The following is a 128,970-nucleotide window of genomic DNA, read 5'->3' as shown; positions in this document are numbered from 1 at the left end:
AATATTTCATTTATTAATTGACCACCTGGAATACCTTGGTAATATTTTTCCCCAACAGTTTTGACTGCATACTCTTTTAACCTCTCCATATGAAAACAGTGTTGTAAAATGGTTGTTATGAATAGAGAATAGGAAGATAATCCTGTCTTTCCTTTTGCATGGTTATTTTTTTTCCTTAATGTCCATGGTTTGGAAAAGTTCCTTTGCATTTCAGAATCTTTTGTTGGCAATGCTCCTCCTGCATGTACTCTCACAGTCTCTTGTTTTAGCAGTGTCTTTGATAGAAGCTGCCACCAGCAGCTGGTCCAACTTGGCCAGGTCCTTGACGTGCCCATGCTCCTCCAAGTCCTGGGGCAGCCATGAAGCCTAGTCACAACAGCTTCTGAGCAGAAAGCAGAGCAGCATCTAGTTCAGACCTTTCTGGAATGCTCCATGAGGCCCACTGGGGCCACATGGGATTTGGGTGCTGGGTGGATGTGAATATGGTTCAAGCAGCCAGCTAACCCTACCTGAGATCCCAGCACCATATTAGGGCAAGGGGGTGACCTTTCGTCTGGGATCAACTCTGTGCTTCTTATACTGGGCTCCTGCAATCTTATAGGGGAACCCTTGGAGACTTAGAAAGGGGCTCAACCAAATGAAGCTTAAACTCCATTCATTTCTCAGTAAATCTGCCTCTCCAAGCCCCAGTTGTCAACAGTAGAGGCAGCTGTGGCCACTGGACAGGAGGATAATTATAGCCTTGTCCACAGCAAAAAGAACCCAGATAAAATTTATCTTAGGGTTAGGATACCAATTTGGCTACTATTACAAAAGTCAAAATAATAGTAGCTTAAACAAATAGAAGTTTGTTTTTCTGTCCTATAACAATCAAAGTATAAATGGTCTAAGGCTGATGTGGTGGCTCCATGGTAATTAAAATTCAAGTTTCTTCCACTATGATTCTCCTTTATCCTCAACAGAGGACTTCTATCTTGTTGTTGAATATGGCTGCTCCAGGTTCTGCCATCATATCTGCAACCCAGCCTACAGAAAGGTAGAAAGAAGATGTGGGAGGTGATGTTATCCTTTCCATTTCAGATCATGGACCAGCATACATCATATCTGCCCAAATCTCTTCTGCCCACATTCCATGAGTTGAAAATTATTCTTTATCTCATTTAGGTGCAAGAGATGTTGGAAAATGTAGTCTTTAGTGAAATAGTCATGTGTCTGACCAAAACTCAGAGGCTATATTCTCAAAGGACGTAGGGAGGATTGGCCGCTGGGGACGGCCAGCAATGTTGCCACAGGGAAAAAACCAGATCAACTGAATGCACCATTTTGTATCCACATCAATGATTTTGTTAGTTTTCTGTACCTTTTAAGACCACAAGGGAACTACTGGTTACTGGTGCCTCTAATGTAAACATTTGCAGAGTTACGTTTTTTAGCAGAGAAGCTAAAAACTCAGTGAATAACCAACTCAATCTATATTCCTGCTCCCACTTAGGTGTAAGCATAAAAAGAGTTAAGTATCCGCGTAATAGAGCCCAAAGAAACAAACTAACGGGACGCTCCCACGGTACACTGCATGAGGCTTTAATGGGTTGAATCCTTCTCTATCAGCAATTCAGTAAATTCACTTGAAAATGGAATGGATTCATTTCTGTACAATGCTAGAAACAGCAGGATCACATCTTCTTTTCCAACCCCCCACCACCTCCCCATTCAAACTCAGATGTTGGCTTCAACATTAATACAGTGATACATTCTGAATACAAAGAGCACACCCTTGGAGCAAATTGTAAGCTTGGAACCATTTCCTCACCTTGTTTACTCTGGTCTGAATGGCTGGTTCAGGTTATGCCAAAGTGTGCATTGGTATCAGTGTTAAAGAAGCCAGCGACTCAGAACTGAGCTCTAAACATCATGATCAATGCAAGGCTGACTTGATGACCCACAAGCATAATATAATTTATGCATTCATGTCCAAGCTCAATGAGTAAAACAAATGTTATGACATTACAAGTTATGTCAAAATTACTCCCAAACCACCAGTGAATTTAACCATATAATCAATCAAAAGCTATCAAATGTGTAGTTTAGGAAACCAGCCTATATAGGCCACATAATGAAAGAACTGAAATTTTCACCCATCAGCGAATTAGCTGGGCCTTGTGAAGACACAGGCAAAAAAGAATGACGGAACCAGGGGGCTCAAGAAGTCATCACACAAAGTCCCCCCGTCTGGGGTCAGGTCAATACTTAACCTATTTTTAGCAAACTTGAGTAATGAGAATTGAACTGTCTTCCTCTGAAGTCTGTTCCAGGGTCCAATTAGGAAATGCTTTCATATTCACAGCCACCATTGTGCTGCAATCTTAACCCATTTCCTATAATTTGCTCCTCCATGGAGATGGAAAACAGCTGGCCATTTTCCCCCCTTGTGATAATCTTTCGTGTTCAAAACCACACATACTCAGGTCTCTCTTTTCCATGTTAACAAACCCAGACTCCTTTGCCTGTTTTCAGACCACTCTTATTTTCCAGGTATTGTTGTGGCTTTCCTATCTTTCCTATGGCTTTCTCCATATCTCTTTTAAAATGCAAAACCCTACACTGAGTGGTTTAAAACAGCCTTGCTCAGTCTGAGGAACGCTGAAGGATGGTCTCAATCTCAGTATCGCACAGTCCTGACCACAGGCCATGTTTAAATGGTAGTCCTCAGTGGCCTTCAGGTCATTTCCATGACCTGTAAGCCTCACTAATTTTTCCCCAGTAAGGATTCCATTCTGCTTTTAGAAAACTACTCCTCTTGTTTGCCACGGTGACTTAGGGCATGATTTCCCTCTTCCAAAATGTTAATATAGCCACCAAACTTGATGTCCTCTGTGACTAATAAACACATTCTAAATGAATTACTCCAGCTTCAGACAAAGATTGTTAACAGCCCTAAACTAGCACATTTGAGTCACCAATAAATACTTCACTCCACTGGCTGCTTCAGGGCATGAACAACTCCACAAATGCAGTTGGGTTCACTTGGCTTATTGACTACTGGATACTGTGGAAAGAACAAGGAAAGACCCGGCTTTGGGCCAGACCAGGGTTTCTCGATGTTGGCACTATTGATATTTGGAGCCAGAGAATTCTTTATTCTGGGAGGCTGTCCTGTGCACTGTAGGATGCTTAGCAGCATCCGTGGGCTCCACCCACTAGATGCCAGTAGCAATCCCCTGCTCAATTATGACAGTTGAAAATGTCTCCAGACATTGCCAGATGTCCCCTAGTGAGGGGGGGGGGTGCAAAATCCACCCCAAGTTGAGAACCACGGTTCCAGATGTTTGACTTCCCTTTCCAGACAGAAAGCAAATTGGTTCAAGGATATTTGCTCCCAACAAAACCTCATTATCTACGACCCAGCATCCCAGGAACTGCTGGACTGAGTACTCATCACAATGTGGAGGAGCTTTTCTGTACTAATTTTATCCTCTGAGGTCGAGATTATCACCCCACTTCATAGATATAGAGTGGTTGAGCCGGGCATGAGTAGCACATAGCCACCAAGGGGCTTATTTGAACCCACATCAGCCAGGTTCCAAATCCTCTGCTCTTTTTATCATCTAACACCACCCCTCCAGATGGGTGGACCATTGACAGTTCCCCAGAGCCCATCCTTTCCCTTTGCATAAGATGAAGATTTCCTCTTGCAAGAACTCTAGAGCCTTCTTTAAATAAAGAAGCCTTGGTAGCTACTCTGACCCACGTGGCCCTGTCTCTCAGAGTGCAGTGGCTCGTTTGACTCTTTATCAGTTTTCACCTCTTTCAGCATATTGGCTGGCTTCCCTTGGCACAAGACCCTGTCATTCCCAAAGCACCTGGTCATGTGCTGTCACGTTTGGTTCAGGGGGACTGAGAGGCCTGATGATTCCCCCAGTGGGTAAATGGCTTGGGCAGGCCTGTAAGTAGGGGTAAGCCTCCTGGCCTCACCTCCAGAACTTACACAAGGGGGTGTCTGCTTTGGTTAGATAGCAGTGGTATTCTTTTTATAGTCTGTGCTTTTGTACTGATACACACTGTTATTTTGTTTCAACATTTCTCCCAGAGGGCTGGTTCCCTGGGTCCTCTCCCCCCCCTTTTTGTTAATGTTTATTTATTTTTGAGAGAGGCAGAGAGAGAGGGAGACAGAGGATCTGTGCGCTGTCAGCACAGAGTCTGATGTGGGTCTCGAACTCATGTTAGATCATGACCTCAGCCGAAGTTGGACGCTTAACCAACTGAGCCACCCGGTGTCCCCTCCCTCTTTAATCTCATAGACTTAGGGCTGGTTTTCCACTTGGTTGTCACACAAACCTTTAATAATGGCATCATTTTCTTCCTTCAGTAGTCTCCCATGGTTTTCCTTAAAGGTGAATTCATTTATTTACACAGTCACTCCCACGTCTCAGGAAACCTGTTCGGGCTGCATCCGTGTGAATGATCTCGCCAGCCCCGCAGATCCAGCACCTCCCTGGGTTCACCCCACTTTCACAGCCACTAGAGATTTCCTTCCCCTTCTTTCTGGTGGCGCATATCCGGCCAGGCCCCAGCTCAGTGCCAGCATCTCCTGGAGGCCCCTAGCCACTCCTCACCACTCGGTCTCCCCCATGCCTATCTCATTGGGCTGAGGTGAGAACTGGACAAAACACTGTATGTGAGCTATGCGGTCCTATACACAAGAAGGGTATTATGACGAATTTAGTATATGATGTGAAAAGGGCATCCTGTTGGCTCAGACCCTTTGTCCCTCACATTTCGTTCCCATTGGCTTTTTCTTGCCAAAACCCTGAGCTCGAAGAACTGCACCTTCCTGCAGCCTGTTTTCTTTATCTCGCTGATTTCTCTCCTTCCTTCCTTAGAACCCTGAATGTTATCATTTTGTAGTCATTTCCACCAAAGTTCCCGGGCATTCTCTTCAAAGATGGGAGAAGTGTGGATATGTTTAGGGTCTGAGCAAGACTCAGGAGTGAGGGAAAAGTTGAAGGTATAGGAGTCAGAGAGCCGTGTTGAAAGAACAAGTCACGGAGGGGATAAGAGAGGATGGAGTCCCAAGAATAGGAGCAAGGGCCGAGTTAGGAGGGACACCAGTAAGATGGGTGGATGTGTGGACAAGTTGAAGGCAGGGTAGGGGGAACATTTCAAGGTCTTCATCTTGTGCAGTAGGAGGCTTAGTGAAGTTGGGTGTTGGGCGAGGCCTTGACTGGCCCAGCAGTGCTCAGTGACCCAATGTAGGGTGGAGGAGGATTGTCGGGGCAGTGAGGTTAGTGGTTTGGAGGGCAGGTGTTGGAAGAAAAAGCTGTGAAGGAGCAGAGCACCCACGTTCAACCTGATAACTGGTAGCCTCCAGACTTGGCAAGAAGGAAGTAGAGCAAAGAGGGTTCGTGGACCCGGTCTGAGTCCTCAGCAAGGGAGATGAAAGGCTAGACATTTGTGGCCTGAAACCTGCAGGTTAGAATTTCAGATTTCTGACAGAGAACACTTCGAGGTGATGCCAAGGCTCAGGCAGGGATACGGGTTGGCTGCCCAAGGACAGTGCAGTGAGGGCCACCCCACACAACCGTGTGAATGCGCTCTGCTCCCGTGGCCTGGCTGATGTCACATAAACGGGGGAAAACTTTCCTAGCCCAGTCCCAGGAATGAGTCCTGCACGACCTGAGCCATGCCTTCCTTCCTGTCTCCACTGACCCTCCCAGGCATCAATTTTGCCAGCTTCACCTTTGGCTCTCTCCTCAGGTATCTTGCGTGTGTTTGCCTCCATTTCCACAAATGGCTGTGACCATTCCCAACAGTGATCCCGCCTTTCCATCCTGACATTCAGATTCCCTCGGGCAACCCTCTCCCCAAGGGCCCTCCTTCTTCGACACCATCCCAGTGCAGGTTGCTTTCACCCCACTGGCCTTGACCTGAAGTGGGATGTGGATAAGCCTCCTGGATATTGAAACCACCCAGACAATGGCAGCCATCTGGGTGGAGAGGAAGATTCTAAGGCAGGTTCTCAGTGAATGTGGGCAGCTGATAGCATATATTTTCCCCCTGCTTGAACTTAAATTCCTACAGGAGACAGGCAAGTAAATAAACAAGTGATGGCACCCAGTGTCATATGATAGAAACTAACGGAGCCCAAGGCCACCTGGCAGACACACGTTCCATCTCTGTGGAGCAAGAGTATGCCCCTGCAAAATTGTTGCTGCACAGGCACGTGGGCTCAGTGTTGCCAGGCTTCTTCATCATTTAAGAGAAGCCAGAGATCTAGGTTCACATGTAAAATCTCCTGGCTTTCAAATGGTAACACCTCATTCAAAAGAAAATTTTCAGCACCTTTTTGGCCAAACCACCTCGGATGGTTGAATTTTGGATCAGGCTTGCCAGTGTGCCTGGGTGATGCTGTGGACATGGCAGAGGGGAACGAGGAGGAAGCTTGCTTTCCAGCCCGGAAACCGGGGGGCAAGAGTGGAGATGGGGTGTGCCAGAGAAGGAATTTCCCATGAAGGGTATATTTCTGCCCCACCCGCCTCGGACCCAAGAAACAGAGTTGACAGGAAACTTTAAGTTTTGTTTTTCCTCTCAATGTTTTATTTCTTGTTTTTAACCCTTCTGAAAAGTCTGCTAATCGCGCACGGCCTTGGTTGGTACCATTGTAGGAATTGAGAAGTGGGCAGCAAAAGGGAGTCGAAACTTCCCTGACCCAGCCCTCCTTTGGGAGAGCTGTGCTACGTGAAAGGGCCAGCGGGCCTGGAGAACCCGCAAGACAGTGAGTGTGCCAGGCGAGGGAGCAGAGGCTGAGCTGGGAGAGCCAGGAGGCGCGGGGAGGGAGAAGCAGAGAACCACGCTACCTCCCCAGAGGCGACCACAATGGTGGTTCCTGAAGTCAGTGGAGGCTGATGCACGGAAAGACCTTCACCATATGTTGCTAGGTGGAAAAGCAGATCACAAGAAACTGTTACAGAACGATGCCTTTTGTGAGAAACAAAAGAACACTTACACGACTGTGTGCGTGGAAAAATGGCAGGAGAAAAACGACACACAAAATATTAAACGTGGCTGCTTTTAGATAATAGGACAGTGGGTGCGTTGGTAATGTTTGCCCACTCCGGGGATGGCTTTTGTGGCGTGGTATAAACAGGCTAAGACTCTGCGCCTGCTTTTTTCCCCAAGAACCTTACGCGTGTTAACTATAAGATCCTCACTATAACCCTGTGCAGTTGGTACTCTTATTGTCCCCTACTTTACTGTCGATGAGGAAAGGAAGGTACAAGGCAGTTTAATAACTGGCCCTGGGTCATGCAGGAAGTGGGGCAGCCCTTTCTGCAGCGGTCTTCAAAATGTTACAATGTTGTTTTTATAAAGAAAGAAATTATCTGCACACCAGAGCCCTTACTTGAAAATCTGTGTCATAGGTTTTTTGTTTTTTGTTTTTTTTTTTCCTCCCAGGTGGTAGTTAGGAGGTTCAAAATTTCTGAGTCTGATATAAACCAAAGGTTTCCTCAGTGGACATATCTAAGACAAGTACATCTGCTTTCTTCGCGGTCACTGACCATCCAGAACCTGTTCTTGGTCTTTGCTTCTTTCCCATTCATTTATTGGGCGCATTTTATTTATTTTATTTTTATTTTTGTTAATGTTTTATTTATTCTTGAAGAGAGAGAAAGACAGAGAGTGAGCAAGGGAGGGGCAGAGAGAGAGGGAGGCACAGCATCTTAAAGCAGGCTCCAGGCTCTGAGCTGTCTGCACAGAGCCTGACGTGGGGCTTGAACCCATGAGCTGGGAGATCATGACCTCAGCTGAAGTCAGACTCTTAACTGACTGAGCCACCCAGGCGACCCGGGTGCATTTTATTATGTATATAAAATCAGTGCTTACCACTCTCCTGCTTTCATTCTTTTGCTGTTTACCTCAATATATACTTTATTTTGAAAAAAAGTAGGTTAAATTGAGTTCTTGCTTTAGGTACTAGCCTAAGCACCTTTCAAAATACATCTTACTGGGGCTCCTGTAAGCTCAGTCAGTTAAATGTCGGACTCTTGATTTCGGCTCAGGTCACGATCTCACGCTTTGCAAGTTCAAGCCCTGCACTGTCAGCCCAGAGCCTGCTTGGGATTCTCTCTCTCCCTCTCTCTCTGCCCCTCCACTGCTCACACACACACACACTCTCTCTCTCTCTCAAAATAAATAAACTTAAAAAAAAAACTTAAAAAAACACATTTTATTTCATTCTCATACCACTTATCAATGAGGTACTCCGATTAGCCTACAGATCAAGATTTTGAGGCACAGAGAGGTTAAGTCACTTTGCCAAATCCACGTAGCAAGTAAATGGAGGAGCCAGGATTCGAACTCCAGTCCGTCTGATTCCAAATTTTATGCTTTTAAAGGCCACACTCTACTGCTAGCTCTACTCATGGTTCAACATAGTAAGGGAATGAACAAGACTCCTTTGTCCTGCACCTCAGAGTGTGTGTGAACATCCTTGAGGCATAAGGCCGCCTGCTTCCCCTGCCTGGCTCTATTACTTTTGGCTAAAAACCATGACAACCTGGAATAACCCAGGTCCCTTCAGCCCACATTCTTGGCATGTTCGCCAGGCCACTATGTCTCACTTAGGCTGATTACATCATGGCCCTGCTCCTGAGCTGAGAACTCAGAATCTCCTTCTCCTCACATTTCTGTATAAAACTTTTCAGTCAGTCAGTCAGTCTGTCAACATGAGTTTTCCTTTTGCTCCCATTCTGGCCCTGTCCTAACTTCCTATGTCTCTTCTGGAGCTCAGTTTCACTTTAGGTTTGGAAAACCCAGGGCTGACTTTGACTTGAAGCCCTGTGCTCACTGGGTCTGTAAACCAGCTCCTGAAGACTATCTTCCCTTTCTCCGGGACACAGAACCCTTCTCTCAGATCACACTTGGATGGAGGAATTAGAAACAGTCTCCTCCAAACCACTTGTCCAGAGACATGCACGGCATACACGCTCTTTCTCCTTTCTGCTCAAAGATCTAAAGTTCCTCCTGGTGTACCTGTTCTAGTTAAGACTGGTCTGTATCATTTAGGCAAACACGGGACAGAAGGCAGTTAATATTCTGGAGGAACACATGGAGATAACATAGAGGTGGGTATTTAATCAGTAGCCTTCCAGATCCATTGAGGGATTGGACGGCCCCCCCTTTTCCCCAAGCCCTCTGGTTTTCTGTTCCTCTTCTCTGGTAGGAAAAGATATGTTCTTCTAAAGGCTCCTTTTAATGGGCCAGGAACATTTCTTTTTAGCCACACTGTTTTAGATTGTAAAGACTGCATCCCTAAATTGAGAACCACTTGATGGAATGGGAAGAATAATGATCAGGACACCAAAGTTGTAGAACTGGTTTTGCTGGCTAGCTGTGTGTTTTGAGAGCCATTTAAACCCTGTGTGCCTGAATCTCTTTTTATGGGAAATGCTAGTAATAACCCAGTGGCAATGCAGACGTAAAGTCATATTATTCCATCAAGTTTCCAATCTATTTTTTAAGACCTAAGAAAAATTTTAAAACGTTTATTTATTTTTTGAGCGAGAGAGAGACAGAGTGCAAGCGGGGGAGGGGCAAAGAGAGAGGGAGACAAAGGATCTGAAACAAGCTCCAGGCTCTGAGCTGCCAGCACAGAGCCCAATATGGGGCTTGAACTCGTGAACCTCGAGATCATGACCTGAGCTGAAGTCAGATGCCCCATCAACTGAGCCACCCAGGTGCCCCCATCAGGTTTCCACTCTTGAAGGTCTATGCTATAAAACCTTCAAAACTGATACCTCGACTTCTAGGAGGGAAGTCAAAATCCTTAAGCAGTTGGCTTTACAGACGGAAGGTATATTCGCAACAAGGTGCAGATGGGGGTGTTGTGAGGCTGCCTTAGCTCCATCCGTTTCATGATATGGATAGTCACAGTGCAAATGCACTTTCCAGACCCCATCTCCCACTTCCCATTTAATTGCCACTTTTAAGTCCCTTCTGTCTAGAAGTTCTGAAATCATAGCAGATCGGAGTCTACTAAATTGTAATGTGAAAGTGACAAAAAAAATTAGATAACATATTTTATATATGAGATATATATATGAATAGTCATAGTATTCTTTCAGGTAGATATTCATAATGATCACTTTATAGGAAGTGGATATAAATCGTGAGGAGCGTTTATATCAAAACACAATGAACTTTTAGGCTCTTTCTCAGACTTACTCTTGTGCTAATGATCAGTAAAACCCCCACTACTATGCAACAGAAGCATCTCTAGTGTGAGAAAGCCAAGGAGTTAGCATTAAGATCAAGAAGTTAGCTGTTTGCCACAGGTCTATCAGGTAGGAATGCTTTCAACGGCAAGGTACAGTGGGCCCAACAGAGAGTGGTTTCACCCATATTATTTACTTAAGTAATCCAGGGTTGATTTCAATGCTTCAACAATGAAATCAAGGACTCGGGCCTTTCCTTTCTTCTACTGAACCATTTTCCGTATGTTGTTCTTACATTCATCACTTCATATTTGCAAGATGGCTGCCACAGCTCCAAATTTCATATCTCTACCTAAAAGCATCCTCATCAAGAAGAAAGTGTTTGTTATTTAAGAAAAAAAAAATGAAGAAGGAAGAATGAGGAAAAGCTATAAGTTACAAGAAACGCTTTTTCTCCATGTGACCCTCTCAGGGAGGAATATCTTTCCAGAAGTCCTCCGTAGAATTTGCATTATTTCTTACGGCCCAGATTTAGGTTTACGTGTCCAATTATGGGCAAAGACGTAGGGGGCTTCCATCATGATTCATCCCCAGGACTGGGTGAATTGCAGCCCTAAGTGGCTGTTGGGTAGACAACCAACAGTATTAGCCACAACAAAGTAATCCAAATGTGGGTTTACATAAAACAAGGACTTTGGGTTAAGTGAAAGCATACATTTTTAAATGTAAACTAGATGCATGTTTTATTCATGAACTAAACAATAAGAAACAAATGTACAAAAAGATGTTCTGGGACATGCTACGCAGAGAGTACCTAGATCACTTTAACAGAGTGAGTGTGTCTGTCTCCTCTGGGCACATGAGTCTTTTGAGTAGGTAAGACCTACCTAAGTGGAGCCCATGGAGACAAGGAAAGTTATCACTTGGCAGATAAGCTGTTATGGAGGTATCTTTAGGGAGCAGAATTGCCATGTCAACTGACAGGTCTCTAAGAAAAAGGATCACTGTGGTCTAATGCAATGGATGTCTGCCTGGTAACCATTTCTTTCAGGATCTGCTCTTCTGTCTTCCATGTGAGGCTCTGCTCTGCAGACAATCCCAGAACTCCAACATCATGGCCTTTAGGGTGGGCATGTGGTCCTAGTTTGGCCAACTGAATTCTCTATTCTAGGCAGGTGAACCTGGAGCAGAAACACAGAGAGACAGATGCAGTTGGAATTAAGTCATTCATGGTAATACCTACAAAAAAAGTTCAGAGTTTCCTGCTACTGGTCATCCCATCTCCAGCCATTCCTAGGGCTTTATTTTTCAGCACTTTCTACTTATTTATTCATCCCACAATCTTTCCACGCATACCATGTATGCTGGGCACTGTCCTAGGTTCTGGAGCTAGACCTACGAACAATAACAATGTCCCTGCCCTCATGGATCAAGCAGTCTAATGAGGAAGGCCAAGGACAAACAAGTAAACAAGATAATTGCACACTGGACAAGTAATGAAAGAAAGAAGTAGGATGATGTGATGGAGACCAGCTGGGGAGGCTACTTCAGACTGCATGGTCAGGGAAGACTCCCCTTAGCTACTCAGGATCATCCCAATTATCCTCTTTCTTGCTCTTTGCAACCAAGGTCAGCTTCTGTTGCTTGCAATCAAATGCTCCTAGCAGACACTTGAAACAAAAGGAATTCATCAGGCCCTATCACAACCTGCAAACACTAGACTCTAGACTACGAGCCTTTCTTATTCTGAATCCGTATGCCCAACCAATCTCCGGGTAACTAATTTTACTTACCAAGGGAAAAACATCTAGGTGATAATTAATATGCATATACCATTAATCTAGGGAGAAGGTGTTCTGAAGGGCATATGGAAGTTTTCTTACAACTGCATATTCATGAAGGAGCTTTATGGTACAAATCTGACTTGTCTGAGGCTGTGGTATGAGTCAGTTCTTCCAGGGTCTGATCTCATCCCTGAATGGGATGATGGTTTCAGACAGAAAGAACTGAGAGACCAGAGTTAGTACCTGAACAATGCAGCAGGGTACCACAGCCCATGAAATCTGGCCTAGAGGGTCTGCACATCTTATCCATCATCTTTAATATCGGAAGTAGTAAATTTGGAAGTCATCTGGGCCTCATGGTATTATTGAAGGAACCTAGGTCTGAAGAAGTGAGAGCTGGCTGAAGGTCACACAGCTAGTTAGAGTTAGGGACCTGACAATGACCCAGATTAACACTAAGGGCAGTCAGGAGCCTATGTATTTTCAGTTTGGAGCCCTGGTTGTGAACCCCAGCTGATACAATCATGGGACAAAACTTCTTAAGATAAAACATTTTTTATTCACCGCATGGTGACCAAGGACCTGGCATGTGCTGGGAGATGGGACTAGAAAAGTAGGTTTGAGTCAGATGCTGAGGAGCCTTGAATGTCTGGCTGTAGAATACGGACTTGCCCTTAGGAACAGGGCACCCCTGAAGATTTTTGAACAAGGGAAGTGGTGTCATAAGATCTGTGTTTTGCAGAGTTGAGTCTGGTGGGGACAGGAAGGAGCTAAAGGTACTGGAGCAGGATTAGGAGGTATGAAAACAGTTTGGGTGAGGGATGATCAGGTCTTGAAGCAGAGCAATGAGAACAGAAAGGAAGAATAACATTTAAAAGGTGTTGCAGTGATATCAATAGGCCTTAGAGGAAGGGGGAGAGAGATCTGGTTTGGGGGCACCCAGGCAGGTGAGGAGAAAGAGGGCCAGACCAGCCATAGAGGTGGGTCGAAAAGAAGTAGGTGGGGAGGCAATGGATTTCATTTTAGCCTAGTTTATCCCAGGCGTCAATGGCATATTTCCCTAGATGTGTGACTGGTGAGCCTACCAAACCACAACTTGTAAAGTAGCCTCTGATGCTACACACAGGGAGGACATGTTGTTTCTCAAAATCCCACTGAGGACAAATGGTAGAAATGAAAGAAGTGGAACAAAAATGGTTTAAATAGGGGCGCCTGGGTGGCCCAGTCAGTTAAGTGTCCGACTTCAGCTCAGGTTCATGATCTCATGGTTTGTGAGTTTGAGCCCCACATCAGGCTCTGTGCTGACAGCTCAGAGCCTGGAACCTGCTTCTGACTCTATGTCTCCCTCTCCCTCTGCCTCTCCCCTGCTCGCGCTCTGTGTCTCTCTCTCAGAAATGAATAAACGTTTTTAAAAAAATGGTTTAAATAGGGGTACCTGGGTGGCTCAGTCGGTTAAGCGTCCGACTTCGGCTCAGGTCATGATCTCACGGTCTGTGAGTTCGAGCCCCGCGTCGGGCTCTGTGCTGACCGCTCGGAGCCTGGAGCCTGTTTCAGATTCTGTGTCTCCCTCTCTCTCTGCCCCTCCCCTGTTCATGCTCTGTCTCTCTCTGTCTCAAAAATAAATAAACGTTAAAAAAATTTAAAAAAAATGGTTTAAATAAAGCTCAGTTGATTTGGAGGAGATGGCTGGGGTAGAGCAGAGGGAGGAGGAAGGACAAGAATTGCAGGAGGGGGCAGGCTCAAGCCAGCAAGGAATAGATACATGGCAAGAGTGGCCACACCAGAAGGGAGAAGTTGCGAATGTGCGGAGGGAGAGGGAAAAGGTGGGAAATGGGAGCCTGAAGTGTGGAATTACTTCTGTGTTGGAAGGGCTACAGGACCCAGCTCTTTTCTGAGTTTTTTTTTCCCCCAGCTCTTAGAACTACTTGCCTTAGTTATATCCGCGCAAAGGGGTTTTAAAACCAAGAGCCTGCCTGGATGGGAGCGGGTGGGGGCGTCTCCTGGCTCACTTGATGCTCATCAATAATCATTTAAAAGACCACCTCTACCTTAAACAATTTTGTGGGGAAAACATAGAAGGTCTATAAGAGGTGCAGCTATCAGACCTCCTCCTGGTGTTTTTCTTTATCGTCTTCCTCCTCACTTTCCTCTTGGTTTCCCAGGTCAAAAGGGCAGAACTTCCTGTCTGAATTTTAAAGCCTCTGTCGCCTTGATTTTGTTCCTGGCTCAGTGGAGATGAATTCCAAGTTGAAGACAAACAATTGTGCCTTGTGAACAGTCACCGTGTGTTGAAAAGACCCCAAGTGCTTTTTTTGCAAACCTGTCTCAGGGAAAATTCCCAGTGGGGGAAGGCAGGAGGGTCAAATCCATCCTGGAAGAAGGAGCTCCAGTTGCTCTGAGAATGTAATTTTCTAAGTAAATTTATAAAAGTCAAAAAGATCTAACAAGAACAGCGGAGCAAAGTTGATCACAAAGAGGGAAATAGCATTCCAGAAAACAAAAACTCCCCGAGCTGCAATATTTCTTGATATTAGAAGAGTTGCTCACATACCATCAGCCTGCTGACTGGCAGCTTGCACCCATGATCACTGGCTGGCCAGAGTTATGATCTCTTCTGAATCATGAAAGGTGCAGCTTGAGGGTTTTCTGGGTAAACTATCATACAGTGCTGTGCAGACACACTGTGTGCCCAGCCTGTGCCGCTCGCCTGGGTGAAAACACACCTCTACTTCCAATCTCCTGGTTCTCAAGTTACTGCAGAAAAACAGTGGTCCTGGATCTGGGAAAGGACAAAGAAAGTCTCTTGAAATTCCGTTCTCAGGATAGAGCTTACCTTTGCTAATATGAGGACTGATGCTCAACAAGAAACGTTCATGCAGTATCAGTTATGTCGAGATCAGCCCTCTGTGTTCCTTTTGCCAAGTCTCTGCAGAAATTATCTTCTAGAAACTGATCCTCTTTCCTCCTTTGTTCCTGCCCCAAACAGACCCCAAATAACGTATTTATCATCAACAACAAATATTTCATAAGTGTCTCTTGGATGTCATCCAGTTGTGCTAACCACCGATGTGAAATTATTTTCTAAAAGCCAAAGTGATTTGAAACTAATTTTCTTCTGGATATTTGAAGTCACCTAGAAATGTTGTCGATTCAAGGATAGATGTCACTGTCACAGGGAGGTATTTTCTTTTTACTTTTTAAAACAAACTGTCTTAAGAATTCCCTCTCCATGCTATTTTGGGAATCCTCGGTTGAAATATGTATTTAATTCATCCAATAAGTGTTTTTTTTTTTTTTAATTTTTTTTCAACGTTTTTTATTTATTTTTGGGACAGAGAGAGACAGAGCATGAACGGGGGAGGGGCAGAGACAGAGGGAGACACAGAATCGGAAACAGGCTCCACGCTCCGAGCCATCTGCCCAGAGCCTGACGCGGGGCTCGAACTCACGGACCGCGAGATCGTGACCTGGCTGAAGTCGGACGCTTAACCGACTGCGCCACCCAGGCGCCCCCATCCAATAAGTGTTTAAAGGGTACACTGTTTATCAGGCACTAACCTGGGTGCCGACTAACTCAGTGGTGAATAATAATAGTTATAGTTAGCATATACTGAGTACTTTCTATGTTCTCATTGCTTTAAGCATTACGTTAAAAGTTTGTATGTATTCATTAATTTACTCCTAAAACACTATAATGTAGATACCATTAATTTATCGTAAATTATTGCATACCATATATTATACATTATTTAAAAATTTTTTTTCAACATTTTTTATTTATTTTTGGGACAGAGAGAGACAGAGCATGAACGGGGGAGGGGCAGAGAGAGAGGGAGACACAGAATCGGAAACAGGCTCCGAGCCATCAGCCCAGAGCCCGACGCGGGGCTCGAACTCACGGACCGCGAGATCGTGACCTGGCTGAAGTCGGACGCTTAACCGACTGCGCCACCCAGGCGCCCCTATTATACATTATTTTAAATGAGGAAATGAGCACAGATAGGTGCTTGCACCAAGTCACGCAGCTAGCTAACAGAAGAGCTGGGATTTGAATGTAGCAGTCAGAGCCCTGGCTTTTAGCCACCTGGAGAAGCCCTGCCCTTCCAGAAATGGAATTTATATTCCTAGTAGTTCAAGCATATGCTGGTATAGATTCCTTTGCAAGCACATGATGGCTTCTGAGCGGTCCATGCTCCACCGAAGTGGGGAAACCAATAGCAACAATGAGCACCAGATTTTGAATCACTCTGAAGATCTGGGCTCAAACCCTCCACAAACTATTTAAAATGTTGAGACTCCATTTATGTGAGTTGACATGTGTGAATTTTCTTTGCAGACTCTGAAGCACTATATACCTGCAAGGGGTTGTTTCATTAATTGCTTCCGTCTGTGAAGTTGACCCATTATGCTGTCTGTCAGTCTGGATGAGCCGCGGGCGTTTGGAGAATCACTAGGGGTTAGAATAGCAATGGCAAGAGCTCCTATAGCCCTTCTTCTTCCAAGTTTTCTCCGTGTGACTAGACGACACTTTCTGTTCATGCGCGAATGCTTTTCAATAGGAAGAGAAGTTAGGCTCAAATACGCTCAAAATTCTAAAATAATTAAAGCCGAACCATCAGGTTCACCCTAGTTGATACCCACATTAGTAACAAATGGTCCACATATCTATCAGTACAAAGTTGAGGATATTTTTAGATAGTCTCCATGTGGAACTAGGAAGTACTTCTGTCAGTATGAAGAGTATGACATTCATCGTAGATGGTAGGACTAACACTTGTCACCTATTAATGTGGGCTTAGAAGACAGAGAGCTTTTCAAAAAAATCCATAAACCTTTACTCACAAACCTTTATAAACGAATCCTTGTTCTCCTCTTTCTAGTCGTGTTCTTTGGGCAAGTTACACATCCCCCTGACCCTCAGCTTCCTCATCTGTGAAATGGGGACATAATATTTACATTGCAAAATTGTTAGGAGGATTTGAGATGATACTTGTACTAGCTCAGGTTGTTGTAACAAAATGCCATAGACTGGGTGCCTTAAATTCCTCACAGTTCTGGAGGTTGGTAAGTCCAAGATCAAGGTGCCAGTGAGGATTCTCTTCCTGGATTGCAGACAACTTCCTTCTTGCCGTATCCGCACACACAGAGAGAGAGGTTAAGAGAGAGGGGGCCAAGGGAGCAAGCTCTCTGGTGTTTTGTCCTGTAAGGGCATTAATTTCATCATGAGGGGCCACACTCCTGACCTCATCCAAACCTAATTACCTCTCAGAGTCCTGATCTCCAAATGCCATCATATTAGGTCTTCAACATATGATTTTGGGGAGACACAATTCAGTCTCTAGCACATGTAAAAAACTCAGTGTAGTGACTAGGAGGTTCTCAATAAATACTAAGTATTTCCAACTCTGGGGTGAACATCAAGATTTTTCCCTTTTCCCGGACATCCCTAATTAGTCTGGGGTGCCTCTGTTAGGTTCCTGCTGAAAGCAATTCATGCCATGGTTTGTAGCCTACAGCACGAGCATTTCCTGTACTTGTCTAATGCCTGGGTATATTTTAAGGGAAAAACAAAACACCTAAGAGCTAATTTAAATTCTATTTTGCCCCAAATAAATAAGTGTAAAATTATATTTAAACTCCTATGCAACTATAAAACAAGCTGAATTTTTAAAAACCAAACTGCTGCATAAGCAGTACAATTCAGAGTAACAACATTAGTGTGAGAGATGATGTTTGCATTAACCTAAATCACTGACCATGAAGATACAGTAGCTCTGGCCCCTGGTGCCAATTCTTTAGTGTGCACCCTGCCCCTCTTTTTCTTGTTTGTACGGTATTCCACAATGTCATTCAGCTTTCACAGCCATTACTTATGAATCACTTAGGAATTAAGTTCACTCATGTTCCTTTCTCATTAGCCCAAGATCATTACAATGGTGCCACTTTGTGCCAATATGACAGTGAATGCGAACACAGACCTGGGCACTGAAATCTCACAACAGTGTCTGTTTATAGGATAGGTGATCATCCAGGTGATCCAGGATATGCTAATATATACTTCTTAAAGCTGTCGTTGAAATGAATATACAAAATCACAAAATTTTAGAATTATCTTGGCAAACTCTTAGACTTACAAGGATCTACAGACCTTGGTTTAGGAACACTGATGTGATCCTTAGGTCTGTGAGCCTTGCCATCAGATAGTGTGGGTTCAAATCCTGCACCACCACATGGTATTTGTGTGCTCTTGAAGAAGTTCACTCATTTGGCCATTCATCAAACATGCAGCCAGCACCTACTATATTCCAGGCACTTTTCTAGGCACTGGGAATATAACTGGATATAAGACAAATATGGACACTGCCTCTATGGAGCTTATGCTCTAGATCTAGTGAGACAAGACCTCTGAACCTCTTCCCTAAGCCTAAACTTTTATATCTATAAGTAGGGATAATAATTGGGTCTAACCAGGGGGTCACTGGAGGGCTAGATTAAATGATGCATGTTTAGAAGCTGTGTTGCCTTATCTTATTTGTTCTCCTAGTTTCTCTCTCCATCCTTCTCACCCTGTTCTGGGCTTCTGGCTGGGCTCTGCTGTGAGGACTCTTATGGTAGAGATCGGAGGGTGGGAAAATAGGGTTGGGGGACTTATTCCCCCGACACATCTCTTTGCTTGCTGGGCTTCTGGTGGACAATGGCTGCTCAGCTCCACCAATGGCCACAGCTCCTGCCATGTGACCCCTTCCATGACCTTCAGCCCTTCCAGAAACTGCTTCCTCTGCACACCCATCAGGTGTTAGGAGTAACCACTCCAGCTTATGGCTAGCTCCAAGTTGCCTCATCGTCTCTTCCTGGTTTCTCCTAACCGTGCCTCATCTTTGCAAATCATCCCATTCATCCCTCTGTAGTTACTCCATTTGAGCATGCCGCCAATTTCTCGCTGGAACCCTGTTTCTGAATCATACATAAAGCATGAACCTTATTTCACAAAGTTAAGTGTTGAAGAATGGCCAGGTAATCTATTTTTGTTGAAGGAAATCAACTTTGCCTCCAAGCTCCCCTCCCGTTGGGTTGGTAGGAAATACTGTGGCAATTCTCTGTTCTAGGGTCTCGTGAGAACGTGGGACTGCAGTCTTTGGCCTCCAGCTTCTCCCTGCTGTTGCTGAGATTTTGTCATGGTCCGATCCCATCTGCAGGTCAGGCGGTGCACCACACCACAGCGTCTCATCTAAGAGTGCCACTCACAGCAGGGACTAAAGGTTAGGGGAGTGGGTGGGTGGACAGGAAGATTCCAGCCTCCCTGCCAAGTCCTGAAGCAGTAAGGCGCACGTGGTGATGAACACGCACGGTAGCTCAGGTGCACACGTGCTTGCTGGCATGTGGGGCCATGCCCTGCCCCACCTCATTCTAGAAGTTGCTCCTTTTCCCCACCCACAGTCCTTGGAGGCCCTCCGAGGGCTGCGTGTCCTAGGCGTCCCTCCCCCTAAACCTGACAGGCTCTCTTCACCGACCAGCAGCCCATGTCCAGATGTACACCGTGGACGTGCACAGAAGAGTCTTGGTGTGTGAGCATGAGTCTGGGCTGCAGCCTAACCAGGGAGAGCTGTTCAGATCGCATCGTACTTGTCTTGGTCTTCTGGGGCTGCCATCACAAGGTACATAACAGGGTGGGTGGCTCAAACATCAGAAATGTATTTTCTCACTGTTCTGGAGGCTGGAAGTCCAAGATCAAGGTCTGGCGGTGTCCGTTTCCTCTGGGGTCTCACTCCTTGCCTTGCACATGGCCTCCGCCTTGCTGCCCTGTCTCAAGGTCTTTCTGTGCACGTGGATTCCTGTTGTCTTTTTGTGAGTCTGAATTTCCTCTTCTTATAAGGACATCAGTCAGACTGGATGAGGTCCCACTTACAGCCTCATTTTAACTTAATCACCTCTTTGAAGGCTCTGTCTCCAGATGCAGACATTCTGAGGTACTAGAGGTTAGGGCTTCAACAGGCAGAGGGTAGGAGGGAACAATTCAGCCCATATCAGTACCATACTAACCTCACGATAACTTATTTTATATGAAGGAGAGAGTGCCTTTTTCTCTTCTTTTTTTAACTTTTCCAATATTTGTTTTTGAGAGAGACAGAAACAGAGCACGAGTAGAGGAGGGGCAGAGAGAGAGGGAGACAGAATTCGAAGGAGGCTCCAGGCTCTGAGCTGTCAGCACAGAGCCTGACATGGGGCTCCAACTCAGTAACTGCGAGATCATGACCTGAGCGGAAGTTGAACACTTAATCTACTGAGCCACCCAGGTGCCCCTAGAGAGTATCTTTTTCTAGTAAGCACAAAGGCACCAAATGGACTAGTTGTGGTCCAGCTGGAGGTCCCTTAAAGCTCAGTGATTCCAGGGTCTGTGTGTCATGCTTGTGACACAGAGGCTTTGGTAAGGGCTGGGAACTTAGAGCCTGGGACCAGCCTCTATAGAGACACAGACGGCCATTCCCCTCTGGGAATCTTAGAGGTAGCTTAGCTCCAGGGAGTGGGGCTTTGTTTTCACCACCAAAAAGACTTTCTGACCTTTATCCTCTTTTCAGTCTGGGGGACTTGCCCCATTCTCCCCTTTTCCTCCCTTCTCTCTTCTCCCCTCCCAGGAGACCTAGCACAATCTCCTCCACACACTTACTTAGCTTTCTTGCAAAAGAAGCAGATACGTTGTCTTTAGCTGATTTTGGCTTTTGGCTCTGCAACACTAATCTCTTCTTATGCAAGAGACCAATGGCCACTTTTCTCGCGAATTTTGGGATAGGGAGGGGGAAAAAGCAATGAGGAAAAAAAATCCTCTTAATGGATTAACCTGGCAGACATGGAAAGACTCTAGCACAGCGCCCCATAGAATGAGAGCTCAACAATGTGAACCGTCATTATTATTATTAATGTAATTATCATTCTTATCACAACTACCATATATGAAGCTGCACTTAGAGTCTGTGGCCTGAGGGAAAAGCACCCTGAAGCTGGTATCTGACAGCATTGTCCGATAGAACTTTCTGCCACAATGGAAGTGTTCTCAATCTGCACAGTTTGGTAGTCATTAGCTACATATGGCTCTTGAGCACTTGAAATGTGGGTAACCCAACTTTAAGTTCAAATAGCAATGGAGCTAGCTGCTATCCTACTGGGCAATCAGAATTATAAGATTTTTGTAGCAGCCGACGATCGAGAATGTTCAAGTATTTTCATTCCAAATAACATAACAATTCCCATTTCATTTCCTAGCCATTCCCTGAGCCCAGTTTTACTTCTCTACCAACTACAAAGACCAGGCTGCACCCCTATGGTTTCTATAAGCAAGCCAAAAAGCCAACAACATTTGGAAGCCTCAGGGGGATTTTTCCGCATCGAAACGTTGACATTCCCAGTTGGTTCCGCACAGTGGGAACGGCAGAGTGATGTCGTCCTCTGAGTCTGCAGTCTGCAGCACCACCTTCCCCAAGTTTTATGTGGCATCTTAAAAAAAGATACCAAAGGAATTCAAGTTAATTTTGATTTCGTGCATTGGTGCAGACTTTTATGCCACCCCTTGAGACCCTCTGAGATGCTGTGCGGCACCACTCAGCCAGGCCTGGAAGCTACACATTCCATACCCGTGCCCAGGTTGCCAAGGCCTATGAAAGTCCTCTGAGCACAATTAGGATTTTTTACTAGATGCCTTAATGGTGTGCCCACTGAAAATGTGTACCTTGGCACAACTGGGCCTCCCGGCTCCTGTCACTTTCTTACTGCAACTGGAATTGGCACTTCAGCCCCTGGAAAATGGGCACCTCTCATCTTTACATTCTGCATGAATCGCCCCGTTCTGTGGAGAAGCAGGGCTCGCCTCAGACGCCTGCAGACATAACAGACGGGCTGCTTTTCCCGCGTCGGACTTTTCCCAGGGGCTGGAAAGGGGCCGAGAATCTCTCCTTGAGCCGCTGGAATTTTTCCTCTCCTCATTCTCTGCCCTTTCCAAATTATATAATTTCCTTGAAGCCACATGTTTTTAAAGTCTCATTCACACACCTTTGCAAATATTCTCAAATGATGTGTCTGTGTGTGTTTTAAAGATACACTCGGCAAATGCATAGAGTTGAATGAAATCTGATGGTCTCTCCCGGTGTGAAATGTTTCTCTGACTCTGCATCACTAACAGAAAATAGTACGGGGCTCATAATAAATGAGGCCCTCGGTGATCTGGGTCCGACTTGTGTTGACAGCCTGTGTCCTTCTGTTGTTATGTTTGCTTCAGCAATACTGAGCGGCCTGCGGTTCCCCCAAATAAACCCTACTGTTTCGCTCCTGCATACATCTGCCTGTGCTGTTCCCAGACCCAGGACACCCTCCTTGTCCACCAGGGGACTGTCCTTCCTTGATACTCAGGCCAGCAGTCACCTGCTCCAGAAAGCTTTCTCCTAGTCCTCCTTCAGATGGTTGCTCTCTCCCCCTGCACAGTTTCAGTGTCCTGTATCTTACATGCTTCTGTGTTTCACTTGTCTCCTGTATTGTATTTTATTTCCTTGCCCATATTTCTCCGTTATTGAACTGTGAGACTATTGAGGACTACATCTGTGTCTTTTTCATCTGAACTTCCAGAACCGATCATAGATACAGCTCATCACCACTGATCACAACCCACTGTTGAATTGAAATGAGTAGAAAGAGCATCGGATGTGAAGAAATTGTATGTTTTTCACACTCAACAAAGTTTTGTTAGATCAACTTGAATTGACTTGTCTTTGGATACAATTATCCTCTGTGCACTAAAAAAAAAAAAAAAAAAAGATGTAAATTACCTAAGAAATACCTTATGCCAAAGCTCAACAAATGAAATGAAATGGGGAGGTTTCAAGGGAGGAAGGGAGGAAAGGAAAAGTAGCCCTGTGTGGAAACATTTATTCAGGGCTGCCCCATCAGCTCCAGCTCCAAAGGACAAGTTGGATCTAATATTGCCACCTAGTTTCACCCATCCTGGTCTAGGCTCCCCACCTCTCACCCAGACCTCTGTAGCAGGTGCCTCTCATTTCCACCTGCCTGTTATGGGCTGAATGTTTGTCTCCCCAAAAGGCACACCTTGAAGCCCTGACCTTGAAGGCGTGATGGTGTTTGGAGATGGGACTTTTGGGAGGTGATTAGGGTTAGATGAGATCATGGGGGTGGAGCCCTTGAGATAGAATTAGTGTCCTTATAAGAAGAGGAAGACAGTCCAGAGCTCACTCTCTGTGTTGTTATGTGAGGGCATGACAAGCCAGGTCTGTTAGCTAGGAAGTGGGCCACCAAGAACTGAATCTGCTGTCACCTTTATCTTGGACTTCCCAGCCTCTGGAAGAGGCTTATTGAAAGAATAAACATCTGTTAAGATACCCAGTCTATGGTATTTTGTGCTAGCAGCCTGAACTAAGACATGTCCCCCTAATACTCCATTTTCCACCCAACAGCTAGAGTTAGCTCATACCAGTATGATAGTTCAAGCCATTCTGCCTTAACCACCCTATTCACACTTGAATATAACCCACTCTCTTTTCCCCAACCTGTAATAACCTTTCATGATCTGGCTGCCACCTCCTTTCTAGAATTCCATCTTAGCCCTCTCCCTCTTAACCACATTCCAGCCACATTACCTTCGTTCAGTCCCTCACAGGCTATGCCCATGTGCGCTGCTGCCCAAATTCCTGTAGCAACTTGGAAGGCTGGCCCTTAAACGAAAGACATCTTGTCATTGAGACCTTCTCTGGCCACTGTATCTGGCCACTGTGCTCAGAAATGATTGGTTACTGAAAGACTCGTGTGGGCCTGGCCCTGTGCTGGACACTTCCACAAACAGTATTTCATGTAATCACATCCAGAAGGGTTTCTTGCAAAAGTTAGCAGGGAATTGTCAATTATTTCCAGTTTTTTGACATACTTGGTGAGTTCATTCATAATTGGTTGCTTTGAAGTAGAAGTGAGTCAGAGAGTGTGACTTCATACCCAAGTCCATCCACATCAAAGTGTTTATGGATGAACGCAAGGGCAGCAAACTTAATGCGACCTTGCAATGAAGGTGCAGGAAGCTGCAGCCTAAAATAATACTGTGGGCAGTGGGAGCTCCGCACCAGGGTCTGCACTCCCGCTCCTGATCGCTCCGGCTCGATGCACCCATACATTGTGCCCCAATACATTGTACCCACCCAGAAAGCACCCCTTTCAATGTGAAAAGATGATGGCAATTTCTGAAACTTTGAGATTCTTGGAAACAGTTTATTTTTTTAATATGAAATTTATTGTCAAATTGGTTTCCATACAACACCCAGTGCTCATCCCAAAAGGTGCCCTCCTCAATACCCATCATCCCCCCTCCCCCCCCGCCATCAACCCTCAGTTTGTTCTCAGTTTTTAAGAGTCTCTTATGCTTTGGCTCTCTCCCTCTATAACCTCTTTTTTTTTCCTTCCCCTCCCCCATGGACTTCTGTTAAGTTTTGGAAACAGTTTTGTTTTGTTTTGTTTTAAACGTTTATTTATTTTTTGAGACAGAGAGAGACAGAGCATGAACGGGGGAGGGTCAGAGAGAGGGAGACACAGAATCTGAAACAGGCTCCAGGCTCTGAGCTGTCAGCACAGAGACCGACGCGGGGCTCGAACTCACGGACCGCGAGATCATGACCTGAGCCGATGTCGGCTGCTTAACCGACTGAGCCACCCAGGCGCCCCTGGAAACAGAGTTTAACGTGAAGGTTAGGTTGCACTTTTAAGAGAGCACTGTCATAGGGAATCATGGGATTTTCTTTAACTGTAAAAAAAACATCACAAAAAAACCCACCAGACTTGAAATTGAATACCTAGATTTGAGCCCAAATGCTGGTGCTTAGGAGCTCTGTGACTTTGGGCACTTAAGCTCACCTAATCTGCTTACTCCTCTCTAAAAAGTAGTACTTGTTCTACCTGCCTCAGAGGTTTGTTCTAAAGGTCAGAACTAAAAAAATAAAAATAAATAAATAAATAAATAAATAAATAAATAAAGGTCAGAACTAGAACGGCTCTCTGTAGGAAAGTGTAAAACCATCAAGTGCCATGCACTGTAGTTCATTACTCTACTATCAAGATCTCCCTATGGAATCAGAAAATGACAGAATATTAGAAACTATTCACTCAAACCCTTGTACATGATACACGTGTGCAGGTCTGTTTATACGTTACACGCATGATAGCAACAATACGCTTCTTGATGTTTCCTACGCGCTTGAGAATATTAACACGCCTGTGTAAAGCTCACAATAGGATGAAGGGCCAAGTGGTACTTTGGGAACAAATGCTGTCAGATTTGGGGAGGGTGGACTGGAGTTTTGCGACAGGCTCCTAATCAACGTTCCTGCCCTTTAAGTTTCTCTCCTCCCCGAGCCACCCTGTGTGGTAGCACCACAGATATTTCTCCAAAAAAGTAGTGTGATAAAATGGTTAGAGATACAGACCTCATACCCAGACTGCTTGGGCTTATTTCCCAGCTGCGCTGCCTAAATAGCCAGTTGGTTCAGCTCCTTGTAAAATTGGGAAAGTATCCATATCTTCCTCTAAGCTTGTTTTGAAGATGAAATGAGGTAGTATACGCAAAAGTACCTAGCATCCTGTCCAGCACTTAATAAATGTTTACTGGTATCATTAGGTTGCTCTGGTGAGCCTATCACTGGCCTAATAAAATTTTTCTCACAGGATCTCATTTCCTACCAAACGGAAGCCACACCCCGCAGCAGGTTGTCTCTCTCCCATCTGGGCAGCCTTGTCTATTACTGCCTTCACTTCAGCCAAACAGATGAGTGGCTTTCCTTCAAGCCCTTCTTGCCTTCAGGCTTGACTCTGGTTCCCTCTTCTCTGAACTCATAGGACCTTGTCGCTGTCTTATAGCACCCCCATTCCAGTTTTAAAGCTCTCTCTATCTTCCTCATAAGCTCTTGGATGGCAAGGATTGTGACCTATTTGACTTGTATTCTTTGCAGGTTCCCAAACAGGCCCCTTGACATATGTTTACTAAATGTGTGTTGAATGAATGAATTGCCTAATGTGATTGGAGGTGGCATCACAGAAATGAGAATTGAACTGTGTCCTGAAAGGAGAAATGGGCCTTAAAAAATTGTTATTATTTATTCTGATTATAGGGCAGTGATGAAGAGTACACATCACGTAGCTAAGCCACCCGCATTCAGATTCCAATTTTCACACTTACCAACTCTGGGCAAATTGCTTGACTTCCCTGTCCTTCAGCTTTCTTGTCTATGGGGTAAGGATAATAAAAGTACTTCTTCATGATGTTTTATCCTGAGGATTATCACATGAACTTAGTGGCAACCTGACATATAGTAAGTGCTCAATGAACAATAGTATTACAATGTTTATCATGAAAGTAATATATGCTTCTTATAAGAATTCCAGGAATACAGTAAAAAGTGGAGTTCCTCACTCCACACCAGCAGCCTTACCTCACAGACACAGCCCCTGCTATTGGTTTAGTGAATATCCTTCCAGAGGTTTTATGAATATAAAATATATTTAACAACATAAACCAAATCATACCACGTGTACTATTCTCCAAGCTGCTTTTTCTACATAACCGTATATCATGCTTATCCGTCTATGTCAATACATAGTCTTTTACTTCACTCCTTTTAACACTTGCCCAGCATATCCCTTTACAGATCTGCGATAATTAGTCTGTGTCATATTGGTGGCCACTGAGGCTTTCCCAGCTTCTCACCAGGATAAATACCGTGCAGCAAATATCTCAGAAGTGCAATGTTGGGGACATCTGGGTGGCTCAGTCGGTTAAGCATCTGACTTGAGCTCAGGCCATTATCTCATGAGTTTGAGCCCCACCCTGGGATCCATGCTGGTGGTGCAGAGCCTACTTGGGATTCTCTCTTTCTCCCCCTCTCTCTGCCTCTTCCCTGTGTACACTCTCTCCCCCTCTCAAAAATAAATAAACTTCTAAAAAATTAAAAATAAATTTAAAAAAAGAAGTGCAACTTTGTACACTTGTGATAGTACAGCTGCAAGATAGAGTCCTGGGTATGATGCTTTGGTGACTAGATAATATCCGTACTGACATGCAAGGACCTCAGTTGCACATCATAATCCTTGGTCCATCTCATTGTCATTGGTCCTCCCATGGCCCTCTTGTATTTTATGTGTTGATCTGTGTTTGCTAATAATAACGCAATAATCATGTTCCAGAGTTTCACAGTAATTTCTCCCTTGCTATCTGGAAAGATAGTGACAATTACAATCGAAGAATAGGATTTAAGAAGGCAGAGACCAGTAGCTGTTCTTGTGAAGTAAATAGTGTGAGTACTCTGGGAGGTAGGAATAAATACGGCTTGTTGAGGGTCCATGGTGAGAAGTGTGGTCTGATTTGAGAAGAAGGTTTCATTAACTAAAGCCGTGGAAAAGAATGTCAGATTAGAGGAGCAGAGCCAAGGAGCTGGGATTTTAAACCAGGCCAAAGGATGAATCTCATAACACAAGATGCGTTTTTCAAAGGTTTACCTGGGGACCATAGTCAGAATAGACTATCACTATTGTAGTTCACTGTTTAGTGTGCAAGTAGATTTTTACACTAAAGATACCCGCATCAGTCACAAGAGATTGGGTTATGCTGCCATAACATATAACCCCATAAATGGCGGCTTTTGACAATAGAATTTGATTTCTCATTCATGCTCCCTGTCCCCTAGGGACTGGTTGGAAGTTGGGTGGCAATGAGTTGGTTCTGTCTGTCATTTATCAGAGCCATTGAGGGATGCAGGCAGATGGACAGTCACCATCTCCAGCATTGCTGACTTCCAAGCCAGAGGGAAGGAGATGATTGGTAAGTCTTACATTGCTGCTGAATGCTTCAGCCTGGAAGTGACCCATTTCACTGCCTTTCTGAACTCACTGGCCAGAAGTAGCCACCTGACCCTATCCAATGCCCCAAAGGGCCCAGAACTATAATCCCATCCCATCACACGCCCTGCAGGAGGAGAGCTAAAAATAATTGACAAATCATCACCACTAACCATCTCCTTTCCATTATCTAAAATATCCTTCTCAGAAAATACCATGACAATGGAGAGAGAGGGACCGAATGATACTGTGGTACCTAACATTGCTTCAAAATATTGGGCTAAAGACGAGCCTTGAATATGCTTGGAACAGTCTGGTTCTATGAGGCCAAATATTATTTTGAGAATGGCTTTGGATGAGGTAGAACAGCCTGTAAAAGCGTTTAGAATGTGTGAAAACCTGTTCAAGAAAATCATCATGGCAGATCCACTCTCCTTCCACTTGGTATCTTGTCTTGTCAATTTTCTCTTCCCTAGGTCCTTAGACCTTCTCTGGGGCTTATATGGGCACATTCGGTTTCCAACTGATTCCCTGTTCAAGATGTTTCCAAGGACAAGAGTGAAGTTATAATGATGAAAATCATCACAAGGGTAGTAAGCCCTTTAGTGTAACTTTCCATGTGCCAGTGCTTTCCATATGTTAACTGATGTTTCTTCAGAGTGACACTATAAGGGTATTTATTCAGTATTTCCTTGTTACAAATGAGGAAACCAAGACACAAAAGGCTTAAATAACTTGCCCCAAGGTCACCAAAGATCAGAAGTGAGGTAGTGAACCTCCTAGGATGGATATGATTGCTAGGGCAATTGGTAGAAGGAATATTCTTAAGCATCCCCCACTCCCAACTGCAAACCCATAGCTACCATAATTTACCACAAAACCTCTGTATTTTAATAAAAAATTTTCACCCCCCCCCCCCACCCAATGCCCCATTAATTCAGCTAGTATTCAATCCAATAAACACTCATGGAGCCAACAGTTCCTTTAATAGACCTGATGTGAAAATCTTAACATAAAAATCAGTCATGCTGTCACCTTGGTTGAGGACCTGCTTTGTTTTTACTAACTAGTCTGCTTTCATGGTCACTCCTAATAATCCCTGATGTTTGCTCCTCTCCATTTTTTTTCCCTCTGAATGCTTTTATAAATTCACCATGAAAAAAATCACCTTTTATGGTACATCCCCCCTCCCCCGATGTGATAGCTTTTGAAACACCCACTAATATTCCTATACCTTTAACCTTTAAATCTAGTTAATACTCCCTGGGCGTCAGGCTAATTAGGGACAGTGATGGTGCTCATTCCTGTATTTCTTTATAACTTGTATCTGAGACCTGTACAACACTTTATTAACATTAGGCCTCACAACACCTCTGTGAAGCAGGGTGGGCAAAGGAAAAAGCAAAGATGAAAATAAACAATGTGCTAAGTATGTGCCATAAATCAGAAGTGACACTTCTACGTTTTCCATTGTCATCTTTCAGTGTAGACATCATCAGAGAACTTTAGCATTGAGGACTCACCTGGTGTCCCTATACCCTTCCTTCTCTAGTTTAAAACTTCAACTGCTGGCACTTGGCTCTCGGGCCCACTTTGTGACCCTCAGGAACTTACCTCTAGACTAAAAGAGAAGCCTTTCCTTAGGGTCTGGAGCAACCCTACTACCCTTCCCTGAGTGAGGAAGAGAATGAGACTGTCCTCAGGATGGTCTAAAGGTACCAGTCACATGGGAGAAAAGAGAGTGAAGAAGGGACCCCATGTTGATGAGAAGTGATCCAGACCAGCCACACGCTCAACCTAGTTCCATTGATCTCATACATTGACTCATCCCAGGCACAACCTCCACCTTCTGGTATTTATGGCGTGGCTCTGAAGACTCCATTTTATCTGTAACTCACTCAATCTTAGAGAAGATGGGACAGAGGTTGATTGTCTTCAGAGTTAGAGAATGCCTAGGTGTGTGATTGATGTGACCGATGAGCCCATGAGAAGGAGGGTGGCTGGTGTGTTGAGACTGACACTCTAGTGAAGTTGGAGACATTAAAGCTGCACAAACCCTCTTGTCCTGGGAGCTGAGGAGAGCAGGGTTCTATGAAGACAAGCATGAGAACCTGGAAAGCCAGGCAATTACCTACAGTCAAAATCAAGGTCAAGTGTTTGTCAGAGGCTAGAATTGCAACACAAGGTAGAATCACTCAAATAGATCACTGGACCACCTCTGTGGGAAACAGTTCAAAGATCTTCAGCGTACAAGAGCAATGTAGTTCCCTTAAGAAGATTAGAGGAATCATATAATTAGGAGAGCTTGGACAGAGGTGAGGCTTAACCATGATTTTTGATCTGGGAAAATCTTGAGCTGATTTCATTCAGCTTTTAATTGTAGACACAGGGACTTTTCCTCCTACTGCAATAACTTGCCAGGTGCCCAAGGGCCCCACCATTCTTGTTGGGGGCCTACTGGTGCCCTAAGATATTGTTTGCTGGGTTGATCACATGGGGTAAGTCCAACTGTGACATCATAGCCAAGCTGGGAGCACAGACGGCTGTTATTCCTGCTAAACAGTCAGTGAGAAATCCTCACCGGATGTCAACTGGTATAGCCCGTGGGCATGAGTGATGCAGAGAGTTCTGAGTAGATTATGGGTATACTGTGGATGCTGTTTCTGTTCATGAGCATGTGGCCCCTTCAGATCTGGCCCTCTTGTCCCAGACTTCACCAATTTTTTTCTCTCCCCTCTGGCTCTCTCCAACTCTTGAAGCTCAGGGAGTGGGGCTAGTGAGGGATTGTTCTCACTCATGACATTGCTGCCAAATGTTTTGTCCTTTCTGTGGGTCTTTTCCATTTCCCTAATGGCCTAAGCTTTTGAAACTCAAAAGTCAGGAAGAGTCTTTTCCCGGCTGTTTTCCATTGTAACATCCTTTCTCTGAGGCAGTCAGCACAGAATTGCCCAACTGCTTCAAAGAGAGTTAGGGGCATGGGGGAAGCACCAAGGAGAGAAAGGAAATGTTGGGATTGAGGGAAAGCATTGGTTAATACAATACAAGGATGTCAAATATTTTTCTCCCACAAATGTAATCCCTTAGAGGCTGGTCTAAAGTTGGTTGTCTCGCTTGGATGGAAAAACTATCTGGGGTGGCTCTTGGCAGATCTATCAGACATCTGTATGTGAAGCAGCAGTTGGGTACCCCAGGATGAACACAGAGGGTAAGTATGGCTCTGATCAAACACAGCCAAGGAGGTGGGGGAGCAGGCAGGTGTGGGAGCAGCAGCCACTCCATGGGCCACCTAGGACCCACATGTGGTAGGAGAGAGTCTGGAGGGTTTCTCCCTGACTGGAAACATCCTCAAACAGCAGAAGAGCCACAAACGACCGCCAGCATGAGCAGTGCACGTGAGGAGCTGAAATTCCATAACGAGACTGGGTGGGGATAGAGATTCTTGGATCAGAGGCAGGGTCCTGGATTGAGGATGATGTAGCCCGGGAAAACCAAGATCCCACTAGAGCAGAATAAAGTTGCTTTTTCCAGTTCTTGTAGTCTTGAGGGTAGTTAAGGATGGATTGTTTTATGATTCCATCTAGTAACTGTCCAGGTTCTGTGTCTTAGCTTTGAGGTGAAGTGTTGACATTGAAAGGAAAGATCCTTCTGTTTATGGAAAACTGTGGTTTATATAATTCCTATATTTAAACTTTATCTAGAGATACTAAAACAACCCAGCCCTTCAAAATGTAATCGTCTGAGGTTGATTTTATATGAGATGAAGCACCTAGGTGGACCTTGATTCTTGTCCCAATTGACTGAATTGGCTGAACTCGGTTAAATGGAAAATACTGGGTCAACCACAGATACACTATGATTCTTGAGAAACTGACTCACCTTCTCCTGAGTTCTGCATTGCCCATCTGTAACATATGCTCCTAGGCAGCTGTTAATGTGAACTGCCCTAATTTATGTGAAACCCTGTGTGAAGGATTTCGATTCTCTGAGTGTCTATGCCAATGATGCTATACAACACACACACACACACACACACACACACACACACACAAACTTGCTGAAGTCAGCCAAAGTCCACAGCCCCAAAAGGCACTTTACAAAGGGGTGAATTAGAAGATAAAACAAAGCTGAGATTCTCTGAGGCAATTTATGGCAATCACCAATCCCAAAGCTCCCCATTTAAATTTGACTCGTTTCCAATTTTGAAAGATGTCATTTGTGTAAATGCAGGGCACATTTGCTTTGGGGAGAGCAGAAATGTCCCCAACTCCTGGTGGTAACGGATACATCTGAAAAATGAAATCAAATCAATTTTACTCCCAGGAGGGACAGGTAGAGGACTCCCATTTCCTGCCAAATCAGTTGGAAACAATGAGGAGAGAGAAAAAAAAATGGAGCCCTCCCTTCTCTTTCTGGCCTTAGACGTGAACTCTTGATAAGATCCTGGAAAACAAGCAGCATTTTTAACAGCCGTTTGCCCTCTTCAGCTGAGAAAACAGCACGAGCCAAAACTAGGAACTGGGGCCACCTCTATTGTGAATGTGGCCAGGCTGACTTATTGTCGCCAAACAGCAAATCACGAAATGACTGAGATAAGGAATATAATAACATTTTCACATGAACCTTACATTCTTACCTCTTCTATAGGAAAGGATATCCCTGCAGGAAGGAGGAAGGTGGGGCCCTGCCCATGTCCTACAGCGGTGCTGGGACTGCATTGTCCAGGCCTTTTGTAGGGACACAGGAAGAGGGTACGGAAGTTTCTACAGGAAAACAGAGAAAAGTTCAAACATAAACAGCATCCAAAAAAATTTACCAACAGTGAACTAGATTTCCTCTTTGGGCCTTCCATGCTTCCATGCACCACTGGGCTGGCAGATTTTAATCTTGGACTCTGTTCACCTTGGTAACCTCCAGCGTGTGTGATCGTGCTGTTTCCCTACTTAATAAGTTAAGAGGATGTGTTTTCTATGGCACTGGAGACAAAAACAACCTCTTTCCAGAGACTGTATCCTGGCCTGGCTGGAGTCCGTTCTGTCTTTTCCATTTGTCATTTCTGGGGAGGGCACAGCTTCCCTGAAGTCCCGGGTGGGACAGGGCGGCTCCCTTTTATAGGAGACTTTGAACAAAAGCTGAAAGGGACCAAATCTCCACTTCCCACAAGGCAAGGGTTTGGGTTCAGCTCCCCCGTTTTGGCCAGAGATGTGCCTGGAGAAGCTCACTCATAAGGGATGTGAGAAGAGTTGTACCCCCACTCCGGGGAGGGCTCACATTTTCCCTCCCCACCCCTCTTCTCTCCTCCACCCTCCAGGGTTCCGAGGAAGTTGCTACAAGGATGTGTGCTGTCCATTCTGAGGCCACATGGCACTCTGGCATTAGGGCTGAGTTACGAAAACTACAGTTCTAACAGGGAGAAGTAATCCCATGGTTAAATCTGAAAGAAAGGGGCTAAAATAAAAGAGAGAGAGAGAAAGAGAGAGAGAGAGTGGCTTTGAGGGACTCCCCTCCCCCTATTGCTGGTCCTTATATAGGAAACCAAAATTGGGCTCCTCTCGTTGCAGAGATGGGTGACGATGAATGATAGACAAAATGTTACCAGATCCCTGATTGGAGGCTTGAGAGAGTCTTCTCAAGGACAACCTCTGAAATGCAAGGAGTTTCTTTCCACTTTTCCCACTGATTGAAACCCCTTCAACTTTGGCTAGGAATTGTGGAAATCACTTCCGAACTGCTTTAACTGCCAGGCACTAAAAGGAGCATCCGTTACTTCTCAGATGGGGCCAATCACACATTGCAGGGGCAAATGGTTACTGTGAATAAACTGACTTCCTAGACGATGCCATTATGGGAAATTAAAACACTCCTTACCCCTCGAAAAATAGCGCTTAAGCCCAAGTATCTTTCACAGCCCATCAGAGGAGAGAGTTTTGAGTAGACTACTCTAGCTTTTTAGGTGATATCTTTTTCTGAATTGCTTTTTCCAGAACAAATGACTTCCATTATGTTCAGCCAGGGACCAATTCTTCACTTAAGTATGTAAAGCAAAATACGACTTGTGCTCTGGATGTGTTACTTACCATAGAAAGCTCTTCTGACAGTCGCCCCAGTTGGGTGATTGAAGTGTGTTATATAAAAGCCCAGTTACAAGTAAGAGGGTGACCTTGACTTCTGAGACTAGTTTCAAATGCCGATTAAGATGTATTCAGGACATTCTGCTGCATGTGAGAGATACATGCCTTTTCAAAAAACAGTTGACAGAGAAAACTCGTTCATGCAACACAAATTTATGGAACAACTGTTGCCTTCATTCGTTCGTTCATTCATTCATTCATTTATATAATAATATGCCAAGGATTGGGTTTCATTTTAAGAACAGTCAGCAGTGATTTTCAATACATTTCATAACAAGGCATTAGCCCTTGGAGAACTTGCTGGACATTCCATTGGAGGGCCTTCTCTCTGTGCCCAGTATTAACCCTCCAGTTGCTGAGTTTATTTCAATGGTTTAGTAACCACCACAGCCGTGCCCCTGCATGCCAGCTGTTATATCACCGAACAAGGTGACATACTAAACACAGTTCCCCATCTCTAGAAGTCAACAACGCAGGGCCGGTTTCTGTAAGTTAGGATCAGCTCACAGAGAGACATATTACAAGGATCTTTTAGTCTCAAGCTGACCTGAGCCTAAAGTCCTCCATAGTCTCCACTGAAGGAGCCTCAATTCCCACTGAAGGGTAGCAGCAGGAGTGAGGAAAGGCTGGGTATGAGACGGAGCTAAAACAAACAGGGGAATTATGTTAAGGATGATGAACCTGGGGAGGGACTACCCAGCTATCTATGGGTGCTTTTTTTCCCACCTGGCCCAGTAGGGGTGCAGCTGCCTATGGAATCAGACCTACCACACTCCAAGACCAGCAGATGCCTGAGCAGGGGTGGGGCTAGGGGCCTCTAAAACAACCAGCTGAGCAGGACCACGCAGCTCCAAACTTCCACCTCATTGCTGGGGCTTCTCATTGAACATTGAGATCCTGTTTTGTTCTTTCCCCGTGTATACTCCTAGATCTGGACTCCCCACTTTCTTCCCCACTCTACCTTCCCAGAAACTGAATTCTGATCCATGATACCTGCCAGTCAACTCCTGGTTAACAAATACCCAGCCTGAGGCTCCCCTGTGCTCTAATGTTCTGTGCCTGCTTTCTCCCCCGTTTTCATTCATTCATTCATTCATTCAACATTTGTGCATTAATTTGATAAATAATTATTTTTTTATGTTTATTTATTTATTTTGACAGAGAGAAAGAGGGAGAGAGAGAATCCCAAGCAGGCTCTGCACTGTCAGCACACTGCCCGAGGCAGGGCTGGATCCTACAAACCGTAAGACCATGACCTGAGCAGAAATCAAGAGTCAGATGCTCAATCGACTGAGCCACCCATTCATTCAATAAATAATTAAGTGCCAATCATGGCCATGCACTCTGCGGGTGCCAGGGATGTAGCAGTAACCAAGATGGACATGACCCTTCCCTCAGGGGGCTATTAGTCTGGCCAAATGACAGAGAGGTGTCATATTGTATTTGATTCACTTGAAAATTTCTTCTTACATAATCCTATTTAAATATGCTATTTAGAAGCTAATGTTCTAGACTGGTGAGTTGTTAGATTTCCCCCCATTTTCTTATTGTCCAAATTATTTTAATGTATTTATATGCTTCTGTAATAATCTACAATAATAAATAAAATATAATTTTGTATATAGTTATATATAATTATAAATCTATAGGCCTTGAATAGCAAGCCCATCTGAACTAGATTAAGCCTTCCTGAGGCTCTAAGAGATTCAAGACATGACCTTCACCTGGTGATACGGTATGCAAATTAATACCAATGATAGCTAGTATTTATGGAGAGGGTTGACATATTTCAGGCACTGTGCAAAACGCTTTACATGGATTCTCTCATTTATCATAATAAGAGATAGTTACTAGTGTTATCCCCATTTTACAGATAAGGAAGCTAAGGCTCAAAGAGAGTTAAATAACAGGTTGTAGGAAGACAAACCTTTTAATGGTTGAATCTGCAATTTATTTGGCATTGCTGCACCTAAGTGCAGAGGTGACAAACAAAATATTTAACGACCGGTATGGAGAGAAGACTAACCAACCAGAACAGATGCCGTGGAACAGAAGCAGGGCCGAAAGGAGTCACTGGGGCAGAAGCTGGGGTAGTTGGATTGGCCAAGTCATGGATGGGGTCAGCTAGGAGAGCATCTGTTTATGGATTTTTATTTCATTTGTTCATTTATTTCAATATGTTAACCACTCAGCCTGCCATACCTATAGAGCCCTGCACAGGTGAAATGGAACCCCCCCCCCCTGTAGATCAGCTGAGTGACCACTGTGTTTATCAGAAAATTGGAGAGTTACCAAGGGTCAGATTGACTTTTCTAGCCTATTTTAAACTCTTAGTGTACTTTGGAGTATGCTGAGATAGTGACTATAATTTTATACAAACTGCCTTAGATTACCAAAAGCTTTCTTTCCTGTTTCTAGACCACAGTGCCCAAATTGGAAATCTATGGGCTGAATTCAGCCTGCAGATGTGTTTTATTTAGCCCACACAATGGCTTCTCATTTTAAATAATAAAAAGCTAACATTTCTGTAGCACTAACTATAGGCCAGGCATATATACATTTTACATATATAAACTCACTTTATCTGCACCTCAAACCTACAAGATCGGTACTATATGACTGTCCTCATTTTACAGATGAGGAAACTAAGGCACAGAGAGGTTAAGTAACTTGCCTAAAGTGGCACAGTTAATTAAAAAATTGCAGAGGTGGAAGTTGAACCCAAGCAGTCTGGCTGCATAACGCAAGTTGTTGACCATTATGCTCCTCTGCCCCTCTGGCGTGTTTGAACTATTTGTCGACATTTAAAAATCAAGAGAAATAAGATTAAAACCTAGACTTCCACCTTGTCAAAACGAAAGATCAGGAGGTCTAATAACCTTGAGTTCACTCCCCTGTGGTAAAAGTTGGTCTCCTTTGCATGCGGAAGTGTTCTTTGACTTTCCCAGTCCCCCACCATTTCCTATTGCCTTCCAACACCGAGGCCGCCAGTTATTCACCTTTGTCATCAGGTTGGCACTGTTATCCTACAGACACTCTGTTCATACTTGTATATGACCTGCCTGGCTCCTGTAGACACTTGTGCCCCCTGAAGTGAAAATGGGGTACATTTTTGCTCTAATAACATGTTATAACTTAGGAAGTGCAGAAGTATATGAGAGTCTCACTTCTCTTGTGCATTGTTACGAAGTATCATAAAATTAGAGGTGGACATTGAGAAGAAAAGCAAAGCAGTAAGGAACAAATTCAAAGCAGCTACAAGAGAAAGCTTGTTGCAATTGGTAAGAAACTCCTTGATCACCTTCAGCCAAGATCATGGAAGACCTAAAAATGTCTGCTTAAAAACAAAACAGGGACCCCTGGGTGGCTCAGTCAGTTGAGCACCAGACTCTTGACTTCAGCTCAGGTCATGATCCCAGGGTTGTGAGATTGAGCCCTGTGTCAGGCTCAGAGTTGCGTGTGGAGCCTACTTGAGATTTTCTCTCTCTCTCTCTCTCTCCCTCCCTCCCTCCCTCCCTCTCTCTCTCTCTCTCTCTGCCGCTTTGCCCCTCTCCTCCGCTCATGCATTCTCTCTCTCTCTCTCTCTCTAAAATAAAAAAAATAAATAAAATTAAAAAAATAAATCAGGGCGGCTGTGTGGCTCAGTTGGTTAAACATCCAACTTTAGCTCAGGTCATGATCTCACAGTTCGTGGGTTTGAGTCCCACATTGGGTCTCTGAGCTGTCAGCACAGAGCCTGCAGCCTGCTTGGGATTCTGTGTCTCCCTCTCTCTCTGCCCCTCTCCCACTCACGCTTTGTCTCTGTCTCTCAAAAATAAATAAACATTAAAAAAAAATCTCATTAAGCTAAATTTAAAATTTGCTACAATTACACTTTTCAGTTTTCTGAGTTTGAAATTGTACAAAATATTACCATAAACCAATATAATTGTCTTTAAAACCCATTCACTGGAATATTTACATTCAGATGCAAACCATTACCTTCTAAGTTGTTTCCTTGGGAGATATGCATCTTTTCCTATGATGCCCCTGCAAGAAACATTTTGGAACTCCTTATGGGGGCCAATCTCCAAAGCAATTTCTAAGCATGGATCCAGCAAATGTCAATCTCATTCTTTGATATTCATGTCTTGCTTTTTATCCAAAACAGTAACACCCACCTTTTCCACCATTATTCAAGTGCCATTCCTGTTCCAAATAAAATCCATCGAAGGATTAATATTTGTTCATACTGAGAATAAAATAATTAGCAACAACCTTGGAAGATAACTCCATAAGTGTATTAGCACAATAACATTATTGAAATAAGAATATCACCTCCCCAGGTGACCTCCTTGAATGGGCTACAAGTTATTTGAGTATGTTTCAATGTGTTCTTTTGAAGGAACCTGGTAAAAGAAAAATAAATATCTAATTCTGTTTTTATTATACGTGTACAAATAGCGAGCACATACACTGAATAATTATTTCTGGGTAGCACAACTATGCATGACTTTTTATTTCATTAATATTCATTCAACATCAATTCAGCACTTACCAACACTATGTTAAATGCTAGAAACACAAAGTAAAGATTTCTTTACAGTTTTTTTTTATTACAGTGAGAAGGTATGATTTTGGTAATCATGAAAAAGTAAACTATTTCCATTCTGAAAATGACATATCTATATAGGCTAGATGAAAAAAATGAGAAGGAGACAATTTCTGTCTCCATAAACAAATCTATGAAGGCAACTGGTTCTCGATGAAACTACATAGTTTGGGTTTAGGCAAAATAGGCAAATGAAATCCCATGCAAAGGCGGTTGTCTGAAATGGGAAACAGTAATAAATTGGGGGGCAGAAGAATTAGAGGTTCAAATCCACACCTGCCATTATTGATGTGACTTTGAATAGTATGTTTAATCACTCTGGCCTAGGTTTCTTCTCCTGAAATAAAAGGATTGGACTAAATGATCTCTATGGTCCCTGACAATTTTGACATTTTATCATTATTACAAAGTTTAATCCTTGGCTTAAGTCATGCGACAAAGTGTATGTTAATCACATGTATGTGTGTTCGTCACAAAGAAAACAGCGCTGAGCAAAAGAGATTATAGAGATACACCTTCAGCAAAGACTCACACAAATTAGTATAATAAGAAGTTAAAACAAAACAAAACAAAACATTAAGCCAGGGTGCTTTTGGTTTCCTGAAAACCGTGTGGCCCCCGCCCAGGAATGGATGGATTCTGTGAGGTTGGAAGCAAGGTAGGAGAAAGAGGTCACTCCTCAGCTTTAGGGAGTCAAACTTGATTTTTTAAATCTGCAAGAAAGTAATCCTAAAAGGCAAACTCTGTGGGAGAAAGAAAAAGTGTAAGGGGCGTGGCGGGCAGGGGGAAGGTAGTGGTTAATTCCCAAAACTTGCCTTTACATATGAAGAGGCAAACCTGCATCGTGGGCTTCATTCGGCGTCCGCCATACATAATCTGTTCAGAGACCACATCACAGATCACAGGGTCCCACAAGACTGGAAGAAAAGGGAAGACCCAACTCCACTAGCAGGAGAACGGAGGAAGAGAAAGACTTGTGTCTCTCCATCCTGAGCACACGGCAGGGATACAGAATAGTCCAGGTAGCAGAAGGGGAGTCAGACCACAGGAGACTGGGCTCTGCCTTCCGCTTGGATATGAGAGGAAATTCTCTCTCTGGGCACCCCATAAACCATGGGGAAGCCACAGTGGAGTCGACACAGTGGCGGATGTGTTTCCGTGGAAAGGGGGCCTGAGATTGCGCCCCACTTCCTCCTGTCCTGTGTGTGGCACGTAGGGGATGTAGAAGTTCCTCTAGACATACTCCCAAGACGTCTGAGAATGCTAGCTTGTGAGCCGGCCACAGCAAACTAAGAGGTGGCCTTGTGGTCAAAGGCTGGAGGGTGGAGCTGACCCCCAGATTGCAGACATGGAGGCAATGGTAGCCCAAGGCGTCTTGATAGTGCCCAAGGCCAGCAACTTGCAACCTTGAATTAATTGACTGGGGAAAACAGATTATTTTAAACTGGGAGAGGCTGTTACTTTTCACTGGCAAGTTCAAGATTTCCCCCTACCCCCACTACCACCATCAGCATGAGTGGGAGCAAATGAGACCATTTATAGAAATAAAATACTTATGGGGCGTCTGGGTGGCTCAGTCGGTTAGGCGCCTGACTCTTGATTTCAGCTCAGGTCTCACTCTCAGGGTCATAAGATCCAGGCCCACATCAGGCTCCATGCTGAGTATGGAGTCTGCTAAAGGTTCTCTCTTTCTCCCTTCCTCTCTCAGCTCCTCCTCTGCTCTCTCTCTCTCTCTCTTGCTCTCTCTCTTTCAAATAAATATATTAAATAAATAAATAAAAATTTAAGCTAAGCATTGAAAAAAAACGCCTGAGCCATGGTGCATATGTTTCCACTCTGCTGGGTAAGTATGCATTATAATTACTGTGAATCCTATGAAGAAAAAGTGCCTAGTGCTTTGAATGCATTTAATCAGGGCATCTAACGCAGACTGGCAGGCAGCCCTCAGGGACAGCCTCTAGAAAGAAGGAAGTGATATTAGAGCCGAGACCTGAAGGAGAAGTTAGGTAAGCAGGGGAGAGCACCAGGTCCCAGGAGGGGAGAAGGAGGCTGGTACACTGCAGGAGTGTGCACGCTCAGGGGTGAGAGGTAGCAGGTGAAGAGGTGGGCTGGGGCCAGTGCCCCTGGGCACAGTGGAGCTCCTCCTAACAGTCGGCTAGTTCGCTTCAACTCAGTTTAATGAATTTAAAACACTTTTCTGTTTTGCAGGGGAAAACATGAACTGTGTTTTAGCAGTCAGGGCAACAATGAAGCGTTTGGATAGTCTGAGGGTAAATCAAGATAGGGACAGCAGCCCCAGGTAAATGGAATGGGGATCTATAGTAAGGCAGCTGGTAGGACCTGAGACCACTGTGACTGCTGCCCACACCTGCTGGATCCTGCAGTTGCCTCAGCTTTCAGGCATTCCTGTGCCCTGCCAGTCTCTCCAGACCTCTGAAGGGCTGGCACAGAGGCAGAGTTTTCCTTCTTGCGGGGCTGAGCCAGAAGGAAAGGGGCCGAGGAGACAGCGAGAGATGAGAGGATGTGGGCGGCCAGCCAGCTCTGGGTATTTCTTGCCCACCACACATGGGTTTCTCCTGGGCCCTGGGCGTGCAGTGGCGACACTCCCCTGGCTGGGCTGATGGTTCAGAATGGTAGTGAGAGCAGACAGAATTTGGCAGGTGCTCATGGGAGCCGTCATCTCCCTTTCCAAAGCCAGCACCTGCTCGAAGCCCCCAGTGAACTTGCCTGGACCATTAAAACAATCCTGGAACTGGTCTTTCTGTTCTCACTCCACCCTCTGTACTTTCTTTTCAGAGAGCTATTTTTACAAAATAAATCAGATTGTGTCTCTCCTGTGTATAAAATCCTTTAATAACTCCTTATTTCGCTTTTAATAAAATCAGAAGTCCCTCCATGCCTGCAGGACTCCACCTGACCTGGCTTCTGCTTGCCTCTCCAATGTCATCTTGTTCCTCATGTTCATTCCACCCAATGCACATCTACATTCCTTTCAACTTCTCAGAGATGCCCTTTTTTTTTTTTCTTTCCTGCGTTGGGATTGTTACCCTTCCTGTTCGCCTCCTGGAACTTTGTGCCTGATTCCTTCTATCATGCCTGCTAAAATGGCCCCCACCCTCTTACACTGTATCTTATCACCCCATTTATTCCTTTTGCAGCACTTACCAATCTGATATTATCTTGTTCATTTATTTGCTTGTTTATTGTCTATGTGCCTGCACTAGAATTTAAATTTCTTTGTGCCTTGAATACCTGGCACAAAGAAAACACTCAATTAGTACTTGTTAAGTAATGAATGAACCTTTGACCAAGGATGGACAAAGGTAGTGAAATGACTCTGGGCCACAAACATTTTCATTACATGTTTGGTACTGGAGGGTGTTCATGGATAAAAGACAAAATGGGGGGGGGGGTTGCCTGCAAATAGATAGTTTGCCCACAGTCTTGTGACTGACACAGGCACACTGAGCTAACCCTAACAGAAATGCTAAGACACCTTGTGGTCTCGTTAAAAGGCATGGCTTTCGACTGGGGAATTGTAAAAGTTTTCTAGATCCAAACTGAGTTCAATAGCTCAACAAATGGTACTTGGACGTTTACTGGGTGGTGAAACATAGGGACATGTATTGATGAACAAGACGTGGTCCATGTCTTCAGGGGGCACTCGGTGTGGCAGAGGCCGACCCAGACAAAGCTAATCGTTCGGTAAGGTGGTGATAGGTAAGGGAGGAGGGCAGGGTAGGGAAAGAAAAGAGGTCAGAGGAAGAAATGACTGGTTCCATCTGAAGAGGGTGGGGCAGACTTCCTGGAGGAGCTGGCTGTTCCCTGTGCCCTGAAGGTGAACGGTGTTTATAGCTGGCTGAAAAGGCAAGGGTAGCTGAAGGCAGAACTAAAAATATCAGCAAGGGGGTATAAATGGCCAAGGCATGATTCTGGATGTATGGATTACAACATCCTGTAGTGAGATGGAAATATGAGGGGACTGGAGATCAAGTTTGGGAATCCTCAGCAGGTGTTGAAGCCACAGAGTACAGATGAGCTCCAGGGGAAAGCATATGGACCAGAAGGGAAGAAGGTGAGATCCAAACCCTGGGTGGAGCAGGGGTGATGGCTGAAGCAGGACTGGTGAGTTCACCAATGGTTAGAGAAGAAAGAGTTATGAGGACAAATCTCTGGAGAATGCCAAGGTTTAAAGGACAAATGGAGAAAAAGGAACCAGCAAAGGAGTGGTCAGAGAAATAAGGAAGTAGAATCTGGAGTCTCAACTCCTAGAAACCAAGGGAAGTAAGATTCACCTTTGAGAGGGCTTCCCCAGCTCCCTCTTTACAACACGCATCCTGCAGGCTGCTGCTTACTCAATGTCTATCCACCTCACTAGATGGGAAGGTCCCTGAGTACAAGAAGTGTTTTTGACTTGTTTACTGCAATTACCACCTACACTTAGACCAGGTCTTGTCACCCAGTAGAATGACTGTGTGGATGAATGAATGAATAAGTATTTTCAAATTATGTAGAGTTGAAAAGGCTAAAAGCTGTAAATAAGACCTTGGATTTGGCAACTGGACACAAAGGTGACATTTAAGAGCAGTTTTATGAACAGGGATAGCAATAATACCTATGTCATGTAGTAGTTATGAGAATTAATGAGCTGGTACATGTAAATACTGAGCCAGTGCCTGGATGTAGTTAAAACTCAATAAATATTAGATGATGATGATTATTCCCTCAGCCTTCACTTTCAGAAGCTGTTCTGGTGAACTAATTCTTGGTAGTCATGTTGTGTCTAAAAGATTGCTTTACTACCTTTCCAATATATTCTAGGGGCATATTGCTTTAAAAACTATAACTACAAAGTGCTATTTTATTAAATGACTATAACAGAGCCCAGTGAAATGGGATTTTGCTGCCAAATCTACCTGTGGCTTGGGAGCCTGATAGGCTCCCAAAGGACCAGAAGATGGACTGGGATCTCCTTTTCTATTAAGGAGGCCCACGAAACCAATACAGCTGTAGCCTTAGAAACAGGACTCTGTTCCTAAATCTGTCACTGGATTGGTCAGCAAATCCAAAGCAGGAAGACTGAGAAGTGCGGTGCTTCCAAAGACTGGCTCTGTCAGAAGGTTTGGGTAAAGAAGATAAGGCTGTGGATGGAAGAGGTCTTTCAACGTGTGGAACTTGGGACTGAAGTGCGGGTTCCCATTCCGCATGTGCCGCTAACTCTCCCGACTTGACCAAGTCACTTAACCTATGTGTGTATGATGAGAGCCCTGCATGAGCCTTGAGGCCTCTGTAGTAGGTTGTTGACAGAGATGGCCACGGTTTCTTGCATCCCTATATGTTTTTCTCCTTTGCAACATAATCATTCCCCTAACAGGAGATAGCATCTTTTTCCCCTTCCCTTGAATCCGGGCTAGCCCTGTGACTTTCTCTTGTTCATAAAATGGAGAACAAGTGACATTACGTTTGAGTCTAAGCAGTAAGAGGCCTTATGGCTTCTGCTACCAACCTCTTGATAAGATGCTGCAGCCACGTGAACAAGCCCAGGCTAGCCTCCTTGAGGATGAGACCACGTGGAGAGAAAGGCTCAGCCAGAAGCCAACACCAACCAGAAGACACTGAGTGAAGATATGTTGGACCATCCGTCCCCAGTTAAGTCACCAGATGAACACGGTCAGGTGAGCAAACCCCTGCAAGAGCCCGGCGGAACCACTCCGCTGAGCCCAGCCAAAATCACTGACCCACAGAACCGTGAGCAAATAAAACGGCTATTGCTTTCATCAACTAAGTGGTGCTTTGTTACACAAGACTAGATAGCTGATACAGCCCCTTTTATAGCTGACATTCTAGAAACTGACTTTATTGCTCTGAAAAAGGAATCAGGCTGTATGACTTTAGTTGTATGTTAGGGTCTGCTGCCCAGAACTCAAACAAAGTTTAGGTGACTATTTTATTTCCTCCCCTGTGCCCCACACCCTTAACCCTGAGGGCTTTCTCCACGTGGCACTGTTGCACGTGGACCCACTAGAGCTGAAACCCTTTGCCGCTTTCCCACCCTGTTAGGGCTTGGCGTGGAGGCACTGAGCAAGACAGGAAGTGGCTCGGTGACTCAGTGGTCCTTCCTTCTGAGTCACTGAACTGTCAGTTCCCCCTCTCTGTGGTTCCACTCGTTCACTCAGTCAATACCTTGTGAGCAGCTGCCCTGTGCCAGGCCCTGTCCGGGAAGCAAGCCCTGGGAAGGGCTGAGTATGTCTGAGTGGGCGTGCAGCAGGGGCCTCCCACACATCACCGCCTTCTTGGCCGCTTTCCTGTAGCATCTCATGCAAATGCTTTTCTGGGCTTCCACAGAAGTGGCCCTCTCCTCAAGGCACAGAGCTGGGGAAATTTTAAGGCCAGTTAGTTCAACCTTTCCTTTATTATACATATGAGGAAACTAAGGCGTGCAGAGTTGAGGGTTGAGGTTACTTGTGATTAAATTAGGCCTAGTATTTAGACCTTTCAGCTTAAAATCCAGAGCTCTTTCTATCACATTGAAAGGCCCCCTTTAGGCCCACACTCTCCTTCCTTCCAGTTCCTGACTTTCCCACTAGTCCTCCTCAGCTTTGTGTTTCAGGCATAAAATTAGTTTCTTCTTCTGACTCAAGGTTCAGACATTATCTGAGAAATCTTTACTCAAATAAATTGCAGCCATCAATGGTAATGATAATCATTAAAACAGCAACATAAATTCAAAAAATACTTATTGAGCACCTGTTATGTGCCAGGCATTGCCTCTGTTTTGGGGATATAGTGAATAAAACAAGGAATCTACCTCTGGGGAATTTATATTCTTGAGGGAGGTAGGGCAGACAATACACAAGGAAGCAAATAAGAGAATTTGGGGCCGATGTTACAAAAACTAAACAGGAATATGTGATAGAAGTGACTGGGCTGAGGGGTGTGTGGCCACAAAAGGCCTCTTTGACCTTTGAGCTGAAATCTGATTGGTGGAGAACCAGTAATTCTTCAGGAAATGAAAAGAGCAAAGGCCCTGAGGCACACTCATCTTTTTGAGAAAGCAGAGGGGAGGCTTGTGGTCTCCTGGTGGGAGTAATGAGGGGAAAGTGGTGATCTTGTTTTCCCAGATCATGCAGGATGTTTGTAGGCTGCCATATGTGGAGCCAGGAGCCTACACATCCGGGTGGGCACATGGGAGTGTTCTCAGTGATATGACACAATTTATATTTTTAAGATCAATCAAAATATCATTCTGACTGCTTGGATGGAGAATGGACATTGAAGTTCAAGAGTGAAATTGGGAGAGGGGGTGTGTGGAATGCTTACCATGTGTGGGTCACCTTCTATATCTTAGCTCTAATCCTCCCAATGCTCCAAAGTAGATCTTATTATGCCCATTCTGTAGAAGAGAAAATGGAGACTGCAAGGGATAAAGGCACTTTCTCAAATTTGACCAAATTTGATCCCATGGGAGCCCTTCCCATGTAGCACATGGCCTTACTAAGCTGGTCAACCTGCCCCTGTGCAAATAAATTTCTCTGATTATCATTGTATTTTGAAGTGTGAAATTTTAGAGCTAGAGGCTATAGATTGGAAGTCCCTTGAAGGCAGGAATCATATCTTACTCATCTTGCCATTTAGTTGTGGCACACCCTGGTACATGGGAAGCACTAATATATATCTGATGAATGAATGAATGGGTTCCAGTCATGAGAGGTTTCCTGAACCACCCCCACTTCAGGCCCACCATTTTCAAGATGGGAGGCTGTCTTCCCCAAAATCACAAGACAGGGCTGGGAAGAAAGCCTAGGCTGTTGAATCCATGGGTCCCTCCACCAAACCACGCTGCTTCCAGTTTATCTGTTTAGGACAGATTTCTTGGTTTAACCTACCATTTTAGCATGGCAAATCCTCAAGGTCAGGTATGGTGTCTATTTTTTTTTGTACCGTGTCATATTGGGAGTGTGTGGTACCTACAGGGAGGTTGAACCTGAGGCTTGGCAGTAAGTTTTCTCTTGGAAAATTAAACAAATTAAATCTACATGTGATGGGAAGAAAACAGATATCTTCATGGTCTCCTGGAACAGCTATTTGACTGAAGTTTAATGTCTGAAGAAAGCACATGGAGCACAAAGATGGGGCACTGGGGTGGCTCAGTTGGTTGAGCATCCAACTGTTGGTTTCAGCTCAGGTCATGATCTCATGGTTTGCACTGTGAGTGCAGAGCTTGCTTGGGGTTCTCTCTCTATCCCTCTCTCTCTGCCCCTTTCCCACTTATGTGTCTATGCATGCCCTGACATGTGCTGTCTCTCTCTCTCTCTCTCTCTCTCTCTCAAATAAATAAATAAATAAATAAATACATAAACTTAGAAATAAGAATGGAGCACAAAGAGAAAGGCCATCTTTGGCTTTACTGTCTAACAGAATGTAGAGTTGGGGACAATGTATTTGGGGAATGAGCATTTTATGGTTTCCAGAGAGTACCCTCTATGATAAGATATTCGTTTCATGGTACTTTAATTATCGATCACCAAGCAACAAATTCTCAAATGTTAACTTGGCTTTCTCGTTACCTAGGAGGATCCTCTGGGCAGGAGAGGTAAGCATATCAGCCACTCTGAGAAAGGAATGTTCTCTCTTATAAGTGAATTCACTTGCAAATGTTCCAAGAAAATTGTGTCACCAAATTTTGGGGGTGGGCCTCTCACAGTTGAGAAAGGCATAGACCATGACCATTTTTTGAGGTTCTCAGTATATTGCAAACTGAACAAATGCTAAAAGACAGTTATAAAACTTGTGGTGTATTTTCATTGTTTGCCTTGAACCAACTGTGGCTTTTTACATAGAAAACACAATATACTATACTATTACTGTGCTAGCAGCATATAAATTAGGGACCCACAAAAATATTAGTGCACTTTAAGCAGGGTATTTGGAGAACAGGATGGAAATTTAAAGATGTGCAATGAATGCCTTGTATGGAGTCTGTCAGGCTATCTCTGTAACTGCATAAATAAGATCATTTGGTGATAATATCAGAGCTAACTATGAGGCCTTGTGTGGTGAAGACCAAGACTAAAGGACCACGTGCAGAAGTTTAGGCTCACTTTCTAAACCAAGAAATCCGTCCTAAACAGATAAACAGGAAGCAGCGTGGTTTGGTGGAGGCTCACACCATCCAAGGTGATGCCATCCATAGACCACTACCTAAATCAGCCTTTACCTGGCAACCCCCTGACCATGTCATGCGCCACCCCCTTAAAATATCACATTCCCCCCATGGTAAGTATAGCAGCCTGCTGTGTACACAGGTGAAGTGCTCCTCAAGAAACTTGTTGACTGACCAGCTGAGAAGTCAAGCCAGGGATAAACCAAGCGAGGACGCTCAAAAGTACCCTTTAAATATTGCATTTGGGGAAGATACCTTCTCGGCAGAGGTGGGAAAGCGCTTGGTGTGATAGTTGACACTGAAGGGATGTTTAGCAGGACACCGGCTCATACGCACACAGCCACGTACTCTCCCTTGGCATGATAGCCAATTCTCTTAGTTGCTCTCTCTGGCTTCTGTGATCCTGTCTTCCCATGCTCTGTCCCACCTCTCAGTTTTCAGCTTCCCAATCTGTGTGTCTCATACCATTCATGGGTCATAAAATCAGATCGGTGGGCTTTAACCAACATCTTCTAAACAAATAAATAGGATAGAAAATGTCATAAGGTATCATAGGGTAAATGTTAAAAAAAGAAGTTAAGAAGAAAAACTGTTTTCTGAAACCTGTTTCAAGTCCATGTACATGTGCATTGGGTTTAGACGTAAACTTAATTTCCTGCTGTAGGTTGGTTAAAGTTTTCAATCTGCTGCTCTAGGTAACAGACTGAATGCCCCACCTTCCACTGAGCAGATTCTGGGCACTGGCTTCCTAAGTCAGAATTGCTTTGAATTACTGAGATAGGTGAGCTAACTCGGAGAACCATCCAGGACCTTCACAGCATGTCAGAGTCTTAGACACTTTCTGGTCCAATGCCCTTGGCTCACCGTTTTCCAGGGGCAGAGACTGAAACTAAGAAATGCAGGAAGACTTGTTAGTGGTAGGACCTGACCTGCCAGTGGTTTCCCCACCTCTCCTTCTTGGCCTTTTTTTCTTTAGGTCCCGTGGTCCTCTGTTGTCACACAGCAAAGATTAGTGGAAAGGATTTATATTTTGGTCAGAAAACCTGGATTTTAATTGCAGTCTGTTGTTCACTATGTGACCTTGAACTCATTAATCACTTAATATCTCTACTCCTCAGGTTGTATCAAATATAAAACAGGATTCATGCTATTAGGGCTGACTGAGTTCATCTCAATGGCACTTTTTGGACTGAGGCATTATATACATTTTCTAATAATAATTTTTCCTCCTTGAGTATCCATGGTATTTATTCAACAAATATACATTGCTATGGAGATGAAGGAGGCTGAATGTAACATTATCAAGTCTCACCCCTTTGTAAGAGTTTTTACTGACATTTTCCAGGGAGAAGATGCTACTCCCCTTCATTTCACCCTAGCGTCTGTCCTTAGAGCGCTCACAGAGCCCTACAGAAGTTAGTTTAAAGCTAATTCAATAGCACAACATCACCCAGTTTCCCTTACCTACAAACCACGGTGCCTGGTTCCTGACAGCAGCCTGCAGAATAGTGTTTTTCTTCTCTTCCATCTCTGGGTTACTTCATAGCCTCATCAACTTGTGGGTACACATGAGGCCCTGTGACCAGGGATGCCTCATTTGTGACATTGTCTCACCTCTGCCTGTTCCTGTGGGAACTCAATACTGTGCCCCTCTCCCCTGCAAACACAGTATTCTCGAGTTATTGCTTGGAATTCCAAGAGCGGTGTCTAGCATGAGCTGGCTGGGTAGACCCCCAGCCCAATAAATAACACCTCTCTTTCCTGTCCCATCTCAGAACCAACTGATAGAGGCACAGGAGCCAGATGGATGGAGATCCAAATGATAGTCTTACTACAAAAGCTAAAGTGAAGGATGAACCTTCCATCGATGAGCACAGTTGGCTAGATGTAGTTTCATTCCCAGATTAAACTTACCTACCTGGGCCAAGCTGGAAAACTGTAAGCATCCCCCGGCGTGGAGAACAGAGACTGTATCTTCTCCAGACAAGCTGGATCCAAAGAGGAAGAAGGAAGGAGCTGGGCCAAACATTGAAGTTTCTTCTCCTACACTTGCCAGTCAGAGACCTTCTCTCTCTCTTTCCTACTAGAGATTCTCCCAGACAGAAACATGAGGGAATAAAGGTGTCCCCCTATGTCTTAGGGGCATGAGTTATCTGACTTCCTTGTTTGGGGGCTTCCTCTCGATTGCAAGGAGTACGAGGTTCAGGGCCAATGTGGGGGAAACACCCTCTCCCCATCTGTGTGCTGGGCCACAAGGGGAAGAAGTACTTGGTTTCAGAATATCCTGAAATTTCAGGTGAAACAACTTCATTTATTCTGATTTTGTGTCCGATCTCTCACTTGGCTCCAGCCTCCTCAGACAAAGCCTATCAACCCATGCAAATAGACCCTTGAGAAGGGATTGAATCATTGTGGTTGGCCCTGGAGTTTTACTTGCTCTGAAGACTCCTACTCTACTATTATCTCTGGCAAGCCTAGTTGTGGCCCCTGGCCTTCCTTTCCTGCTCTCAAATTACTATTCTCTTTTGAATTTCAGGGATTTTTAAAAGGTGATAATCAACCTCCAGTCCCTTAGCTTTTTCTACCATTAAGGAGTTAGTTTTGAAACCCCCTAAATAGCCGCTTACCCATCTTTGCCATTAATGCACAGCATGACGTCCTACCCACCCACCAGGTATCTCCTGGGCTTCCTCTGTCTGATGCTGCCTGAAAAAGAAGGATTGCAGTTTCCTACAAAGTCGTATGCAACCCGTGGGATCAAAACATGAGATTGAAATACCCTTTTTCTCGATCTACACATTTAAAATCCAAAGCAGTTGTTTATACCGGAACTCCGGGCATCACTGAAAGAGAAAAGGCCCAAGACCATTTGCATCTTTCTGGACACCACATCTCTACAATGAAGGAAGTGATTTTGACCAGCAGCTCAGCACAGTGTCTCTGCTTCCCTCATCCTGGAAATTACAGCAGTGACTCACAGTTTGTGGAGTTGTGACACCCTAACACTGTATTTTATTCTCCCTTCCCCTCTACTTATGCAACGTAAACTTGGGGTGGATATGGAGGTTGCAGTGTTAATGAATTTCAGTGAGTTTTGAAATTAAAAGATCTGAGGCTGGGAATCAGTTTTAATGCCCTGTGAGAGTCGTCAGTTGTCTTCCTCCCGGTGACTGTTCACATCTCAGTCAGTACTGTCCAACATCACTCACAATCTTTTGTGGTATATCATTCCTTGTATTAACAATACGCTGAACAATCCAACCAAAAAAGTATTATTGATAAATTGATTGATTCCACAGCAACAAATTAGCATTTTGGGGCAGGCATTGGTGATATAGAAATGGAATTGGGGGGGGGGAGCACAGAGTAACAAGTCCTATAAATAATGCTAAGTCATAAAGTTCAAACACTATGCTCTGGGGCTTCAGGAGAAATGGCCTTGTACTTCATCTGGTGGATCTTGGAAGACTTCTCAGAGGAAATGGGGTCTGAGCTGACTCCAAAGGATGAAGAAGACATTTATAAAGGTTTCATGAGGAAAGAGGTTGTCTGGGCGGAGAAACACAGATTCCTAGGCTCAACCTCAGACTCTCAGGGCTGAGGCCCTGGTACGTTGGTTCTGATGTATAACCAGGGCTGGGAATCATCAGGAACAAAGGCGTAGATCTGGTCAGAGACGAGAGAAGGGCCTGAAAGGCTGTCTCAGATGCTGGGACCATATTTTCCACCTTGTCAGAAGACCAAATAAGAGGAATTAAATGAAGCACAGCAACTTGGTTTCCTCTGAAGATGAACTTCCTGGATGTGAAGTGTGTTAAAGGCACTAAGATTTTTACCCAGTGTGCCAAGGAAGGGCTTTCTCTGGAACATGGAAGAAAATGCGGTTAAAACCAAACCAAAAACCAAAACAGCAGAATCTCATTTGTCTCAGATGCCCTATGCCAGGGGTTGACAAACTCTTCTGGTAAGGAGTCAGAAAGTAAATATTTTCAGCTTGATAGACCACACAGTCTCTGTCACAACTATTCAACTATGCCATTGCAGTGCAAAAGCAGCATTAAACAACATGTAAGTGAATGAGCATGGCTATGTTCCAATAAAACTCTGTTTATAGACACTGAAGTGTGAATTTCATATAATTTTACACGCTATAACATATTATTCCTCCTTTGATTTGTTTTCAACAGTTTAAAAAGGTGAATTCTTATTATTCATGATAGCCAAGTGGTGGAAGCAACCAAATATCAATCAACAGATGCATGGTTTTTTACAAAAAAAGTGGTATCGACATGCAATGGAATCTTATTCAGCCTTGAAAAGGAAAGAAGTCCTGTCACGTGATACAAATGGCTGAATATTGAGGACATTGTGCCATGTGAAATCAGCCAGTCATGAAGAAATAAACACTGTATGACTCCATTTACATGAGATATCTAAAGTAGTCAAATTCATAGAAATAGAAAAGTAGAATGATGGTTGCCAGGGGGTGGGGTAAGGGAGAGTGGGAAGCTGTGTTCAATCGATCCACGGCTTCAGTTTTGCAAGATGAAAAAGTTTTAGAAATTGGTTGCATAACAACGGGAACACACTGAATTGCACTGTGTACTTGAAAGAAGTGATCGATTTTTTACAATATATGTTGAGGGTAGAGCTAGCAGAATTTGTGGGTGGGTCAGACAGGTATTCCAAAGGAAAGAAAGAGGAGAATCATGAATAGGTGCCAGGTTTTTGGCTGGGACACACGGATGAATAGAAGTGCCACTTACTAAGATGAGAAAGTCTATAAGAGGAGCAGTTTGGGGGAGGTTTGAGATGATTTTAGGACATATTACATTAAAATGCTTATCAGAAATCCACTTGGTGATGTAAAATAGGCATGGGATTTACAAGTATGGAATTAATGGGAGGGGTCCAAGCATAAGTTATAAATTTGAGAGAGAACAATGAGTAGAATGTGCTTAAGATCATAAGACTGGATGAACTTACCAAGGGAGAGAGTATGAGACAGAGAAAAGAAAATCCATTATTGCTTCCTGAAGTTCTCCGCCATGGAGGAATCAGGGAAATGGCAAGGAGAACACAAAAAACACTGAGCAGCAGTGGTCAGAGAGAATGAAAACCAGGTATGTGTACATTTATAAATGGCACGCGGAGAAATTTCCAGGTTGCTGATGGGTCAAGGAAGATGAGGACTGAAAACTGACTATTGGCTTAACGACACTGAGGTCACTGAGGCATTGATAGAGTAGTGGGTTCAGGAGAGAATTAGAAGGGGGAACATAGTGACCGCATGCATAAACCACCCTTTCAAAGATGAGAACTAAAAAAATAGAGGCGTACCATGAGAGGGAATGTGGTCAAGGTGTTGTGTATTTTTTTTTAAGATTGGAAAAATTACAACATGCTGGCATGCTGTTGGGAATAGTCCAGTACAGAGTAGAAACTGACAATGTGGAAGTGATTAAAGAGTAGCTGGGGCAATGAGTTTGAGTAGATGGAAGCAAGCTGATGGAGTAGACAAATGAAGGGTCAACCCTAAGTAGGAACATGGAAAGTGAATCCAAGGGAAGGTAGCATATATGGCTACAAAAGCAGGTAGACAGGTAGGGAGATCACGTGGGATTTCTCTTCTGATTGTTTTTTTTTTTTTTCCAGTGAAATGGGATTGCAAGGTCATCAACAGGGAGTAGGGTGGGATAGGAAGTTTTGGAGTTTTGAAGGAGTGTAGGAAGAATTAAATAAGTGTGAGAATGCAAAAGTGACTGAATAAAAACTTGTAGCATTGACTAATTCTTGGATAGATTATATTAATGTGAAAACATTCATCATTGTTTCCTACTAGCTCCTCCTTACCAGGCTTTCCCTGTAGGAGCATTACAGTTCCCACATCATTGATGTTAAGCTTGGCCAGATGACTTTCTTTGACCAATGAAATATTAGTGGAAATGGCATGTACCATTTCAGAAGAGAAAAAAAAATGGCACATTTTATGTTGTTTTTTTTTGCCACAATTAAAAACTCTTAAAAGAAGTCAATTCTTCTTCACTTGAAAGTCATACAGAAACAGGCAGCAGGCCCTGTGGGCTGTAATTTGCCAAACTCTTGCCAATGGGTGGCCAGTCCGAGGGCAAAAAAGATGGTCTGAATCAATGCTTCTCAAATGTCCCCATTGAAAGACCTCTAACAACACAAAAGGAGGAAAGCAGACTCCCACAGGGGTCTGCCTACAAGTCTATAAAATTCTTTTAAGTACTCTTTCAAATGAAGTTCATGAATGTCTTTGAATCCTAGTCTATAACACATGTTGTTTTAATGTAAAATTGGCATTCACTGTAAAAATCAGTAAAAACTGACGCTCATGCAGGCTCAAAGATGGTGAGTGACTTAGTCAAGTCCCATAGCTAGGACAAGTCAGGTATGGGACTGGATCCCAAAACTCCTGATTCCAAATGTATACTTTCCACCCAAATAGGCTGCCTTTCCATCAGGCTTTGGTTCTCCATTCCCAGCCCCTAAATATCCCTCCATTATAGACGCAGTCTTCAAAGTAGTGATGGCAACCCACTTTTGAGTCTCTTCCAAAATTTATTAATTCATGTTTAATACCATCAATTCATAAGTTTTATATATGATTTGTTCTGCTACATTCTACAATATTTTAGTTGATATATTCTAAAACTCATTTTCATCTCTTGCCCTATCTAATTATGCTTCCTCATCCATCTGTATTTTTTTTTTACTTTTCATAGCATCCCATTCTGTTATACATTGTGAAATGTTAAATTATGAAGGACCTGACAGATTTGCTATTTTTGTATATCCAGCATCCATTTTTTTCTTGTGGTAGATTGTATTACTTGTTTAGAATTCTCCCTTCCCTCCTTGTCCTTCCCCTAGTCCCACTGACTTTAGACTTGGCCATATGACTTGCTTTCCCCAATGGATTGTGAGTGAAAGTGAGGGTGTGAGAATCCTAAGCAGAGGTTTTAAGAGACCTCATGTGTCTCTACTCATCTCTCTTGACCTCCTGGCTTCCTAGGGAACCATATGTCTCAAGTCGAACATATTCCTTCAGCCTAGGTCCCAAAAGGAAAAGATAGGTGAAGCAGACCAGAACCCAGCTAACCAGACCCAGCTCACTGAGGGTTGGAGTTTTTTTGTTACACTGTAACAAACACTGTCCAGCAAAAGCTGACTAATACATCCCTTCTTTTGGAATGAGGGTTTTTATTTTCTTCTGGAAACCCAGCCCTCCTCCACTTTTTATCCATAGGGTTTCGTTGGGCTGACCCTCCTCCATCCAGCCTCAGCACCCTCCATCACATTATGCTGACTAACTCCCATCTCTGTTGAGATCTCAGCTCTTCTCATCAAAGCTGAGAGAGACTAACACTTTCTTGGCCAGCAGAAATTAATGATTCTGGGCCTCGTTACCTGCTCAAAAGGGGTCCCAAAGAAATTACAGAAATCTTACTCATAACCCATCTAGTCTTAACTCCTGTTTGTTTTGCAAGAAAAGCATAGAAAGAAGAGTGTGGATCATACAACACTAAATGCCACATTTCTTGGCTACTTTTTGATAGTGGGCAGGAAGCATGGAAAACAAATAGCAGTTGTTTTGGACTTAAAGTTTGTATCTCCCAAAAATTAACATCGAAGCCCTAACCCCCAATGTGGTGGTATTAGGAGGTGGGGGCTTTGGGAAGTAATTCGCTTGAGATGAAGTCATGAGGGTGGAGCTCCCTCATTAGTGTCCTCATGAAAAGAGACACCAGAGAGTTTCCCTCCTCTCTCTCTCCCCACATGTGTCTACTGAGAAAAGGCTATATGGGGTCCATGCTCGGCAGAGCGTTCTCACCAAGGACCACATCTGCTGGCACCTTGATCTTGGACTTCCCACCCACCAGAACGATGAGAAATAAATGTCCATCACTTAAGTCACCCAGTCTATGGTATTTGTGATAGCAGTCCAAGTAACAGCAGTTTTCCCTTAGAACGCCAAGGACAGAACCTGGAAACACATAAAAGTAAAAGTTATTCCCTGTGCTTTGAGGAAGAGCAGAGTCAGCTCTGAATTACTCATTCATATGGAGAGCTGGGAGTAGTGGTGTGGACAATCTAAAACACCAGAAAAACTTCAGAGGTCTTCATTTGGCCTGAGAAACCCTAGGGCCGTCCATGTTTCATGTGTACTTGAAACAGGGAAGCATTTCTTCGGAACAATCAAACTGCCTGATGAAAGCATGTACACCTTTTCTCTGATACATACTAGGATTCTCCAAAGATTTACTGTGAAAAAAAAAATACAATAAAAATCATGAAAGCTACCGGTTTTGAATATACTTATGTTTGGCTTTGGCTTATACTTTTTAAAATAAAGCGATGGTGGTGTTCTCAATTGTGTGTGAGTGATTTTTTTCCTCCCTGAGAAGTATAATAAAATAAGTTTACATTCTCCCAGTCCACAGATTGCTGGATCACACAGGGACATGGAGTGAACTCTCCTGAGTGACAAGAGAAGCCAACTAGGGATTATAATAATCCCTAAGGTGGAAAATTAGCTGTAGAAAATCAGGGGCTGATAAACAGCTCTCCTCCCCATTCCTTCTCCTGCTTTTGTGCCCTCTTAGCTTGCCCTCACCTCATGTTTTCCCACCCTTCTCAGAGACCTGGTGGGCCATGTCTCACCTCTCTGAACTATCCATACCAGCCAGGAAGCAAATGCTTTGGAATGGACTCAGGTGATCTGACAGGCACTTAGGGGTTGAGAGCTGGTACCCACTTGAGTAAAATACAATGCCTGCCCTTTAGAAGCCCACAGTTAGTAGACAGAAGTGAGAGATTCACAAGCAAATAGTCGTTAGAAAAGACTGCAAAAATAAGAAACCAAGTGGAGGAACTCTTAGCATGTGTTCCTTTTGAAAGGACTCACGCCCTGTCCCTAGGGAATCTGACTTGATTGGTTTTGGTTGTGTATAGAGACCAGTAGTTTTTCAAAATACTCCCCAGGTGATTCTCACAGGAAGCTTGGGCTGAGTCAGGAATTCTGGCAGGTGAGACCCAGGTGACCCGTAGTCTATCAGCCCCAGCCCCCCATGGGATGCTGGTACACACTCAAGTTTGAGAACCATCCAGCTGTCCTGCTAAGGGGTGGAGGCACAGAAATGGAGGGCTTCTGGAAGGTGAGCAGTTGGTGCTGGGGGCGAGGGACCCTTTCACAGACCCCCTCCCCCTAAGAGCAGTCTCAGGGCAATGGACAAATTCTCCAGTGACAGCCTGGCCTGAGTCCTCTGGGTGGGCCGTCCTTGAGAGATCCTGTGGCGTATAGTCCTGTCTGGCGACCACAGAGCCTCCTTCTGAAGCCTCAGTCACTTGGGCCCCCTTGGTGGCTGCTCCTTTCCCTCCGGAGCTCCTTTGCAGGGCAGGGAAGGTTGGGCCTGTGGTAGGCCATAGTAAACGGCCAGAAAGGTCTCTTCCTGACAAATCCTGGCTTCCAATTTATGGCTCCTTATTCTTTTCCCCAAAGTGGGCCCCCTACTCTGAGCTCTGGCTTTTTTTTTTTTTTTAAACTCTAGACAGAAACTGTGTCCATCCCTAGACAGAAACCGTGCCTCCTTTTCTGGACATCAAAACATCTCCTCCTAAGCAATCACGTCCCCACCGACGATAAAAGCAGCCCTTTGCCCAAAGCCACCCAACTCTGCACCCCACTCCCTGTGCCCCACTGCCCCACAACTCAGCCATCCCAGCTAACAGAAAACAGCCAAGTCTAGCGGCCTCCTCGCTTTGGGCCTTCCAGCCCAGGCCAACTGGGCAAGACACGACCCCACTGAAGTGCTCAGCGCAGAGACCCACCCCCCCTCCTCCCCGCTCAGGGGAAAGGAGGGATCCCCGGGTCCACCGCAGCCGGGGGTCCCCACCCGCGCGCCGGGGGGCCGCTTCTCTGGGTTTCTGGCCAAGCAGTCCCCGGCCTTGGGGAGGGGCTGCGGCCGCCCGGAGTCACAGAGGGTCCGGAGGCTCCTCCCCTGGGGTGGCCGAGCAGGAAGCGGGGCGAGCGGCGGGCGGGGGCGCGGCACGGTGCGGGGCGAGCGCGCGGGGCGCAGGCGGCGGAGTATGCGCGGGCCTCGGCGGCCGGCCCCGGCGCACAGCCGCGGCCGGGGCGCGCGGCGCGGGGCGGAAAAGCCTGTTTACACAGACTGCACACCGCCTGGGGAATAATGCAGTAAAGGAAGTGAGCCGGCTCGGCCTGACTGCTCCAACTTCCTGCTCTCACACACACACCAGAGGAAAAAAAAAAAAAAAAAAAGAGGAGCGAGAGAAAGAAAAAAAAAGGGGGAAAAATCAGGATCTCATTACAAGAGCAACAGACCGTCTGCAGACGCCTGTCAGCATGGAAAGTCGGGGGCTTTCGCCCGGTTCCTCCTAGAAATTCCCCCGAAGAAGGATCTTGAAAGCTCCCCCACATCTGGGTAGGTAGCAGGGGTTTCTGCCTGTTGCTCGGACAGTTGCAAAGTTTCGTCGGGGGTGCTTTTTCTTTCTTTTCTTTGGCTTGGTGGGGGTGGGGCTGGTGGGCGCCGCGGGGTGGGCTGCGGGCCTGGGAAGGGGGCGCCGAGGGGGATGCTCCTGCGCCCGCGCCGCCCGCCCGGCGGGAGCTCCGCGCCGCGTCCGACCCCGCGCCGGCGGCACCCTGCCCTGGGGCTGCGCTGCAGCTCGGAGGAGGGGGCGCGCGGGGGGTGGGGGGGAGGAGGGGACGTGGAGACTTGGGGTCCCTGGGAGGAACGGCGGCGGGACGGGCTGCGTGCCTGGAGGCTGGGCCACCGCCGACCTTCCAACCGGGGCTGGCATTCTCCTGGGGTGGCAGTGGGCACCGACGCTCCGATTCGGGGAGAGGACAGGGGTGGAGGGGGAAGCGGAGGGCGTGGGGGAACGAAGACGTGGGGCTGGGGGTCGCTTCCATTCTCGTTCGGCAGGTGACCCCCGCCCGGGTCACCGCCCCAGGCGCACGCCCAGGTGGACCTTTAAAAGCCAGTGGAGTCTTTACTGGACACGGTTTGGGCAGAGGATCGGGGCAGGAGACGGTCTTGGGAGTCTTTACTGGACACGGTTTGGGCAGAGGATCGGGGCAGGAGACGGTCTTGGAGCCCCCAGCTCTTTAGGAAGGGGCTCTTCAGCTTGCAACTGAATGTTGGCCTGTAATGCTACTTAACTTTCGGGAGGAGGAATTAAAATTTTGGAGAGTTAAAGAAAAATAAGAGGTCTCGGTTTTGTTATATTTTCTGAACCGAACCTTCGTGAGGACAAGCTGCATTTAGGTGGCGGGTGGGGGTGGGAGTAAGAAATGTTATTTCAGAAACTGCAAAAGGGGCTTTTTAGAAAAAAAAAAAAACGAGTGTCGGGAGAGTTTCTGGCTTGTCTGGAAACGGCAAGACTAATTGCCATGCGCTTCCGCTTTGAAACTGGCAGCAGACAGCATCTTGAAAATGACTCACTAGAGGAGCTCACAAAGAAACTGGTTTGCTCCTTCTCAGGTTTATGTATTTGTGCCTTTTACAGTTTCCTTTGTAGTGTTCGAGGGGTCCCCCGCCCCTTCCCCGCCGGCCCCCTCCTACCCTCCCGCTTTTGGAAGCCCCTGGCCGGTCTTTAACTACCCCCAGCACCCCAGCCCGACGGGGGCTGGGGGAGGCTGAGTTGTTTTTGGAAGTTGGCTGGGGAGAGGGTTAAAGGGATTCTGCTGCTGCAGGGGGAAAAAGTTCCCTGAATTTTCCACTGGCTGCTGCAGGAAGAGAGAGCCCCTTTAGTCATTGCTAAGTAATGTCTGCACACACACCAACTAATCTCATTAGGAGTTTCCGCTGCTCGGCACAGGAGGGGTTTTGTGCAGCCACTGTCAGCCCAGGGAGCCCTGTGCTGCAGAGGGAGACCAGTTACGGCTTTATTTACTTAGAGGTGCAGCTGGCCAACAACCTTTTCAGGGCACTATCTTGAAACTTTGAAGTCACTTTGGCCATTTTGGATTTCAGACTTACAGGTTTTTCTTTCCCAGTTGTGTGTAGGGTGTGTGTGTGTGTGTGTGTGTGTGAAATTTCTATTGCCCAAGAAGCTTAAACACACCCATCCTCTCTCTTCTGTGCTTATGTCTTTGTTGGAGGGGGTGTGGAAGGTGGGGAGCCAGAGGAGATGAGAAACTAAGCATGTTCCAGGCATATATTAATGAGCTCAAATCGATTTCTGAGCCTTATTGCTTTATTGCCAAACAAAATACCCTCTGATCTTTTTCCCTTTTTCTCTGTCTGTGACACACATTTATTTGGGATAGGTCAGTTATGGGTTTCAATTTATGGGGATTATAAAATTACAAATTGTGTTAGGAGGGCATGTGGGTCAGACAGTTAAGAAGACTGTCCATAAGTGTTTTTAGAGTTTCCAGTAATGATCCTGCCTGCAAAACCCCCTGATGGTCTTTCTGTGCCAAATATAGCAAAATAGCAAAGGCCTTCTGGCCTTTTTTTTTTTTTTTTCCTTTTTAAACCTTTAAATGTTGGAAATGTGTAGAGTTGCTAAAAAGGGTAAAGAATTTTAAGGAACCTGATTGGAACTGTGGGGTTGCTTTATTGACAAGAACCTGTTGCTGGGGACATACTCTTGAGGGTTTTTGAGGTGTTGGTGTTTCTCTTATGGTCGCAAAGCATGTCCTGAAAACAGCTCAACTAGGGTGTGAGTCAGTGGACACAAGTACAGATGTCCCTAACATGGTGCCTGGCACAGAGTAGATGCTCAATAAATTATTGCATTGAAAGCTGTGAGTAGGATAACAGAACTTACAATAAATAGATAAGGGAAAAAAAGCTTTCCAAAGGCTCAAGAAAGGCCCCTTTGAGCAAACTACAAACCAGTCTGGATAAACAGACTTTCTGGAGTAATTTTCTCCCCCAGGTGACATTCGGCAATATCTGGAGACATTTTGGTTGTCTTAACCAGAGGGGGTGCTGTTGGCATCTAGTGGGGTAAAGAATTAGGAATGCTGGTACACATCTGGCAAAGTACAGAACAGCCCCCCAAAGTAATTTTCCAGCTCCAAATGTCAGTAGTGGCCAGATTGAGAAGCTTTATTTACATTAACGATGATAAGTCTTTTATAGGCAGCCATTCAATGGACAGGACATTTACAAGTTATAAGTTGTACTTTTCTGCCACATATGTAATACAGTGTGCATGAATTTTCTCTCCCTTTCTGTCTTTTTGGTCAGTAATACATAATAGAAGGACATTTAAGTGATGAATTGTGATGGTTTACCTTTGTGAGCTGAATTAGACCATCTCTGAACCTCGCTCACTTGATACTAATGCTTTTTGGACCAGAACGGCAATAGCCCAGATAGGGAAAGTAGTGATTTTTCAGCCCTGTTTGAATTTTGGAGTTTCCTAAAACATTTATTAAAGATCTCTTTTTCTTATTTAAAAAAATTAATAATTCAAAACTGTAATATACAGTAAATGTAAGTCTGAGATCATATATTGAAATTTATATTTGTAATAACTTTTTGGAACTTGAATCTTTTCCTGAAATCGGTTTTAAAGTCCTTCCAGTCAGTGCATATAAATTAAAATATTCCTTTCTTAGCTGTCAGATACTGGGTTTTGTGTGTTCTGTGCTACCCAATTATTTTTATATACCTATCCAATTCAAAAAACCAATATGGTTATAGAACATTACCTACTGACAAACCCAAAACACTAACAGAAAATTGTCCAAGGATGTGACTTCCTGGAGTAGAGTCCTTTTTCTTTTTTCTTTTTTTTTTTTTTTTTTGGTGATGGTGAATTACTGCCTATGAATTAATACTGCTTTGCTCCTTTCCAGTCCTAGGGAATGATTCAGCCATCTCCATGTTCTCCAGACCTGGGGTTCCTCATTAAACTTTAAAAGAAATGGGTTCTCTATTCTGGCTGTGCCCTGGCTGCAGGCAGCTGGCTTCTGCCCCTTCATGAGGGCCTGCACCTACACACACACACACACACACACACACACACACACACACACACACGGGAGCAACACGGGTCATTTGAATGAAGGACCCCACTCCTGTCAGATTTTTCTGTATGTTTCCGGCAAGAGCTTTTTATGTCCTGGTTATCCATAATTCCCCCTTTGTAGATTGATTTATAAGTATATTTGAGATCACACTAGCATAACAATATTTTCTAAAAGTCAGGAGGTTTTACTTCTGTTTTAAAAAATAGTTAATGTGAGGGGCGCCTGGGTGGCTCACTCGGTTAAACGTCCGACTTCAGCTCAGGTCACGATCTCGCAGTCCGTGAGTTCGAGCCCCGCATCAGGCTCTGGGCTGATGGCTCAGAGCCTGGAGCCTGCTTCCGATTCTGTGTCTTCCTCTCTCTCTGCCCCTCCCCCGTTCATGCTCTGTCTCTCTCTGTCTCAAAAATAAATAAAACGTTAAAAAAAAATTAAGAAAAAAATAGTTAATGTGAATTACGTTAGGAAGAGTCAGAAAACCACGAAGAAAAATACAAACATCTCCCATAATCCCACCGTTGACATTTTGGTGTATATTTTTTTCAGTCTTCTACAATGTGTGTGTGTGTATGGACACACACCCACGTACATGCACACATACATAAAACTTTTCATTGGAGTCACACTATACTTGCTGTTTTATAACTTATTTTTACTTAACATATCATGTAACAGATTTTCATAACTAGTACCAAGACTAAAATTACTACACATAGAGCATATATTTATTGATCTAATAAATGTGTTGACTCAACAGTGGATTGACATAATTTCTACATGGACTTGTTCAGTGTTTTTGTCTCTGCGGCTCCAAGTAATGTCCTAAGAATGCTGACCTCTTAAAAGACTGAATTCATATGTGCTGTGAAATTTGGGATTTTGATGAGTTTCTCTATGATTTAAGAATGAGTCATAATTTGCAGTAGAATATCAAGATGTAGTAACAGGAAGTCCAGGGCCCTACACATCAAAATAGAATGTTAGATGATGAAAAAAGAGAAGCTAGGTTAAACCGAAAATATACCTTGAGCTTTAAAGAGGGAGGAAGAGGTCTCTTGCACACTGAGACAATTCTTAGTTATTAGTGTTTCATTTTATATCCAGAGAGTTTCCAAACTTTGAAATTGGTGTTTTAAATGGATTCATATCCCAAGATTACTATTGCTCATGGCCAGTTTGAATTAAGATCATCCAACTTTTTGGTTGAAACTGCAGCAGTGAGACTATGACAACTGTCTTTACCACCAAAAGTGCAGCCCCAGGAAATTGAGTTATCAGCGTGTGTGTGTGTGTGTGTGTGTGTGTGTGTGTATAAAACCATCTGTTAACGAATCCTAACCTTCAACAATGGTAGATCATTCAGTTTAAGTAACTAGTCTGGGCAGAAATTTGACTCCTTATGACTCCTGCCTATAACCAAAATAAAAATGGCCTTTCATCCATTACCTGAAACTTAACATATGTGTCAGCAGTTTAAAAATAAACCTTGAATTGGTCATTTCAATAAATTGTAATTTGGTGTGAATTGCCACTAGAAATTAGTAACTCATCGATGATATGTTTCAATTTGCATTTCCTGGAAGGTAGTTATTCAATTCTAAGAATTAAATGGGGTTATTTTATAATTCGTAAGACTTATTTGTATATTTTTAAAGAAATTAAGATGATGGTTATACTAACATTCTAATTTGAATTGGACTAAAATTAATTTACTCACATATCTACTCTAAAAAAGGCTCTAAAGCACATGGTATCATAAGTATCTTTAAAGATACCATATCTAATAATAATTCCTAATTTTCCACATATAAATATGGGAATGATGGGGTAGATATAAAACACACTTACCTAATGCCTTCTCTTAGACTGGGGTCAGGAGTCCTTTACTCCAAGCAGTAGAACAAGGAATCTGAGATCGTAGGTGTCCTTTTTTTTTTTTTTTTTTTAAATGGGGTATAATTTCATACATGGAAATGGACAGATCTTCAGTGTTTTTGTATATATCCAGGAGATCTATACCCCTTACCTTCAAATATAGAATATTTCTACCACCCCAAAACATGCCCTAGCTATTTCTTTTTGTTCTGACAATTTCATGATTCCACCTTGTAGGTTATTAAACCCCAGAACACCTTCATAAAATACTGCAATATTTTTATTTAATCTGCTTGGTTAAACATAAATCACTAAAATGTGTAGATTTCCTCAGCAATAGGATAGGAGGAAAAGTCCCTTCTACATTATTTAATACCACTTAAGCTAACCTAAAGTAATCTGTGTGCTGCAGGAAAAAAGTAGATTCCTTTAAAACCAGTTGGGTTGAGGGGTGCCTGGGTGGCTCAGTTGGCTGAGCATCCGACTTCAGCTCAGATCATGATCTCACAGCTCATGAGTTCAAGCCCTGTGTCAGGCTCTGTGCTGACAGCTCAGAGCCTGGAGCCTGCTTCAGATTCTGGGTCTCTCTCTCTCTCTCTCTCTGCCCTCTCCCATTCATGCCATCTCTCTCTGTCTCTCAAAAATAAATAAACATTAAAAATAATAATAAAAAAAAAGTTGGGTTGAGACACTATCCCTCCATCTTCCTGGAACTCAGTTTTCCAGCTGGATGGTGAAGTGATCCAGGTAGAGAGACTGGGGTAATCCCTTTCACGCCAAAAGTTGTGTTGTACTATTTTTTCGGAGTAAGGAACTTGAATTCTTCTAAAAGTTGTGAAAATGTGAAAAATTTTGCTGTCCTCTGCAAACAGCCGACTTTCAGACATAACACAGCGATTTAAGTGAAGTATTCTGTGGTTGGAAAAGGGGTTCCCCATAAATTTCCCCTTCAATCCCATTCTGGCCCCTTGTTGAGTGAGGAACACTCGAGGAAAGGTTGGTATTAGCTGCTATGCTTCATTTCCTTCTTTTTTTAAGGTTTGTGACCAGCATCACAATATCTAAATGGCTTACGGTTGGTCATCCTTGGAGACACCAGTGACTGTGTGTGGGTCATATGCTGAGTAGGCCCAGATAGGATTTTGATCACAAGGTTTAGTCCCTGATCCTTCCTTCCTATAGTCTTTGAAAATGCTGTCCATCCTCCACTGCTGTGTCTGAGGGGGTCCCCTGTTCCTTCTTGCCTTCTCTAGTCCCTTGTCTACCCACAAGCTGGAGTGATCCTTTATACACAGGTCTGACTGCCTCACGCCTTTGCTTAAAATCTCCCAGTGGTTTCTGCCAGGGTAAAGACCCAAATCCTTAATGTAAGCTGTGATTTAGGCCAGCCACGCTAGCTTTTCATCCATTCCTCAGACCAGTCGTGAGCTCTTTGGCCACTGGGCCTTTCCAAATGCTGTTCTCTCTCCTGGGAATTCCTTTCCCTGCCCCCACTTGCATAGATTGTTCTCACTCTGTGTTGCCAGTTTGTGGCCATCCTTCAAGGCTCAGCTCCCACTGTCATTTGGTCATCAGCCCCGGCCTCTGGAACCCCTGCCACCTTTATTTACAGGTTTTCTCATTGACCTGAATTCTCCCTCTCCAAATTCTTACTATCCAAACGTAGGTAGTGAACACTTTGTGATCTATATTTCTGGAGATGGGTCTGGTGTCCCTGATTATTCGTTGATACTCATTATTCCAAACTCAGGAGCCAAGTAGATTTGATGGCACAGCCTCCCTTGTTACCCGAAGTCTCTGCCAAACCCTTGAATCCATTAGATTCGGAGAGTGAGGGGTACCCGCGCATGAAAGCGCCATGATGTGTTTCACGTCTGTGAAGTCTGGAAGCTCCTTCTGGGCCTGTTCTGTTTTTCTCATCCTTGTATTCATCCAGCACGTTGTCCAATACCTGGCATTCATTGAATTAGAAACAATCTGAAGGGGAAAAAACTTGCCACTGGACTTGATAAAGCACTTTATTGCTATGCATAAATCCAACCCTCTCCCGGACAGTGAATTATTTGGGATTAATAAGAGGCATATTTCTTGGTTAAATCATAAAGCCAGCCAGGAAGAAACTCTATAGAGGATATGTCATTTTCCAGAGTTTTTATCCAGACTTATAAGAACGGTACAGAAAACAAGTTTGTTAATATCTGAGAGGACAAACCTCAGCCCTGTTGCTGATATCGGTGTTATTCCTGGAATGGTTGGCTAACAGTTAATTCATAGGTCAGTACAACTTGGAAGGATCTTGATGTAAAATTCTTTCCATGTTAAAATTGATCATTGTATAGCAATCATCATTAGTCTTTATCAAGACTTCAATTGACCAAGTTTTCATAGTTCTTTAGGCTGAATTCCATAATATTTACAGTTCCAAGTCCTTCACTTATACTAAAACCCACGTGTGTAGCTTTTGTTTGTAACTTTTTGTAATTAACGGATGATGTTTCTGATTAATTTTTAAAATAACAAAAGACTCTGCCTGTGTATTTGAAGGGATGAATGACTAATATCTACATTGCTTTTAGTGGAGGAAGGCTAGCTCTGCTGTGAATTTCAGCTGGTTTTGCCAAATAGCAGTTTGTTGATAGTCAAACCTTGATTAACCGGAATGTATGATTAAGCAGATTTCTCTTTCTGCAGTTAACTGTCAGAAGAGAAGGATCAAAACAACAACAGCAGAATAAGCCCCAGAATTTATTCCAGGATGTGCTCCTGGGTAACTTCAGGAATTCTCTGTAGGAATTAATTGCCAGGATTCTCCTACACTATCTGCACCTGCAAGTTCTCTTCATCCTCAGTAAGATGATACCAAGGCCCGGAAAGGTCAGAATGCTCGATTAAGCAAGAAAAGGGGTAGACGGTCATCCAGTTTCTGAACACTTAGAGTTAAGAAGAGCGCTTCTCTGGTTAATACTCAGTGAACTGGAAATATAGTCTCCCCACTATCTCCTTATTGGAGTTTGGAAATTTTTCCTTTAAAGGCTAAAATATAAGCCTTGGTGATTGGAGTTCACTTGAAAGTGAAAAAGGAGTGTGTGTGTGTCTGTCTGTCTGTGTCTGTCTGTCTGTGTGGGTATGCCTCCACATATGTTGGCAATAAGAGGGATGCAGGCATCTAAGAGAACATGATACTGTATAATCTCAGTTTGTGCTCCTTCTACATCCAGAGCCACTGTTCTCCTGTAGGATCTGAGCCCTAATTCTGTACAGAGGACGGGAGCATAAGGGAACATTTGCTAAAGTTCTCATCCAAAAGCACCATTATTTCACTGTGAGAACCCAGAGAAAACTTGGATTTTTAAAAAATATAATGCATAGGAGAGGAGAAAGTGAATATTCCTGGTAATTTCAGCAGGTCCCATTAAGAACATACAAGAAGAGACCAAACCCTTCAGTAGTCTTTGGAACACCATATATGGATGCAGGTTTTGCATTTTTAAATCTTCTGGAATCTAGAATCCACGAGCGTTAGTAGGGAAGTTATTTCTGCTAATCCAAGCCCTGATCCAAGATACTGATCACTTAGACCAGAAGGTGTTGGGTGGTAGAGAATTACTTTTTACTTCTATTTCATTTTTTCTTTTTAAAAGTATTTTAGAACGAATATCTCCAAATTGTACAGGTGACATTCTGAGTGCAGGTCGGGAACTGATTAAGCCCCAAGTAGACCTAGGTTGTCCCATCCATGCTGAGCCTGTAGCAGAGGGCTAAATTCATCTTTGAGAGTCAAGGCAAAAATACCACTCAGCCCTCGACATTCCCTGACTTCGCTTCATTCACTTCTTTGGGTGCTTTAGTGCTAATTCTCAGTTTGGCATTTAGGATACTTGGATAAATTGAGCAATTTTTTTTTTTTTTTTTTTTAATTTTTTTTTCAACATTTTTTTATTTATTTTTGGGACAGAGAGAGACAGAGCATGAACGGGGGAGGGGCAGAGAGAGAGGAAGACACAGAATCGGAAACAGGCTCCAGGCTCCGAGCCATCAGCCCAGAGCCTGACGCGGGGCTCGAACTCACGGACCGCGAGATCGTGACCTGGCTGAAGTCGGACGCTTAACCGACTGCGCCACCCAGGCGCCCCATAAATTGAGCAATTTTGAGTGGTATAACATTTTCTTAAAGTGAATTACTTTCATTACAAAGGTATGGGCTGTTAGAAGATGCCTTGAATCAAACAAATGACCCACGTACATGGAGGTTCTCCAGAGCTTAGAGTGTTTGCTCTTAAATAAGGGCATTGCCCTGCTCTGATTTAAATCAGAGCCGAACCACAAGCACAGCATCCTCTTCCAGCCTTGGCCACATCCTTTGCTTTTTTTTTTTTTTTTCTTAACCTAAATATTAAGACCTACTAATTTGACTTTGGAAAAGTAGAAACTTTAAGACCTTGACATAGGAGATCATATATGCTCCAGCTGATTAAAATGTAGGAAGGGTGACTTTCTTTAGCACGAGGGAGAAGATCATCTACAGCAAGATCTGGCTGTTATTTTATTTTATTTTTTACAGTTAATATACTCTTGTGGAACAATTATTGGAAGAGTAGAGTATCAAGTTGTATGTGACATTCCAGGAAAGGGCCAAGCCAGGTTAGTGGATGGCAGCTTTCTGAATGGGAAGAAAGGGCCATCAAGACACTTTGGGGTATATATCTGATGTGTGTTTCTGATGCCACCAACAGCCATTCTCTTCCATCAGATGTTTTTACAGAGCTCTTGAAGGTTAATATGTCTGCGTTAACCAGACACAAATGAATAAATCATCGGTCTTCACTAGATGACAGTTCTAATGGTTTTTTTGTTCATTTATTCGGTACATTTGGGGGGTTGATAAATAGGTTTAAAATAACATGGCATTGGGCAAAGATTAGTTTTGAAATCACTCTTTGTCTATTTTTGCGACAGTTTTCTTAGAAATAACTGTACTCCACATGAAGATATTTTAAATGTGCTCCACTTACTGTAGCTTCTCGACCAGTCGGGCTCGATTTTAAATAGACGTTCAGTGGAAAATGAGATGCGTTTTGTGTGCCACTTTATCTTAATGCCATCATATTTTTGCTTTGTGTTAAAAAGAACTTGATTAGAAGTTATTTAAGTTTAGATGAAACTCTGCGTTTGGTACCGTAATCACCATATGTAGCAAAATGTACAAAAATGTGAGAGAAACGTGCATGTGGAGCCCGTAAAAGCATAAAAGGGATAGTCTACCTTCACGGCTTGAGATGCAGCTAAAATCCCCCACAGGTGTCCACCACATGAGCAGGTGATGACATTTTGAAGACTGCAGAGTCACCGGTTTTTATAGATCCCTTGCAAAGTGAATATATTATCCCAACAGATTATGTAAAACTGGTGATGCCTAGAATTTGCATTTCCTAAACCATGAAAGAGTTTTGCTGAGAAGAGCACCCAACGAGAGCTGAGCAGCTGAAGTGACCACAGAATCTAGAAGCCGGAGGGGCCATTTCCTTGCTTAGCTAACCATCCGTGTAAGGCAGCGCCTTGTGCTTCTCAGCAGTCTCTAAAGATGTCACAAATACCGGTAACTCGTAACTATATTTGCACCAGTACTGTAAACAGCAGGACCCAGACACAAGCTGATGCCCGTATTATCCAGCTAAATCGCGGCATTTCCAGGAGCCATCACATTTTGGCCTATGTTAAATTTCAGAAACAGAAAGGAAGAATGTTTATAATATTAGCCATTTGTAAATTATCAGTGCAAGTATGCTAGATTATAAAGTTTTAACACTGATCATATACTTCTGAAGAATATCAAGATCCATTAACTAGTATCATTTTCTAGATATACTGTTTAAAAAAAAGACCTATAAAATGGTTTCTGTAGATTTACTCCAGGAAGAGGGAAAGATAACTTTGCCAGGAGTGCAGATGTTGGGGACAGTTGTCTTTTTTTTGTTTGTTTGTTTTTAATGTTTATTTTGCGGGGAGAGAAAGAGAGAAGGAGGAACAGAGAGAGAAGGAGATACAGAATCCGAAGCAGGTTCCAGGCTCTGCTGACATGGGGCTCGAAACCAGAGAGAGAGAGAGAGAGAGAGAGAGAGACAGAGAGAAGGAGGAACAGAGAGAGAAGGAGATACAGAATCCGAAGCAGGTTCCAGGCTCTGCTGACATGGGGCTGAACCCACTAACTGTGAGATCATGACCTGAGGCAAAGTCCGCTGATTAACTGACTGAGCCACCCAGTGACTTAGCTATCCAGAAATGATAGAAGAAATGATACTTTATTACTTTAAGTTCTATAGAAAAGACCAGAAAAGTTGCTCTGGGAAGACCACGGCTTCTCTCCCTCTCCAGGCTGCTACTAGGGCCGTGAAGGAAAGCTGGAAGGAGAAGGTCAAGGGTTCCTAAGATTAGTAGCCTGATGTGTCATGCATGCGTGAGAAGCAGCCACTGGTGAAGAGAGACGTGTTCTAATGCTAGTAAATGAAGCAGAGACTGAACCACTCCTGGAGAGGGTGTGGGACCCATGGCGGCTTTGGCAGGACAGGGAGCAGAAACAGTGGTCATACTGGGGAGAGATTTGGAGGCACGGGAGAGATGGGCCAAGAGGAAAGGCTCTGTACCTTTCCCTGGGTGGAGCTAGGGAGGGAGAATTGCCATGCAGATGTTGGAGGTGGCCCAGACCGGGTGCAGCCCGGCCAGGGGAAGAGGAAGGCGCACACAGGGTTACCTTTCTGTCAGGAAATGCCCAGAGCTGCAGCAGGTCTGGGATGCTGAGCACAGCTGTGCACATTTCCCCGTCCCCAGGGTCCCTTGGGACTCCTCCAGAGAGGAAGAGATGGTGTCGCAGCCCACACCTGACCCCACCGGGGCCTCCTTCCTCCCCCATCCCGGTGTCCGCTCAGTGTGTGTGGACACGTGTGAGAGAGACGGGGAAGATGATGTTGGCGATCCTTTGGCTGGGTGACATTTGAGGAACAGTTCCAGGAAGAAGAGCACTGTTATTAGGCAAAACATATCGCTGCTTGCCATTGTTGGAAAAAGAAGCGGTGTCCAGATTTTTAGTTAGAAGAGCTAAGGCTTGCATTTTCTTTGACTAAATGTATTTTATCTTGTGTGTGTGTGTGTGTGTGTGTGTGTGTGTGTGTGTGTGTGTATTTTTTTTCTAACGTTTCCACTGGGTGGTGCTGCGGGAGTTCCTACCTTTTGCCTTGGATCTACCCTTCCCAGAAAGACGCCTCTAAAGCATAATAGGAGGAAGTCCTGATTTAGAAAGATTTTACAGTTTCAACACAATAGAAGGGTTTGGAGGATGCTCTGGCAGGAAATGTTTTAGTTTCTGGATGTGGAAAATTCACCATCATTTTGTATCATGCAGAAGTTTTCTTACTATGCTGGGTATATATTCTTTTGGCGGTTACCAACTTATTATTTAGCACAGAAAAGCTTTCAAGTTTATCTGAGAGATTACGGTTTCATCCTAGTGAAAGCAGTATGTAAGATTTCCTTTATTTTTGACTTTTGTAAAACTATCATAACAAAAAGTAAGCAAACAAACATTTCCTGATGTTAAGACAACCACAGATTTAAAAAATATCTCTGTTAAGGTTTTATTTGAAGCTGAAGGCATTGTTCCATTCCTATTTTAAAGATAATTTGTACAGTGTATTGGCCAAAAGGATAACTTGGATTTTTATTTTCAAAATAAACATATAAAGTCTTTCAATTTGATAGCACTCATGTATGGAAGGGGATAGGGCTGGCCTTATCCTTGTTTTACAGATAAAAAAAAGTTGAAACACAGAGAAGTTGACGTCCCTGCCGGAGATCATGCAACTCTTTAAGGCCGTGGCTGTCATGAGAATTTATGTTCTGATTTCCAACTTTTCCCCTTACACACAAGATCAAGTTTCAAATATAGGAATAGGACAAAGTTTAGGTAAAAGATTTTCCTTTCAAAGGCCTATGAAATGTAAGAATCAAGGGTAGTATGGGAGAGAAAATGCCCACTGGAAATTAGGAAGCTCCACTCAATGGAAGCTCACATTTAAGGATGGTTGGCAAGATTTTAAGTAAGTTGTACTGAACCCAAGGCAGAATTTTGTTTTCATGTCCTTGTTATGATCCTCCACGAAATCCCAAATATTGCTCTCTTAGAACTTGAAACAGGGCTTCCCCAGAGGTGTTTGTTTTTAAAGGAACAAATGTGAGCTTCTGCTGGGTGCCACTCTAGGTCCTATCATGTGGTTTCAGAGGGGCTCCCAGTCTGTCCCTATTCTCAGGTGAAGTGACACCCACGATTCCTTTTATTGTCTGGAGGAATGCGGGCAGGTTTTAGACCCCATCTCTGGAGCCAGGCTCGGTCCATAGAATTTCTATTCTTGACTCGCATCCTCTTGTTCCACTGGCTTGTGTATACACCCCAAGCGAGAGGAAAACTTCTCCTGCTGAGGAGGAGCTGAGTTACAGAAGGTGCAGCTTCCCACATCTTGTCTTTATTATCAAGAGCCAACCTTGATTATTTAGTGTTGAATGAACCTGGAGTGGGTCTAAACCAACATACATGTCTTTTGTTAAGAAAAAAAAAAGTTAATTTTTTGGGGGGAGAGAGCGCTAGGGGGAGTGGGGCAGAAAGAGAGGGAGACAGGATCCAAAGTGGGCTCCGCGAGGACCGCAGAGAGCCTGATGCGGGGCTCAAACTCACGAGCTGCAAGATCATGACCTGAGCCAGATGCTTGATGGTCTGAGCCACCCAGGCATCCCAACATGCAGATCTTTTTAAAAGGGAAATGAGTTTAAAAAACGATGGTAGCATGGGTTCAAAGTCTCTTTCTTAAAACAGAACCAATCAGAATAACTGGAGTCACAGAGGAGGCAAAGCCAGAAATGAAAAAGGAAATTTCCTGATTTGATTCACAATGGGAATGTTACATGTCCCACTGAGTTAAAATGAGACTTCTCGCTTAGCAGCAGTGAGATGTGCATGCAAGAAATGAAGCCCCTGCTGGAGGAACAATGGTGAGAAGCTGGACATTGGAGCCAGATCCCTCTGGGTAGGAGTCTCTGTCCATGTCAATCCTGTGGCCGTGAGCATCTTATTTCACCTTTTAAAGTCATGACTTCCTTGTGGAGGATTAAATTGAGATGTGTATGAAGTGCTGAGCACAATGCCTGGTACATGATACATGCTCATCAAAATGTTAAGTGTTAGAAAAGAAAAGCTCCTATTTAGAGAAGGAACAGATTTTTATTTTGGTACGAGCCCTTTTCTTGATTATTCCATGGACTTTCAGTATTGCTGGTCAGGGAGGATATACCTAACCTTTCCTTTAGAATGGGGCTCTTGGAACTTTATAAATTATCTTTAGTGTTTTATGAATCACGTTGACATTATGTGTATTTTGTAGGAGTTTACCTCCCCCCACCCCCACCCCAGAGACTTTTAGATTCTCAAAGGGATCCATGGACCCAAACACAGGAAGAAGATACTGTTCTGGAGATGTGACTCTGTGTGTGTGTGTGTGTGTGTGTGTGTGTGTGTTCTATGTATATGATTATATGCTTTAAGTTGCCTATATGAGATTGTGGATATTTGACTGGTTTTTGAGCATAAAAACAACAATTTCATTTAGTTCAACCTAATGGTGGTAATTGTTAAGTAATGTAATTTGAGACAGTGTCATAATGAAAGAGACTATAATGAGGTATGAGTATAGCTTATTTTCATACGTTATTTACCAGAGCCTCACAAGTCAAACTTTGTCAGGGAGCCTTGGACCACTGGTAATCCTATTTCTCTACAATAACTTCTGTGTACAGTACTCTAAAATAGACTTGATTTTCCCCAGGGGTTTATTGGTAGCTTTACGACATCTAATGAATCATTTTTCTAGTTCCATGCACTTTTGATCCAAACGGCTACTGTTGAAGAAGAATTTGCTTAGTATTTATTCCCTATTGAATTCATAGGGCTAATTACTCTGAGGAGGGAAAAACAGTCTCAGTGAGTTTTCTTGGGCAACGAGAATAGCTGTGTTCTTCCAGAAAGCAGAGTTTGGCCGTCGTATTGAGGGTTAAAACAGAGCTGACACACAAAGCAAAATGAAACCAGAGCTGCAATTACAAAGTGGGACAGATGTAGGAGGCCAGGTTTCCTGTGGCCCATTTTCCAGTTTCCTGCCTGCAACCTGCAGAAGAGGAAGCTGAGTGTTACCGAGTATGAGAACTAAAGGGGGACGACGTGCTTCAGGCCAGAATTAAGATGTGCTCAAAACACACGGGCAACAAAAACAATTGCAAAGAAAGTGAACGTTTGGGTTTTAGTCCAAAACTGTCTGGGAAGGAACAACCCGTCTGTTTAAAGAAAAGACGTTTGTCAGTAGAGCCTGTGCTTCTCTGTGAGATTCTATGGGGGGGTGGGGGTGGGGGTGGGGGGAGAGAGACCTGGGGACTGTCCCCGGTTGTAGGTACCTCTTTTTGCAGTCCTACTCATCTGTCAAGACGTGGTCTGCTTTTTAAATACAGTTGGTTACCTGAAAACATTTCCCCTGCAGTGCCCAGGATTTCTAAATCTGTTTCCTGGGCATGTTGATATATGAGGGAGGTGGATGTGGTTAACCGAGTGGCTATAATGAACTATAGCCTCACTTTGGGAAGGCTGGGTGACCAGTTGGCTGCTTTGATCTAGCAGGCTTGTGTTCCTTTAACTGCCCAATAAAATTTTGTGTGATGTTTTCAAAGAAGAGATTAAATGGAGATGTGTGTGTTTAAGGCTGCAGAACGCACACTCTGTTTGTGTGGCTACCTGACGAGCCAAGTGGGGAGATGCAGGGCATGCAGGGCTCATGCAGTCAGAAGATACTGGAGAAGTGAGTAAGTCCATCTTTCTCCGGAGATAAAAAAGAGATGAATAAAATTATTCTCTGTTTGGACTCATTAGCACATTAAAGAAGAGTCTCCGAAGTCAGATATTACAATCCCCTCCTTAGGGGTAAAGAAATTGAGATCGAAGGGTGCCTAGGTGGCTCAGTTAAGCGTCCGACTTCAGCTCAGGTCATGATCTCACGGTTTGTGGATTTGAGCCCCACGTCGGGCTCTGACAGCTCAGAGCCTGGAGCCTGCTTCAGATGCTGTGCCTCCCTCTCTGTCTCTGCCCTTCCCCTGCTGGTGCTCTCTTTCTCAAAAATAAATCAACATTTAAAAAGAAATTGAGACCCAAAGAAATTTAGATTCCCTACACACCTGTTTAGAAAATACCTGCTCGCCAGGTGCCATGTTGGAATTGCTGATGACACTAATGAAATGATGGCCAACATCGAGTAGCTCCCCCTGTGGAAGCCTTGTTGAAGGCATATGTGGAGGCAACAGTAAGCCTTGTGGAAGGCTCGTAATGGATAGGGCAGCGTGCTGAGCATTCCCCATCACCGTCCCCCTCAAATGGACTTGCCTCTTTGAGGTACAGAGAAATAGGTGTGTGCTTCTGGGGCAGCCAATTATTTATTAATCCTCTGGCTTGATTGCTCCCTGCTGCTTCTTCAAGCGCAGAAAAGAACAAACTCTGTACCAGAAACATTAGGAAATTTGGGGATGTTGCCAAATTAGGGATCATAGAAGTGCCCATGTGAGGCAGCATAGTGGGAAAATAGGCCATTTTCCATCTCAGTGCAGGTCTGTCTGAAGATACGGGATGAGATGGGCAGGGTTGTGCAATAGTGGGGTGGGATGGGAAATGGCATGCATATACAGATGGAGGAGGAAGTAGAATGGCTCAAACGTGATTTCCCAGCCCAAGTTAACGTAGTCATCCATTTACTTGTCCAGAGGAAATTCACTTATAAAAAGTCATCCAGTGAACCAATCAAGTTGCTTCTAATTTACCCAGAGACAATACAGTTCCCAAAGTTTCTAGTACAGTGCCTTCCTCCTCTCTTTCCTCAGATGGAAGAGTTATTTGAAAAATTGTATTTGCGAAAACATTGCGAACTTATTATAAAGGGTGAATAAGTAGACTGAGCAATGGCTCCTCTCCCTCCTGTTCACCTTGCTCTTTAAAAAATGCACACTGTGTATACGTCCCCAGAATGAATGAGAATACAAACATTTGCTAATAAGTAAAAAAGAGCTTTGAGGGACTTGAACTTGGCCTCACAGGTGGCATTTTTTTTTTTAATGCAGGGGTTGACGATAATTAAAATGCCGTTTGAAAATAAATTTAAATAATCCTTGTCCCACCTTATAAAAATAATGAAAAAGACTTCACGTCTGGGCATAGTTACCAAATGTTATCCTCATTTACTTAATGCCTTAAAGGTGTTCTGTACTGTTACGGCCATCTCAAATAATACAAAGTGTTGTTTTCCAATTCTTGATAAGTATAGGGTTTGTTTCATATAATGAAATGGTTTCTGCCCTTCCTCTTGGACCTTGATGATTTAATGGTATACAAATGCTTGCTAGATGCTACTCTGGACAGAGGAGTGGAAGGTAAGAGAATTTTCAGTACAAAGTGTTAACATTCAACCTCCTTTCTCTAACCATTCAGGTTTTAGCAAGCAGGAAGACATGTACTTATTGAGCATCTGCCTGCTCTGTTTGGGTCTTACATAGGCACTTTTCTTCTTTCCTTGAGCTCTCTAATTTCTGACTGAAAAAAAAATTTTTTTAAGTTGGCTAATTGCTTTAGTTGGCACAATATGTAAGCTTTAGAAAATCAAATAGTACTGTCCCCTCAACTCCCACCTTAGTGTAACTTTAAAAATGAAACCAGGAACATGCAAAGAGAAGTGATAGGTTGCCATCAATAGAAAGAAGAACAAATACGTTGGTATTTCAACTTCTAAGAATGGAAGCAAAAACCTCATGCTTTGCATAAGGCGGTTCTGCGCAGCCCCATCTCCCATTAAGATGTCTGGCGCCACCTTGTGGCCGACAGAGAGAATGCCCACTTCCCAGAAGAGGAAAAGCAGCTTCTTTGAGTAAAGAGGCAGCTTGAAGAGGCTCTACAGGGGCAGGCCCACGTTTTGTGGGGCTTGAAGCTTAAGCAGTTTGGAGAGACCCTCTTGGTACCTCTTTGTACCACTCCCTCCAAATTAGAAATGAAGAATTACTAGGACCCCTAGCAATGAGGTGGTTCCTGAAGCGTTAACTTACACTATTAATGTCACTGTGAGTTAGTCTCGGAACTCAGGTTCCAGGTGTGAAAGCAGGGCTGGCAGTCGTGGGGGAACTGACTCTCCCATCAGCCCAGCAGCTGCTGGAGGTTTGGTGGAATTGGAGGGAGCACATCACGCCTGCTACTTGGTGACTTCTTCAGGCTCCAGTGGGGGAGGTTGCCTCTGGGTAAATTGCAGGTGCATTTTGTTCCAGACCCCCATCCCAATTCTTGCTTTGGCCTTTGCTCTTGCTCCTCTTCCTCTGAAAGATGTCTGCCTCTCTCCAGTCACCCCTTTAAAATTGTACACACCCTTTAGTTTAAAGGATGAGTGCTCACGCTCGCTCCTCTGGAAGGCCTTCTCCAAAGGAGCCTACTCCAAATTCTCATGCGTGTTCCTTTGCGGTATTACAGAGCAGGTAAGAGTACACGTTGTGGTGTGTGCTAACCTCAGTTTTATTTATTCATCCATTCATGTGACAAATGTCTCTTGGGTGTGTAGTGTGACCTGTCACTGATCTAAGCTGGAGACACGTCGACAAGCAAAACAAAGGTTGGTACTCACCACATAGGCATTCGGGAACAGTGCTTCTCAAGCCAGCAGGGGAAAAGGACCAGTTTTTAGAATTTCCAACATACGGTGGACTGATAATTTTGTGAAATGCAAGAAGAATTAGGTTACTAGGAAAATAATGACCAAAGATACCAAAACATAAGCCCGATTTTTAATTAGCGATTTTATGGGCATGAAATGACATTTCAACATATACAATTGGAATAAATGTAATAAGAAAAAGAATTACAAAAACTAAATATTCATTGAAAATGCATACAAAGGCAAATAATATAGAAGTTCATTATTAATACTGGTAACTTTTTGCCATCCAGTAATTTTAACCAAACAAAAAAGGTTCTAAGTGAACTGGTGATTCCCTGTATTAAATGCCTGTAAGTACACTTTAAACAAACACCACATTCATCAATACTTCACGTTTAGTGTAGAAAGAGTTTGCTTCTTGCTAACTAATGAATTTAATCTAGGTTGGATACCACACTGCTACTTGCAGGAGATGATGTATGTAAACTATTACTGTGTTTTGTTTCAATTACACTGAAGAGAAGCCAGTCTGATAGAGGTATGTTGACAGCACTAGAAAGGAGATTTTGAAACCCATTTCCACAAACTTGGCATATTAATTTTTTTAACTTCCATCTAAAATCAAGTATTTAAAAAAATTTTAATGTTTATTTTTGCTCTCAAAATAAACATTATTTTGGGAGGGGTGGAGGGGCAGAGAGAGAGGGAGACACTGAATCCAAGGCAGACTCCAGGCTCCGAGCTGTCAGCACAGAGCCCAATACGGGGCTCGAACTCACGGACCGCGAGATCATGACCTGAGCCGAAGTCGGACGCTCAACCGACTGAGCCACCCAGGCGCCCCTAAAATTAAGCAAATATTAATAACCTAAAACAAAGCAAGTATGGCTGCATTTTAAAAGTCCATCTTCCATCCATTGGTTGCCAGTTCCCACAACTTTCCCTATAAAGTTATAATTATATTTAAATCTTTTAATCAATGAATTCTAGATTTTTTTGTATACTCTTGGGTTACAGTTGAAAAACCTTGAATATCACACATTTTAGCATGGTCCTACTTCGTGATTCTGACTTGTGCATAGCTTGTGGCAGTAAGATGAGCCTACACTGACACACACTCGGATGTAGTGATAATGACAAATTGCAGTAGAAATCTCTATATACTTATTCTGGGTTTTTATCCTCCTCTTATCTTGGACTGGTGACCAACAGTTAGCACTGGTGTGTTGAACACATACTGCATAGACGGTTCTAGGGGGCACCTGCTCTTCCACAATTGGTCCTCAATTTTCTCATCTACAAAGTGGGAATGATAAATATATTTGACCCATAGGGGTGTAACACAAATTGAGATAATACAGGAAAGTGCTCTCCCCCTGTTTCATGAGTGTTGGTCTTTCCTGGTCCTGTGGAGGGAGCAGCTTCCACTTCTTTGTGCAGGGCATTCATTAGACCCCCAGGAGCCAGAGGAAGTGTGCCTGGAGTTAGTGTGCTGGGGTGGGATTGGTGGCTAGTGCCCTTGACTTGAGGGAGAGACATTGAGATGCTGCAGGTATGATAGTGACACGTGGCCTGGGGGCTCTCAAGCGGGCAGAGGAGGGCACCAGGGATAATGAGAGTGATCGCTGCGTTCAGTCTATAGGATCCTTCTCTGTGTGGCTCCATCCAGATTAAAGACTGAATCAAGGGTAGTATTTGCATTCTTTAAAAATAACAGAGTTGGAGACACAGACTGGGGGGGGAAAGTAACAGTCTGCCTCGGTTTCTCTCCCAGTCTGTGCCAGTAGACAAGCCCTTTACTGTCTACTGGCGTGACGAGCCCCACCCCTCTGCATTCCGCATCTGTTGCCCTGACCGGCCACGGGGAACGTACCTGTGTGGGCTCCATCACCAGTGGTCATAAACATGTCGTCACAGATGTCCCTTCGGTTGTCACTTTAGAACACTTCTCTTTTCCTGACCAAACAGCTTTCATCTATGTGACTCCCTGCCCCACACCCTCCAGGAGCACAAGAGAGATGGAGCAAAACTAGCCCTAAGGGAGGTGTGGGCACCCAGGGGCTCACAGCAGCTTGGAGGCCTCAGGCTAAGCATTTTGAACCAGTGGTTCTTAAGCTGGAGTCCGCAAATATGTGCCCAGGGATCTGAGTTTTCTCAGAATTAAAAAAAAAAAAAAAATTGTCCTTTCCTTTTTGATGGTAGTCTAAAAAAATATAAGCATGTTTTGAGCCACTTTATAAACAGCAGTCACTGAATAGCTGAAGATTCTCCCTGGATTCCAGTGACTGTATTGGGGTCCTTGCCTAATGAACAAACAACCAAGCTGATACAGTATCTAAGTGATGCCTTCGTGCCAGGTGAAAGCAGCATACTCGATGAAGAGGTTTCCTTGTTGCTTGAAAAATAATAGTGAACATTTGAGTAACACTATGTAGCAGGTATAGTTCAAGTGCCTAGTTAGTAATTCAAGCAGTCCTTCGAGCAGCCCAGTACTGCCATCATCCCCAGTTTACTTATGAGGATAATGAGGCACAGAAACGCTAAGCAACTTACCCAAAGTCCCACAGCCAGACAGGACCAGTACTTGAATTGGAACCCAGGGAGGCTGGCTTTTGAGCCTGCTCTGACCCACCGTGTAGACTTCTAAATAGACAAAGTGGCTCACTCCCTCACCTGCTGCAATTTGTAGGGAATACTTGTGCTTTGGTGAAAAACTGCATTGTCTAGAATTCAGGAGAAAACCCCTCTGGGCGATGTGATTCTGATTTTAGGGAAGCTGTTTGACAACTTTGTTAATTATAGATAAGTGACAGCAAAGTAGTGATTGTCTAGAGACATGCAAATCCTGTTCTGTCCTGCAGTGTTCAGTGGACTTCTCTCCCACCCTCAGTTTTGCCCCATTTGTGCATTCATTTCAATATTTCTAATCTATAAATGCTTCTCTTATTCAGGTATTTTTTAACTTGTTATAAGGTCTGCCTACTTCCCTCCTAGTTGGTCAGTGAGTAAAATAAAATCCTTCATTTTTATGTCTGCATGAGAAGAATGATTTTACCCACTTGGAAAATTATTTTATAACAAAGGAATTTCTCGACCTAAAGCTTCTCACTGAGGCCTTCCGTCACCTTCTGCTCATGCGCCCCCAGGCCCCCAGCCCCTTAACCTGCTCTGGCCATAGCACTGTTCTACGTAGCGCTGTTCTGACGCTCACATTTGCTGTTTGTGGCCTGTCTTCTCCCACTGGAAGGGGGAGCTCCATGAGGAAAGAGGTCTTCGTCTGTTCTGCTCATGGATGTCTCCCAAATACCCTGATGGTGTCTTGGCATAAAGTGGATGCTCAAAAAATTTTTTTTGAAAGCAGTGAGGAGAGAATTGAATCTTTATAGGGAATAGTGGTATAAACACATCTTACTCAAAAGAGCTTACACTGGCTCGGTCATTGCCATAACCTTTTTGTGAGTGTGGGACGTCTTTCAGCTAAACATCATCTGTCATCTGTAAAATTGTTAATTTGAATGGGACAGGGGAGGAAGCTATTTAATTTGTAAACTTCATTTTATCATCATATAAGAATCGTAAGCCTTGAGCTTAGATCCAGTTTTATTTATACTGAAGGGAGAATATGACAAAAATTTTAATGAAAATAATTTGTCAATATGGGGGACCTATTTTTTTCCCTTTAAAAGGAAGCATGCATCTTATTCAAATTGGACAAATGGTTTTAAATAACTAAACTCCACTGTGGGTAGATCTAGGCTGTAAATTACGAAGGAAAAGGAGGGCTGGGACAAAGGGCAGGTGGCTTTGTTCTCTGGAGAGGCTGTTGTCTCTGGTTAGCTCCAGGAGAGAGGGTGGGAAACATCTACTGTCAGGGGCAAGATTGAGGGGGGCCAACGGAAGACAAAGTGTTTACTGCTGAAAAGCCGTTCTTCCTGTAAGAGCAATGGTGCCTTCAAAAGTGGACTTTTCCTCCTAAATATAAAAAGTGCAGAATTTGATTTTGCATAAAGAATGGCATTACAATACTGGATAAAATGTGTACGTCCAAAATAAAGTCTGGGCAGGGGAACGAGAAAGAGAAGAATTTTCTAATTAGCAAAAAGTTCAGGGAATATTTTTAAAAGATTTCTAGAAATTTCATGTGTTCATTGTATTTTAGGCAGAGAGTTGTGGGGAATCAGTACAGGAGCTTAGGCTGATGAAGTATTTTAACTGAAGCAGGTCTCTGTTTGCATAATAACATATCAAACCTAGGGTGCCTGGGTGGCTCAGTCGGTTAAGCATCTGACTTTGCCTCAGGTCATGATTTCACAGTTTGTGAGTTCCAGCCAGCATTGGGCTCTGTGCTGGCAGCTTAGAGCCTGGAGCCTGTGTCTCCCTCTATCTCTCTGCACCCTCCGTCCCTTCCCCCCCCCCCCCCCCCCCCACGCAAGCACTCTGTCTCTCTCTCTCAAAAATAAACATTAAAAAAAATTTTTTTTAATGTATGAAACTTAAATCTCAAGTATCAACAGTTTCTTGAACATTTTACTTAAAGATCCACAGTATGCTCTCTGAATTACCCACATTCCTTATAATGGCAGCCAGGTAAATTGGCCTTTATTGTACCTGCATTTAAAAAAAAATTTTTTTTAATGTTTATTTATTTTTGAGAGACACAGTGAAAGAGTGAGAGCAGGGGAGGGACAGAGAGAGAGGGAGACACAGAATCCAAAGCAGGCTCCAGGCTCTGGGCTATCAGCACAACGCCCGATATGGGGCTTGAACCCACAAGCTGTGAGATCATGACCTGAGCCGAAGCTGGATGCCTGGCTGAGCCACCCAGGCGCCCCTATTGTACCTGCATTTTAAGACCTAGTACTTCATTAACGATTCTAGGCGTTAAAGAATAAAAAATTTAGAAAAAAAATCACTTGGGGGCTCCCAGGTGGCTCAGTTGGTTAAGTGTCTCACTCTTGATCTTGGCTGAGGTCATAATCTCAGGGTTCATGGTATCTAGCCCCACATCAGGCCCTGTGCTGACAGCCCAGAGCCTGCTTAGGATTCTCGCTCCCTTTCTCTCTGCCCTTCCCCCACTTGCATTCTCTCTCTATCTTGCTCTCAAAATAAGTAAATAAACATTTTAAAAAATGGTTAAAATGGTAAATTAAAAAAAAAAAGATGTTAGACAATGTCATAGTCAACTTTTGCTGCAATGGTGCCACATAACAGGCAGCCCCTAGAGTCACTGGCTTACCACGGCATTTGTGTTTCTCGCGATGAGTTTCAGGGATGCTGCCTCAGACTGTGGGCTGTGGAACTTAGCTCCAGGCTTTGGGTTGAGTTCAGGTTGGCGCCACATGTCTCATTTGGGGGCAGCAGCTTCACAGCAGTGACAGGAGCACAAGAGGAAAAGTGCAAACATGTGAACCTTCTTAGACCTGGAATCAGCATGGTTATCCTGTCTACTGAACATTGCATTGGCCAAATTGAATCACATGGTCAAGCCCAAATTGGAGTGGGTGGGAAAAGAGTACTCCACCCACTTGAGCACAGTGCTGCACCGTCTGGTGAATGGGGGAAGGGGTGAAAGATTGAGAACATCTATCCCCCTAAGTCATGCCCTGAGAACATGGTTCTGATACCTGGGGCTGGAATGCCATGGACCGGGATTCCAGGAAACATAAACTGCAGGGAGTCCTGTTTGGTAGAAACAATAACCGTAAAATACATTCAAATACATGAATAAGTTTCTGTTGTCCCATCTGGAACACGATGGTTCGAGTCCCTTAGTGCGGACCGCTGACCGCCTTCCTACCTGGCACGTGAGCCACAGGCCCAGCCAACCCTGCCATCCAGACCTCCAAACCCACGGCAGCCTTCTGCCCTTTGGAGCAGGTTCCTCTGAGCATGTGCTTGAAGTTTCAGAGATATTTTAAAGCTTACTGTCTGAAGTGTTTGGCCAAAAAAACACCCCAAAATTTGAGACGACTGTTAGCAATTCTTAGTGCCAGTGATAAGAAACAAGTTTGTGGCTTCCACAAATAGTCGGGAGGGTGGTTCATATTAGGAACTGGAGCCAGCAGGCTGCGTATCCCAGCAGTTGTGCTTAGCAAGACTCGTGCGTGAGATGCAGGGGGGCGGTTTTGATCCAACAACGAAATGATTTACTGTCTTACAGACTGAGCGGCCATTGTGGTGAAGATTGATTTCTGTAAAGGATATCTCCTTTAAAGAGCTGTAAATAAAATGCCTTATGGGTTTTTGGAGAACATTCCTAATCTGCGTTCTTTTACCTGGAAAGCCCTACGGTGGCTTAGGGAAATAATAAAATGTGTTTTTTCAGCTAAACATGTGAAAAGGAAGAAGTAAGTGACTACTTCTCGGGTGGCTAGGTACTTCCACGTCCATTCCCGAGTGGGAGGAAAGTAGCTTGTCAGTCTGAAAGCTGCCCCTTTAAGACAAACGCACGAAAGATGTGAGTCGACCTTACGGGAGACTGGGAGACGGCCGTGGGTGGCAGAGTGCTACCTGCCTATTTCATTTCAAAAATTGGTACAGAGAAGTCGCTGCAGGAGGTTATTCTGGCTTCCGGGTCTCCTGGAGTTAGGCACCTCCTCACCGCTTCCTTGTTCTGGGCACCCCGGCTTCAGCGTCTCCTTGTTGCTCTCATAGCAGATGAGCCCTCTTTCTTTCGACTCTGTCCCCCACCTCACAGCTTGCCTTTGAAGCTTCTCTCGGGCCAGAAGCCAATTTCCCCCCGTCTGGTCATCCCTGGCTTCCTCATCCTGGTACTGGAATGTCGCCCCTATCCTGCCCAGACTAAAAGCCAGGACGCTTCATGTGTCCAACCATGACAGGTGGTCTGAGGTGAAGCTTTGGAGGCCAGCCCAACGAACTATTCTTTCCTAATATAACAAATGGCTCCCCTCCCCCCTTTAGTTGAGAGAATTTATTGTTTTTATTTTTTAATTCCAGTATAGCTAACATGCAGTGTTATATTAGTTTCAGGTGTACAATATAGGGTTTCAACAATTCCATGCATCCGTCAGTGCTCATCATGATAAGTGACCTCCTTCATCCCCATCACCTACTAATTTAATGAATGTTGCCAACGTAAGTGGATTATTATTAGTAGTAGAATCAGTACACATTGCCATGAAAGCTCTTAAGTGTCTGAAGATATGAAACTGCCTGGGGGAGTTGGGGAAGAATTTCTTTGAGAAGGTTTCATCATTACTGGGTCATCACAGATAAGTAGGACTTTATCAGGCTCCAGGGCTAGGGAGCAGCATTTTGGACAGAAGGAAGAACACTTACAAAGTCCACACCAGAGAGTATTTTATAAGCAGGGAAGAAATGCTTTTCCCATCTCGGCGTGTGTGGCAGTGGGTTTGATCTGCAACATGATCAACATGTCCCCAACATGTCGTGGGGAAGCCAAGGGCTCTTCTAGTGGCCTTGGTGATTCTTCAGTTCCACAAGTTTTTATCAGTTCCGGAGGCAGCGTGTCCTGTAGTTACAGTGACTGATAGACCCCAGTCCCCTACCTAAAAGCACTCATCATGGAATCCAGCATTTCACAGCAAACCAAGGACTGGTGGCTGACCACCAACGGCGTAGATGGGACGGGTGGGAGCAAACGATAGCGTTAAGTGGGAATCGCTTGACTGGGGACTCATTCTGCAAGTGGGCGGTTCATGAATCTCTCAAGTTACTCCCAGTGCCGCCCTGCTGCCCAAGGGGATGTGTGCTGTGACCACAAGGACCACCGGGCTTCCCTGTGTTTCTGAATCGCGGCCATTTACGAAAATGAATTCAGAAGGCACCTGAGTCCAAGTGGCCTGTGAGAGCGACTTTTTTGTTATAGGTTCACTGGAGGAGGAACGGTAGGAGCTGAGGCGCTCGCCCCGAGACCCCCTCCCTAGCGCCCTGGGCCGCACCTATGAGGACAGGTTCTCACCCAGCCTCCTTCCCCCAGGTATGGAGAGCGCGATCACGCTGTGGCAGTTCCTGTTGCAGTTGCTGTTAGACCAGAAGCATGAGCATCTGATCTGCTGGACCTCCAGCGATGGCGAATTCAAGCTCCTCAAAGCGGAAGAAGTGGCCAAACTGTGGGGACTCCGCAAGAACAAAACAAACATGAACTACGATAAGCTGAGCAGAGCCCTTCGATACTACTACGACAAGGTAAGCCCTCGACCTTACGGGAGACCGGGAGACGGCCGTGGGTGGCAGAGCGCTACCTGCCTATTTCATTGATGAAAGCAGGTAATCACGGGCCATGAAGCAAATTAGAAAAATCAGATGGAGGCAATTAATGCAGGGGGGTGGCGGCTGGTGGAGGGGAGAGCTGTGCTCTGGGGATTTGTTTTCTGGAAGCCCTTTGGGTGTTCCTGTGGGTCAGATTGTGTTCCCTCTGCGTTTTCGCCTGCGATTGCTGCAGACCTTTGCTAACAACAGAGATTGGGGATGGGCCTCCCCATCGTTAGTTGCTTGAGTGACAGGATGAATGTTAAAATCTAGAAAGTCTGTTTATCCTGGGTCTTTTCCTGGGAATTTGGTAGCTTGGGCAAGTTCATTAACAATCTAGTGCCTCAGTGTCCTCATTTATAAAATGGTTGATCCTAGTAGTTCCATCTTGGGATTGTTACGAAGACTAAACACGTACAGCACTTAGAATGCGTGCTACCAATCTGGGGTTTGCACCTTTCATGGGAAATTTCTCTCATTGAAAGAAAAACCATTTTCCTTTTTAAGTCTCAGAGATGAGTCAGAGTGCTTTGTTAAGCGATAACACAGCATAGTTGCCAAAGCAGGGACAGTTGGGGTGAGTTTTACTGCATTTCTGGAAAAGCAGTTAATGCACCTGCTGGGGCAAAATTATTGCTATTTAGGGGTAATCATTTCAGGCCTGTAATTTTGGCCATTTCTGCGTGGATCTGTTGTTGCTGTATATTTAGCCCCATAGACATAAAGACTTAGAGTCCTATTAAGGGTAAGCTTTTGTTCTGGTTTTACTGTTCATATTGAAAGGTGAATTAAAAGCTGATTTAAATATTAGTTCCTGATCTATATTTAGTGCCTGCCTTTTGCCAACCTCTTTGGAATTCAAGACAGAAGGATTACACATCTCAGGAAGTGGAGGCATCATTAATTATAAAGTGTTCCTTTATATGATCGTAATTACATATGATTATGTCATTGAAATGTTAAAGGTGCTTTCCTTTAATGTAGCAATTAATTAGTTCTGGCCTAATGCAGAGTCCTACTAAGATGTGAAAGCGCTTCTTGCAAATTGCCTGGTCTGAAAGACTTGCAGAGGGTTTATTGTTTTGCATTTCCCCCCAGGTTCTAAGTTGCACAATGGGAACTGGGGCCCTCTGAAGGAAAACAGTCATCATACCTTTTGGCAGGGGGCCTGAAAGCATGGATTTGAGACTAAAAAAACGTATTGTTTTAAACTAAGGTGTCAAAGGTATGGAGTCCTGCCTCAGTATCTGTGACTCGTTCTCTCTCTTCTTGTGGCTTGGGCACTGGGGCCGAGGATCATGTGTCTTCAGCATGAAGGAAGGTCATGGGCTGGAAGTGACTCCTCAAAAGACTAGCAGAACCATTGCTGTTTAGACTATACTTGATCTCCCTCGGAAGACCTTAAATGTCTAGGGAAAGTAATTTCAGGGCCTCCCGTCACCGGGTGTGTTTTGGTACCTTCTGTGTCTAAGGCACCGTGCTGCTGCCCTTGACTCATTTAAACTACAGCAGCCTCCTGAGATGGACCTGACGGCCTCTCCTGTTACACACGACACAGGAGGGCTTTGAGGAGAAACCTGCCCGCGCTCCTGTCCCCAGGAGACAGTAGTAGAGCCAGGGTTTGAACCCTGCTTGTCTGCCCACATTCCTGGCCAAAAGGCATATGCCCTACCCTCTGGGCCGTTTGTTTCCTTTGCCTCCTGAATATTTGAGTTCCAGGTAGGCAGTCAGGTAGCACAAAAGTTATATTTCTGTTTATTATCAAATACTGAAGAATCCTGGCGTGCGCCGTGCCTCAGGTTGAGCCCATGGCCCTGGGTCCCAATGGCCGGTGTGGTCTACTCACCCTGTTGTCCTCTTCCTCTCCCACGGGGGCTGAGCTTGAGGTTTGGCCACGTGACCTTTGAGTAGCCAGCTGGTGCTAACAGAGCAGGAGCAGCTCTTGTCCAGTGTGTCACGCAGGCTTGGCAAGATGCTTTATGTCCTTCCTTCCACATATGTGCTCAATACCTATGTGTGTACACAATACACACGTGTACACAACACATGTGTCATGGACACACTATACATGTGCGTGCACAATATACACGTGTGTATGTAATACACATGCACGGACACACTATACTTGGGTGCACATTATACACGCTTGTATGCCATGTACGTGTCTGTGTACGCAACATACATATGTATACACATGATATGCATGCACACAGCGTAATACACACACACAGTATTTGTGTGCACACACTATACACACGTGTGTGCAATGTACATGTGTATGTACACGACGTGCATGTGCATATATGTGATATACATGTACATGTATGCAGTATGCATTCATGCACACAATGCATGTGCAAAATACATGCACATATGCATACACAGTATATGTGTATGCACAACTATGTGTACACCCGATATACGTGTGTGTGCATGCTGTATATGTGTGCATGTACACAGTAAGCATGCATGTATGCATGCATGTATACACAACACACATCCAAAGGTACACAGTACACATTTGAGTATATGCAATATACATGCATGCGTGCACAGTACACGTGTGTACACAATATACATGGGCATGTACACAATACACATGTGTGCACATGGGCATTTGAATCTTTCATGAAATGTTCTCAAGCGATGAATAAGTATGATCATTAGGCTCCTGATACAGTTTAAAATGCAAGAAAGGAGGCAAGAAAGGGGGCAGAGGATGAAGGGGAAGGGGGGAGTGGAGAGGGCCTGGAGTGGGGAGGAAGAAAAGAGGGGAGGGAGAGGAGAGGAGGAAGAGAGATGGCAACTGTCACAACAATTTTAGTAGGTTTTACATTTCACAGTGAACACTTCTTTCGACTTTGCCGGAGTTACTCTGTGACTATGTCTATGTGTTGAACTAAGAAATTGCTGGTGTCTGACTATTTTTGACCCACAAAAATGGCAGGGTCACATGGTTTGGGTTCTAACCTGAGAGACAGAATTGAGGAGGGTCTTTGTGACTGTGAAGCTCCTGGCCCCATGGACACTCATAGAGGTGCCCCTCTCTCACTGCTGGCATTCCTCACAGTGACCTGGCTCTCAGAGTGACCCTGCTGCCCTTTGGTGTCTTCCTCAGCCCCCTCCTCCGTCCTTCCATCCTGTGCATCCTTGGCTTCCTTCCTAAAACGGGTAAAACAGTAGAGCCTGCACCATGGGGCAGCCACGGGGTGGTGCTGGGGGTTAGCTGAGTTCACACATGGTCAGTTCAGAGAACGGTGCTCAAAATTCATTAGGTGCTACAAAGTGTTAGCCAGAGTAATGATTCAGATGATATTTTCCTTGTCAGTAACTTGAAAGCTTGAGACAGGTGCGCAGAAGAAAATTAGGACCTGTGTACCTCCTTCCCGCACGAGCACACGAGGTCTGGGGGTTAACAGCTCCTGTCGCATATGAGCTACCACGAGTGCTTTGTTGTCATGCTTTTCGGTGGCTAAAGATGGATGACCACGGTTTGTTTACCCAACTGCCTGTCTTTATTTATTTGTGCTGTTCTGAAATTCAGCGACTAAGACGCTTTAATAGTCATTTATTTATTTGTCTATTTATTTATTTAATGTTTACTTTTGAGGGAGGGAGGGAGGACGACCGGGGGAAAGGCAGAGAGAGGGAGAGAGAGAATCCCAAGCAGACTCTGTGCTGTCAACATAGAGCCTGACACGGGGCTTGAACTCAGGAACCATGAGATCGTGACCTGATCTGAAATCGAGAGTCGGATGCTGAATCGACTGAGGCACCCCAAGGCGCCCCCAAGATGCTTTAATATTTAAATGATGCTTCCTTGCCCCTCTGAATCAAAGTGCACGCCTCTCCGTGCACCCCCAGTTGGAGCCGGTCTCCATCTTCCCTGTGCTCCCTGAGCAGCCAGCAGGGGTGTTACACTCCGCTCTCCGGGCTGGAGTCCAGCAGTCCCTCTGCCTCTGAGTCTCAGTTCACCCATGGGAGAGGAAGCATCACCGTAGCGCCTTCCCTCATTGGATAGTGTGAGGATTAAATGTGACCACATGTATGAGGTGCTCAGCACAGCGTCAGGTACCTGTTAGGTAGACATTCGATATATGCTTGTCATGTCTCTGATCTGTGCTTATGAAACGTACTGCATTGTGTGACAGTCGCCTGGTTATAGAGCTGTGTTCCTCACAAAACCATCTTCACTGTGGTCTCCCGGCTTACCCACTTTTGTTGTCCTGGCACCTTGTATATAGTCTGGCACATAAGAGTTGCTCGGTAAATGTGAAACAAAAGAGCGATTGGATAACGTAATGAAGTGGACGCTACCCAGATACAGATCACTTATGTAATGAAAGGTGACATTAAGTACACGCTCAACTCACAAACAGAGTGTTAGTGTCCTAGGGCTGTCGTAGCCACAAAGTGTGGGGTTGGGACAACAGAAGTCTATCGTCTTGCAATTGTGGAGACCAGAAGTCCGAAATCAATGTGACAGCAGGGCCGTGTTCCCTCTGAGACCCTAGGTAAATCCTTCCTTGCTTCTTCCTAATGTCTGGAAGTGGCTGTTGGTCCTTGATGTTCTTGGCTTTTAGCTGCATCTCTCCAGTCTCTGCCTGTCTTGTCACGTGATGTTATCCCTGTGTGTCTCTGTGTCCAAATTTCCCTCTTCCAAGGACACGAGTTCTACGGGATTAGGGACCACCCTGAGGACCTCCTCTTAAATACATCTGCAAAACCCTATTTCCAAGTGAGGTCACATTCACAGGTACCAGGGGTCAGGACTTCCACATTTTCGTTTCGGGGACATACTTCAATCTGTAATTATACATGTATTTCAGACCCTACTAGGCTCTTTTAGATTTACAAAATTACAAAGGGGGAGCCTTGGAGATGATGGTTTGATGCAACACCCTCTGAAGGAAAACTGCGTCCCGTGACATGCACAGTGGCTAGACCCAACAGCAGCTGTGAAGCTAGATTGTGTGCCAGGCACATCGTGGCAGTGGCACTGTGCTGGGTTCCCAGAGTGGAAGCAAAGATGAAGATGAGTCTGGCCTTGGAAGGAGTCAGGGTCGTTGGGAATTCAGCACCTTCCTGCTCTGCGAGAGCCAACAGTTCTAATGGAGGACTTGGATGGGAAGAAGAGACCACCCTGGGGGCGCCTGGGGGGCTCCGTAGGTTAAGCGTCTGACTCTTGGTCTCAGCTCAGGTCTTGATCTCAGGGTCATGAGTTCAAGCCCTGCGCTGGACGTGAAGTGTACTTAAGGGGGGAAAACAAAGACTACCCTAATAGCTCCAATCCTGGCTTCGCAGTGCCTGTGGCGTGAGGCCCTGCATTTCTGTGGATTGCCCATCACACGTGTGTTAGGGAAGGCTGGACGGTCAGGATCTGCTACTGAGCACTGCCGAGAACCTGCTGCCCCATGGACAACATTTGAAGAGGCTGCTGGGCAAACCCACGTAGAATCCCAGGAAAGGAGCGATGCCCAGGCTGGGATGCAGCATGTTTTGTGTCTCGGGCCTGGACTGAAGGCCCCTGGTCAGCTTGGAAACATGCAGGTCAAGGGAGGACCCTGTGTCTGAGCCCGCGAGCACAGAAAGCAGAGCTCCTTTGTGCTTGGGCAGTTCAAAATCACTCTCCCCAAACCGCGTGTTTCCTGCGGTCTCCCTGTACGTCCTAGGACATGGCTTTGTTCATCGTTGTTCTGATGGTTGGATTTTGGGGGGAGGGTTTGTTTTTTACCTTTCTTAGAGTCTTCTGAACTGAATCTTCCGGAAGGTCCTTTTACAATCCGATGCGATAGTAAGGATCTCTTTCAGAGATTTTCTTTGTTAACGAATTTAACAACTCTTTTTCACTCTTTAACATCAGACAGACTTGGTTTTTAAATCTATCATCTTGGGGTGGAGAAGCGAGGGGGGTCAAAGCCCAGAGCACGCCCATAAGTGGCCCCGTGAACTAGCCACACCTAAGGGCCCAAGCTCGAGGCACGTGAGGCACTGCCATGATTTACAGCATCTGTCCACTTCTTGAGTAGCTTCTGGGTGGTTTTCAGTCACATGTCCATCTCGTTCTTTCACCCTTTCTTTCACCTTTTTTCTTTCAGCCTTTTTTCTTCCCTGGCTCAGCCTTTCCTTTGAAAACATACCCCCTGCCCTTGAATGGCTCCAGGGCTGGTCAGGGAGACACATCTGCCAGGCAGTTATAATAGAGCATTAGCCTGGCTGTGACACCAGCATCTGCCAGGACAGGGGAGGGAAGTAAAGGCAGAGAGAAAGCCCCCAGAGGGCAAGACACCTGCCCCAGTGTGGAGCAAGGAGAATGGGTTTCAGGCTGAACCAAGTTGGGAAAGGATATACTGAGAAAAGGAATAGCATGTGCAAAAGCAGGGAGGCGTGAGAGAATTTGACTTTTGGTTTCCCAGGGGAATTCCCAGGCTTTTCCAGGGAATTAAGGGGAGGAGGGGGAGGGAAGAATGAGAATGAGTGGGGAATAGAGCATGGAGCGTGTTAATGCTGAAGAGTTGGAACTTCATGGCGAGGGCTGAAAGCGAGAGAGTGCCGTGGCCAGATTTGCATTTTAGAAATAAAAATCTTTGTCTCCTCTTGCTCTTCTTGGTGTTGATGCTGTCCCAGTCCGCACCTCCCCCCCCCATCCCGCTGATCTTTTTGGCCAGTTACCACATACGGATCTCTGTGGGCTGGCTGATTGGGCTCTATCCCGCCTTCAGGTCGGGGTGTGCACCCCCCTCCCAGGGGGAGAAGGAGCCCAGTGGGGCTGCCGCTTGCTCACCCTTGCACACGCAGCAGCTGACTTCCGTGGAAGAAGCCCCAACCGCAGACTCCCTGAGCTGGCTGCGGGAGACCTGGAGGCTTACGCAATCCCTGTCCTTTTTCGTCCAGCAGAGCTCTTGTCCTTGTTGCTGTTGGCGGTGAGCATTCATCCCAGGGGGAGGCTGGAGGCTTTGCCAGCTCCCTTCTCATCAGGAGATTGAAATGGCGATATGATGAAAAATCCTCCTGTCTCCACAGCAACATCCCGGCTTATCCTCACAATGTACCCAACGGTCTTTGCTTAATTGGAAGAAGTTCAGGGGAGAACAGTCAAGACAGAGTCATTGGCAGCGTATTCCTGGAAGTAGAACGCGTCACCTTCTTAACTTAATTGGATAATTCATTTTAAATTGGGTGTGCAATCACGACAGGAAAACGTTCGTGTTAATATACATATTGGAGACCGCCTGCCTGTGCCAAGAAGCCTGGCCCTGGCAGAGTTCTTTAATTCCCCAAAATAAATTTTACAAAGATAAAACGATGTATTGTCTGTCAGAGTGGAGCAGGAACAAAAGTCCAGCAAGCATTTGCATCCTGGAACTTTCTAGAACACTCTTGTTGGTTGTGAAATTCCACAGAAGCCCCATGTATCCTGGGCTGTGTTCAGGAGTGTTTTGTACATCCAAGTTGTGCCCCCCTGTGCCCAGCCCTGGATCTGAGTGTTAAGGGTCTGGTGTTTCTGTTGGGTATTTTTTTTTCCCTTCCTGTCACATCAAGCTGCTCAGATGGTTTGAAGTACCACAGATGGTAACTACACTTTGCTTGGGAGCCGAGGGGAAAACTAGGGACTTTCTGGAAGCTTTTGGTCCTGGAAGCTGCCTAGAGACCGGCGCGGGGCGGGGCGGGGAATGAGCTGGTTGCCTCATGAAGGTCTTCCAGCCTGGTCACACTGCCCCAGGCGTGAGCAGCCGGCTGAGGGGGCTGGGCTGTAGGGGGGCACCGCACGTCGGTGGGGGGTGCTATCTGTTCTGCACATGCTTCCAAGCTAGCTTCGTGGTGGCACTCAGCGTCCCCCCAAATAGGGCCGTTGCTAGGAAACACCCGGAGTCTTGAGGACCTTCAACACTGTGTTGACGGGGCTGCTGTGGACCGTGTTCAGCTGCCAGTGCTCCCCGGCAGCCTGGCCAGATCCACTTACGTCAGGCAGTTGCCCAAGCCCACGCTGGTTTGCCGGCGAGAGTGTTCCTGCTTCTGGGCGGCTTCTCGCTGCAGGAAAATTCAGTGGTTGTGTAGACACGCTGACAGAACCCTTAACGTTCCCATCATACCGCCCACCACCCACCCACCAGCCCAGCTGCTCCTCTGGGCAGGCCTCCTCCCCACCTCCTGCCTGTGCTCTGACAACAGTTTACCCCAGCTCCTACCCCCTGTTTGTGACATAAGGAGCGGAAGCTCGCTTGTGTGGAGGATTTGTCTTAAGCCAGCCCTGTTAGATGTTTTTACATTTATTGACTCATTTTCTAACATGTGAAAGGCCTATCGTCACAGTTGGCAACGGGCCCATTTTAGTGGTGGGATACTGAGTCTCGGAGAGGTTAAGTAAGAGACTCAAGACAGAGCAGCTGGTAAAGCAGCAGAACCTTCCGTCTAGGAGGCTTGACCCCCCCGTTCATGCTGAGGATTGTGAGGCTGGAGGATCGCACAGCTACAGAACCACGGGCCCAAACTTGAATCCCGCATTCCTAATATCGCTGGTTATTACCCCGGGGTAGGCAGAGAAAGGAGACCAAGCCTGTTTGTTCAAAATGACAGTGGAAGAACTGCTGGCTGAGTTCTCGGAGCCAGCCGAAAATGTGAGGTTTGGCAGCCCCGGACCCTCCCCCCACCCGCTTCCCACATGTCCAGTGACGCTTCCTAAAGAAGCCAGAGCCTGTGCACCTGCCCAGCATCCTACAGCCTCTTGGAAAGACTCCAAACTCCCTCACCATCTGGCCCCAGCCAGACTGCCTGTCCCGCACCACCCCAGCCTGCCACCCCGTCATGGCACCTACTCCGACCTCATCCTTCCCCGGGCTCTCCCTCCGCTTTTCCTGCCTGGCCCACTATAGCTCATCCTCGGATGCCTCTCTGCTTCTCCTCCACCCGATGCCTGCACTTGGCGTTGTCTTCTCCGCTGTGTTCCCCCGCCCTTGTGCCTGCCTCGCTGATCGGGTGCCGGTCTTCCTTACCATTCCTCGTGTCTGTGCATCGCCTGGCACGCAATGGGTGCCAAAGGAACGTAGGACGGACACGGGATGGACAAGCCTGAAGCAAACCTGATTCTCTGTATCGTAGAAAGAAGTCCGTCATCTTGGAATGTCGGCACTGCCGAGGACCTAAGAAACCTGCCCTGCTTGCCTGCCCGCCCTCCAGTAAGTGAGGAGGAGGTGAATCTGAAACTCCGTGGCAAAGGCAGGGTGAGAACACGCTCCCAGACCACCTGTGGCTCCCGGCCCCAGCGCTGGAGGTGGCTGCTCAAAGTCATTGTTGGCAACTCCCTGCCCCGCAGGGCAAACGGGAAAGCATGTGCTGGGGGAACGGTTTTACATTTGGTTTTATTAACACTCCAGAGGCCTTTAATAAAAATACCCTTGAGTGTTGAAAGAGAGCCAGCAGGGAGACAAGACTCTCAGTTCCAGGGGAAGCAGCCACAAGCCCGGAGGGGATGGAAAAATGCTCTGAATGTCCACTTGCAGGTTGGGCATTCGGCCAGGCTCCTCTTGTTCACAGGCCCCCAGGATAGCACAGTAACTCGGGCGGCGAGGGTGAGGAGCCCTCCAATGTCAGGCTGGCCGAATTTGGAGAGACAGTTCACACGGCAGTTTAGCGGTGCCAGAGAATAAAGAAATCTCAACCCAAACCACAAAGAAACCTCCGCCGGGAGTCCGCCAATTCGAAGACAGAGTTGGAGCCCTTTATTGGCAGCACATTATTCTTAGAAGTTGGAAGGCGGATGTGTGTGCGTGCATGTGCTAGTGTGTGTGCCCCAAGCTCAAGCTTTAGACAGAGGACAGCCCTGGCGTCATCCGTCTCGGTGCCTTCGGTAGCCTGGCCGTGTACAGGCAGGCCAAGCTCTCAGGAAGGGCCATGCCTCCCTGCCCTGCTGGACAGAGCCTTTAAGAAGGGAGGGTGGTTATGTTTTGGTGGCTCAAAACAATAGAAATTTATTCTCTCAACATCCCAGAAGCCGGAAGTCCAGAATCAAGGTGTCAGCTGGGACAAGCTCCCTTTGAAGGCTCTAGGGGAGAATCCTTCCTTGCCTTTTCCAGCTTCCAGTAGCCCCGGCAGCCCTCGGCGTTTCTCGGCTGTGACTGTGTGGCTTCAGCCTCTGTGTCTGTCCCTCTCCTTCTTCTGTGCCTTCTTCCCTGTGTGTCTCCCTGTGCCTTTCCTCTTGTTGTAAGGACTCTACGTGTTGAATTTAGTGCCCACTCTCTCCCCGATGATTCCAGCCCAATATCCTTAACCGAGGACATTTGCAAAGATGTTGTTTCTAAATAAAGTCACATTGTGAGGTGCTGCGTGGAAATGAATTTGGGGGAGGCACTGTTCAACTTACTAGGGAAAGGAAAGACTGCCCCAGGGAGAGGCAGCTTAAGTTGGTGGGTCGGAGTCCTCACACAGCTGTTCCTTAGGATGGCAGGTGTGAGGTGAGCCTGCCCACGACAGATTCGCAGCGGAGCTCCGTATGGCCCTCCAACTGCTCTGTGTGTCTTTGGGTTCAGATGGCAGTGAGTAAGAGGGGCCAGATGCAAGCAGCCGTCAGATGCTTCAGGGACAGAGGCCGGATTCACTTCCTTTTCTGTTCCTCAGGGCCTACCAAGGAGCCTTCCATATGAAAGCGTCTGAAATGTTGTTGAAAGAATGCTTGCTTGTTAGAGAGGAGGAACTTTGAGCCTGACTCCTACAGTGAGTACTTGTTCTAACTTTGGAGAGAGGACAGTCAGGTTTTGTGTCAGGAAAGAGTGAGTCAGCCAGTGGTCTGGATGGGAACCCAAAATGAGGAGCTGAAGGAAGGGTGTTGGCTGGGAACTGGTGGCCCAGAGACACGTCTCCACTACCAGTTTGTGAACTAAGCTTGGCGCCTCACGTCCCTCATCTGTAAAATGGGTATCAGCATGTTGTAAGGATTATGTGAGATTATGCATAAGCCTTCAGTAAACTATAAAGTGAGGTGCCCAAATAGGGAATTCAGATTATTTGAGGGGCGCCTGGCTGGCTCAGTCGGTAGAATGTGCCACTCTTGATTTTAGGATTGTAAGTTCAAGCCCCATGTTGAGTGTAGAGATGACTTAAAAATAAAATCTTAAAGAAAAAAAGAATTTAGGTTATTTGAAGGCAGAATCCGATGAAAAGACACTGCGATACAATGGGGATGCTATACAATTAGATCATTGCTTGCTAAGCAGAATTGCACTGGATGAGAGGTCCTGTGTTGAGGACCTCTGAGTGGGGCACTGATATATATTGATTTTTTAGAAAAAAATCAATACCCTGTGCAGTATTTTTGTTCTGCCTTTAGAGGTGAGCAAATGGAGGCCTACGGAAGTTCAATACCTTTCCCAAGGTCAGAGGAAGTAGAGAAACTGGGATTTGCAGCCAGGTCCGTTCCCCCAGTGCTGGTTCCTTAACATCTGGCCCCCCCGGGCTCAGGCCTGTGGACGCTCAGAGGTGCTGGTCCGTGCTCCCCATGCTTACCTGCGAGCACTTCTGCTGCTTAGTGGGGGCCACGACCAGGCTGTGGGTGTGGATGCCAGCTTCCTGCTCTTCTTCGGTCAACCGTATCTCTTGGCTGTCACCTGCTTTGAGGTGGGCTTCTGAGGTCCGGTCTGCTGCAGTGGAGCCGCCGGGTCCCTGGTGCCTCGCGCAGGGTGACCTGTCAGAGCAGGCCCCTCCTCTCCTCTGTGGGTGGGCAGAGGCAGTTGTATTTCCAGCTAAGGAATAGACTTTAGCGAAAGCTGGTCTTCCTCACGAGGAGCCAGAAGTGACCTTTCCTGAGTAAGGACCTTGCTTCCTTAGCACAAAGCTGGTTTTCCCAGGCTCTCTGCAGGTACCCCCCACCCCGTTACCCTGGAATGCAGAGCCCTAGGGTCCCAGCCTGCTGACTTGAGCAGCAGCCTCTGAGCCAACAGTGGCTGCTTTCTGGGGGAGGGCGTGGCAGGGACAGGATTGGTTTAAGCTTCATCTCCACCCTTTGCAAAGCTGCTGGTCTTGGGCTGGTAAGTGTTTCTTTCAGAGCCTGCTTCATTCTTGAAAAGAAAAACAAAGGGCTTGATTTGACAACTAGTGCATATGAAACATATGTTATTTAATGTGAAAATGCAGAGAAGCAAAAAGAAATATTACAAGTCACTGGCAATCCTACCACTGTTAAGTTTTATTACACATCTTTTGAGATTTTTTTCTTTTCTTTTATACAGTTATTTATGGAAGCATAAAATAATGGAAGCATCCCATGCGTGCTGCTTTTTTCACTTAATATACGTTTATTTTTATTTTTTTGAGTTTACTTATCTATTTTGAGAGAGAGACAATGTGAGTGAGGGAGGGGCAGAAAGAGAGGGAGAGAGGATCCCAAGCAAGTTCTGTGCTGTCAGCGTAGAGCCCGATGCAGGGCTCGAACTCACCAAACCTTGAGATCACGACCTGAGCCAAAACCAAGAGTCTGACGTTTAACCAACTGAGCTACCCAGGCGCCCCTTCACTTACTGTACATTTATTTAAAGGCATAGGAAATGTTCACAATGCACTGTCGTCTTCAATAGCCATGTGGGGAGCACCCGGGTGGTTCAGTCAGTTAAGCGTCCAACTTCAGCTCAGGTCATGGTCTCACGACTTGTGAGTTCAAGCCCCATGTTGGGCTCTGTGCTGACAGCTCCGAGCCTGGTCCCTGCTTCAGATTCTGTGTGTGTGTGTGTGTGTGTGTGTGTGTGTGTGTGTGTGTGTTTATCAAATATAAACAAACATTAAAAAAATTCTTAAAGTAAAATAGCCACATGGTATTCCACTGTAGAGCCCTCCCAGTATTTAACCCACTCCTGTGGGACAGGAAGTTGGGTATAACCTCCCTTCCCATCAATAGCCTTGACTTCTTCATCTTTAAAATGGGATCCCAGTGCTGGGCTGTGGCTGTGCGAGTATGGCATGTGGTAGGCTCTCGTAAATGCTTCCTTCTTGCCTTTGCTCTTTCTGGCCCCGGGTTCCTTTCATGTAGGGTATCTACCATGGTGAGATGAATGTCCTCAAAATAAATCCATCCTGCTTCCCCTGCCCAGGGATCTTGGTGACAGGCGTGCAGGGCCAGCAGCCCGCACTGCCCTCCCCTGGGACCCAGCCCCAGCAGACACCGCAGAGCGGGGCTGCTCCCTCCTGTCTGGGCAGTGTGTTTCCTGCTCTGAGAGGCAATGGAGAACAGCAGAGATCGGCTGCAGTGTCTGGTTAGTGTCTGTACCACTTGCCGGGCTAGACGGGCTGCCTCTCTTCCTCCTGAGCGGGACACTTGGATTCCACATCTGCTGCCCTGAGGGCCAGCCCCCTCCACCCCACCCCTGAATTCGTTGGAGTGTGTGAGGTTTTTTTCACAGTGCATGTTGAGTGCTGGCCATGCTAGGTATGATCTGCTGTAAGCCTTGCGTCTATTTTTTGTCTGAACCCAACTAAATAAAACATCGTGTTTCCTCTGTTGGTCGAGGTATATAAACCAGATGTAATTCTGTCTTCCATATGACCCAGCTCAGTACCCAGAACTGTGGCTAAAGTAAGAGGAATACACGCAGCCTTCTATAGGTTTAATTTTGATGATTTATTTGTCACTGGGGTGGATAGAGAGTGGATTTTATGTTTTGTTTTGCTTTCGCTTAAATGGGAATGTAAAAATAATAATACTGAGAGCTACTGTGTATTGTGGGCTTATCGTGTGTGGCTATATCAGGTGTTCTGCTATAAGCTTTAAATGGATTATTTCATTCAATTTCATGAGGCAGGTGGTAGATCAGTCCCCATTTTATAGGTGGGGAAACTGAGACACGTGGCTGGTAAGAGACAGGAGCGGTAGTTGAATTCAGACAGTGACTCTAGAGACACTCCTTATAATCCCAGTGACAGCCTTTGTGACACAGTCAAGTGGGCGTGTGCGGAAGGATCCATCACTCTGTCTTCTCAGCCCTGTTGCTGCTGCTGTTGGATTAGGAGAAGGTTGGGCTCTTAGGAAGAATCTCCTGCATGGCCTTTCCTGCCGTGTTAGGGAGCCGCTGACATCTTCCAGTTTTGAGAACAAGACAGGTGAATTGCAGAATCAGAGGGTAGGAGTCCTGCCGTTCCTGGAAGCCCTCAAATGGTGGAAAATCAAGGGAGCTGTAGCCATACCTGCGGAGAACCCATAACTAGTCTGGCTCCTCCTTGGTCCAGGAACGGCAGTGGGGAGGGCAGGGGAGCACTGGGATAAGAAGTCTGAACACCGGAAAGCCTGATGCATGACCTTAGATCACAACTGGGGTGCCAGGGCAGAGCCAATGCATGAGGCACATATGTGCTGAGTCCATGGATAAGTGAAATTAAAGTGTATTAAACTCTCTTAGGGGGCGTGGGGTTATAGTGTTTCGCATATGGCCCTCGGTGTCTGGGAGTTTTCCGTTTGAAAATGCTAGCAAGAAAGCACATGTAGTTATACATGTGGGACACATTCACATGCAGCCTGAACCAGCCTGGGGATTAGCCACAGAAAATTGCATCTCTCATGGGGTGAAGCCTCTGGTTTCCTGCCCGGGTCAGTTCTCTTTACAGTGAGAGTCATTCATTCAACAAACATGTAGTTAACTTAATATTATCCTTAATAACATCAAAATTCAGAGGCTAAATTGAATTCCTCAAGCATCTCTTCATTACCTAGCACTGCCTACCATTTTTTTAAAAAGGTCACAATACTTAATAGATGCATTTCTAGTTTATCCGCTCTATGGCATTATTTACACAGGCTCTTTCTTTCTCTTCAGTGGGAGGAGAAAGCAGAGTTGAGTATGTGTGTACATGTTTAAACCACACTTACGGACACCTCTATTTTTATCAGTAAGCCTGGACCCTGTCAGGGCAACAGACAGCACCGGGGGAAATGGAAATTTGACTTGCTCTCTGTGTTTTCCATCCTGTTAGCATGAAATAACTAAGGGAGACTCACTGGCCCCTCAGTTGCCAGAGGTGGCTGGTGGGTCAGGAAGGATTCCTTTGCACAGGATGGCCAGCCACAGTCCCACCCCCAACAGGCTGCTTGCCCTTAGGCTCCTGCAATCTCAGAACACCAACTGGGGAGTGGCAATGGTGGGAGCAGCTTCCCACTGTCCCCTGGAGCTCCCACTTAGCGTGCGTCAGGTGGACGTTCTTTTCCCCTCCTCAAGTCCGTCTCTTCCTGGCTGCCTGTGATCTCACACAGAATGCGGGGTCAAGAGTCCACCCTGGTTGTGAATATATACTTAATGGGAAATGACCAACAGGGAGGCTGATCTCACATGTGTAAAGGGCAGCAGATGTGTGCAACTGTTGGTCTAAAACCATGTTGGAGAAAGTCACTTAGCTCAACTGGACACAGACAGCATTGGTCAGGTTACCAGGCAACTATAAGCAACACATACTTGTGGGTCTGGGAGGAAGGGGTGAAAAAAACCGGACTTTCTGTAAATACTGTCATCACTTTTCATAATAAGAGCCTGTCCCCAAGTGCTCCTCTGTCCTGAGTAGTCTCAGCCTGAGTCTTATGTCACCTTCCATTGTGGCCAAGCACTCTGGAATCAGACTGCCCGCCTACTAGCTTGTGACCGGAGGTAATGTATACTCTCTGAGCCTCAGTTTGCCCATCTCTAAGATGGGGATCATAATAGTTCTAGTCACTCGGAGGATTACATGAATTCACAGCGGTCAAATTCTTAGTACGCAGCCTGATAGATGATATGTGCTCACCAACTACTACCTATTATTCCCCTATACTATGATTGTTCTCAGCAAACTTCTCCTGGGGCAAACTCTTGAAAGGAAATCTCCCTTCGGAGACCACAGAGAGATCTCCGAACATACATGCCACTGATGCGCTCCCAGGGTCTGTCCTGGAAGTTAAGGGGCTGTGACGTCAGCTTCCAGGCACATACCTCCTCCGAGTCTACCTACTACCTAGGTCTCAGGCCATGGGCATCCTGGTTGGGGGGCTTTCCTTACCAGCTCCCCTCCTGAGCAGATTTTCCTGTGATGTGTTAGGCTCTCAAACAGTGGGGCTACACAGTGCCTCTGACCTCCCTCCTGCACCCTCCACACACCTTCTTGCCCAACCTCATTCCCAGAGGTTATAGATTATCTAGGTAGCCAGATCGACTCCATCTTTTTTCTTTTTCTTTTCTTTTCTTTTTTTTTTTTTTTTTAAATTTTTTTTAACATTTATTTATTTTTGAGACAGATAGAGACAGAGCATGAGCAGGTGAGGGTCAGAGAGAGAGGGAGACACAGAATCCGAAACAGGCTCCAGGCTCTGAGCTGTCAGCCCAGAGCCCGATGCGGGGCTCGAACTCACAGACCGTGAGATCATGACCTGAGCCGAAGTTGGACGCCCAACCGACTGATCCACCCAGGCGCCCCTTTTCTTTTTTTTTTTTTAAAGTCTATTTATTTATTTTGAGAGAGAGCGCGAGCAGGCGAGCGGCAGGGAGAGGGAGAGAGAGAATCCCAAGCAAGTTCCACAGTCAGCACAGAGCCCGATGTGGGGCTCGAACTCATAAACCATGAGATCATGACCTGAACTGAAATCGAGAGTCGGATGCTTAACCGACTAAGTCACCCAGGCGCCCCATCCATCTTTTCTGATGGAATAGACCAACAAGCCCCTCCCTGGTTCTTTCTTCCTCCTTTTGGTCAGCTCCTTAAATCATCTCCATCCCTATCACTATAACCTTTTCCTAAAAAGCTCTGGTGGTGTCCTGGCAGTTCTCCCCACAGAGGCAGCAGCTACTGAAGGGCCCTTTTTCTGTGGTTGAGTTCAGTAACCTTTGCGGAGGCTCCTTTTTTATATTCAGAGTAGGGTCAAGGCAGTCACCATCCAGCCATAGAAGGCTCCCACCGTCTGCCATTTAAACATGTAAGTGGTTTGGATGGACCTTGAGGGCATTATGTTAAATGAAATAAGAAAAAGACGAATACTGTATAATCACTTACATGTGGAATCTAAAAGAGCAGAAGTCTTAGAGAATAGAGTGGCGGTTACCAGGGGCTGAGGGGAGTAGAAATGGGGAAGTGTTGGTCAAAGGGCAAAAACTTCTAGCCATAAATGAATAAGTTCTGGAGATCTAAGTTATATACCCTACTGTATACTTGTAAGTTGCTAAGAGAGTAGATCTTAAGTGTTATCACCACCATCACCACAAAATGGTAATTATGTGAGGTGATAGGTGTGTTAACCATCCTTATTGTGGTAAACATTTTGCAATGTGTACGTGCATCAAATCTTCATATTGTACATCTTAAACTTCACAATGTTATATGTCAATTATATCTCAGTAAAGCTGGACAGAGAAGATCTCTCGTGTTCTGTTTTAAAGAAACAGTTTCATTGAAGTATAATTCACATACCATCCAATTGACCCATTGAAGGTGTACACGAAATGGTTTTGAGTATATTGATTGTGTATCCAAAAGCACAATAAACTTTAGGACATTTTCACTACCCCTCCCAAACCCTTACTTTTTAGTGTCACCCCGCAATTCTTCTACATCCCCCTCCCAAATCCTAGGAAATGACTAGTCTACTTTTTGTCTCTATAGGTTTGTCTCTTGTGGACATTTTATAGAAATAGAATCTATCACATATGTGGCCTTTGGGGCTGGCTTCTTTCACTCAGCATAATGCATTCAAGGTGCATCCACAGTGACGTCCATACTTCATGCCTGATTGTGGCTGGATAATCTGTTGTAGGAATATTCCACATCTTGGTTATCCATTTGTCAGTTGACGGTCATGTGAGTTGTTCCTTATGTTCTTTGGAACACATCAAAGCCCCACTCTTTGAGACTGCCTTTCAGTTCCCAACCATTTAATCAGGAGGCGAGGCCTTTTTGTTATTTTTATCACAGCCCCAAATTACTCCTTGGTTTCCTTACGACTATAATCCCTGCTCAGATGTTATGTTTTGAATACCCATAATAAAATTAAAGGTTTTAAAGAGAAAGTTTACAAGACGTGCCTGAAGAAACTATTCAGACGATACAGTTTCTCTTTTCTTCTATGTAATTATTTAGGCTCTAATAATTCAGGCAGTTCAGAGGGATGTTCAGACTGGCTGAGGACAAAGAAAGTTTTCCAACCCTAGGGAGAAAAATGTTCGTGAAAACCAAAAATACTTTAGCAGCGGTAGACACCAGGCGAGCATGCTTTCTGTTCGCTGAGAGCCCACTCTGAGTCAGGTGGCTCCAGTGACACCCTTATTTAACCCTGTCCTACTGGGAGCAGATTTCTCCTAGGTGCTGGAGCGCTGCTGAGATAATGCCAAGCAGGCCCAGGTGGGACTTGCAAGTTTTGCAAATTTCTCTGAAGGTTTGTGACTTTTTCAGCTTTGCTAGTGTTGAGTGTGCAAATGAGATCAGATGGGGGTATAAGTGGCATTGCGTGAGTTAAATCGCGGTCCCCAGCGCCAGGATGCCAGGCACTAGAATTGTTCAGCTTTGAATCTGACGTGCCCAGGGGTGGGAGCCTCCTGTATGTTGGTGCTGAGCAAAGATTCACCAGGATTTGCGTTACTGGGATTTCCGGTGCTGAATGGGGACATTGTGTGTCCCTCCCTTAGATACCTGCCCTGAGGGATTCCTGCTCAAAAATCTCAGTGGCATAGTAAATATGCCCTCCCGTCCTGACTGCTAGATCAATTCACTTCTGGGATTTGATGATCTGTCTAAGGAGGAAAACTGCAAATCAGAATGCTGTGATGTAACAAGAGGGAAGGCAAGAACATAATTACAAACCCAACAATGATTGCAAAAGGAACATCAGCATTTAATTAAATTTTGTCTCTATGGTATATTTGGAAGTTGCTAAGAGAGTAGGTCCTAAAAGCCCTCATCACAAGAAAATTTTTTTTAATTTTTTAAAATGTTTGTTTGTTTCTGACAGAAAGAGAGCATGAGTGAAAGAGGGGCACAGAGAGAGAGAGAGAGAGAGAGAGAGAAAGAGAAGGAGACACAATCTGAAGCAGGGACCAGGCTCTGAGCTGTCAGCACAAAGCCCAACATGGGGCTCGAACCCACAAACTGTGAGATCATGACCTAAGCCGAAGTCAGGTGTTTAACTGACTGAGCCACCCAGGCACCCCAGAAAAAAAAAAATTTAAACTGTCTGGTAATGTTAATTAGACTTATGGTGGTGGTCCTTTAACAATATATGCAAATGTCAAGTCATTACTGGTACATCTGAAACTAACAATATTACATGTCAATTACATCTCCATTTTGAAAATTTCACCTCTGGGGGCATCTGGATGGCCAGTTAAGCGTCAGTTAAGCGTCCACCTCTTGATTTTGGCTCAGGTCATGATCTCAAGGTTCATGAGATCGAGCCCCACGTCGTCGTACTGAGTGTGGAGGCCTGCTTGGTGTTCTCTCTCCCTCTCTCTCTGCCCCTCCCCTGCTCATGCTGTCTCTCTCTCTCTCTTTCTCTCTCAAAATGAATAAATAAAACTTAAAAAAAAAATGAAAATTTTACCTCTACTAAGGGATTCTTTGCTTCTCTCCACTCAAATTATTGTGGAAATGTGAAAAAGCTTAGGCTTCAGAATGAGTAGATCTTGGTGGTTCTTGGGCAGATGAGTCCCCATCTCTGAGCTTGCGTCATAAGATGACACGTTCCACCCTGCAGGAGGGTGAGTGTGAAAGCAGATAAGAGCTTGTGTGCAACACCCAGTACACGGTAGGTGCTCACTAGGAGCTACTACTTCTAAAGTACTTCTCCCCAAAATGATATATATATATATAGATAGATCTATCTATATATATATATATATTTTTTTTACCCTCACTCATGCCGAAGTTTTAGGAGAAACAGTTTGTAAGGAACCACTCTGAATCTTTTTCCCACAGGATGGCGCTGCTGACTCTTTGTGCTTGAGGGAAGACCATCTTTGTCTCCTGGAGCACCTTGGACCCCATAGTGACCTACCTTGGACCCCCATTTGATAGATATTTGCTGATGTTCCAATTTAATAAACCTCAAGAACGGTGTAAAGCCTTTCATATGAGGTCCCTTCTCCCAAAGGGATGTGAAAACTTTTGCAGTGATTATTGGTTTTCATTTACATCTTAATGTGTGAGGGCTGGAGCCATAAACTGAAGAACCGGAAGTAGGTACTAGCAACTGGAAATTCTGTGGGAGTGATGTAAATATCAAAGTAGACACTTTGTTTTTCCTCCAGTGGCTTTCTTGGCAGAAAATTAAAAAGGAAAAAATGGCTACACGATTTAAGAAAACATTGTGGTGTTTGGTGATAATAGCTTACATCTCTGTAATGCTTTCCAGCTTGCAGAATGCTTTCCTATTATTATTTCATTGAATTCTCGTAAGTGAATTACCTCCCAGAGGTGGGTAAGACAATACTGCATCACGGTTGAGGAAATCCTGCTTCTACCACTTACCTACCGTGTGGTTTCTGTGGGTTATTTAAGCACTGCAAGGTTATTTCCTGAAGTTTTAAGACGAGAGTTTAATAATTTAGTTTTTAGTTAATCATACCTTCCTTTTAGGATTGCTGTACAGGTTATATGAGATGATGCGTGGACACTGCCAGCCCCCTAGTAAGTGCTTAATAAATGGTGACTTGTGGCATTAGGTGTGATAGTCCTTACTTCACAGATGAGGAAACTAAAAATTTAGACGGTCAGTTTGCTAAAGATCACACCATTAGTAGTCAGAACAGGAAGCAAATCGCAAATCCAGTTCTGCTGCCTCCAACTTGAGTCCTCTTTCCACTACCCCTTAGCCAAGAAGCGTGAATCAGGAGGAATATTATAGTGCTTCTGCCGGCAAAACTCCCCGTGACCATGCACGTCGTACTCCGTATCTCTGGTGCATTGATCTTTTCAATGTCTCCTTTTGTATTCGCAGAACATCATCAAAAAGGTGATTGGGCAGAAGTTTGTGTACAAGTTTGTCTCTTTCCCGGAGATACTGAAAATGGACCCTCACGCGGTGGAGATCAGCCGGGAGAGCCTTTTGCTGCAGGACAGCGACTGCAAGGCGCCTCCCGAGGGCCGCGAGGCACACAGACACGGCTTGTCAGCCCTCAAAAGCGCAAGCCGCAACGAATACATCCACTCAGGCCTGTACTCGTCCTTCACCATTAATTCCCTGCAGAACCCACCAGAATCCTTCAAGGCAATCAAGACAGAGAAGCTGGAGGAGCAGCCAGAAGACAGCCCTCCCGTGGAAGAAGTCAGGACTGTCATCAGGTTTGTGACCAATAAAACCGACAAGCACACCAGCAGGCCCGTGGTGCCCCTGCCCTCCACCTCTGAGGCCTTCCTGGCCTCGTCCGCCTCAGCCAAGGTCTCCTCTTTAATGTTGCCAAATGCCGCCAGCATTTCGTCCGCTTCACCCTCCTCGTCTCGGTCCCCGTCCCTGTCCCCCAGCTCGCCCCTCCCTTCTGAACACAGAAGCCTCTTCCTGGAGGCCGCCTGCCATGACTCCGATTCCCTAGAGCCCTTGAACCTGTCATCGGGCTCCAAGACCAGGTCTCCATCTCTTCCCCCAAAGGCCAAAAAACCCAAAGGCTTGGAAATCTCTGCGCCCCCGCTGGTGCTCTCTGGCACTGACATCGGCTCCATCGCCCTCAACAGCCCAGCTCTCCCCTCGGGATCCCTCACCCCAGCCTTCTTCACCGCACAGGTAAGAGCCGTCCCTGTCATCCGGGCTGCACGCAGACTCAGTGGCAGAGCAGAACGGAAGAAAGAGCAACCAAAGCAACTTCCTTCTGCCCTTCGAAAGATCACCTTAGGGCCCGTAGACCAAAGTCACGGTGTAGATGTGAAGGGAAGTTACTTTTCCATCCCCAGACCAAGGTGTTCAAAGAGAAAAGGTTTGGGATATCGACTGCAGTGTGACGCTCGATTGGTTTCTTGCTGTAAGTGGCTGAAAGTGATCATTATATGGAGCATGTGCCCTGGCCGTCAAAGGAGATCCAAACAGTCGTTTCCTAGGGAAAGTTAAGCAGGCTGAGTGACGTTTCAGAAGGCATTTGGGCTTTGTGAAATTTGTATGACAGAGTCCTCTCTCGGGGCACCTGACGAAGTAGCTGTTTGTTTTCCGTTAATGAGAAGATAGATTTAACCGATACTGCCACTGCAGTCATCAGGGTGGATGTGCCTTGTCCTGTATTCTCTGACAAGAAATGTAAGGGCCACACCCAGTGGTGAGAAAGAGATTCTTCAATAAAAGCAGTGCTTCTCTGAGAAAACCCAGTTTCACGGGTCCACATCACGAGGGGGAGGAAAGCAAACTTGTGGAGTAAGAAAAAGAAAGTCTTCCGTGGTATTAACTCCCGAGAGAAGGCAGCCTTTTCCGCTAAGGTGCTGGTTGTTTTGTTTTGTGTTTTGTTTTGTTTTGTTTTTTAAGTAATCTCTACGCCTGATGTAGAGCTCGAACTCACGACCTTGAGACCAAGAGTCACATGCTTTACCAACTGAGCCAGCCGGGCACCCCCGGACTTTTCCTTTAAATACGATACACAGATGCCCTTTCTTGTCCAGCTGGCAGTTGTAGGGCAAAGGCAGAGCAGGTGCTGGTAAACCCCATCTCTGCTTCCTCTGGAAAGCGGGGCACACTTTGGTGGCTGAGGTTAGACATATTGGCTTTGGGGTCACAGACCGGATTCCGTTCCTGGCTACACTGCTTGGTGGCAGTGTGACGGTGGGCGCTCGCTCCCTGAGCCTGTTTGCACATCTGTGAAATGGGTTGTTGTGCGGATCGAACGGGATAATGGGCACGCTAAGAGAGCTAGCTACAGCTGGCAGGTATGATCCTGGAACTCGGAGGCAGGTGGGAGCGCCATCTCTGGCCTCTGCACTCGTGGCCGTAGACGTCCTTGCTGTAACCATCACGGGGGGAGGCGGCGCCATGGATTTTCATGTCTGCCGGCTACTGTTCTAAACGCTTGCCATGCACCACTTCAGTTCTTCTGCATGGCAGGCCCATGAAGTAGATGCCGTTAGGTCCCGTTTTTCCAGCTGAGGTAAATGAGGCACGTGAAGTCAAGTAACTCATCCAAGGTCACAGTAACAGGTGGGAGAAGCAAACGTGAACCCTGTCAGTCTGCTCCAGAATCCATCCTCTTCGGTAAAATGTTCTTGGCATGCCCACTGGGAAAACACCCAGTTGTCCCTGATCATAACAGTCTGTGGAGTCTGCCAAAGCCACTGAAAGCCACTCTTGGCCATTTTCCTCTCCATGGCTTCTCCCAAATTGATTGTGTCACCGGGATTTTGTGTCTGCTCAAGCTTGTGAGCCGGTCAGAATGAGCATGCTGCCCTTGTGCGGAGGGAGGGCGAAGGGCTCAGCTATGGTCAGAATGAGCACGTGTGCTTTCAATCAGGCGTCTTCTAATCAAACACAACTGTCCAGGGGCCGAGAACTGCTGAGTAAAATGGCTCAGAAACCGGTTCCTGGAGTAGCTCCAAGAAGTAACTGCCAGGGTGGACAATCTGAGGATGATCTCCCCTGGCCTCCTTTGTGTTTACAACTGTAAGGTTTAGAGAGGTCTTGAGCAAGGCCAAGGCCAACTCTGATTTCCATATCTGCTTTCTCTGTGAGCCTGTGTCACCGTCTCTGAACAGATGCCAGTCCCGTAGCTGTCTCAGGAATGCAGCTCAGGCTAGCCCTGTGGTTTTGGACTGGACACGGTGGGTCTAGGGTGGCTCTGCTCAGTGGGGCTGAGGATGGATGGTATGGCTGGGCTGAGGGGAGGAGGAACCTTGACATGAGAAGGGATAGAGCGTGGACATGAACAAGTGAATGCTAAACTCGGGACTGGGAGACACGACCCACTAGAACAGCCTAAAGCCAGGGAGGGGAAACCAGAGGAAAGCCAGATGCTTTCATAAACCACCTGTGCCTTGGGCAGATGAGAGTGAGTGGTCCTCAGCCAAGCGGCGAGTGTAGGATGTTGATTGTGAGTTGGTGTCAGGAAGCCCAAGAAATGGGATCGGGGCTTCCAAAGGGAGAGAGGCCAAGGGCAGGGTCTGGCCTCGGGCTGAGAGTGCCTCTGGACCAAGCCGAGGGGTCAGGGGGTGGCCACTGGGTAGTGCTCTGAATGGATTCAGAGGAGTTAAGGGTTGCCTTTGGGGGATGGTGGAATCTCAGGACTTGAATTCCCTCACCTTCCAGCAGCATCAGTTCTGCACCCAGTGCAGCCAACGGTGGCTGACAGGGAGGAAGAAACCGGAGGGAGGCCAGAGCAAGGGCAGGACTCGGGTCAGGTGTTCATCCAAGTCGTTTCTCTGAGATCGGACAGGACGGTCACACCTGTCTCGGCTTGACAGTCCTCCAGGTGTTTAGGGCAGGCTTGGAGTCAGTGTAGGATTTGGATTCTCAGAGATTCCCTCCCCCAGGAACTGCTTTGGGTGCCTCAGAAATGAACCCTGGAGCCACGGTTCTCCCTCAGTGCACAGTCAGAGGCAAGGTCAGCTCTCTCAGCGGCTGGCCTCATCCCGAGGGGTGAGCCCATTTCCCCGAAATCCTCCCAGGGGGTGGGAGTGAAAACCTTCCCTTTGCTTCCAGGTCAACTCCAGGGGTTTCCTCGCCTGAAGGAGACTTGGGCCTTTGCCCCCACAGGCAGCAGTGATGTCTCATTCCTGCAGCTCATTGGTTTCCCTCCTACCTTCGCACTTTCTATCACAGAAATTACTTTCCTCTGTGGGCTGTGCTGTGTGCAGTGACACCTTTGTACGTAAACATTGTTACCAGTGGGAACCTCCTATCAACCTTTCTTTACCCTTGTCTTTAAAGAAGAAATGAAAGGTGTGCTGTAATAACTTGATACCCTGAAAACGAAATTCCCAAGAATTTAGTTTATTTATCCCAAGAACCGTTTATTTATTTTTTACTCATCCCAAGAATAATTCCCAGTTACTTTCAGCCAGAAATATGGCAGGAGGAATGGTAGGATTAAGAGCATCTTGGCACGAGCAGGGTCATGTGGTTACATTTCCTTCCGGGGATCATCTTCAACCACCTACCTTGCACAGGCCCAAATTCAGATTTGAAACACCTAGGGTACGACGCGCATGAAAAAATGTGTATTATGCCCCAAACCATAGCCTCTGTGCCCTTCCGAACTACGTGTGGCGCATCCGCTGGGACCCGTACTGCCCAGTCGTGGTTACTCTTGGGAACCAAGATTATGAATATAGACGGACGTGATGATCACCCAAACACCCCTCAAGGGGTGGATATGAGGAACTGAGGACAGAGCGTACAAAAGCCAGCTGCGTACCCAGCAGTGATGTAGTTGGAGCTCAGCCACTGAGGTCACACTGGACGGTTGGTAGAAGAGCAAGGATGTTCTCTCTCATGGCATGAACTACAGAAGTTGAGATGAGGGAGGAGCCAAGATGTGAAACCCTCTTGGTTCCTAGCCAGGCGCCATAGAGACCGGAAGAGTGCCAGCTGGCTGGTTCCGTGCGTCCTCTGTACCGTGGTATTGTCTGTCACTCTTCCTTCCGTTTGTCTCTTCTGTTCGGTGTCTCCCTCCTCACCTGTTCTCAATGTGCAGTTAGTTCAGAACCGGAGGCTGCCCCGTTGCTTTTCCCTTCATTTATGCCAAGGCCTCTGTTAATCTCACGTGTGATGTTTAAGATGCTGAACTCAGATATGCGCGGGCATCGGGGCATGAACTCCTCGTCAGAGTCTGAGCATGCATGCCCCAGGCTGTTTTATTAGCAGCGGCCTTGATTGGCATTAATTGAGTGGAGAGAACCTGCAGAGGACTGAAATGTGAAAACCTCCTTTCTTCACGTGCTGGTGGAGGTAACAGCTTTGGGCCAAAATCATGAGGTGGGAATTTGGAGTAAAATGGATGTGTCTGATGAGGAGCACTGAGGATATATTGCCTCGTGTCCCAGCTCTGGACTGGTTTCTCATCCTACTGTCTCCTTTGCCATTATCACAAAAGCAATTTTCCCCTTCATCCCACTGTCCACAACACTCTTCCAGCTTAGCCTAAAGCTTTCTCTATACTGACCCTATAGGGGACAGGTGGTCCTTCCAGAAGCTCTCGACAGTGGAAGATGTTGCTGGTAGAGTTTTGCATGACTTGACACTCCAGCTGAAGGTTCTTCCTTCCCTGGGCTCTGGGCTGCCCAGGATAAACAAATTGTGATAATGCCCTCCCTCTCTCCACCTCCGGGCCTGTCTCATCTCCCTCCTTTGCCTTCTTGGTTCCACTGCTTCCTCCCAATTCTGCTCTTAACTCCTTTCCCCCTCCTGCCACTTGCTACATCTCCTGTAGACTCGCATGGAGTTCTGTTGGAACTCTCATGGAACCCTTTCATTAAGATCAGCACATTGAGTGCTACACAAACTTTTGTGTGATTTAACTTCTCTCTTAAAGTCTTTAAAATCGTTGTTTTTACTTGAATTTGGGCAACTCCAGGAGTCTTCCAGAAATAGTTGACATTTATTTGAGGATTTGTTTTTAACCCCAGAATGGCATTGTCATGGATTCTGAGAGACTAAGATTTGTGATGTTTGTTGGTACAACAGAATGTTAAGCGGACATCCTGATCTCCTCTCCTTTATTTTCTAGAGCCCCCAAGACTTACCAGTATCTCATATTCCCAAGTCAAATAATCCACATATCCTTGTTGTTGAGTGGCTCATGCATATCCTATTTGGTCAGTAATGAACAGTTACTATGTTAATTAATTCATCTAGGAGATAACTGTTCAACACCTACTCTTTGCTAGTGATCGAGGTATACAGAGGTGAACAAGATAGACCGTTCCTGCTCTTATGAGCTTGCTGTCCAATAGGTAAAGAATATGGGGTAATATAACTTAGGGTGATGTGAAATTATAGGGGACGCTGAAAACTGGATGAGGAATTCAGACTCGTTTTGATAAGAAATTAACAGCTTGCTGGGATTTTTAAAGAGAAACAAATTCCCTTTAGAATCTATCATCAAATAATTATTGAGCATTATTTGCTAATCACTGAAAGGATACCAGGAGTATGTACAGTGCCTATTTTTATGACCTTAGGACCTAGCCAAAACAAGGCACGCACGCGCGCACACACACACACACACACACACACACACACACAGCATGTGGCAAGGGTCAAATACACAGTGCAGAGAAGCACCATAGGAACAGAAGAGGGGAAGGATCATTCAGTCCAATTCAACACATAGGAAGCGAGCACCTATTACATGTAAGATGCGGTGCTTGGAGCTGGGGATACAAACATGAATTAGTCCCTGATCATTAGGAGCTCATAACTTGCCTTAAATTCTTTGATACACTATCCCAGATCAGTACAGAAGAAATATTAAGAAGGTATTAATTTTGCTGGGGATGGGGAACGGTGTTGACAGGGCTTCCTGGAAGGCATGAGCACACTTGGGCAGGGTAGCGACCATCTGGCACATAAGGTGAGGGGGGCATTGTAGGCAGAGGAACAGCTTGAACCAAGCCATAAAGATATGAAACAGCTTAGTGAATGAGGGGCAGTACAGTGGTTCAGTAGGGAGTGGGGACAAATTGCAAAGGTGAACCCATGGTTGGGAGATGGGGCATGAGTGACATAGTTGTGTTTTAGAACTCATCTTGATGACGTGGATTGTGGAGGGGTGAAGCTGGAACCAGTTAGGATACTGTTATATTCCAGATGAAAGACAAGGGGGATCTAAGGCTGTGACAGTTGGGTGGGGCCAAAGGGGACAGATGTGAGAGAGACATAGGGAATGCCATCCACAGGTGTGAAGGTGGTAGGGGAGCGCCAGAAGTTGAGTATGAGGAGCATAGGATAGGAATAAGCTTGCGGTGAAAGGTTACATGTCCATTTTGGGCCATCAAGAGTGTGAGGAACGTGTATGACATAGAACATCCAGTTCCAGCTGGAGCTAAGGAGTTTGGGACTGAAGATAAAGTTAGGGAGTCACCAACATGTAAGGGGTGCCTAAAATCATGGAAACAGGGTACCCCAGGGAAATAAGGTCTGGGTGGTCAGGGAAGGTTCTGGAACAAGTGCTAAAGGACTGGTAGGCTGGAATTCTATAGTGTTCAGGACACATGAAGCAAAGTAGGAGGGTTCATATAAGGAAATTAGGGAGCATATGAAACCAGGTCATGGGGCAACCTAGAATTGTGGCTAATGAATTTTTTCCCCCTGAAACAATGAATTTCAAAGGAAGATAGTATGTTAGGGTGACTGATTTGGTAGCGGTGCTCAGAATAGATTGGAAGAGGGGCACCTGGGTGGCTCAGCTGGTTAAGTGTCCCACTCTTGGTTTTGGCTCAGGTCATGATCTCACGGTTTGGGAGTTGGAGCCCTACATCGGGCTCTGTGCAGACAATGCAGAGCCTGCTTGGGATTCTCTCTCTGCCCCTCCCCTGCTTTCTATCTCTCTCTCAAAATAAATACACTTAATAAAATAAAATGAAGACTACATTGGAAGAGAGGCCAGAGGTGGACTGGTTTAGGTGGCCTTTGTTGAATGCCATTTGGTAAGGTGATAGGCCTTGAATGCAGCAGAAATGGAAATGGGGGAAATAAATAAGAGAGTCACTTCAAAGAAGGATCCACAGGCCATGCCCAGAGGTTGTAGCAAGTGGGAGGCATTTTGCATCTCAGTGACTAGGATGCTGGGTTGTAGACAGGGCTGTAAGTCCGGGGATCGTGTCTTGTCCTATCATTGTATCCTTGGCACCTGATACATACCATGTGCTCAGTATTTCTTGCGTGGATGGATCAGTGGTGGTATTGATAGACACGGGGAGTCCTAAGAAACACTAGGTTTGGAAAGAAGGTGAGGAAGGCCGGTTTGAACAGGCGGGGCATTCCAAGTTGACACGTCCAACAGGTGACAGATATGTGAGGGGATGCACCTGGAGTTACAGATCACTTCAGCTCATCAAGTATTTAGAAACTGGGTACCACAGGAGGAGTAAAGATGAGCAAGATGCCTTAAACGTTACAGTAAGAGGCATAATAAGAATATGCAAATTAACATAATGAGGTAGAAAATGTTAAGGAAAAAGTGGTTATAGACTGTTATACAGATTCAGGAAAAAGAGGAAAGACTGAGGGAAAAGCAGTAAAGTCTCCTTTGAAGGGGTGGTGTTTTGATGGGCAGAGGGAAGCAGGGGTAGGGTGGAGAAGGAGGTCTGAGGGCACGGTCCAGGCAGAGGGCCTTGAACCAGGGCACTCAAATGGGGTATGTCTGGGCAATGCCAGCTCACCAGGTTTAGCTCAAACGTGCAGGCTTTTTAGGAGACCCTGTATTATGCAGAAGAAGAACCGCGTTGGGGTGGGGGAGATGAAAACGAGATCCTGATAGGAAGGTCTTTCCCCTTGAACATCAATACCCTTTGCCTTGGGTCCTCGGGCCTCTCCTTCCCTACAGCTGATGGGATCAAGAACTCCCTGTCTGCCATCCCGAAGGGCCCATTTACTAAAATATCCTTTGGTGAAGGAAGAGGAAGCATGCATTTTGCCTGTGGCTTCTTTCTTTAGCCTCTAGCCCTCGGGCCCAGCCCATACCACCTTGCCTGACTCCAAGAGCTTGTGGAAAGAGGCTCTGAAAACTCACTGTACTGGAGATTAGCCAGGGTGAGCGTTAAGAGGACCGTCCCTTGAAAGAGCAACCCAAATAGTTTTTTCTTTATAGCCAGAAGATCTTCAGGGAGAACGGGGATGGGAGGGAGAAGAGTGAATGAAGTCATTTCAAAAATATTTATTTGCATATATTAATAGAAGATATTTCAGACATGCGAAATTGATGGCTGCTGTATTCTGAGTACATCCTGCATCCCTGAGAAACAAGTGTGCACGCATTTTAGACTAAAATACAAATTCTACACTTCATGTATTGCTCAAAAGATCACAAAGGAGTGGATGTATACTTATGGCCATGAATAAGAGAAAGCTAGCTAGCTGGGTTTTGTAGTCTAGGCTTATTGTCTCTTTCGAACTTGGGGAGCTTCATTGGTAAGTAAGCTAGGAGGCCCTGAACACACTGTTAATGTGGCATATTGTGGTTGGAATTTGGTTCCAGTGCAACGTGCAAATATTAGTTCTCCGATCATTTGAGCTTGTGCACTTGAGCCTAATATGGCCGAGAGGAGCCTTGAAGGTACCGGCAGGTGCCTGGTTTCAGGACATTGAGTACGGTTATATATACATTGAGAATTTCTCCCATGAACAGATGAAATTCATAGAATACGTCAGGTTCACTTTTTATGAACACTTCTTGAGCGTTTGCTGTGTGCCAGGCACATGTATAGAGTTTTACATAGACCATCTTATTTCATCTTCCTAGCAATCCTGTAATGTAGGCATTTTTTTCCTCCCCATTTTACAGATGAGGAGACCAAGGCAGAGAGAGATGACCTTAGTAGTAAGTAGTGGTTCTGAGGTTGGAACACTGGCAGAGCCCATGCTAAAAAAGTCTTAATCGTCAGACCAGATGGCCAGGTGCATTTGTGAAACGGCCTTGCATTAGAACTGGGAAGCACCTCCAGAACACGTATTTATCCTAATAACCTCACTGGCCATTCCACGTGTAGGCAATGCTGTGGAATCAAAGATTCAAATGACTTGGTATAAATTAGTTCACCTTTCAGTAGCTTCACAGTTTGAGAACCTTTGGAGGTTTGTCTCCTTTCCGCTGAACACAGCAGACCTTTCAACTTAGGTTTATGCCACATGTTCCCGATAATTAACAAAGCTGCTGAAGCCAATTCTAGGAAAAAATAACACTCTAGCATCCAACATGATGCAGTGTGCACACTGGAGCCTTTGCTGTGGTTCTCATTACACAAAGCACCTTACTGAGATCATAAAACCGCGGAGGGGCTCCTTCTAGTCACCAAAGGTGCAAAACCACCCTGGGCCAGGAGGTTGCCTCAGCTGAGAACAAAAGCCATGCAGACTTACCAGCTGGGCGAGTTGTTTCTTCTGCCCTCTAGCTGGCTTGCAGGCCAGGACTCCTGCTGTGTGTGTGCGAGCAGATGCAGTCCTTGGCACTCCCCTGGGAAACCCAGAGTTTTGGCTTTACACCCAGTCTAACAAGAAAGAATTTTTCCCCCTCCAAATCATTGCCAGGGAGATGAATTCTCATCAGCCCCACATCCGGAGTGGAATTTGGAAAACCTAGTTCAGAACTTTTGAAGAAGCTGCTACAGGGTATTTTAACAGCAAATCCTAAAATCTGAAAGGGCTGCTGCTTTCTGGGAAAGTGAAGCTCGAGAGGCCCTTTAAAAAGTGTGTGTGTGTAACCCAAGAAGTGGATGTCCATTGTAAGAAAATAAGAAAAGAGATAAAAATATAGCCCCTTCATGGAGTCCCATTTTGTACACTAAATCTTGTTTAATGGGGGAAGGGAGGCAAATTGAAGAGACCACCTGGACAGAAGTTGCTATAAACTTGTTTTACAACTAGAATGTTTAGGGGAGGTAACTTGTCCATACTTTTCTCCTTTATAAAATTGCTAATACAGTTAGCATTGAAGAAAATTAAACTGTGCACAGCCTTGCAGAAATAACATGGTTTCCAGATTTTCCTAAGATGGTGAGGCTTGTTTCTTGGTTCAAGGCTAGTGTACCTAGCCTCAGTGCTGATCACAGCTAGAGTCAGCGGATACCTTTATCAAAATCTGTGTGCTTTTTTCCCCAGACACCAAATGGATTGCTTCTGACCCCGAGTCCACTGCTATCCAGCATACATTTCTGGAGCAGCCTTAGTCCAGTTGCTCCTCTGAGTCCTGCCCGGTTGCAAGGGCCAAACACGCTGTTCCAGGTGAGCATTTAGAAATGAACTTGTACACACTAAACTTCTAAGGGATGTGTTTCCCCAGTAAATCCTGCATAGGTTACAGAACACTACCCTCCATTTGGTTAAAATGTGAAGTTTCTAAAGGGAGATGATGGGCTATAAAAGCCAGCCTTCAAAGGCAGACATTTTCACTGAGGCAGAAACAGTGTATTTGTGTCAGATATCCACAAATGGAACAATTAATTCTCGAAGTATTTGGATATCTTTACTGCCTATAAGAACTGGAAATTTATTCAGGAAAAGGGACAACTTTAAAATGATTTTATAGTAGCTCATACTTTAAAAAATTAATCAACATATTGACATTACTTGAAATAAACTGAAAAACAAAAATAATGAAGAATTTCCATACTGTAATAGAAAAGTTATCTGTAGAATTCTGTGAATCGTCCTCAAGTTCTCCCTGTTCCATAAGAAAGGAACATCTAGGGCATTTGGTTAAAAACAATCGTAGCTGCTTTATCTTGCACAAGTCCTGTTACTAGGTAGGCATGTTTATTATTCATTCACACACTGCAATTATGCAGTGCATTGCCTGCTATCGTGTGGTAATCAGTATTTCCTCTTTGAAAGACTCAAAGACTGTTTCTCACAGACCAAGATGTTATTATTAAGGGAATAGAGTCCTAGGGATAGGAGCGAAGCGAAGCTGGGGGAAGTGAAAACACCCTCTCTCTAGCCTGTTGATCTCATCCACCCTAAATCCCATGCCTGCCCTCCCCCCCCACCCCCTGCCACTGAGTGGCTCACCCAAGATAGTTGTAGTTCTTTTCTCCCCTTGCACCTAGCACTGACCACTCTGTATTTATGATTGCCTGTTCGCCTGGCAATCTCCACTAGACTGTGGGCCCTCAGGAGGCTGGAACTGCATCGTGTTTCTTGTTTACTGCAGCGTGCCCCCTGTGTTGGGCACATCGCTGGGCACACAAATGATGCTTAGTAATTATCGCTGACTGACTAAATGAATGGATGTCTAAGAATTCACCAAGAAACTGGAGCACCTGATGGCTCAGTCTGTAGAGCATGTGGCTCTTGATCTCACAGTCGTGAGTTGGAGCCCCACATTCAATGTAGAGATTATTTTAAAAAGAAAAGAATAAGAATTGTCTAAGAATGTTGTTAAAAAGATCAGGTCTCCATGCTTTTCTGAGTGGGTCATTTTGCTTGTCAAAGTTAATATTTACCTTCTCTGTGCCAGGGGCTATACATGCTGGGATTTAGGGTCTTGGAAGAAAGGTAGAGCTAAAGAGGTTTTGATTGCTATCTTGCTTCTCTGGTTTCCTAGGAAGGTTGAGGTAGGGACTGTATATCCCTAGAGTAATCAAGTTTCTCTTCAGGCCTGTCTTCGCATCACAAGAAATTGAGCTATGGTCATACACGGCCAACATGTTGATTCTTATCCATCTGAACTCAGGCAGGGAAACAAAAACTAGAAGCAGTGAGCAAAAAGCAGTGAGCAAGTGAAGTACTGGCAAAGTTTCAGATTAGTAATCTTTTGGTAGAGTTAAAAGACCTTACTTCCTGGTATTCAGGTTGGAGCAGCAGTCTTCTAGTATTCGAGTTCCTGATTAGAGCAGAAGTTGTTTGGAGCATGTGTACGGTGAGCTCTGTGGGCCTGGGGACTGAAGTCCTACTCCAGTCCTACATCTAACAAGGCCTCCTCCGTAGGGTTCACTAGATGTTTGTGAATAACGAATGGAATCTCCCTTCCTTCCTTACTGGGAATTCTGCCACCTGACTGGTACAGGGCTTAGTGATCTCCTAAGGAATCCATGGAAAACTGTTAGTTGGGAGTTCTTTAGGATCCCTTGCCTTAGAATCTAAACCTTTTCCAGCCCATCACTCCTAACAGTGACAACTGCCCATGTCCGTAGTGTTTCTACACACTGTCAAGATAATAGGAACTCTGGGTGTTGGATATATATATCCTCTTCTCTTCGGTCATGGAGAAACCAGTAGCTCTCAAAGTTAGTGTGCAACAGAATCAGCTTAAATGGGGTGTTAAAAACTTGTTGGGCCCCAACCCAAGAGTTTCTGATTCAGAACATCTCAGTTGGGGCCTGAAAATAACATCTTTCCGAGATCGCAGTGATGCTGCTGCTCTAGGAATCCACTTTGAGAACCACTGTAGACCGGTGGTTCCTAACTTACAATTAGAATTCTGCAGAAGAAACTGCTGCATTTAAAGACCACCTGCTTCAAAATTTTCATTTCACAAAATGTACCTCTCCTCTCACCAGAGCCATTCAAAACAAAACTACAACCCAAACTACAAACACAAGGTCAGGATGAGGAATATAATCATTTTTAGATGGCTGGCAGGGCCTTGTGCCCTCTGTCATTAGGGTCCATAAAACTAAGGAAAAACAACTTTGTGGCCTTTAAAATTTTATCACTCTTCCTATGATAAGAGCAGTTGTGACAGAAGTTGGAACCAAAAGTTTTTAAAACAGTAAGTAAAACGTAAGAATATTCGAAATTCAGATTATCAACAGTGCTCCTTTCAAACTAATAATTTTCTTTAAAAATAACAAACTTTTCACATATACTGTAAATGTGTTGGAGGAATAACAGAAATACACTTGGGCTACAGTAAGCTTTAAATGATGCTGGCAAGTTTCCCGTTGTGATAATTAGAAAAGTAAGTCAGAATCCTTAGGGTAACAGTTGACAGAGTGGAAGAGTTTTTGCACAGAAGGTCCACTGGTATAATTATTGTGGCAAGTTATAGCAGATACTGGAGAATTTAAAGGAAGGGGAGAGAAGACACTAGTTTTTCTGGAAGAGGTATATTTAAAAATAAAGTGATTCTGGTCTGAACAGTTTGGTATTTGGAACTTTTATCTATAGGATGTCTGTTCCACTTTCGAAACAGACTGATCAAATTTGGAATAGGTACAGTTAATATCTCAAAACAAGGCAGGGCTAATTAAGGTTTTCAATTAAGAAGGTTTTCTGTAATTTTTAATTCAACAGATCTAACCCAGAAGAGATTTGCAGTGCTGTGTTATCAGGGATTGTAGAGGATATACAATATGGGAATAATAGACATATAAACAAAACATTGTAGGAACCCAACAGGGACTAATTTTCTAGCTGGGGACTAGATGGAAGCTCCAGGAAACAAGTGACACCTGAGCTGGGAAGAAAGGACAGGATTTTGGGTGAGAGAAAAGCACCTTCTAGATAATTTGCATGATTTGACTATGCAAGTACACAGTCTGTTCAGGAAGGGACTGGGTGACTGGAAAAGCAGCTGTGGGCCTTGAATAGTATGCTCAGAGTTTTCCACCTTAATCTCTTAAGTAACCATGGGAGGCTTTCTTAGCTGGAGATAGTGTAATAAAAATCTCTATTTTAAATATTTCTTATAGTTTATTTTGAGAGAACGAGCATGAGTGGGGGAGGGGCAGAGAGAGAGGAAGAGAGCAAGAATCCCAAGCAGGCTCCATGCTGTCAGCATGGAACCCGATGTGGGGCTCGAACTCATGAACCAAGAGATCATGACCCGAACCGAAGTCAGACACTTAACTGAGCCACCTAGGTGCCCCTATATAATCTCTATTTTAGAAACATATTGCTGACAGCATGTGGAGAAAGGATTGAAGGGAGGGAAGGAAGAGATGAGAAAAATTTGTATTACTTCAAACACTGATGGGAAAATCATTTTTTAGATTATAGTGGAAATGGGAATATATTTAGAAGACATTCCAGGGGTAAAATTGAGAGGAAGACTTTTAGTTGGGTTTCAGGAGTAAGAAGTAGTGAAATTTAGGAAGAGACAAAGATTACTTTTGTATAAGAAGCTCACATTTTTTGAGGGCTACTGTATGTTAGACATTGTTTAGAGTGCTTTTCATGGCTTCTCATTTAATACAGTTGACCCTTGAACAATGTGGGGTTTAGGGGTGCTCACCCCCCCTTGCAGTTGAAAATCCATGTATAACTTCTGACTGTTCAAAAACATTAGCCTAATGTTGACCAGAAACCTTTCTGGTAACAGCTGACACATACTTTGCATGTTCCATGTATTACATGCTGTATGTATTCTTATAAAAAGTAAGCTAGGGAAAAGAAAATTGTAAGGAAAAGACGTTTACAGTATTATGCTGTTTGTTGAAAAAATTTGCAAACCTGTGTTGTTCAAGAGTCAGCTGTACTCCCAGTAGTTCTTTTTGAAAACCTAAGGAAACGAAGGCCCAGAGATGTTGCTCAGTTTACCCAAGACCGCATGTTAATAAGTAGCAAAACCTGGATTCAAGTTTAGGGTCATGCTCCTATCACCACTCTGACTGACTTGAGTGAGCACAGAATTGCAGGCTATTGGGGAAGAAGCACTGATGGGGACATCTAACTGATAGCAGGAAATGACTGTTGAGTCCAGTATGGGAGAAAGGCAGGCAGAGGGTAAAGTTGGGGGAATGCTGCAACTTAAGAGAGTGGACGTGGGGAGTCAATAAAGATGAAACATGCCAGAAAAGCCAGGCAAGAGGAACTACAACTGAGGAGGGCAGAAATCAATAATATCTAGATTTAAACAGGAAGATTAACAAAACCAAAAACTGACCAGTAAAATGGTCACAAACCAAAATGAGATAAGACTGCAAATAAGCTAAAGGAATGAAAATTCAAAACCCGCTCTTCTTCCAGGGTCTACGCTAAAATCAAGTCAATGAGACTAGTAGTTAGGAGCATGGATCTTTTAAAAGAGTATAAGCTATATGTTTAATAGGTGTGATAACTCAGTTGAAATGGGTAAAATTCTACAAACAACTAAAATTCCAAAGTGTCAGAAAAGAAACAAATCCTTGAATATGTTAAATGACCATTAAGGAAATTGAAATAGTATTTAAAGAGCACCCCCACATGCTCTGTGGGGATAACCAAACTTACCTTACAGGATCCTAGATATCAACTGAAGTGACAACCACTGATAAACTGCAAGGCACCAGACATAAATTATTGAAATAGTTTGAAAATTGGACAAATCTATAAGTATTTATTGTACAGTACTTCTACCTTGTGCTAGGTTTTGCAGTTTGATATTCAGTATTGAAATTTAGTATTAACTTATCTAGACAAAATAGCAATTAAACTAGAAGATAGCCGGGAGATCATTTTGACACCTATCATTCTGGACAATGAAAATCTAGTTATGCATAGTAATGTATTAAAGGGAGGCCTTTAATTATTCTTGTTCAGTTGGGAGTATAGTTGTGGTTATTTCTTTCAGACCTGAAAGTTGTCATCAAAGCCAGGTACCTTTATCCCATTTATCATCTTAGTTGCCAACAATACAAAAATTAACTTTTTAAGTATTGTTACCGTGAAGTAGGATATTATTTGTCATTGTAATTAAAAAGAATACTTCCTCAGCCCCAAAATATATTCTTGCTTTCTAAGCCTTTTAAGGTAAAGTACTTATTTTTAATAGTTACTGAGAAGCATCTTTATAGTACTCTGGACAAACCATGGCCATTTTCAAAATACTATTAGAAGTTTTACATGAGAACCAGGTTGAGTGTGTTGTCTTGCAAATCAGCATTCTGAGTAGCTTGGAACCTTTTAAAAGTATTACTTTTAAAAGTATTAGAACATGCTTTAGCAACATATATACATTTTTTTTTTTCTAGTGGCCTAGGTATTTAATAATTAGGGAGATTTTCTGGGCCCTATTCTTTGCTCTGTGTAACCGTGATCTCATTCTGTAAAATAATTTGCAACCGACCTGTCTCCCAGGGGTGATCCACCATGGTCTGTCTAGGAATGTAAAGAACTCAGGTTCTTCCCAATGGGTCTGCAATAATTATTTTAAAACTCTTTTGTTCCCTACAGTTTCCAACACTGCTTAATGGCCACATGCCAGTGCCAATCCCCAGTCTGGATAGAGCTGCTTCTCCAGTACTGCTTTCTTCGAACTCTCAGAAATCCTGATGACATCTGGCCACAATTAAAGACTTATTAACTGATGAGACAAATTTGTCCCCCTGGGCTAGTTTACCTGTGTCATGAGAAGGACATTGTGAAACCCTCTGTTAATTTGGTTTGCACTTTTCATAACATGGATGGTCTAGATTTATGTTAGCATTTTTAAAACTTTTTTTTTTATATTCAAGTATATATGAAGATCTGTTTGGCATTAAGTGAATTTTAATGTTTTTGTTTTATATCTTCTTAGCTCTTAAGTGTTGAACACTGTTGACAGTGAAGAACTTTTCTTAATGGTTTTCAGTATAACTAATAAGGATGTGAAGCTTTTTTTCTCTTTAATTCTGCATACGCTGAACTATGCTTATAGACACTATAACCAGCTGTGCCTTCCTTTGCATTTAGTTTTATGTAAATGATTTATATATTTTTTAGTATTAAGAGAAAATGTTTGAAAGACAAAAATTAGTATCAAACAGCTCTCTAGTAGAATTTCATTATTTTCCACAAGTAGGCAACATGAAAGCATATTCATATTTTTCCTTTTCGCTTTCAATTGTATAAGAATTGCCTTAGAACCTCTTTTGAACTGAAATTCAGTAAATGTCCAAGTTAATGTTTTTATAAAATAAACTAAGCCATATTTAGAAAATAAACATTCATAAAAGAAAATGTTCTAAAGTGCATTTTTTAAAAAATGAACTTTGAAAGGCTAGCCACCTAGCTGTTTACAATCTTTTAGACTCCTCCCAAGCATAAACCGGAGATGGAAATCTACATCAAGTTCACTCTACCCATGCCCTTGAAATATCTATGTAAGCATGTTCTTATTTCAAAAAATCAGCTGTGGTTCTCCCAGTTTCCCTAGAGAATCACACCTCTGATATATTTCCTGTACCAGTATGAGTTAGGGTAAACCCCTACAATTATAATTAACATTTAAAACACCTGTGCTTTGGAAGAGGCTCACAGACAACAATTTTAGAACACCAAGTATCTTCATGTGTATAGGCATAGCCTTGCCTGTGAAACTGAGAGGTAGAATACATTGCTTTATGTATTACTAAGTTTATGGAGAGAATGAAGGAAACTGGATACAAGAAATATAAAACTCTTCAGGAACCTCATCATTATGGAACTGAATTAGTAACAATTTGGAGCACTCAGCAGTTAACTCTCTTGTGTAGCACAGTTTAGAGCAGTGATAACAGAAACATCAGGCACCACTCTAAGGCACTGTTCTGTACACGAGGTAGGAAAATTCTAATGTGGAGAGAACTGGAAAGTGTCCGGCACTTTCGATTCAAGATCAGATTATCATCCTGAACTATAAGTAACCAATTTGAAATATGGCTAAATAACTGACTCCAAAGTAGGTGTTAAGTGGCAAGGATTATGAAAAAGCATAAAAAATAAAGCTTTTAAAAACACATTTCTGCAATTTTCTAAAAATCTTGAGATTTTTCAATTGGAATTAAGCATCTCTGTACATCTCCAATATACAACTCTGGATATAAATTCCAAAATCCACAGACACTACTATCACTCCCTCATAGGCTGAGGAAAATTCTGTACTAAAATAGAAGAGCTGGTCTGGGGAACTGAGATGTACCCAACATGAAATGCTACAGGTAGAGGGGGCCTTTGAGAATGCTTCTCACCACTGTCTCCACATAAGGCAATTACACAAACAACTGGGAGCTGCCTGAGGCCACACAGCTCATTAAAGATAGAACAGTGACTGGTGCTCAGTCCAGTTATGCTTTTCCACTCCTGGCTGTAACTACTGGCCCCAAGCTCTATGTTAGAACATTAAAAACAATTCATCGGATGAGTGAAGAACATACCCCAAATGGAAGATTCTTACAGAGAAAGTTAATCAATGTACAAAAACTTCAACCAAAAATATTTTTAAGTGTATATGCTGATTGGAAATATTCAAATGACTATAAACCCAATTCCTATATTTCCTTCCTTGAAATACTATGGACTCTAGCTGTTTATTAGAAACGGAAAAACACCATAATTTTTATGGATCAGAAAACTATGACACAAATAGAGAATTGGAGGTATCGAAATGTAACTCTTAAAGCTCTGCCTCATTCTGTGTGTGTGTTTTAACAGTTATTTTAGAGAATAGATTTCAAAGAACATATTAACTTTTTCCTTTTTATTGTCTGCTTGATCAGTGTTAAACTACTACTATAGCTAAGGTTTTATAGAACTATAACCTAAACGTTGGTCTCTTTGTACACACCTTTTCTATGAGTGCATATCTTCATTCACTTTCATATATGTATCAACTTTACTATTGTTTTTGTTCAATAAATACTTTGTGATAAAAGGTGCAAGGAGGCAAGTGGGTTGGTTTACTTCCATTTACTTGGAACGATCCAAATTTTGCTTTTCTATATGGGTAAGAGCTGAAAAATAAGTCCTGGCCTCTAGCCTCAAATATGATACATCAAAACATGCTATTGTATATATGATCTGCTTCAAAGAGATATTTAATGAAACAATTATTGAGGTTGAATTGGTGAGGGTTGGGGAGGAGAAAGGGTTTGAAAAGTGGTCCCCTCATCTTTTAAATCTTAAGGTTTACCAATCATTCTACATTGAAAGATAGGGTAGGTGATGAGGAAGGGAAAAAAACAAATGATCATTTCTTTTAGCTGCAACTAATATCATACTCAATGGTAACTGAAAGTGTTTTCCCCTAACATAAAGAACAAGGATACTCTCTGTTGCCAATTCTACTTCAACACAGTACCGAAAGTCCTAACCAAAGTTAATTAGGCAAGAAAAATAAATCCAAATTATACAGGATCTCTATTCATAGAAGACATCGTGTTACATGTAGAAAACCTTAAAGAACCCACAAAAAAAAGTTAATAACGTCAGCAAAATTATAGGACACAAAATCAACAAAACAAAAATCATTTGTATTTCTACACACTAGCAAATGAAAAATTCAGAAAAGAAAATAATTCTGTCTACAATAACATCAAAAAGAATAGAATACTTAGGAATAAAATTCATCAAGGAGGCACAAGACTTATATACTGAAAAACTACAAAACATTGCTAAAAGAAATTAAAGACATCCTGCATTTATGGAAAGATTTAATATTAAGATCACAGAACTCCCAAATTAATCTACAGAGTCAATCAATGCAATTCCTATCACAATCCCAATGGCGTATTTCCTCAGAAATAGAAAAATCCCATCCTAAAATTTATATGGAATTTCAAGGGACCCTGAATAGCCAAAACAACCTTGAAAAAAAAAGAACAAAGTTGGGGGACTCACTTCTTGATTTCAAAATTTACAAAGCTGCAATCAATCAAAACACTGGTACTGGCCAAAAGAGATACAGACCAGTAAAACAGAATAAACTCTCACATTTATGGCCAACTGACTTAACAAGGGTGCCAAGACCATTTAATGGGAAAAGGATAGTCTTTTTAACAAACAGTGCAGGGAAAACTAGACATTCACATGCAAAAGAATGAAGTTAGATCCAAACTTCACACTACATACAAAAATGAACTCAAAGCCCTAAATGTAAGCATTAAAACTTTAAGAATATTAAAACAGAGGAAAATATTCATGATCTTAAATTTGGCAGTAGTGTCTTACATATATCACCAAGAGCAGGAAAAAAAAAAAAAAAAAAAAGATACACTGAACTTCTTTAAAATGAGAAGTCCTGGGATTCCTGGGTAGCTCTGTCAGTTTGGCATCTGACTCTTGATTTCAGCTCAGGTCATGATCTCTTGCTTTGTGGGTTCAAGCCCTGCATCGAGCTCTGCACTGACGAGAAGCCTGCTTGGGACTCTCTCTGCCCCTCCCCCACGTGCTTGTGCGAGTACATTCTCTTTCAAAAATGAACTCTAAAAAAAATAAAAAGTCTTGTGTATCAAAAGGATGCTTTCAAGAAAATAAAAAACCCACAGAAGAAAATAACTGCTAATCATATCTCTAATGAGTCTAATATCTAGAATATATAAAGAACTACACAGCTTTATGACCCAACTCACCACCATCAACAACACAATTTCAAAATGGGTAATAGACTTGAATAGAGTTTTCTCCAAAGCAAATATACAAATGGCCAATAAGGACATGAAGAGACGCGCAACATCCTTACTCGTTCGGGAAATGCAAATCAAAAAAGCACAATAAGATACCAAGTCATACGTACTATAATGAATATAATAATTTGTTTAAAAAAGGAACAGAAGTGTTGGTAAAAATGAGCAATTAGAACTCTTATATATTACTATTAGGAATGTAAAATGGTACAGTCATCATGGAAAATTGTTTGATGGTTCCTCAAAAAGGTAAATATAGATTATGCATGACCCAACAATTCCCACTCCTAGGTATTTAAGCTCAAAGAAATGAAAACAAGGACCCTAACATATGCTTGTACACCCATACTCTGGACAGCATTATTCAGAAAAGCCCAAAAAATGGGAAAAGTCAGTGTGAAATCAACAGATGAATGTTTAAACAAAATGCTGCATATTCACAGAATATTATTCAGGTATGAAGAGAAATAACATTCTGATACATGGTACAACATGGATAAAACTTGAAAACATCATCTTAAGTGAATGAAATACGGCACAAAAGGGTGAATGTGGTATAACTCAATGTATATGAAATATCTACACAGGCAAATTCAGACACAAAAAGTACAGGCCTACCATGGGTGGAAAGGCATGTAACTCTTGATCTCAGGGTTGTGTGAGCCCCATGTTGAGTGCAGAGATTACTTAAGTAAATAAATAAAAAAGTACAGGCATACCTTGGAGATACTGCAAGTTCAGTTCCAGTCTGTTGTAATAAAGCAAATACCATAATAAAGTGCATCAAGTGAATTTTTTGGTTTCCCAGTGCATCTAAAAATTATGTATAGGGGCGCCTGGGTGGCTCAGTTAAGCCTCCGACTCTTGATTTTGGCTCAGGTCACGATCCCATGGTTCATGAATTTGAGCCCCGCATCGGGCTCTGCATCATCAGTGCAGATTCTCTCTCTCTCTCTCTCCCCCCTTCTCTCTCTGCCCCCTCCCCTGCTTGTGCGCTATCTCACTCTCTCAAAATAAACTTAAAAAAAAAAATTATGTTTATGCTATACTGTAGTCCATTAAGTTGTACAATAGCATTATGTCTAAAAAAAGTGTGCATAGACTTTTGTTAAAAAATACTTTATTGCTAAAAAACTGCTAACCAGCATCTGAGTGAACTTTCAGTGTGTCATAGTCATTTCACCAGTGGAGGGTCCTGCCCGAATGTTGATGGCTCCTGATTGATCAGGGTGGTGGTTGCTAAAGGCAGGGGGGAGACTGTGGTGACTTTTTTTTTTTTTTTTAATTTTTATTTATTTTTGAGAGGGAGAGACAGACCGACCGTGAGTAGGGGAGGGGCAGAGAGAGAGGGAGACACAGAATCTGAAGCAGGCTCCAGGCTCCGAGCTGTCAGCACAGAGCCCGATGCAGGGCTTGAACTCACGGACCGTGAGATCAT

At 44.6% G+C, this 128,970-nt stretch overlaps 1 protein-coding gene and 1 long non-coding RNA gene across 5 annotated transcripts; one reads left to right on the top strand and one right to left on the bottom strand.

Moving 5' to 3' along the window:
• Window positions 1-10,426: 10,426 nt before the first annotated feature.
• On the bottom strand, window positions 10,427-32,688 carry LOC131519052 (uncharacterized). 2 transcript variants are annotated; one of them, XR_009265432.1, is made up of 4 exons: window positions 32,483-32,688; window positions 17,046-17,116; window positions 14,547-14,774; window positions 10,427-11,392 (listed from the first exon to the last, which is right to left on the bottom strand). It is a non-coding gene; the product is annotated as an uncharacterized LOC131519052 (long non-coding RNA). The 2 variants fall into 2 exon arrangements; XR_009265431.1 differs by lacking the exon at window positions 17,046-17,116 and having other exon boundaries at window positions 10,428-11,392; window positions 32,496-32,686.
• A 25,372-nt stretch (window positions 32,689-58,060) lies between these two features.
• ELK3 (ETS transcription factor ELK3) lies at window positions 58,061-124,110 on the top strand. 3 transcript variants are annotated; one of them, XM_058741716.1, is made up of 5 exons: window positions 58,063-58,213; window positions 85,378-85,586; window positions 106,570-107,349; window positions 117,352-117,474; window positions 123,346-124,110. In XM_058741716.1, exons 2-5 carry the CDS (start codon window positions 85,380-85,382, stop codon window positions 123,442-123,444), a joined length of 1,209 nt encoding a protein of 402 aa, XP_058597699.1. In that variant the 5' UTR covers window positions 58,063-58,213; window positions 85,378-85,379; the 3' UTR covers window positions 123,445-124,110. The 3 variants fall into 3 exon arrangements, with proteins under 3 accessions (XP_058597700.1, XP_058597699.1, XP_058597702.1); XM_058741719.1 differs by lacking the exon at window positions 58,063-58,213 and adding an exon at window positions 96,264-96,359 and having other exon boundaries at window positions 85,472-85,586; XM_058741717.1 differs by lacking the exon at window positions 117,352-117,474 and having other exon boundaries at window positions 58,061-58,213.
• The last annotated feature ends 4,860 nt before the right edge of the window (window positions 124,111-128,970 follow it).

This window comes from Neofelis nebulosa, chromosome 8 (genome assembly GCF_028018385.1).
Source record: "Neofelis nebulosa isolate mNeoNeb1 chromosome 8, mNeoNeb1.pri, whole genome shotgun sequence".
NCBI lineage: Eukaryota > Metazoa > Chordata > Mammalia > Carnivora > Felidae > Neofelis > Neofelis nebulosa.
The sequence above is the reverse complement of the archived record's forward strand: the minus strand, read 5'-3'. Positions and strand labels throughout refer to the sequence as shown.

Bases quoted from the DNA above. Each gene is read 5' to 3' on its own strand.
- ELK3 (XM_058741716.1), top strand. From the start codon at position 85,380: ATGGAGAGCGCGATCACGCTGTGGCAGTTCCTGTTGCAGTTGCTGTTA. The intron at 85,587-106,569 runs GTAAGCCCTCGA...TTGTATTCGCAG, and splicing joins TTCGATACTACTACGACAAG to AACATCATCAAAAAGGTGAT. The intron at 117,475-123,345 runs GTGAGCATTTAG...TGTTCCCTACAG, and splicing joins GGCCAAACACGCTGTTCCAG to TTTCCAACACTGCTTAATGG.